At 49.9% G+C, this 144179-nt stretch overlaps 1 protein-coding gene across 1 annotated transcript; it reads left to right on the top strand.

Moving 5' to 3' along the window:
- Positions 1-41141: 41141 nt before the first annotated feature.
- Positions 41142-127473, top strand: KATNBL1 (katanin regulatory subunit B1 like 1). Its single transcript, XM_069209153.1, has 10 exons — positions 41142-41243; positions 51500-51630; positions 52493-52536; positions 52624-52906; positions 57229-57347; positions 72201-72251; positions 72330-72419; positions 87213-87302; positions 105276-105369; positions 126812-127473. The coding sequence occupies exons 2-10, from the start codon at positions 51514-51516 to the stop codon at positions 126842-126844; spliced, it is 921 nt and encodes a 306-aa protein (XP_069065254.1). The 5' UTR covers positions 41142-41243; positions 51500-51513; the 3' UTR covers positions 126845-127473.
- Positions 127474-144179: the final 16706 nt, after the last annotated feature.

Below are 144179 nucleotides of genomic sequence, written 5' to 3'. Positions count from 1 at the left end.
CACCCTGCCTTAGGGCTGTGAGGCCTGCTAGAGGGGTGACTTACCTATGCCACAGGCAGTGTGAGGTTGGCATGGCACTCTGAGGGGAGTGCCATGTCGACAGTCATTTTCTCCCCATCAGCACACACAAGCTGGCAAGCAGTGTGTCTGTGCTGAGTGAGGGGTCCCTAGAGTGGCATAAGACATGCTGCAGCCCTTAGAGACCTTTCCTGGCATCAGGGCCCTTGGTACCAGGGGTACCAGTTACAAGGGACTTACCTGGGTGCCAGGGTTGTGCCAATTGTGGAGACAATGGTACATTTTAGGTGAAGGAACACTGGTGCTGGGGCCTGGTTAGCAGGGTCCCAGCACACTTCTCAGTCAAGTCAGCATCAGTATCAGGCAAAAAGTGGGGGGTAACTGCAACAGGGAGCCATTTCCTTACACTTATACAGTCTTTCTTAAAATGGCAATAAGCTATTTAAAAAGTGGACATAGTGCAAACATCAACAGTTGCTGGGGGAGGTAAGTAAAGATTAGTTTGTGAGGTAAGTAAGACACTTACAAGTCTCAGTTCCTGGGCACAGCCCACCGTTGGGGGTTCAAGGCAACCCCAAAGTTACCACACCAGCAGCTCAATGCCGGTCAGGTGCATAGGTCAAAGAGGTGCCCAAATCACATAGACTTCAATGGAGAACATGGGTGCCCCGCTTCCAGTCTGCCAGCAGGTAAGTACCCGCGTCCTCGTGGGGGCAGACCAGGGGGTTTTTGTAGGGCACAGGGGGGAACAAAAGTAGGCACACAAAACACAGCCTCAGCGGCACAGGGGCGGCCGGGTGCAGTGTGCAAAGCAGGCGTTGGGTTTTCAATACGAATCAATGGAGACCCGGGGGTCACTCTAGCGGTGCAGACAGGGCACAGGGGGGCTTCCCGGGCCAGCCACTGATTGGGCTAGGCAGAGGGTCGCCTGAGGGTCACTCCTGCTGGTCCTGGGGGATGCTGTTGCAGTGCTTGGTTCAGGCGTCGGGTTTCTTGTTACAGGCAGTCGCGGTCAGGGGGAGCCTCTGGATTCTCTCTACATGTGTCGCTGGGAGGGTACAGGGGGGTCGTCTTGGGTTACTCACGAAGTCGCAGTCGCCTGGGAGTCCTGCCTGTAGTGTTGGTTCTCTGGAGCTCAAGCTGGGGGCGTCGGGTGCAGAGGGTGAAGTCTCATGCTTCCGGCAGGAAGAATGAGGTCTTTAAAAGTTGCAAGAAAGTTGAAAAGTTGTTGCTGTTGTTGAACAGAGCCGCTGTTCACGGGGGTTTCTAGGTCCTTTGGTTCAGGGCAGTCCTCTGAGGCTTCAGAGGTCGCCGGTCCCTGTCGGATGCGTCGCTGTTGCAGTTTTCTTCGAGTTAGGAGACAGGCCGGTAGGGCTGAGGCCAAAGCAGTTGTCGTCTCCGTCGTCTCTGCAGGGCTTTCAGGTCAGCAGTACTTCTTCTTGGTTCAGGTTGCAGGAATCTGAATTCCTGGGTTCTGGGGTGCCCCTAAATACTAAATTTAGGGGGGTGTTTAGTCAGGAGGGCAGTAGCCAATGGCTACTGTCCTGGAGGGTGGCTACACCCTCTTTGTGCCTCCTCCCTGAGCGGAGGGGGGCACATCCCCATCCCTACTGGGGGAATCCTTCAAAACCAAGATGGAGGATTTCTAAAGGCAGGGGTCACCTCAGCTCAGGGCACCTTAGGGGCTGTCCTGACTGGTGGGTGTCTCCTCCTTGTTTTTCTCATTATCTCCTCTGGACTTGCTTCCAAAAGTGGGGGCTGTGTCCAGATGGGCGGGCATCTCCACTAGCTGGGATGCCCTGGGGGGCTCTAACAAAAGGCATGAGTTGTTACAGTTCCTGCAGGGGGGGGGGTGAGAAGCACCTCCACCCAGTGCAGGCTTTGTTTCTGTCCTCAGAGAGCACAAAGGCTCTCACCCCAGGGGGCAGAAACTCGTCTCAGTGGCAGGCTGGCACTGACCAGTCAGTCCTGCACTGAAGGATTGGGTAAATTGAAGGGGGCATCTTCTAAGATGCCCTCTGTGTGAATTTTGTAATAAATCCAACATTGGCATCAGTGTTGGTTTATTATTCTGAGAAGTTTGATACCAAACTTCCCAGTATCCAGTGTAGCCATTATGGAGCTGTGGAGTTTGTTTTGACAAACTCCTAGACCATATACTTAATATACACTGTACTTATAATGTCTAAGAATAGACTTAGACACTGTAGGGGCATATTGCTCATGCAGCTATGCCCTCACCTGTGGTATAGTGCACCCTGCCTTAGGGCTGTAAGGCCTGCTAGAGGGGTGAATTACCTATGCCACAGGCAGTATTTTGTGTGCATGGCATCCCGAAGGGGGATGCCATGTCGACTTTGCCTTTTTCTCCCCACCAACACACACAATCTGTAATGGCAGTGTGCATGTGTTATGTGAGTGATCCCTTAGGGTGGCACAACATATGCTGCAGCCCTTAGGGACCTTCCCTGGTCACAGGGCCCTTGGTACCAATGGTACCTTTTACAAGGGACTTATCTGTGTGCCAGGGGTGTGCCAATTGTGGAATCAATGGCACATTTTAGGTGAAAGAACACTGGTGCTGGGGCCTGGTTAGCAGGGTCCCAGCACACTTCTCAGTCAAGTCAGCATCAGTATCAGGCAAAAAGTGGGGGGTAACTGCAACAGGGAGCCATTTCCTTACACTTATACAGTCTTTCTTAAAATGGCAATAAGCTATTTAAAAAGTGGACATAGTGCAAACATCAACAGTTGCTGGGGGAGGTAAGTAAAGATTAGTTTGTGAGGTAAGTAAGACACTTACAAGTCTCAGTTCCTGGGCACAGCCCACCGTTGGGGGTTCAAGGCAACCCCAAAGTTACCACACCAGCAGCTCAATGCCGGTCAGGTGCATAGGTCAAAGAGGTGCCCAAATCACATAGACTTCAATGGAGAACATGGGTGCCCCGCTTCCAGTCTGCCAGCAGGTAAGTACCCGCGTCCTCGTGGGGGCAGACCAGGGGGTTTTTGTAGGGCACAGGGGGGAACAAAAGTAGGCACACAAAACACAGCCTCAGCGGCACAGGGGCGGCCGGGTGCAGTGTGCAAAGCAGGCGTTGGGTTTTCAATACGAATCAATGGAGACCCGGGGGTCACTCTAGCGGTGCAGACAGGGCACAGGGGGGCTTCCCGGGCCAGCCACTGATTGGGCTAGGCAGAGGGTCGCCTGAGGGTCACTCCTGCTGGTCCTGGGGGATGCTGTTGCAGTGCTTGGTTCAGGCGTCGGGTTTCTTGTTACAGGCAGTCGCGGTCAGGGGGAGCCTCTGGATTCTCTCTACATGTGTCGCTGGGAGGGTACAGGGGGGTCGTCTTGGGTTACTCACGAAGTCGCAGTCGCCTGGGAGTCCTGCCTGTAGTGTTGGTTCTCTGGAGCTCAAGCTGGGGGCGTCGGGTGCAGAGGGTGAAGTCTCATGCTTCCGGCAGGAAGAATGAGGTCTTTAAAAGTTGCAAGAAAGTTGAAAAGTTGTTGCTGTTGTTGAACAGAGCCGCTGTTCACGGGGGTTTCTAGGTCCTTTGGTTCAGGGCAGTCCTCTGAGGCTTCAGAGGTCGCCGGTCCCTGTCGGATGCGTCGCTGTTGCAGTTTTCTTCGAGTTAGGAGACAGGCCGGTAGGGCTGAGGCCAAAGCAGTTGTCGTCTCCGTCGTCTCTGCAGGGCTTTCAGGTCAGCAGTACTTCTTCTTGGTTCAGGTTGCAGGAATCTGAATTCCTGGGTTCTGGGGTGCCCCTAAATACTAAATTTAGGGGGGTGTTTAGTCAGGAGGGCAGTAGCCAATGGCTACTGTCCTGGAGGGTGGCTACACCCTCTTTGTGCCTCCTCCCTGAGCGGAGGGGGGCACATCCCCATCCCTACTGGGGGAATCCTTCAAAACCAAGATGGAGGATTTCTAAAGGCAGGGGTCACCTCAGCTCAGGGCACCTTAGGGGCTGTCCTGACTGGTGGGTGTCTCCTCCTTGTTTTTCTCATTATCTCCTCTGGACTTGCTTCCAAAAGTGGGGGCTGTGTCCAGATGGGCGGGCATCTCCACTAGCTGGGATGCCCTGGGGGGCTCTAACAAAAGGCATGAATTGTTACAGTTCCTGCAGGGGGGGGGGGTGAGAAGCACCTCCACCCAGTGCAGGCTTTGTTTCTGTCCTCAGAGAGCACAAAGGCTCTCACCCCAGGGGGCAGAAACTCGTCTCAGTGGCAGGCTGGCACTGACCAGTCAGTCCTGCACTGAAGGATTGGGTAAATTGAAGGGGGCATCTTCTAAGATGCCCTCTGTGTGAATTTTGTAATAAATCCAACATTGGCATCAGTGTTGGTTTATTATTCTGAGAAGTTTGATACCAAACTTCCCAGTATCCAGTGTAGCCATTATGGAGCTGTGGAGTTTGTTTTGACAAACTCCTAGACCATATACTTAATATACACTGTACTTATAATGTCTAAGAATAGACTTAGACACTGTAGGGGCATATTGCTCATGCAGCTATGCCCTCACCTGTGGTATAGTGCACCCTGCCTTAGGGCTGACAGGCCTGCTAGAGGGGTGACTTACCTGTGCCACAGTCAGTATTTTGTGGGCATGGCATCCTGAGGGGCATGCAATGTTGACTTTGCCTTGTTCTTCCGACCAACACACACAATCTGTAGTGGCAGTGTGCATGTTTTAGGTGAGGGGTCCCTTAGGGTGGCACATCACATGCTGCAGCCCTTAGGGACCTTCCCTGGTAACAGGGCCCTTGGTACCACTGGTACCTTTTACAATGGACTTATCTGTGTGCCAGGGATGTGCCAATTGTGGAAACAATAGTACATCTTTAGTGAAAGAACACTGGTGCTGGGGCCTGGTTAGCAGGGTCCCAGCAAACTTCTCAGTCAAGTCAGCATCAATACCAGGCAAAAAGTGGGGGGTAACTGCAACAGGGAGCCATTTTCCTACACAAACCCCCCCCCCCCTCCCCCCCAGCCCACAGGCTAGGAGACTCAGCCAAAGCTGGGAGAGTCTTCCTAGTCTGTCAGGCGAGGAAGAGTAGGGAAAACAGGCTGGTTTGTCGCAGGGCCTACTCTGCTTACATCCTCCTGTTCAAGTCACTCCCTCTGGGGAACTGACCCACTTCCACAGTGATAGGACCTAGTATGAATTGCCTCTTGTCTGAGTTTATAATGTCTTCACCCATTCTCTTTATTTTGGGGTTAGAGGTATCCACCTCTGACAATCTTTTCTTAGAAAGGGTCACCCCTAGCTTACCCAAAGAGGTTACCCATAGCTGGAGTAACCACACCATGACTAACAGGGTCAGGGGGCCTAACTTGCGATTTGGCATGGGGTCAGACTGTAGGAGGCTGGACTGGCTTGTAGTGAGTACCTAGGGGTACTTGCACCTTGCACCAGGCCCAGTTATCCCTTATTAGTGTATAGGGTGTCTAGCAGCTTAGGCTGATAGATAATGGTAGCTTAGCAGAGCAGCTTAGGCTGAACTAGGAGACGTGTGAAGCTACTACAGTACCACATAGTGTCATATGCACAATATCATAAGAAAACACAATACACAGTTATACTAAAAATAAAGGTACTTTATTTTTATGACAATATGCCAAAGTATCTCAGAGTGTACCCTCAGTCAGAAGATAGGAAATATACACAAGATATATATACACAATACCAAAATATGCAGTAATAGTCTTAGAAAACAGTGCAAACAATGTATAGTTACCATAGGATGCAATGGGGACACATAGGGATAGGGGCAACACAAACCATATACTCCAAAAGTGGAATGCGAACCACGAAGGGACCCCAAACCTATGTGACCTTGTAGAGGGTCGCTGGGACTATTAGAAAATAGTAAGGGTTAGAAAAATAGCCCACCCCAAGACCCTGAAAAGTGAGTGCAAGGTGCACTAAAGTTCCCCTAAGGACAAAGAAGTCGTGTTAGAGGAATAATGCAGGAAAGACACAAGCCAACAATGCCACAACGCTGGATTTCCAATCTGGGGTACCCGTGGAACAAGGGGACCAAGTCCAAAAGTCACAAGCAAGTCGGAGATGGGCAGATGCCCAGGAAATGCCAGCTGCGGGTGCAAAGAAGCTTCTACTGGACAGAAGAAGCTGCGGTGTCAGCAGGAACGCAAAGGGCTAGAGACTTCCCCTTTGGAGAACGGATCCCCCTCGCCTTGCAGAGTCGTGCAGAAGTGTTTTCCCGCCGAAAGAACGCCAACAAGCCTTGCTAGCTGCAAATCATGCGGTTAGCGTTTTTGGACGCTGCTGTGGCCCAGGAGGGACCAGGAGGTCGCAAATTGGACCAGGAGGTAGAGGGGACGTCGAGCAAGACAAGGAGCCCTCTTAGCAGCAGGTAGCACCCGGAGAAGTGCCAGAAACAGGCACTACGAGGATGCGTGAAACGGTGCTCACCCGAAGTTACACAAAGGAGTCCCACGTTGCCGGAGACCAACTTAGAAAGTCGTGCAATGCAGGTTAGAGTGCCGTGGACCCAGGCTTGGCTGTGCACAAAGGATTTCCGCCGGAAGTGCACAGGGGCCGGAGTAGCTGCAAAAGTCGCGGTTCCAAGCAATGCAGTCTAGCGAGGTGAGGCAAGGACTTACCTCCACCAAACTTGGACTGAAGAGTCACTGGACTGTGGGAGTCATTTGGACAGAGTTGCTGGATTCGAGGGACCTCGCTCGTCGTGCTGAGAGGAGACCCAAGGGACCGGTAATGCAGCTTTTTGGTGCCTGCGGTTGCAGGGGGACGATTCCGTCGACCCACGGGAGATTTCTTCGGAGCTTCTAGTGCAGAGAGGAGGCAGACTACCCCCACAGCATGCACCACCAGGAAAACAGTCGAGAAGGCGGCAGGATCAGCGTTACAGAGTTGCAGTAGTCGTCTTTGCTACTATGTTGCAGTTTTGCAGGCTTCCAGCACGGTCAGCAGTCGATTCCTTGGCAGAAGGTGAAGAGAGAGATGCAGAGGATGTAGGAGGCTGGACTGGCTTGTAGTGAGTACCAAGGGGTACTTGCACCTTGCACCAGGCCCAGTTATCCCTTATTAGTGTATAGGGTGTCTAGCAGCTTAGGCTGATAGATAATGGTAGCTTAGCAGAGCAGCTTAGGCTGAACTAGGAGACGTGTGAAGCTACTACAGTACCACTTAGTGTCATATGCACAATATCATAAGAAAACACAATACACAGTTATACTAAAAATAAAGGTACTTTATTTTTATGACAATATGCCAAAGTATCTTAGAGTGTACCCTCAGTGAGAGGATAGGAAATATACACAAGATATATATACACAATAGCAAAAATATGCAGTATAGTCTTAGAAAACAGTGCAAACAATGTATAGTTACAATAGGATGCAATGGGGAAACATAGGGATAGGGGCAACACAAACCATATACTCTAGAAGTGGAATGCGAACCACGAATGGACCCCAAACCTATGTGACCTTGTAGAGGGTCGCTGGGACTATTAGAAAATAGTGAGAGTTAGAAAAATAACCCTCCCCAAGACCCTGAAAAGTGAGTGCAAAGTGCACTAAAGTTCCCCTAAGGACAAAATAGTCGTGTTAGAGGGAGAATGCAAGGAAAACACAAATCAGCAATGCAACAACGATGGATTCCTGTCTGAAGGTACCTGTGGAACAAGGGGACCAAGTCCAAAAGTCACAAGCAGCTCGGAGATGGGCAGATGCCCAAGAAATGCCAGCGGTTGGTGCAAAGAAGCTCTTACTAGGCTGAAGAACTGTGAATACTGCAGGAACGACAAGGGCTAGAGACTTCCCCTTTGGAGGATGGATCCCCCACGCCTTGGAGAGTCGTGCAGAAGTGTTTTCCCACCGGATGGACGCCAACAAGCCTTGCTACACGCAAATCGTGCGTTTGGCGTTTTTGGACGCTGCTGGGGCCCAGGAGGGACCAGAAGGTCGCAAATTGGACCTGCAGAGAGAGGGGACGTCGAGCAATACAAGGAGCCCTCACTGAAGCAGGTAGCACCCGGAGAAGTGCCAGAAACAGGCACTACGAGGATGCGTGAAACGGTGCTCGCCGAAGTTGCACAAAGGAGTCCCACGTCGCCGGAGACCAACTTAGAAAGTCGTGCAATGCAGGTTAGAGTGCCGTGGACCCAGGCTTGGCTGTGCACACAGGATTTCCGCCGGAAGTGCACAGGGGCCGGAGAAGCTTGCAAAGTCGCGGTTCCCAGCAATGCAGCCCAGCGAGGTGAGGCAAGGACTTACCTCCACCAAACTCGGGCTGAAGAGTCACTGGACTGTGGGGGTCACTTGGACGGTGTCGCTGGATTCGAGGGACCTCGCTCGTCGTGCTGAGAGGAGACCCAAGGGACCGGTAATGCAGCTTTTTGGTGCCTGCGGTTGCAGGGGGAAGATTCCGTCGACCCACGGGAGATTTCTTCGGAGCTTCTGGTGCAGAGAGGAGGCAGACTACCCCCACAGCATGCACAAGCAGGAAAACAGTCGAGAAGGCGGTAGGATCAGCGTTACAGAGTTGCAGTAGTCGTCTTTGCTACTATGTTGCAGGTTTGCAGGCTTCCAGCGCGGTCAGCGGTCGATTCCTTATCAGAAGGTGAAGAGGGAGATGCAGAGGAACTCGGCTGAGCTCATGCATTCGTTATCTAAAGTTTCCCCAGAGACAGAGACCCTAAATAGCCAGAAAAGAGGGTTTGGCTACCTAGGAGAGAGGAAAGGCTACTAACACCTGAAGGAGCCTATCACAAGGAGTCTCTGACGTCACCTGGTGGCACTGGCCACTCAGAGCAGTCCAGTGTGCCAGCAGCACCTCTGTTTCCAAGATGGCAGAGGTCTGGAGCACACTGGAGGAGCTCTGGACACCTCCCAGGGGAGGTGCAGGTCAGGGGAGTGGTCACTCCCCTTTCCTTTGTCCAGTTTCGCGCCAGAGCAGGGGCTAAGGGGTCCCTGAACCGGTGTAGACTGGCTTATGCAGAATTGGGCACCTCTGTGCCCAACAAAGCATTTCCAGAGGCTGGGGGAGGCTACTCCTCCCCTGCCTTCACACCATTTTCCAAAGGGAGAGGGTGTCACACCCTCTCTCAGAGGAAGTTCTTTGTTCTGCCATCCTGGGCCAGGCCTGGCTGGACCCCAGGAGGGCAGATGCCTGTCTGAGGGGTTGGCAGCAGCAGCAGCTGCAGAGAAACCCCAGGAAGGGCAGTCTGGCAGTACCAGGGTCTGTGCTACAGACCACTGGGATTATGGAATTGTACCAACAATGCCAGGATGGCATAGAGGGGGCAATTCCATGATCATAGACATGTTACATGGCCATATTCGGAGTTACCATGGTGAAGCTACATATAGGTAGTGACCTATATGTAGTGCACGCGTGTAATGGTGTCCCCGCACTCACAAAGTTCAGTGAATTGGCTCTGAACAATGTGGGGGCACCTTGGCTAGTGCCAGGGTGCCCTCACACTAAGTAACTTTGCACCTAACCTTTACCAGGTAAAGGTTAGACATATAGGTGACTTATAAGTTACTTAAGTGCAGTGTAAAATGGCTGTGAAATAACGTGGACGTTATTTCACTCAGGCTGCAGTGGCAGGCCTGTGTAAGAATTGTCAGAGCTCCCTATGGGTGGCAAAAGAAATGCTGCAGCCCATAGGGATCTCCTGGAACCCCAATACCCTGGGTACCTCAGTACCATATACTAGGGGATTATAAGGGTGTTCCAGTAAGCCAATGTAAATTGGTAAAAATGGTCACTAGCCTGTCAGTGACAATTTGGAAAGAAATGAGAGAGCATAACCACTGAGGTTCTGATTAGCAGAGCCTCAGTGAGACAGTTAGTCACTACACAGGTAACACATACAGGCACACTTATGAGCACTGGGGCCCTGGGTTACCAGGGTCCCAGTGACACATACAACTAAAACAACATATATACAGTGAAAAATGGGGGTAACATGCCAGGCAAGATGGTACTTTCCTACACAACCCCCCCCCCAAACGAAGGACAATAAGACTAGCCATTACCTGATGAGTCTTCATTGTCTAAGTGGAAATATCTGGAGAGTCCATCTGCATTGGAGTGGCTACTCCCAGGTCTATGTTCCACTGTATAGTCCATTCCCTGTAGGGATATGGACCACCTCAACAATTTAGGATTTTCACCTTTCATTTGTTTTAGCCAAAGTAGAGGTTTGTGGTCTGTCTGAACAATGAAGTGAGTGCCAAACAGGTATGGCCTCAACTTCTTCAGAGCCCAGACCACAGCAAAGGCCTCCCTCTCAATGGCAGACCAACGCTTTTCTCTAGGGGTCAACCTTCTACTAATAAAAGCAACAGGTTGATCCTGGCCCTCAGAATTAAGTTGTGATAGGACTGCCCCTACTCCTAATTCAGATGCATCAGTTTGGACATAGAATTTTTTAGAGTAACAAGGGCTTTTCAGGACAGGTGCAGAGCACATGGCCTGCTTCAGCTCCTCAAAAGCTTTCTGACAGTTTGCTGTCCATAATACCTTTTTAGGCATTTTTTTTTGGATGTGAGGTCATTAAGAGGGGCTGCAATGGAGCCATAGTTCTTAATGAACCTCCTGTAATACCCAGTGAGGCCTAGGAAGGCTCTCACCTGAGTCTGAGTGGTAGGGGGAATCCAATCAATAATAGTTTGGATTTTCCCCTGAAGTGGTGCAATCTGTTCCCCACCAACAAGGTGTCCCAGATAAACCACCTTACCCTGCCCTATCTGGCACTTTGAAGCCTTGATAGTGAGGCCTGCCTTTTGCAGGGCCTCCAAAACTTTCCAAAGGTGGACCAGGTGATCATCCCAGCTGGAGCTAAAGACAGCTATATCATCCAAATATGCTGCACTGAAAGCTTCCAGCCCTTGCAGGACTGTGTTCACCAACCTCTGAAAAGTGGCAGGTGCATTTTTCAAACCAAAAGGCATTACAGTAAACTGGTAATGTCCTCCAATGGTAGAAAATGCAGTCTTAGGTTTAGCATCTTCTGACATTTTGATCTGCCAATACCCTGCAGTCAAATCAAAAGTGCTTAGATGCTTGGCAGATGCCAGTGTATCTATTAGCTCATCTGCCCTGGGTATAGGGTGAGCATCTGTTTTGGTTACCAAGTTGAGACCTCTATAGTCTACACAAAACCTCATTTCCTTCTTTCCATCTTTAGAATTGGGTTTTGGTACCAGTACCACAGGAGAAGCCCATGGACTGTCAGAGTGCTCAACCACTCCTAGTTCCAACATCTTCTGAACTTCTTGCTTTATGCAGTCCCTGACATGGTCAGGCTGCCTATAGATCTTACTTTTGACAGGTAAACTGTCTCCAGTATCTATAGTGTGCTCACACCAAGAAGTGGTGCCTGGCACAATGGAGAAGAGTTCTGAAAATTGTCCTAGGAGATTTATGCAATTATCTTTCTGCTCAGCAGTAAGACAATCAGCCAAAACTACCCCTTCCACAAGAGCATCTTGTTCTGTGGAAGAGAAGAGATCAGGTAGAGGATCACTGTCTTCTTCCTGTCCCTCATCTGTTGCCATGAGCAGGGTGAGATCAGCCCTGTCATAGTCGGGTTTCAGGCGGTTGACATGGAGCACCCTAAGGGGACTCCTGGCAGTGCCTAAGTCAACCAAGTAGGTGACTTCACCCTTCTTTTCAACAATTGTGTGTGGACCACTCCATTTATCTTGGAGTGCTCTTGGGGCCACAGGCTCCAAGACCCACACTTTCTGCCCTGGTTGGTACTGAACCAAAACAGCTTTCTGATCATGCCATTGCTTCTGGAGCTCTTGGCTGGCCTGAAGGTTTTTACTGGCCTTTTTCATGTACTCAGCCATCCTTGATCTGAGGCCAAGTACATAATCCACAATATCCTGCTTAGGAGCTTTTAAAGGTTGTTCCCAACCCTCCTTTACAAGTGTGAGTGGACCCCTAACAGGGTGTCCAAAAAGAAGTTCAAAGGGGCTGAAGCCCACTCCTTTCTGGGGTACCTCCCTGTAGGCAAAAAGGAGGCATGGTAGAAGGATATCCCATCTCCTGCGGAGTTTTTCAGGGAGTCCCATAATCATGCCTTTGAGAGTTTTATTAAATCTCTCCACCAGTCCATTTGTTTGTGGATGATAGGGTGTTGTGAACTTGTAAGTTACACCACACTCCTTCCACATGGCCTTTAAGTATGCAGACATGAAATTGCTTCCTCTGTCTGATACTACTTCCTTTGGGAAGCCCACCCTGGAAAATATTCCCAGGAGGGCCTTTGCCACTGCAGGAGCTGTAGTGGTCCTTAAAGGAATAGCTTCAGGATATCTTGTGGCATGGTCCACTACCACCAAGATAAACCTATTGCCTGAAGCAGTAGGAGGGTCAAGGGGGCCAACTATGTCAACCCCTACCCTTTCAAAGGGAACCCCAACCACAGGCAGTGGGATAAGGGGTGCCTTTGGAGTGCCACCTGTCTTGCCACTGGCTTGACAGGTTTCACAGGACTTACAAAATTCTTTTGTGTCCTCAGACATCCTAGGCCAATGAAACAGTGGTACCAATCTGTCCCAAGTTTTCGTTTGACCCAGGTGCCCAGCTAAGGGAATGTCATGTGCCAGTGTTAGGAGGAACTTTCTGTACTCCTGAGGAATCACTAATCTCCTGGCAGCTCCAGGTTTAGGATCCCTTTGCTCAGTGTACAAGAGGTTGTCCTCCCAGTAAACTCTGTGTGAGTCACTGACATCCCCATTAGCCTGTTTGACAGCTTGCTGTCTGAGACCCTCTAATGTGGGACAGGTTTGCTGTGCCACACTCAGCTCCTCTCTGGCAGGCCCCCCTTCACCCAAAAGCTCAGCAGTGTCTGCTTCCAGCTCCTCTGGTGTAGGTTCTGCACAGGGAGGGAATTCTTCTTCCTCAGAAGTAGAATCCACTGTAGAGGGAGGGATAGTAGGAAGTGGTTTGCTTCTACTAGCCCTAGCTTTAGGGAGCACTTGGTCCATTGTTCCAGGATCCAAGCTTCCCTGTCCTTTTTGCTTTTTGGCCTGAGCCCTTGTCAAAGCAAAAATATGCCCTGGGATGCCCAGCATTGCTGCATGGGCCTCCAACTCCACATCTGACCAAGCTGATGTCTCCAAATCGTTCCCTAATAGACAGTCTACAGGTAAATCTGAAGCTACCACAACTTTCTTTGGACCAGATACCCCCCCCCAGTTGAGATTTACAACAGCCATGGGGTGGCTTTGTGTTATGTTGTGAGCATCGGTTACTTGGTACTGGTGTCCAAGTATGTGTTGTTCAGGGTGCACCAGTTTCTCAATCACCATTGTGACACTGGCACCTGTGTCCCTGTAGGCCTGGACCTCAACACCATTTATTAGGGTTAGTTGCTTGTACTTCTCCAAGTTATGGGGGCAAGCAACTAAAGTGGCTAAGTCAATAGCCCCTTCAGAGACTAAAGTAGCCTCTGTGGTCTCCCTAATCAGACCAACCCCAACTAAATTACCAAAAGTGAGCCCAGCTACTCCCTTGGATTGGCTATTAGTAGGTTTGCTCCCACCACCACTGCTATTAGTAGGGACACTAGGTGTAGCAGTAGGGGTTGTAGTGGTAGGAGCTGTGGTGCCTTTCTTTGGACAACTGGGATCTGTTGTCCAATGGCCTTTTATCTTACATAAATAGCACCATGGTTTCTTTTCCTTGTTCTGATTAAAGGAGGATTTGGGCCCACCACCCCCACCAGAGTGTTTTTGTGGGCCTGATGAAGACTCATTTTTAGATTTGTCCCCACCCTTGTCAGAAGACTTACCATCCTTCTTTTTGTTGCCATCTTTGTCACCCCCTGTATGAACTTTTCTGTTCACTCTTGTTCTGACCCATTTGTCTGCCTTCTTTCCCAATTCTTGGGGAGAGGTCAGATCAGAGTCCACCAAGTACTGGTGCAACAAATCAGACACACAATTATTAAGAATATGCTCTCTCAGGATTAAGTTATACAGGCTGTCATAATCAGTAACTTTACTGCCATGTAACCACCCCTCCAAGGCCTTCACTGCCTGGTCAATGAAATCAACCCAGTCTTGTGAAGACTCCTTTTTGGTATCTCTGAACTTGATCCTGTACTGTTCAGTGGTTAAGCCATAACCATCCAGGAGTGCATTCTTAAGAACTTGGAAATTGTTAGCATCATTTTCTTTTACAGTAAGGAGCCTATCCCTACCTTTTCCAGTAAATGATAGCCATAGGATAGCAGCCCACTGCTTTTGAGGGACATCCTGTACAGCACAGGCCCTCTCAAGTGCAGCAAACCACTTGTTAATGTCATCCCCCTCCTTGTAAGGGGGAACTATCTTATGCAGATTCCTGGAATCATGCTCTTTTGCAGGATGACTATGGGGAATACTGCTGCTGCCACCATGGGTATCTAAACCCATTTTCTGTCTTTCCCTCTCTATTTTTAAAGACTGTCTATCCAAATCCAGCTGTTGCTTCTTGAGCTTCAGTCTGGTTTGCTCCACTCTCAATCTATTGAGCTCCCTTTCCAACAATCTGTCATCAGGGTGGGTGGGAGGGACATTTCTAGATACAGAGGTATGATGGGAATGAACAGAAGGAGACCTGTCCCTTACAGAGGGCACCCTAACAGCTTGGCTACCAGTATAATGTGAGAGCACATCATCAGTATGATGTGATTCAACCTCTGTACCAACTATGCTAGACTGTCTAGTAATGGGCAGGCTGAGAAGTTTCTTTCCTGAACCTTTTCCTGGGGGAGTCCCTGGATCAGATTGAGAACCATTAGCTACTTTTTCTACAGATTGGGCACTTATGGCCTTATCCTGTACTCTAAGCATATTAATTAACAGTTCTAAGGAAGGATTCTTCCCTACACTCAAACCTCTCTCTATGCAGAGACTCCTTGCTCCTTTCCAGCTAAGGTGATCATATGCAAGTTTGGACAGTTCAACTTTTTGGCCTGTGCCAGACATTTTTAGAGAGAGTTAAAGTGATAGTCAAAGAGAACAAAACATTTTCAGAACTTTTTGGAAAGACAGAAAAAAAACTTTTTAAACTTTTAAGAACTTTTTGAAAGTTTAGAAGTACTTTTCAGCACTTAGAAAAGAGTGAAAAGAGGAAATGCAAAACTTTTTGGCTATGTGTATATACACTGACCTTGTTTTGTATATTTTTCTCTTATGAAAAGTACAATGACAAGAGTGGTAAGTAGTCTCAAGCACTTATCCCACCACTGCACAACCAATGTAGGAGGCTGGACTGGCTTGTAGTGAGTACCAAGGGGTACTTGCACCTTGCACCAGGCCCAGTTATCCCTTATTAGTGTATAGGGTGTCTAGCAGCTTAGGCTGATAGATAATGGTAGCTTAGCAGAGCAGCTTAGGCTGAACTAGGAGACGTGTGAAGCTACTACAGTACCACTTAGTGTCATATGCACAATATCATAAGAAAACACAATACACAGTTATACTAAAAATAAAGGTACTTTATTTTTATGACAATATGCCAAAGTATCTTAGAGTGTACCCTCAGTGAGAGGATAGGAAATATACACAAGATATATATACACAATAGCAAAAATATGCAGTATAGTCTTAGAAAACAGTGCAAACAATGTATAGTTACAATAGGATGCAATGGGGAAACATAGGGATAGGGGCAACACAAACCATATACTCTAGAAGTGGAATGCGAACCACGAATGGACCCCAAACCTATGTGACCTTGTAGAGGGTCGCTGGGACTATTAGAAAATAGTGAGAGTTAGAAAAATAACCCTCCCCAAGACCCTGAAAAGTGAGTGCAAAGTGCACTAAAGTTCCCCTAAGGACAAAATAGTCGTGTTAGAGGGAGAATGCAAGGAAAACACAAATCAGCAATGCAACAACGATGGATTCCTGTCTGAAGGTACCTGTGGAACAAGGGGACCAAGTCCAAAAGTCACAAGCAGCTCGGAGATGGGCAGATGCCCAAGAAATGCCAGCGGTTGGTGCAAAGAAGCTCTTACTAGGCTGAAGAACTGTGAATACTGCAGGAACGACAAGGGCTAGAGACTTCCCCTTTGGAGGATGGATCCCCCACGCCTTGGAGAGTCGTGCAGAAGTGTTTTCCCGCCGGATGGACGCCAACAAGCCTTGCTACACGCAAATCGTGCGTTTGGCGTTTTTGGACGCTGCTGGGGCCCAGGAGGGACCAGAAGGTCGCAAATTGGACCTGCAGAGAGAGGGGACGTCGAGCAAGACAAGGAGCCCTCACTGAAGCAGGTAGCACCCGGAGAAGTGCCAGAAACAGGCACTACGAGGATGCGTGAAACGGTGCTCGCCGAAGTTGCACAAAGGAGTCCCACGTCGCCGGAGACCAACTTAGAAAGTCGTGCAATGCAGGTTAGAGTGCCGTGGACCCAGGCTTGGCTGTGCACACAGGATTTCCGCCGGAAGTGCACAGGGGCCGGAGAAGCTTGCAAAGTCGCTGTTCCCAGCAATGCAGCCCAGCGAGGTGAGGCAAGGACTTACCTCCACCAAACTCGGGCTGAAGAGTCACTGGACTGTGGGGGTCACTTGGACGGTGTCGCTGGATTCGAGGGACCTCGCTCGTCGTGCTGAGAGGAGACCCAAGGGACCGGTAATGCAGCTTTTTGGTGCCTGCGGTTGCAGGGGGAAGATTCCGTCGACCCACGGGAGATTTCTTCGGAGCTTCTGGTGCAGAGAGGAGGCAGACTACCCCCACAGCATGCACAAGCAGGAAAACAGTCGAGAAGGCGGCAGGATCAGCGTTACAGAGTTGCAGTAGTCGTCTTTGCTACTATGTTGCAGGTTTGCAGGCTTCCAGCGCGGTCAGCGGTCGATTCCTTATCAGAAGGTGAAGAGGGAGATGCAGAGGAACTCGGCTGAGCTCATGCATTCGTTATCTAAAGTTTCCCCAGAGACAGAGACCCTAAATAGCCAGAAAAGAGGGTTTGGCTACCTAGGAGAGAGGAAAGGCTACTAACACCTGAAGGAGCCTATCACAAGGAGTCTCTGACGTCACCTGGTGGCACTGGCCACTCAGAGCAGTCCAGTGTGCCAGCAGCACCTCTGTTTCCAAGATGGCAGAGGTCTGGAGCACACTGGAGGAGCTCTGGACACCTCCCAGGGGAGGTGCAGGTCAGGGGAGTGGTCACTCCCCTTTCCTTTGTCCAGTTTCGCGCCAGAGCAGGGGCTAAGGGGTCCCTGAACCGGTGTAGACTGGCTTATGCAGAATTGGGCACCTCTGTGCCCAACAAAGCATTTCCAGAGGCTGGGGGAGGCTACTCCTCCCCTGCCTTCACACCATTTTCCAAAGGGAGAGGGTGTCACACCCTCTCTCAGAGGAAGTTCTTTGTTCTGCCATCCTGGGCCAGGCCTGGCTGGACCCCAGGAGGGCAGATGCCTGTCTGAGGGGTTGGCAGCAGCAGCAGCTGCAGAGAAACCCCAGGAAGGGCAGTCTGGCAGTACCAGGGTCTTTGCTACAGACCACTGGGATTATGGAATTGTACCAACAATGCCAGGATGGCATAGAGGGGGCAATTCCATGATCATAGACATGTTACATGGCCATATTCGGAGTTACCATGGTGAAGCTACATATAGGTAGTGACCTATATGTAGTGCACGCGTGTAATGGTGTCCCCGCACTCACAAAGTTCAGTGAATTGGCTCTGAACAATGTGGGGGCACCTTGGCTAGTGCCAGGGTGCCCTCACACTAAGTAACTTTGCACCTAACCTTTACCAGGTAAAGGTTAGACATATAGGTGACTTATAAGTTACTTAAGTGCAGTGTAAAATGGCTGTGAAATAACGTGGACGTTATTTCACTCAGGCTGCAGTGGCAGGCCTGTGTAAGAATTGTCAGAGCTCCCTATGGGTGGCAAAAGAAATGCTGCAGCCCATAGGGATCTCCTGAAACCCCAATACCCTGGGTACCTCAGTACCATATACTAGGGGATTATAAGGGTGTTCCAGTAAGCCAATGTAAATTGGTAAAAATGGTCACTAGCCTGTCAGTGACAATTTGGAAAGAAATGAGAGAGCATAACCACTGAGGTTCTGATTAGCAGAGCCTCAGTGAGACAGTTAGTCACTACACAGGTAACACATACAGGCACACTTATGAGCACTGGGGCCCTGGGTTACCAGGGTCCCAGTGACACATACAACTAAAACAACATATATACAGTGAAAAATGGGGGTAACATGCCAGGCAAGATGGTACTTTCCTACAGAGGAACTCGGATGAGCTCTTGCATTCGTTATCTAAAGTTTCCCCAGAGACAGAGACCCTAAATAGCCAGGAAAGAGGGTTTGGCTACTTAGGAGAGAGGATAGGCTAGCAACACCTGAAGGAGCCTATCAGAAGGAGTCTCTGACGTCACCTGGTGGCACTGGCCACTCAGAGCAATCCAGTGTGCCAGCAGCACCTCTGTTTCCAAGATGGCAGAGGTCTGGAGCACACTGGAGGAGCTCTGGACACCTCCCAGGGGAGGTGCAGGTCAGGGGAGTGGTCACTCCCCTTTCCTTTGTCCAGTTTCGCACCTGAGCAGGGCTAAGGGGTCCCTGAACCGGTGTAGACTGGCTTATGCAGAAATGGGCACCAAATGTGCCCATGAAAGCATTTCCAGAGGCTGGGGGAGGCTACTCCTCCCCTGCCTTCACACCATTTTCCAAAGGGAGAGGGTGTAACACCCTCTCTCAGAGGAAGTCCTTTGTTCTGCCATCCTGGGCCAGGCCTGGCTGGACCCCAGGAGGGCAGATGCCTGTCTGAGGGGTTGGCAGCAGCAGCTGCAGTGAAACCCCGGGAAAGGCAGTTTGGCAGTACCAGGGTCTGTGCTACAGACCACTGGGATCATGGGATTGTGCCAACTATGCCAGGATGGTATAGAGGGGGCAATTCCATGATCATAGACATATTACATGGCCATATTCGGAGTTACCATTGTGAAGCTACATATAGGTAGTGACCTATATGTAGTGCACGCGTGTAATGGTGTCCCCGCACTCACAAAGTCCGGGGAATTGGCCCTGAACAATGTGGGGGCACCTTGGCTAGTGCCAGGGTGCCCACACACTAAGTAACTTTGCACCTAACCTTTACCAGGTAAAGGTTAGACATATAGGTGACTTATAAGTTACTTAAGTGCAGTGTAAAATGGCTGTGAAATAACATGTGCGTTATTTCACTCAGGCTGCAGTGGCAGGCCTGTGTAAGAATTGTCAGAGCTCCCTATGGGTGGCAAAAGAAATGCTGCAGCCCATAGGGATCTCCTGGAACCCCAATACCCTGGGTACCTCAGTACCATATACTAGGGAATTATAAGGGTGTTTCAGTAAGCCAATGTAAATTGGTAAAATTGGTCACTAGCCTGTTAGTGACAATTTGAAAGTAATGAGAGAGCATAACCACTGAGGTTCTGGTTAGCAGAGCCTCAGTGAGACAGTTAGGCATCACACAGGGAACACATACCTATAGGTCACAAACTTATGAGCACTGGGGTCCTGACTAGCAGGGTCCCAGTGACACATAACAAACATACTGAAAACATAGGGTTTTCACTATGAGCACTGGGTCCTGGCAAGCAGGATACCAGTGAGACAGTGAAAACACCCTGACATACACTCACAAACAGGCCCAAAGTGGGGGTAACAAGGCTAGAAAGAGGCTACTTTCTCACACAACCCCCCCCCAAACGAAGGACAATAAGGCTAACCTTGGCCAGTTGAGACTTTATTGTCTAAGTGGTGATAGGTAGAGAGTAGCTCTGCAATAGACTGGTTACTCCCTTTATCATCCACTATATGGTTACTTCCCTGTGGGGATGTAAACCACCCTGTTTGAAGTTTTTTAGCTAAGCAACAATGTGAAGATGTATTTTAATAGTTTCTATCAGTAAGTTTTAGTTTAGAGCAGTGGTAATTGTCCACTGAACCTATTTGTAGTGATGGAAATGCCAGACAGGGATGCTGTCTCAGAAAAGCCATAGCTGGGCAAGAACTTTGTCCATATGGCTGGAAGAGAGAACAGGGATGCTGTTTCTCTTGGGTTGGCGCAGGGCAGGGATGCTGTCCTATCAGCTCCACACTAGGGCAGGGATGCTGTCCTAAGTGTTGTGAGGCAGTGCAGAGTTTCTGCACTAAAGTTTCTCTGGGAGGGTTGGAGGGATGCTCCATGTTAACTAAAATGGTGCTCTTTTTCTCACCAATGTTAGTTATCCCACAGAGAGGTACTTCTACCTCAGGGAGTACAGCTTTGCCAGCTGATGATTCCCTTGGAACAGGTGCCACCCCAGGAGAGGTTTCTCCCACCACAGGAAGGGTATCCAGAATGGCAGGGTGGTTAGGGGATACTGTGATACCCTTTTTACCTGTTGATGGAGAGGGATCCTGAGTTTTCAGGCCTTCTCTTCTTTGTTTTTTCATTTCAGTAGAAATGAGAGTGAACAATTCCTCTGGGATGCCCAGCATGGCTGCATGGGCATAAAACTCTACATCAGCCCAACCTGAGGCCTCTAGGTCATTACCTAAGAGACAGTCTACAGGTAAGCTAGGTGATACCACCACCTGCTTAGGGCCAGTAACTCCACCCCAACTAAACTGAATTATAGCTAAGGGAAGAAACTTAGTGGAGTTATGGACATCAATAATTTTATACTGTTGTCCAATGATGTGTTGTTCAGGAGCCACTAGGTTTTCAGTCACCAAAGTGATACTGGCACCTGTGTCCCTGTAGGCCAAGGCCTCAACACCATTTATTGAAACTGTCTGCCTGTACTTATCCATTGTAAGGGGACAAGCAGCCAGTGTGGCAAGGCCAATGCCACTAGGTGTGACAGAAACTGTCTTGGGACTGACTACCCCAGTTTCTATGATGGACCCATAAGTGAACCCAACTACACCCTTTGCTTGACTGTTGCCAGCAGTCCCACCACTAGTACCACTACTGCTAGGGGCACTAGAGCTTGATGTATTAGTGGTGGTAGGCTCAGGGGGTTTACCTGGACAGGACTTATCCCCTGGCCTATGGCCTCTATTTTTACACACAAAGCACCAAGGCTTTTTAAATTGTGTAGGTTGAGAAGAAGAGGAAGAATTTGTTTTATCCCCACCCCCTGAAGAGTGTTTAAGATTAGAAGTGGGATCTTTGGTTTTACCCTTATCCCCATGCTTATCTTGAGATTGTTCACCATCTTTCTTCTTGTTGTTCTCTTTGTCACCCCCTGTATGAACTTTTCTGTTCACCCTTGTTCTGACCCATTTGTCTGCCTTCTTTCCCAATTCTTGGGGAGAGGTCAGATCAGAGTCCACCAAGTACTGGTGCAACAAATCAGACACACAATTATTAAGAATATGCTCTCTCAGGATCAAGTTATACAGGCTGTCATAATCAGTAACTTTACTGCCATGTAACCACCCCTCCAAGGCGTTCACTGAATGGTCAATGAAATCAACCCAGTCTTGTGAAGACTCCTTTTTGGCCTCTCTGAACTTTATCCTGTATTGTTCAGTGGTTAAGCCATAACCATCCAGGAGTGCATTCTTAAGAACTTTGTAATCATTAGCTTCATTTTCTTTTACAGTAAGGAGCCTATCCCTACCTTTTCCACTAAATGATAGCCATAGGATAGCAGCCCACTGCCTTTGAGGGACATCCTGTACAGCACAGGCCCTTTCAAGTGCAGCAAACCACTTGTTAATGTCATCCCCCTCCTTATAAGGGGGAACTATCTTATGCAGATTCCTGGAATCATGCTCTTTTGCAGGATGACTATGGGGAATACTGCTGCTGCCACCATGGGTTTCTAAACCCAGTTTCTGTCTCTCCTTCTCTACTTCTAAAGTCTGTCTATCCAAATCCAGCTGTTGCTTCTTGAGCTTCAGTCTGGTTTGTTCCACTCTCAATCTATTGAGCTCCCTTTCTAACAATCTGTCATCAGGGTGGGTGGGAGGGACATGCCTTGAAACAGAAGTATGGTGATAATGGACAGAAGGAGACCTGTCCCTTACAGAGGGCACCCTAACAGCTTGGCTAACAGAAACATCAGTACCACTGTGGTGAGAATAAATGCTTTTCCTATGATGTGAGACAACACTATTTGTATGGTGTGGCTCTTCATCATTACCAACTATGCTAGACTGTCTAGTAATGGGCAGGCTAGGAAGTTTATTTCCTGAATCTTTTCCTGGGGGAGTCCCTGGATCAGATTGGGAACCATTAGCTACTTTTTCTACAGATGGGGCACTTCTAGCCTTATCCTGTTCTCTAAGCATGTTAAGTAACAGTTCCAAGGAAGGATTCTTCCCTACACTCAAACCTCTCTCTACACAGAGACTCCTTGCTCCTTTCCAGCTAAGGTGGTCATATGCAAGTTTGGACAGATCAACATTTTGGCCTGTGCCAGACATTTTTAGAGAGAGTTAGAGTGATAGAAAAAGAGAAAAAAGTTTGTCAGAGCTTTTAGAAAGACAGAGAAAAAAACTTTTAAAACTTTTTAGAACTTTTTAGAAAGTTAGAAGTACTTTTCAGCACTTAGAAAAGAGTGAAAAGAGGAAATGCAAAACTTTTTGGCAATGTGTATATACACTGAACTTGTTTTGTATATTTTTCTCTTATGAAAAGTACAATGACACGAGTGGTAAGTAGTCTCAAAGCACTTATCCCACCGCTGCACAACCAATGTAGGAGGCTGGACTGGCTTGTAGTTAGTACCTAGGGGTACTTGCACCTTGCACCAGGCCCAGTTATCCCTTATTAGTGTATAGGGTGTCTAGCAGCTTAGGCTGATAGATAATGGTAGCTTAGCAGAGCAGCTTAGGCTGAACTAGGAGACGTGTGAAGCTACTACAGTACCACTTAGTGTCATATGCACAATATCATAAGAAAACACAATACACAGTTATACTACAAATAAAGGTACTTTATTTTTATGACAATATGCCAAAGTATCTCAGAGTGTATCTGTAATGGGTTCTTTATCCCTGAAGCAATAAAAAGGGATATTGGAATAATATAACAGGCGCAGAAGGTGGGGGATTTATCTAATTTATTCGTGCTTTGGTTTTAAGGATGGCTTTTTTATCCCCTGTTTCTTGTTCACAAGGATAACGTACTTGCAGTCCCAAAATAATTAACAAAAGTCCCCTTTTTCCTTCTCTTTCAGGGTTTTGATGATAGTCCATAAGTGACCAGGTCCAGCTTTGGGAAGGTCTCCGATCTTCCTCTACGTCAGTGGGCCGGGCTCTCCAAAGAAATAGAAACAAGGATAACAAAACAGGTAAGTGGGATATATATATATGAGGTAAGTATATAGGGTTAGTAGGGTGGTGGGGGGAAATAGGTATAAGTGAAGGGAAGTGAGGGTTTAACTGTCTTTTAAGTTGTGGTTCCCCCTATAGGTGTTCTCAGACTTTCCCTTCTCTGTAGGAATCCTCTGGCGGTTGGTTTCCTTGTGAGGTTAGGTTCACTTTAGGGCTCTCTGTCATATGGTCTCCCCTTCCCTGCAGGACCTCCCTTTCTTTCCCTTATCCCCCCCTTTTCCTAATAACCACCCTCTCGCAAAGCCCCAGCTGTGGTACAAACGTACCTGAGGTGGCCACGCCCCTCCGGGGACGCGGCCGGCACTTTGGCAGTCTCCCGGCTTCTCTCCGACGGGGGCGGGAGTGCCCCTGGGCCTTTCTCTCTCTCTCGGGGTCTCTGCTCCTTCGACGGGGTCCTTCCTTTCCGTCCTCGGCGTCCGGGTTTCCTTTTCCTCCGGCCGCGCTCGTCGAGCGTCTACTTCCGTCTCCTCCTCTCCCTCTCCCTTTGGTCCGTCTTTTCTTTCGGTTGTCGTCCAGACGCCGAAGGCGTCTGACGTCACAGGCTTGCGTCCCTCACGAGTGTGTCGGGCCCCCTTAATGGCGTTCGGCACAATGTCACGAGAACCGGCGTCCGGAGACGTCCGGTTACACATCCCCTCCCATGAATGGGGCTGTTCGAGACCCAAAGGTCCCGGGAACCGGGACAAATAGTCAGCCTGTCCCATAAGATCACCAGGGAGATGGCAAACCTGGAAGGAGAAAGGTTGAAGCTCCATAAACCATCTCAATATGCGGCTGTTAGTATTCTTATATCTCGAGAGCCAGGTGAGGGGAGCGTGATCCGTATATAATAGAAAGGATCTTCCTAGGAGGTAATATTGGAGGCTGTCAAGTGCCCACTTGATGGCGAGACATTCTCGTTCAATAATGGGATAGTTTCTCTCCCTGGGAAAAAGTTTACGGCTAATAAAGACCATGGGGTGACTAATATCACTCTCATCTTTCTGGAAAAGTACGGCCCCCAGACCCACGTCTGAGGCATCCGTTTGGAGGTGAAAGGGGATAGTGAAGTCAGGACATTTTAAAATTGGTTGGGTAGTGAGATACCTTTGTAGGGTATGGTAACTATGGGACTGTACTGGGTTTAAATTCGTGATATTCTTTGGCTGTCCTTTCCTCAGGAGATCGGTTAGGGGGGCGGCCACGGTGGAATAATGGGGTATAAATCTTCGATAATAGCCTACCAAGCCTAAGAATGACCGGACCTCCTTTTTCGTTGTGGGTGTCTCTATCCGTAGGATGGCTTCAACTTTATTCATTTGTGGTCGAAGTATACCTTTCCCTATATGATATCCTAGATAAGAGATCTCATTGAACGCCAATCGGCTTTTGGAGGCGTTGGCTGTTAATCCAGCCCCTCGTAACGCTGTAAAGATTTTGTTTAAATGTGTCAAGTGGTCCTCCCAAGTCTCCCTGTGGATAACGATATCATCCAGATACGCGTCAGCGTACCTGGTATGAGGTCGTAGAATGGTGTCGATGAGACGCTGGAAGGTGGCGGGTGCCCCATGTAACCCGAAAGGGAGAACATTAAAATGGTATAACCCAGAGGGAGTAGCGAAGGCCGTTTTCTCTTTATCTTCTGGCATCAAGGGAATCTGCCAGTAGCCTTTGGTCAAGTCGAGGGTAGACATGTACTTAGCTTTTCCCAACTTCTCTAAGAGTTCGTCCACCCTTGGAAGGGGATATGTGTCAAACTGGGATATAGAATTGACTTGTCTAAAGTCAATACAGAAACGTATAGACCCATCTGGCTTTGGCACTAATACCACCGGTGAACACCAGGGACTCTGGGAAGGCTCTATAACGCCTAGGTCTAACATTTTTTCTATTTCGTTTTCTACCAGGATCTTTCTAGCTTCAGGGATACGATATGGCCGTAGGCGTATGACCTTGCCAGGTGGGGTTATGATTTGATGATGCACCAGCTTGGTCTTGCCAGGTATCGAGGAGAACACATGGGCATGATCATGGAGGAGCTGGGCTAATTGCTCACTCTGTTGGATCGAGATTTCGCTATTTATGGGAGGCACCTCGGTTCCCCTAGGATGCTCAGTGGGACACCACCCTATCTCCAATTCTTTAACGGTGTTAACTAGGCATCCCCTGGTTGGTTCTCCCTGTGGCTCTTCCCACTTTTTTAATAGATTGACATGAAAGATCTGTGACTGGTTGGGACTATCTGTGAGCTGGACCTTATAGGTCACGGGTGTTATTACCCCTATCACTTTATAGGGTCCCTGCCACTTTGCCAGCAATTTGTTGTCTGAACTGGGGAGAAGCACTAACACCTTATCACCTAGGGAAAAGGTCCTTAACGTGGTATTCCTGTCGTAATATCTCTTCTGCTTTTCTTGAGCCTTCTCCATATGTTCCCTTACATTTTCCCACACAGTTTGGATGTTGGTTTTTAACTCCTGGGTATACTCTAAGAGGGATTTTTCTCCATCCTCCTCCTCCCATAACTCTGCAGCCATATCTAACAAGGTCCTGGGCTGTCGTCCGAACAATAATTCAAATGGACTATGGCCCGTGGATGCTTGCTCATGGGTCCGGATAGCGTATAACACTAAGGGGAGTTTTCTATCCCAGTCCTTACCTGTCTCTGAAATAGATTTCTTTAGGAGAGTTTTCAGAGTGCGGTTATACCTTTCCACCAAACCATCCGTTTGAGGATGATAAACCGCTGTCTGTAACTGTTTGATCCCCAGAAGTTGACATATTTGTGACATCAAGTTGGACATGAACTGGGTACCTTGGTCTGTTAAGATTTCTCGGGGAAAGCCTATTCGGGAGAAGAACCCTATCATTGCATGGGCTACGCTCTTGGAGTTAATACTGCTGAGTGGGATGGCTTCTGGGTATCTGGTGGCATAGTCAACCAATACTAGTATATAACGGTATCCTCTAGAAGAACGTAGGAGAGGGCCTACAATGTCCATGCCTATTCTTGAAAAAGGGATGTCTATAATGGGCAACGGTTGCAAGGGAGCTCTTCTTTTGGGACCAGGATCAATCATTTGGCATTTAGGACATTGTTGACAGAACCTCCTAATCTGTGAAAAGACCCCTGGCCAGTAAAACTTCCTCAACAGATATTCTTCTGTTTTCTCCCTGCCGTAGTGACCCCCCCCGGCTGGCTATGGGCTAGGTATAGGACTTGTGGTCTATAAGGTTCGGGGACTAATAGCTGCTTCTTTTCTTCTCGGTTATTACAAGTGACACGGTATAACAGATTTTTGATTATGGTAAAAGAAGGGCTTTTGTCTTGGGGGTTCCGGGGTCGGGCACTTTTCCAGGCATGGATCAAACTTGGATCTTCTCTTTGACAACTACGGAATGGGGGAAGGTCAGTAAGAGTAAGGACCTTTGTAATTACCATATTTGTGCTCATGTTTCCTTGTGCATAGACTTTTCGGGTTTCTCTTTTTTCTTTTCGGGAGGGTCGGTATCTAACCACCGGTGGGGTTAAAGGCGTACTAGAAAAAGGAGCGCTTTCCCACCATGTACTCATGTCTTCAGAATCTTTTGTACTGTCAAGAAGTTCCGAAAAGTCAGGGAAGTCGGTTCCTATGATGGCTTCTTCGACTAGTCGTTCCACCACCCCCATCCTTATGGGGACTTCTTTTCCGTCCCAGGACAAGGTTGTCCAGATTAGGGGGTATTCTCTCGTATCTCCATGAATACAACATATGGATACCGTAAGTCCTGAAGCAAAAGGTTTTTTTTCCAATAAATCAGCATGAATTACAGATTGACTGCAACCTGAGTCGATGAGCGCCACTGTGGTTCTTCCATTAATAACAAGTCTCTTCTTGTATTGGGTTTCCTTTCCCCCTAGTGACTCCTATTTCCATCGGTTCTGATTTTTCCGTTTTCAGCGGGCAAACCCGGGCGATATGTCCCCACTCTCCACAGCTAAAACACTGGGGTTGTTGCATATAGGGTCTTTCTGGTCCTCGAAATTTTCCCGGATCCTCGGTTGGTTTTCGCCCTAGGGATGGGGAGAGCCTGAGGTTCTGTCGGCTGGGGTTAAGTGTTGGCCGTACGGGAGGGATTTTGAACTCGAGGGAGCGGTGAAAGGCACAGGCTAATTCAATGGAGGTGTTAGTATCTGGACTTGGGTGTTGCTTGATCCAATTACGGGTATTGGTAGGTAGGGCATCTAGATATTGTTCCAAGAGAACAACCTCAATGATATCCTCCCTATTGGTCCCAATGGGACCTAGCCATTTGAGTCCTAAGTCCTTAATTCGAAAATATAGGGCCCGGGGATTCTCGGAGGGTCCCCATTTGGCTTTCCTAAACCGGACCCGATAATGTTCTGTATCAAACCCCACCCGCTCTAGGATACTCTTCTTAATATCCTGATAGGGTGTCGTTCCGCCTGGGTTTACCGCTTGATAAGCCGCTTGGAGAGTTCCTGTTAATAGCGGGGCGATGTATTGGCCCCACCTATCCTGGGGCCAGGTGGCGGAAGTAGCAACCCGCTCGAAATTCGTGAAAAAGGCATCCGGGTCTTCGCCTTCCTGATATCGCTGCAGGACCGAACTGGGTACGTTCGGATGCACCCGGGTGGCGGCAATAGTGTCCGTGAGGTTTTTGATTGCAGTCTCATGGACCAACTGATTGTTGGCCATGATAGTGGCCTGACTTTTAAGAGCGCTTAGTAGGGCCTCCCTTTAACTTTAGCCTCCTTCTGTTGCTCTTCCCACACTACTTGCAGATGTCTCTGCCCTGCGGCTAGCTGCTGCATCATCTCTGATAGGGTGGGTGTGCCCTCCATCGTCTTTGGTTACCTGAAGTTGTTCCAATATCCCACTTCTGACACCACTGTAATGGGTTCTTTATCCCTGAAGCAATAAAAAGGGATATTGGAATAATATAACAGGCGCAGAAGGTGGGGGATTTATCTAATTTATTCGTGCTTTGGTTTTAAGGATGGCTTTTTTATCCCCTGTTTCTTGTTCACAAGGATAACGTACTTGCAGTCCCAAAATAATTAACAAAAGTCCCCTTTTTCCTTCTCTTTCAGGGTTTTGATGATAGTCCATAAGTGACCAGTTCCAGCTTTGGGAAGGTCTCCGATCTTCCTCTACGTCAGTGGGCCAGGCTCTCCAAAGAAATAGAAACAAGGATAACAAAACAGGTAAGTGGGATATATATATATGAGGTAAGTATATAGGGTTAGTAGGGTGGTGGGGGGAAATAGGTATAAGTGAAGGGAAGTGAGGGTTTAACTGTCTTTTAAGTTGTGGTTCCCCCTATAGGTGTTCTCAGACTTTCCCTTCTATGTAGGAATCCTCTGGCGGTTAGTTTCCTTGTGAGGTTAGGTTCACTTTAGGGCTCTCTGTCATATGGTCTCCCCTTCCCTGCAGGACCTCCCTTTCTTTCCCTTATCCCCCCCTTTTCCTAATAACCACCCTCTCGCAAAGCCCCACCTGTGGTACGAACGTACCTGAGGTGGCCACGCCCCTCCGGGGACGCGGCCGGCACTTTGGCAGTCTCCCGGCTTCTCTCCGACGGGGGCGGGAGTGCCCCGGGGCCTTTCTCTCTCTCTCGGGGTCTCTGCTCCTTCAACGGGGTCCTTCCTTTCCGTCCTCGGCGTCCGGGTTTCCTTTTCCTCCGGCCGCGCTCGTCGAGCGTCTACTTCCGTCTCCTCCTCTCCCTCTCCCTTTGGTCCGTCTTTTCTTTCGGTTGTCGTCTGACGTTACAGGCTTGCGTCCCTCACGAGTGTGTCGGGCCCCCTTAATGGCGTTCGGCACAATGTCACGAGAACCAGCGTCCGGAGACGTCCGGTTACAGTACCCTCAGTGAGAGGATAGGAAATATACACAAGATATATATACACAATACCAAAATATGCAGTAATAGTCTTAGAAAACAGTGCAAACAATGTATAGTTACCATAGGATGCAATGGGGACACATAGGGATAGGGGCAACACAAACCATATACTCCAAAAGTGGAATGCGAACCACGAAGGGACCCCAAACCTATGTGACCTTGTAGAGGGTCGCTGGGACTATTAGAAAATAGTAAGGGTTAGAAAAATAGCCCACCCCAAGACCCTGAAAAGTGAGTGCAAAGTGCACTAAAGTTCCCCTAAGGACAAAGAAGTCATGTTAGAGGAATAATGCAGGAAAGACACAAGCCAACAATGCCACAACGCTGGATTTCCAATCTGGGTACCTGTGGAACAAGGGGACCAAGTCCAAAAGTCACAAGCAAGTCGGAGATGGGCAGATGCCCAGGAAATGCCAGCTGCGGGTGCAAAGAAGCTTCTACTGGGCAGAAGAAGCTGCGGTTTCTGCAGGAACGCAAAGGGCTAGAGACTTCCCCTTTGACGGATCCCTCTCGCCTTGTAGAGTCGTGCAGAAGTGTTTTCCCGCCGAAAGAACGCCAACAAACCTTGCTAGCTGCAAATCGTGCGGTTAGCATTTTTGGACGCTGCTGTGGCCCAGGAGGGATCAGGAGGTCGCAAATTGGACCAGGAGGTAGAGGGGACGTCGAGCAAGACAAGGAGCCCTCTTAGCAGCAGGTAGCACCCGGAGAAGTGCCAGAAACAGGCACTACAAGGATGCGTGAAACGGTGCTCACCCGAAGTTACACAAAGGAGTCCCACGTCGCCGGAGACCAACTTAGAAAGTCGTGCAATGCAGGTTAGAGTGCCGTGGACCCAGGCTTGGCTGTGCACAAAGGATTTCCACCGGAAGTGCACAGGGGCCGGAGTAGCTGCAAAAGTCGCGGTTCCCAGCAATGCAGTCTAGCGAGGTGAGGCAAGGACTTACCTCCTCCAAACTTGGACTGAAGAGTCACTGGACTGTGGGAGTCACTTGGACAGAGTTGCTGGATTCGAGGGACCTCGCTCGTCGTGCTGAGAGGAGACCCAAGGGACCGGTAATGCAGCTTTTTGGTGCCTGCGGTTGCAGGGGGACGATTCCGTCGACCCACGGGAGATTTCTTCGGAGCTTCTAGTGCAGAGAGGAGGCAGACTACCCCCACAGCATGCACCACCAGGAAAACAGTCGAGAAGGCGGCAGGATAAATGTTAGAGAGTTGCAGTAGTCGTCTTTGCTACTATGTGCAGTTTTGCAGGCTTCCAGCGCGGTCAGCAGTCGATTCCTTGGCAGAAGGTGAAGAGAGAGATGCAGAGGAACTCGGATGAGCTCTTGCATTCGTTATCTAAAGTTTCCCCAGAGACAGAGACCCTAAATAGCCAGAAAAGAGGGTTTGGCTACTTAGGAGAGAGGATAGGCTAGCAACACCTGAAGGAGCCTATCAGAATGAGTCTCTGACGTCACCTGGTGGCACTGGCCACTCAGAGCAGTCCAGTGTGCCAGCAGCACCTCTGTTTCCAAGATGGCAGAGGTCTGGAGCACACTGGAGGAGCTCTGGACACCTCCCAGGGGAGGTGCAGGTCAGGGGAGTGGTCACTCCCCTTTCCTTTGTCCAGTTTCGCGCCAGAGCAGGGCTAAGGGGTCCATGAACCGGTGTAGACTGGCTTATGCAGAAATGGGCACCAAATGTGCCCATGAAAGCATTTCCAGAGGCTGGGGGAGGCTACTCCTCCCCTGCCTTCACACCATTTTCCAAAGGGAGAGGGTGTAACACCCTCTCTCAGAGGAAGTCCTTTGTTCTGCCATCCTGGGCCAGGCCTGGCTGGACCCCAGGAGGGCAGATGCCTGTCTGAGGGGTTGGCAGCAGCAGCTGCAGTGAAACCCCGGGAAAGGCAGTTTGGCAGTACCAGGGTCTGTGCTACAGACCACTGGGATCATGGGATTGTGCCAACTATGCCAGGATGGTATAGAGGGGGCAATTCCATGATCATAGACATATTACATGTCCATATTCGGAGTTACCATTGTGAAGCTACATATAGGTAGTGACCTATATGTAGTGCACGCGTGTAATGGTGTCCCCGCACTCACAAAGTCCGGGGAATTGGCCCTGAACAATGTGGGGGCACCTTGACTAGTGCCAGGGTGCCCACACACTAAGTAACTTTGCACCTAACCTTTACCAGGTAAAGGTTAGACATATAGGTGACTTATAAGTTACTTAAGTGCAGTGTAAAATGGCTGTGAAATAACGTGTGCGTTATTTCACTCAGGCTGCAGTGGCAGGCCTGTGTAAGAATTGTCAGAGCTCCCTATGGGTGGCAAAAGAAATGCTGCAGCCCATAGGGATCTCCTGGAACCCCAATACCCTGGGTACCTTAGTACCATATACTAGGGAATTATAAGGGTGTTCCAGTAAGCCAATGTAAATTGGTAAAATTGGTCACTAGCCTGTTAGTGACAATTTGAAAGTAATGAGAGAGCATAACCACTGAGGTTCTGGTTAGCAGAGCCTCAGTGAGACAGTTAGGCATCACACAGGGAACACATACCTATAGGTCACAAACTTATGAGCACTGGGGTCCTGACTAGCAGGGTCCCAGTGACACATAACAAACATACTGAAAACATAGGGTTTTCACTATGAGCACTGGGCCCTGGCAAGCAGGATACCAGTGAGACAGTGAAAACACCCTGACATACACTCACAAACAGGCCCAAAGTGGGGGTAACAAGGCTAGAAAGAGGCTACTTTCTCACACAACCCCCCCCCCAAAGGAAGGACAATAAGGCTAACCTTGGCCAGTTGAGACTTTATTGTCTAAGTGGTGATAAGTAGAGAGTAGCTCTGCAATAGACTGGTTACTCCCTTTATCATCCACTATATGGTTACTTCCCTGTGGGGATGTAAACCACCCTGTTTGAAGTTTTTTAGCTAAGCAACAATGTGAAGATGTATTTTCAGAGTTTCTATCAGTAAGTTTTAGTTTAGAGCAGTGGGAATTGTCCACTGAACCTATTTGTAGTGATGGAAATGCCAGACAGGGATGCTGTCTCAGAAAAGCCATAGCTGGGCAAAAACTTTGTTCATATGGCTGGAAGAGAGAACAGGGATGCTGTTTCTCTTGGGTTGGAGCAGGGCAGGGATGCTGTCCTATCAGCTCCACACTAGGGCAGGGATGCTGTCCTAAGTGTTGTGAGGTAGTGCAGGGTTTCTGCACTAAAGTTTCTCTGGGAGGGTTGGAGGGATGCTCCATGTTAACTAAAATGGTGCTCTTTTTCTCACCAATGTTAGTTATCCCACAGAGAGGTACTTCTACCTCAGGGAGTACAGCTTTGCCGGCTGATGATTCCCTTGGAACAGGTGCCACCCCAGGAGAGGTTTCTCCCACCACAGGAAGGGTATCCAGAATGGCAGGGTGGTTAGGGGATACTGTGATACCCTTTTTACCTGTTGATGGAGAGGGATCCTGAGTTTTCAGGCCTTCTCTTCTTTGTTTTTTCATTTCAGTAGAAATGAGAGTGAACAATTCCTCTGGGATGCCCAGCATGGCTGCATGGGCATAAAACTCTACATCAGCCCAACCTGAGGCCTCTAGGTCATTACCTAAGAGACAGTCTACAGGTAAGCTAGGTGATACCACCACCTGCTTAGGGCCAGTAACTCCACCCCAACTAAACTGAATTATAGCTAAGGGAAGAAACTTAGTGGAGTTATGGACATCAATAATTTTATACTGTTGTCCAATGATGTGTTGTTCAGGAGCCACTAGGTTTTCAGTCACCAAAGTGATACTGGCACCTGTGTCCCTGTAGGCCAAGGCCTCAACACCATTTATTGAAACGGTCTGCCTGTACTTATCCATTGTAAGGGGACAAGCAGCCAGTGTGGCAAGGCCAATGCCACTAGGTGTGACAGAAACTGTCTTGGGACTGACTACCCCAGTTTCTATGATGGACCCATAAGTGAACCCAACTACACCCTTTGCTTGACTGTTGCCAGCAGTCCCACCACTATTACCACTACTGCTAGGGGCACTAGAGCTTGATGTATTAGTGGTGGTAGGCTCAGGGGGTTTACCTGGACAGGACTTATCACCTGGCCTATGGCCTCTATTTTTACACACAAAGCACCAAGGCTTTTTAAATTGTGTAGGTTGAGAAGAAGAGGAAGAATTTGTTTTATCCCCACCCCCTGAAGAGTGTTTAAGATTTGAAGTGGGATCTTTGGTTTTACCCTTATCCCCATGCTTATCTTGAGATTTTTCACCATCTTTCTTCTTGTTGTTCTCTTTGTCACCCCCTGTATGAACTTTTCTGTTCACCCTTGTTCTGACCCATTTGTCTGCCTTATTTCCCAATTCTTGGGGAGAGGTCAGATCAGAGTCCACCAAGTACTGGTGCAACAAATCAGACACACAATTATTAAGAATATGCTCTCTCAGGATCAAGTTATACAGGCTGTCATAATCAGTAACTTTACTGCCATGTAACCACCCCTCCAAGGCCTTCACTGAATGGTCAATGAAATCAACCCAGTCTTGTGAAGACTCCTTTTTGGCCTCTCTGAACTTTATCCTGTATTGTTCAGTGGTTAAGCCATAACCATCCAGGAGTGCATTCTTAAGAACTTTGTAATCATTAGCTTCATTTTCTTTTACAGTAAGGAGCCTATCCCTACCTTTTCCACTAAATGATAGCCATAGGATAGCAGCCCACTGCCTTTGAGGGACATCCTGTACAGCACAGGCCCTCTCAAGTGCAGCAAACCACTTGTTAATGTCATCCCCCTCCTTATAAGGGGGAACTATCTTATGCATATTCCTGGAATCATGCTCTTTTGCAGGATGACTATGGGGAATACTGCTGCTGCCACCATGGGTTTCTAAACCCAGTTTCTGTCTCTCCTTCTCTACTTCTAAAGTCTGTCTATCCAAATCCAGCTGTTGCTTCTTGAGCTTCAGTCTGGTTTGTTCCACTCTCAATCTATTGAGCTCCCTTTCTAACAATCTGTCATCAGGGTGGGTGGGAGGGACATGCCTTGAAACAGAAGTATGGTGATAATGGACAGAAGGAGACCTGTCCCTTACAGAGGGCACCCTAACAGCTTGGCTAACAGAAACATCAGTACCACTGTGGTGAGAATAAATGCTTTTCCTATGATGTGAGACAACACTATTTGTATGGTGTGGCTCTTCATCATTACCAACTATGCTAGACTGTTTAGTAAAGGGCAGGCTAGGAAGTTTCTTTCCTGAATCTTTTCCTGGGGGAGTCCCTGGATCAGATTGGGAACCATTAGCTACTTTTTCTACAGATGGGGCACTTCTAGCCTTATCCTGTTCTCTAAGCATGTTAAGTAACAGTTCCAAGGAAGGATTATTCCCTACACTCAAACCTCTCTCTATACAGAGACTCCTTGCTCCTTTCCAGCTAAGGTGGTCATATGCAAGTTTGGACAGATCAACATTTTGGCCTGTGCCAGACATTTTTAGAGAGAGTTAAAGTGATAGAAAAAGAGAAAAAAGTTTGTCAGAGCTTTTAGAAAGACAGAGAAAAAAACTTTTTAAACTTTTTAGAACGTTTTAGAAAGTTAGAAGTACTTTTCAGCACTTAGAAAAGAGTGAAAAGAGGAAATGCAAAACTTTTTGGCAATGTGTATATACACTGAACTTGTTTTGTATATTTTTCTCTTATGAAAAGTACAATGACACGAGTGGTAAGTAGTCTCAAAGCACTTATCCCACCGCTGCACAACCAATGTAGGAGGCTGGACTGGCTTGTAGTTAGTACCTAGGGGTACTTGCACCTTGCACCAGGCCCAGTTATCCCTTATTGGTGTATAGGGTGTCTAGCAGCTTAGGCTGATAGATAATGGTAGCTTAGCAGAGCAGCTTAGGCTGAACTAGGAGACGTATGAAGCTACTACAGTACCACTTAGTGTCATATGCACAATATCATAAGAAAACACAATACACAGTTATACTAAAAATAAAGGTACTTCATTTTTATGACAATATGCCAAAGTATCTCAGAGTGTACCCTCAGTGAGAGGATAGGAAATATACACAAGATATATATACACAATACCAAAATATGCAGTAATAGTCTTAGAAAACAGTGCAAACAATGTATAGTTACCATAGGATGCAATGGGGACACATAGGGATAGGGGCAACACAAACCATATACTCCAAAAGTGGAATGCGAACCACGAAGGGACCCCAAACCTATGTGACCTTGTAGAGGGTCGCTGGGACTATTAGAAAATAGTAAGGGTTAGAAAAATAGCCCACCCCAAGACCCTGAAAAGTGAGTGCAAAGTGCACTAAAGTTTCCCTAAGGACAAAGAAGTCGTGTTAGAGGAATAATGCAGGAAAGACACAAGCCAACAATGCCACAACGCTGGATTTCCAATCTGGGGTACCTGTGGAACAAGGGGACCAAGTCCAAAAGTCACAAGCAAGTCGGAGATGGGCAGATGCCCAGGAAATGCCAGCTGCGGGTGCAAAGAAGCTTCTACTGGACAGAAGAAGCTGCGGTTTCTGCAGGAACGCAAAAGGCTAGAGACTTCCCCTTTGGAGGACGGATCCCTCTCGCCTTGTAGAGTCGTGCAGAAGTGTTTTCCCGCCGAAAGAACGCCAACAAACCTTGCTAGCTGCAAATTGTGCGGTTAGCGTTTTTGGACGCTGCTGTGGCCCAGGAGGGACCAGGAGGTCGCAAATTGGACCAGGAGGTAGAGGGGACGTCGAGCAAGACAAGGAGCCCTCTTAGCAGCAGGTAGCACCCGGAGAAGTGCCAGAAACAGGCACTACAAGGATGCGTGAAACGGTGCTCACCCGAAGTTACACAAAGGAGTCCCACGTCGCCGGAGACCAACTTAGAAAGTCGTGCAATGCAGGTTAGAGTGCCGTGGACCCAGGCTTGGCTGTGCACAAAGGATTTCCACCGGAAGTGCACAGGGGCCGGAGTAGCTGCAAAAGTCGCGGTTCCCAGCAATGCAGTCTAGCGAGGTGAGGCAAGGACTTACCTCCACCAAACTTGGACTGAAGAGTCACTGGACTGTGGGAGTCACTTGGACAGAGTTGCTGGATTCGAGGGACCTCGCTTGTCGTGCTGAGAGGAGACCCAAGGGACCGGTAATGCAGCTTTTTGGTGCCTGCGGTTGCAGGGGGACGATTCCGTCGACCCACGGGAGATTTCTTCAGAGCTTCTAGTGCAGAGAGGAGGCAGACTACCCCCACAGCATGCACCACCAGGAAAACAGTCGAGAAGGCGGCAGGATAAATGTTACAGAGTTGCAGTAGTCGTCTTTGCTACTATGTTGCAGTTTTGCAGGCTTCCAGCGCGGTCAGCAGTCGATTCCTTGGCAGAAGGTGAAGAGAGAGATGCAGAGGAACTCGGATGAGCTCTTGCATTCGTTATCTAAAGTTTCCCCAGAGACAGAGACCCTAAATAGCCAGAAAAGAGGGTTTGGCTACTTAGGAGAGAGGATAGGCTAGCAACACCTGAAGGAGCCTATCAGAAGGAGTCTCTGACGTCACCTGGTGGCACTGGCCACTCAGAGCAGTCCAGTGTGCCAGCAGCACCTCTGTTTCCAAGATGGCAGAGGTCTGGAGCACACTGGAGGAGCTCTGGACACCTCCCAGGGGAGGTGCAGGTCAGGGGAGTGGTCACTCCCCTTTCCTTTGTCCAGTTTCGCGCCAGAGCAGGGCTAAGGGGACCCTGAACCGGTGTAGACTGGCTTATGCAGAAATGGGCACCAAATGTGCCCATGAAAGCATTTCCAGAGGCTGGGGGAGGCTACTCCTCCCCTGCCTTCACACCATTTTCCAAAGGGAGAGGGTGTAACACCCTCTCTCAGAGGAAGTCCTTTGTTCTGCCATCCTGGGCCAGGCCTGGCTGGACCCCAGGAGGGCAGATGCCTGTCTGAGGGGTTGGCAGCAGCAGCTGCAGTGAAACCCCGGGAAAGGCAGTTTGGCAGTACCAGGGTCTGTGCTACAGACCACTGGGATCATGGGATTGTGCCAACTATGCCAGGATGGTATAGAGGGGGCAATTCCATGATCATAGACATATTACATGGCCATATTCGGAGTTACCATTGTGAAGCTACATATAGGTAGTGACCTATATGTAGTGCACGCGTGTAATGGTGTCCCCGCACTCACAAAGTCCGGGGAATTGGCCCTGAACAATGTGGGGGCACCTTGGCTAGTGCCAGGGTGCCCACACACTAAGTAACTTTGCACCTAACCTTTACCAGGTAAAGGTTAGACATATAGGTGACTTATAAGTTACTTAAGTGCAGTGTAAAATGGCTGTGAAATAACGTGTGCGTTATTTCACTCAGGCTGCAGTGGCAGGCCTGTGTAAGAATTGTCAGAGCTCCCTATGGGTGGCAAAAGAAATGCTGCAGCCCATAGGGATCTCCTGGAACCCCAATACCCTGGGTACCTCAGTACCATATACTAGGGAATTATAAGGGTGTTCCAGTAAGCCAATGTAAATTGGTAAAATTGGTCACTAGCCTGTTAGTGACAATTTGAAAGTAATGAGAGAGCATAACCACTGAGGTTCTGGTTAGCAGAGCCTCAGTGAGACAGTTTGGCATCACACAGGGAACACATACCTATAGGTCACAAACTTATGAGCACTGGGGTCCTGACTAGCAGGGTCCCAGTGACACATAACAAACATACTGAAAACATAGGGTTTTCACTATGAGCACTGGGCCCTGGCAAGCAGGATACCAGTGAGACAGTGAAAACACCCTGACATACACTCACAAACAGGCCCAAAGTGGGGGTAACAAGGCTAGAAAGAGGCTACTTTCTCACACAGACCACCATGCCAAGGATAGTGAAGCCATAAAGGCTAACACCCAGCAGAGGCCGCTGACAGTTGTCAGTGCCCAGAACTACACGTTTAGCTCTTCACCTACAAGGGAATTTGTGGAAACAATGGTACATTTTTACTGAAAGAACACTGGTGCTGGTGCCTGGTTAGCAGGGTCCCAGCATACTTCTCAGTCAAGTCAGCATCAATAAAAGGCAAAAAGTGGGGGGTAACTGCAACAGGGAGCCATTTTCCTACAGGTTTCATATTACTATTTGAAAAAGCTACTTTTCTTTTAGAAAGTGAGCATTTCCCTACACTTAAATCCTCTGTGCCTTCCAATCACCATCTGGCAATGTTTAGTTGACAGCTCCCTTGTACATTCACTCAGACACCCCCAAACACAGGATACTCAGCCTCACTTGCATACATCTGCATTTTGAATGGGTCTTCCTGGGCTGGGAGGGTGGAGGGCTTGATACTTGCATGTCAAAGGACAGTAGCCTGACCTCACACAAAGGACTGCCACACCCCCTACTGGGACCCTGGCAGACAGGATGGAACTGAAAGGGGACCTTGTGCACCTCTAAGCCACTCTTTGAAGTCTTGAGCCTAACTGCTAGATCACACTACCACAAATAGAGCATTTGTATTATCTATTATTACCTCTGTCAAGCCTCTTGAGGAACCCCTGGACGCTGTGCACACTATATCTCATTTTGATATAGTATATACAGAGCCAGCTTCCCACAGCCCCCCGCATGAGATGGTTGGGGCCCCCACTATTTGGCCCTTGTTGCTTGGGGGCATTGTTATGGCTCCCCCCTCGCTGGAGGGCCAGTGGAGGCCTGAGGGGGGACCCCAATGATCACGGACCCCAGGAGAGGCCCATTATACAAACCAGAGGGGGTGCAGGTTGCTCCCCTCTTCCCAAATGATCGCAAGGCCCCCATTTGGCACAGAGGAGAGCTGGGGGCACCCTTTTTGGAGCATTTGTGGCACTGGAGGTGCCCCATCATGAAAGACTTTTAAAGGACAAACATCTTTCTTATGTTCCTTGTATGTACATTATGGATTTATATGCTAACCTGTTCGTTTTATGATGTGTTTCATATATGTTTGCTAACATTCATCTTATGGGCATAACATGCTAATATGTTTTTCTGACTTGCCATATGTTTTATAATGTTCGTGATATGGGCATTTATGATATTTCTATGACAAGTGCGTTTGTGTAGTGATGTGATTCCTGACTACAGCTTATGTTGCAGAATATTAGGTAATCTGTGTGTTATATATGACTACTGCTGGTTCTGCAGAGTAACTAATGTGTAACGTTCTGACAACTGCTTGGGTAGCAGGAAATTACTGACATGTTGTGTTTGGTCTAATAATTGCGTTGTGTACAATACAGTTTATTTTCATATAACTTGGTGGTGTCTTTTCTTAGTGGTGGGGATAGTGCCTCATTTGTGTTGTGCAAATGCTTTACACATTGCCTCTAGGATAGGCCTGACTGCTCTTGCCAAGCTACCAAGGGGGGGGGGGGGGGGTAGGGGTTATCTTGGATGTGTAACTCACTTGCCCTGATTAGAGTGGGTGGGTTCTGTCTGGCTTAGGTGCATACCATAGCCAACCAGAAACCCAATTTGTAACATGGGTGGGGCCACGAAACACACAGATGCCACCACAGTGAGTTCAAGGCTTCACGTCACGTGGTGGAGCTGTTGTGATGGTGCCCAACAGGCGCATTTGCTGGCTGTGTCGTCCACTGAAGGGGTCTGCCGCAACACGAGTGGGAGAGCAACAGCGCACGCGATCCTCTTGCCAGCACAACTCTGATTCTGCCCAGATAGTGGAGGGGCCAGCGGGAACAGCGTGCTGCAGCACTAGTGGGATGCTGGGTGAAGGCACGAACTCACGCTGTGCCGGGATGTGCAGGGCGGTTCAGGATGTGTGGGCAAAGGCAGCAGTTCTGCGAAGGTGCTTTTGGGCGATCTGTCCTCGTCACCATTGTAGACACAAGCAGGCCGTGGCAACTACAGGCTGTCAGACATTATAAGGAACAACAGCACACCGTTGTAGTACACATCAGCGAGAGCCCCGGGCGGTCACTCGCACTTTTATTTAAAACTGCGGGCCGAGCTCAGCCTCCAGGCGAGTAGGTCGCAACATTGTATAAGTGGGCCTGAGCGGCTCTCTGCAGGCTGGCGGAAGCTCACTTGGTGATTGATGTAAGATGGTCCTTGATTGGTTAGAGCTTTGCAGTTGAGCGTGAGGAGCTTGAACTGGCACCTGTTCTGGAAGTTTATGATGTGTGTTCGTTTGGGAGGTCCAGGACGAGACTGGCTGCTGTGATGGCACCAGATGGGGCAGGATGCTGTTCTGCACTTAGATTCCCATACATTTCAAGCCTCATGCATGCGGTGCAGCCTGGCCAAAACCATTAGCTAAGCCAATAGGAACTAAAGGCGAGACCTATTGGCGTTGCCAATGCTTGTTTATAAACTAATAAAGAAGTAAATATAGTTAGTAGTTTGCATGGTACAGTTAGTAAGCAGACCACAGCTGTACACTTTGAATCATGAGCTCAAAGGACGAGCATGATGGTGTCTTCAGCACTCATGGTTAAAGGAGGCAGGGAAGAGCAGAAGTTGAGCAAGAAGCCATGAGGCCACTGTGCGGAACGAGGCGTGAAACGCACAGCCGCAAGCAACAACTTATAAGGCCATAGGAACCAGCATTTTCAACACGAGGCCTGAAACGCACACACCGTCCGGAGCCGCGAGGTTCGGGCGAATCTTGAAACGAGGCTTGCAACGCAGAATTCAAACACCCCTCCCCCCCTCAGCCGAAGGATTTACAAAGTTTGACTGTGAAACCGGAGCGAGGCTTGGCACGCAAAATCTCGTTTATTTAAATTTTAAGGGTTTATTCATAACTAGCCGCAGTGGCCACCTCTTTTTGTGACTCGGGCCTGCGGCACATAAGAAGCACATTACTTAAAGCACCGCTTGCGCCCTGCTACCACATTTCCAATTCAGGTCCGGATCGAGGCTTGGAACGCGCCGCCGGCGAGGCGCATCCGCTGGTTCAGCTCACGTGACCGGAAGTAGGTGTGATGGGCCGGGACCGGAAGTAGGGCGAGAGAAGCGCTTACGGGGACCATGAGCCGGTGAGTAAGTCCCCTGGGAGGTAGGGGGGGGGACTTGTCAGTGTGTTCAGGGGGACTCACTCCAGGGACCAGTGGTGAACCTGCGGAGAGCCCACCTCGTGTCAGCGCACCACTCCCCTCAGTTCACCACTCCCCTCTCCTCCCCTGCTGTCAGCTCACCACTAACCCCCCCCCCCCGGTGTCAGCTCACCACTAACCCCCCCCCCCCCCGGTGTCAGCTCACCACTAACCCCCCCCCCCCCGGTGTCAGCTCACCACTACCCCCCCCCCCCCCGTGTCAGCTCACCCCTACCCCCCCCCACTGGTGTCAGCTCACCCCTACCCCCCTCCCCCCCACTGGTGTCAGCTCACCACTACCCCCCTCCCACTGGTGTCAGCTCACCCCTACCCCCCTCCCCACTGGTGTCAGCTCACCCCTCCCCCCCTCCCACTGGTGTCAGCTCACCCCTCCCCCCCTCCCACTGGTGTCAGCTCACCCCTCCCCCCCTCCCACTGGTGTCAGCTCACCCCTAACCCCCCCCCCCCCCCCGGTGTCAGCTCATCCCTACCCCCCCTCCCCCGGTGTCAGCTCACCCCTACCCCCCCCCCCCCCCACTGGTGTCAGCTCACCACTAACCCCCCCCCCCCACTGGTGTCAGCTCACCACTACCCCCCTCCCACTGGTGTCAGCTCACCCCTACCCCCCTCCCCCCCTCCCACTGGTGTCAGCTCACCCCTACCCCCCCCCCCCCCACTGGTGTCAGCTCACCCCTACCCCCCCCCCCCCCGGTGTCAGCTCACCACTACCCCCCTCCCACTGGTGTCAGCTCACCACTACCCCCCCTCCCCCACTGGTGTCAGCTCACCACTAAACCCCCCCCACACTGGTGTCAGCTCACCCCTCCCCCCCTCCCACTGGTGTCAGCTCACCACTAACCCCCCCCCCCCCGGTGTCAGCTCACCCCTACCCCCCTCCCCCCCCCCCCCCCACTGGTGTCAGCTCACCACTACCCCCCCTCCCACTGGTGTCAGCTCACCACTACCCCCCCCTCCCCCACTGGTGTCAGCTCACCCCTACCCCCCTCCCCACTGGTGTCAGCTCACCCCTCCCCCCCTCCCACTGGTGTCAGCTCACCCCTCCCCCCCTCCCACTGGTGTCAGCTCACCCCTCCCCCCCTCCCACTGGTGTCAGCTCACCCCTAACCCCCCCCCCCCCCCCCCGGTGTCAGCTCATCCCTACCCCCCCCCCCCCCCGGTGTCAGCTCATCCCTACCCCCCCTCCCCCGGTGTCAGCTCACCCCTACCCCCCCCCCCCCACTGGTGTCAGCTCACCCCTACCCCCCTCCCACTGGTGTCAGCTCACCCCTACCCCCCCCCCACTGGTGTCAGCTCACCACTAAACCCCCCCCACACTGGTGTCAGCTCACCCCTACCCCCCCCCCCCCCTGGTGTCAGCTCACCCCTACCCCCCCCCCCCTGGTGTCAGCTCACCCCTCCCCCCCCTGGTGTCAGCTCACCCCTCCCCCCCCCACTGGTGTCAGCTCACCACTACCCCCCCTCCCACTGGTGTCGGCTCACCACTAACCCCCCCCCCCCCCCCCCCCCCCGGTGTCAGCTCACCCCTACCCCCCCCACCCCCCAATGGTGTCAGCGCACCACTCCCCTCAGTTCACCACTCCCCTCTCCTCCCCTGCTGTCAGCTCACCACTAACCCCCCCCCCCCCCCCCCGGTGTCAGCTCACCCCTCCCCCCCTCCCACTGGTGTCAGCTCACCCCTCCCCCCCTCCCACTGGTGTCAGCTCACCCCTCCCCCCCTCCCACTGGTGTCGGCTCACCACTAACCCCCCCCCCCCCCGTGTCAGCTCACCCCTACCCCCCCCCCCCCCCCCCCCCCCCCACTGGTGTCAGCGCACCACTCCCCTCAGTTCACCACTCCCCTCCCCTGCTGTCAGCTCACCACTAACCCCCCCCCCCCCCGCTGTCAGCTCACCACTAACCCCCCCCCCCCCCCCCCCCGGTGTCAGCTCACCCCTACCCCCCTCCCACTGGTGTCAGCTCACCCCTACCCCCCCCCCACTGGTGTCAGCTCACCCCTACCCCCCTCCCACTGGTGTCAGCTCACCCCTACCCCCCCTCCCACTGGTGTCAGCTCACCCCTACCCCCCCCACTGGTGTCAGCTCACCCCTACCCCCCCCACTGGTGTCAGCTCACCCCTACCCCCCCCACTGGTGTCAGCTCACCCCTACCCCCCCCACTGGTGTCAGCTCACCCCTACCCCCCCCACTGGTGTCAGCTCACCCCTACCCCCCCCACTGGTGTCAGCTCACCCCTACCCCCCCCCACTGGTGTCAGCTCACCCCTACCCCCCTCCCACTAGTGTCAGCTCACCCCTACCCCCCTCCCACTGGTGTCAGCTCACCCCTACCCCCCCACTGGTGTCAGCTCACCCCTACCCCCCTCCCACTGGTGTCAGCTCACCCCTACCCCCCTCCCACTGGTGTCAGCTCACCCCTACCCCCCCCACTGGTGTCAGCTCACCCCTACCCCCCCCACTGGTGTCAGCTCACCCCTACCCCCCCCCACTGGTGTCAGCTCACCCCTACCCCCCCCACTGGTGTCAGCTCACCACTAAACCCCCCCCCCTGGTGTCAGCTCACCCCCCTCCCACTGGTGTCAGCTCACCCCTACCCCCCCCCACTGGTGTCAGCTCACCCCTACCCCCCCCCACTGGTGTCAGCTCACCCCTACCCCCCCCCCCCACTGGTGTCAGCTCACCCCTACCCCCCCCCCACTGGTGTCGGCTCACCACTAAACCCCCCCCCACACTGGTGTCAGCTCACCACTAAACCACCCCCCCACACTGGTGTCAGCTCACCACTAACCCCCCCCCCCCAAAAACTGGTGTCAGCTCACCCCTACCCCCCCAAACTGGTGTCAGCTCACCCCTACCCCCCCAAACTGGTGTCAGCTCACCACTGCCCCACCCCCTGGTGTCAGCTCACCACTAACCCCCCCCCCACACACTGGTGTGAGCTCACCACTAACCCCCCCCCCCCCCACACACTGGTGTCAGCTCACCACTAAACCCCCCCCCCACACACTGGTGTGAGCTCACCACTAACCCCCCCCCCCCCCCACACACTGGTGTCAGCTCACCCCTACCCCCCCCCCCAAACTGGTGTCAGCTCACCCCTACCCCCCCAAACTGGTGTCAGCTCTCCACTGCCCCACCCCCTGGTGTCAGCTCTCCACTGCCCCCCATCTGTCAGCGCCCTCCCTCCAGTTCCCTACAGACTGCTGCCTGCCTACCACAGCACCCTCTCTCTGTCTCTCCACTGGTGTCAGATCACGACTATCTCCCTCTATATAAACGCCACCTCTTGCTTCCTAGTGGGTCTTCTTGCTGAGGTGCCCCCGCCCCCAACTCTCTCTTTCCCCCCCTTATCGGAGACTTATGTCGGTTGAGCCCCTCTGCCCCTGGCACCACTCCAGACCATCCCCTGCTGCTGACGGCCACAGCTTGTTGCTCTCAGACCCATCTCTCCAGCTCACCTTGAGTCCAGCGCACTTGCTGCAGCAGGGCTCCCTAGCAAGGTTTTCACATCAGGCCACTGACTTCCATAGTTTGGCAAGAAAATATTTATCTCTTAATCGTTATTATCCTCAGCCTAAATAGTTCGAGATGAGGGAAGTCACTTTTAAAACGTGGGTAGTTTTGACAGAAGAGACATATTCTGTTTTGCATAAACACACTTTGTATCGCATTTTACTGTATAAATACTTCCTGGACAGTAAGTGAAAGAAGCTTCTTCCCCTTCACATGCAAATGTAGGCAAACTCAGGACCCCCTTACTTAAACCGCGCACTACCCTCCTGCTGGCACCGCTTTAGAGGAGTGCTCTCTCCCGTGAGACAGATGAACGCTGTCTCTTCTGAGAGGGAGGAATGCCCTCCCCTGTGAGCTCAGAGCCTCGGCCCCCGTTTTACAGAAAGGCTTCAGAACTCACCTTTAAATCAATCACTCTGCTTCCAGATGCTAGACTTAGTCATAATCACTTCCTAGACCTTCCCTTTTGCTCTATTTAATTTACTTCTCTCCTCCTGTGGTTCCCACGTACCGCCTTTAATATATCCCGGATATCATTTATGATGGAAGCTTATGTGATGCACTTATAACGGAATCCACTACATTTGGGACTGTGATGATTTTTACTGATACTAAGTCAATCTGGCTGTGGTTTGCCAGATGTTTGAACTAAACCTTTCCTTTAGACCAAACATAGTTTCTCTATTTTGTTCCGGGTCATGATGGTCCACACATGAAGTTCAAGTGCCGGGAGCTCAGTTTTAAAAATTCACTTTTTGTAGAACATTTGTTTACACCTCTGAAAGCACTTAGCATCATTGATTTATTGAGAATAAAGTTGATTCCTCATCAGAGGATTACAGCAAGCAACTAAGATATACACAAAACATGCTAAAATCCTGGTTAAGTGACAGTTTATGTTATCTACTGAGATGCAATTCTCACCAGTGAGCTTTTCATTTCTGATAGGACAGAGCATGTGAACCTGGCCCTGTGTTCAGGGAATGGTGTTGGGGCACAGATGGCAGCAGATTCACGTGTGTGGGACACAGCCTGTGTCGGGTCTTCGATCGATCATGGGGGAGAAGTGACGAAGGCTTAGTCTGATGGTCTGCGCTGAGGCAGTAGTAACAGCCGTATGAGATGGTTGGAAGCCAGATGTGGAGTTTGGGAAGATTACCTGCTACGTAACTCGGGGAGAGAGAACCACCACATTCTGCTTAGTAGTTTACCATGGAGAGAAATTCAAAAAATAATTGAACTGCTTCTTCGTTTTCATAAATCTCTTCCTTATTTACTTATCACTGGTGCATTAGAATCATTCTAGGTTCCATAGATGGTTTTTGTTTTACCTCTTTTTACAACTCCGGTCTCAAACGATACAAGGAAGGGTCAACCGCTGGAGTTGTCAGATAAACATAGATTGAGATGAAGAATATAGATAATTCAGACTGGGTGGGATAATCCTTGCCCCGTGTCCTTAAGCAAATTGGAAATTCTTAACACGAAAGCTAGAATATTTTATGTTCTGTGTCTGAACTAAAGGTTCCAATAATGCTTGTTTACAGTTTCCCCAAAACAACAGAAGCAAGCTCTACAATTGGTTTATATTGAAATATTCTAAACATTCATTCATACCAATCTGTCAGCCGCATAATATCTTCCAGTCGAGATCCAAAGGAATAAGCCTTTGAAGCCATGCCCCCTCTCTCAAGTAAGATCCAAATTTAGACAAATGTATTCCATCCTCAGGCAACCCAACGTGGCTGCGAATGGTGGCTTATCTGGTTTCTGTAAGGCAATAAGTAAACTGCCACCAACATCCTGTCGTAATTCCCTGGTATGTCTCTATTATAACTTCAAACCGTGCACACCACACGATTTACAGTTGTCTTGAAATATTGGGTAAGATGCACAGCAGGAATTTGTCTTAAGACATTTCGTACAGGATACTTCATTTGAAAAAAATGCTCTACCTGTTAAGTCAAAAACCTGAATGTCTGAACCTACCTACAGAAAATCAGATATAACAAAACTAGTAATTCGTCTGGCAACGGTTTCCTGGATAAATCCTCATTACTCAGCCCAAACAATTGTAGGACTAGATTAACATCCCATCAACACCGTGTATCTGGGCCTAGGAGCATGAGCCGTTCTAATACCCCTCATCTGTTTACACACAAAAGGGTGTTTTCACCCACCAGCTTACCATGTATTACATGATGTCCAGCCAGAATTGCAGAGTGAAAATTACATACTGAGGTGTAAGTCATTCAGTTATTTGCCAGCTGTGAACAGAAATTCACCACAACAGGCAAATTTGTGTCTAGGGGCTAGACACTTCGTGTTGCCCATCCAACCATTCTCCATCAGGAAGAAGAATGTCTTTTACTGGTATTTACTGACTAAAATTGCCTGATGTATAAAATGGCAGGCATGTTCAGTGTTTTCTGAAACCCTGCAGGCCATAAGGGAGAGTTGCCGAGACCAAGAGATGCTGAAATCCCAATGGGTTTGTGAGAAGTTTGTGGAAAATGAGCAGCTTAATCGGACAATCGCAGGATAGTTCAAACAGACCTGGGAACCAAGGCTGCACTCTCCAAATTGAAATGACTAGAATCAGTTTAATCGTCTACTGCTTCACATAAGTCGGCACCCTCGCGATCATCAGAGGCCAGGGAAACGCATAATGCACATTCGCCAACAGATCCTGGTCGCCAACTTCAGCAAAGAAAGAGGCAGTCCCTTGGTTTCCCTATGACTTGGGGGACTAGGTGTGATTGGAATTGGCGAATGTTTCCATGTTGAGGTCAGCGGTGGTCATGGGAAATGTGGTTTTATTTGTTGTAATGTTTACATTTGCATCAAAGATCGAGATGCATAGTTGGAGGATCTGGTCCTGACGTAGGATTACTTTTGTCTTCATTTTCAGAGTCGAACTCTTTGCTTCCAAATCCTTTTTCTGCACGTGTAAATTTGTTTTTACCTCTTGTCTTTACATTTCTGATTATATGGTAATAGTATTTGTATAGCGCTTACTACCCCTGACAAGGAGGCGAAGCGCTTTTCGGCGAGTTGCACGATACTCCAGAACCCAAAAGGAATTAGTGGTGGATTAGTATAGGGAATTATGATTACAGTATTAGTATTATTATGAGTTAATTGGAGCCGCGGATATGTGAGTTTGTTAGTTGGATTGACTGGTGTAATGGAGGGGTGGAGTAGGGAAGAATCCAGAAGTTTTAATTGGGAGTTTATGGTAGTAGGATTTAGGCTTGGGATGAGTTTATTATTTACATTTTTCATTGCCCAACACACCCTTCTTTGGTATGCAGTAAAGGATTACCCTTCTAATTTCTGCACGGTTCCAATTTTGCCAGAATTGTTTTTTCAACAACATTTTATTGGTGTAATTTGTCAGTGATTGTGCATTGTCTCTCTGAACTGCTGGGATTGTTAAATGTCACCTGATCAAGCGTCAAGACTCCTTGTGTTCCTGGATGTGTAGTAAGTATTTGTAGACCAGGGATAGAACTTCAAGGTACCTAGGCACTGTTCAGAAGAGTGAGATGCAAAGGAAATAGATTATTGGTGAGGGCGGACTCGCTGGTGTCTGGTTACGGGCTGGTGTCTGGTTACGGGCTGGTGTCTGGTTACGGGCTGGTGTCTGGTTACGGGCTGGTGTCTGGTTATGGGCTCTGTTGCACTGACTCCTAAGCTTTATCACAAAGACACCACCAATGTACCTGTCCTGAGATCCCTCCTCAGGTGCTGCATCACCAGGTACTTCCAATCTGGTGCTCGTGTAGATGTGGAGGTGCCACACTTGTCACAAGGCTGACCGTTTTAGGCTCTAGTTGTTTGATTGTTGCAATTCCCTTTGTACATGCTCAGCTTGTGCTCTTCTACCCAGGCTTGAGGTGGATCATACATAGTGATGGTGGCACAGACAGTTTGGTGACATCACACGCTTTCCTTTATCACTTGTTTGAGCCGTACTCCTTTCTCCTGCTGCTCACAGAAGAGCATTGCCTTTACACGCCTCCACCTTATTGAAGTGCATGAACTGCTACCACTCGCTTTCATTGCTACTGTCTGCAGCCGCTCTCTCCAGATGTGATTTACTCCGTACGTGCTTTGGATCCTGTGCTTGATCACTCGTCGACAGTGTTAAAACGAAGAAACACAGCAAGCTGTATTATATGGGACCTAACAAATGCCTGCTACCCTAGATGTTGTCCACCAGAAACATACAGATTGCCAAGGCTCCGCAGTCAGTCATAAAATGACCCCGCAGTCCCAGTTCCAAGACACCACACTCGGGGTTCAAGGGGTTGGGCTCAAAGTATGCCTTGATATTGTGGTGAGGCAGTTCCTTAGATGATTGTGAAGTTTTCAGGTGAGACCTTCATGTCAAATTAAGTATCGTCCTTGTATTAGTTAATCTCTGGCGCCTTGCGTAGCAAATGCTTTTTACCGGTTCATATGCAGATATTCAAGATCGCTGGAGACGGAGAGGGACTGTCAAGGATGTTACTTGTTTGAGATGTGATTGGACTGTGAATCGCTTACCGAGACAAACTGCGCTCTAGTCCAGGTACACCTTGAAACGCTGCAGAATGATACTGTTGAAACGCACTGTCCAATGCAGGATCCTAAATAAGTCGTCGAAAGTGGCCGAGAGGTTGACCAGTACAAGGAGACCATGTTGCTGTTGTCTGTAATCAGATGTGCATTGTCGACCACTTGAAGAATTGTTCCTCTTCGACCTGCATCAAAATTCATACTCTTGGATAAGGCCGTTGCTTTTGATCTCATTATACTGTTTGACGATAAAGCAATTTTGCTGAGATTTGCGAGTTGGGTGATGGGGAAGTAGTGTGATAGCACATAAGAGTCAAAGTTCCGAATGTTTAATTGTGGTAAGATCTGCCAGAACTTACCAGCATCCGAGAAGATGCACTCCATTGAGAGCATTGTGAAAGCCTCATCACTGACAGATTTGTATCACAGGGGATGGGATGATGGCCGTCTTATAGAGTGTTGCCTATAACAAGTGGAGGAGTCTCAGAAGGTTATTCGTGAATGCCTAGTGTGTGCTAGAGGGGTGATCATGGGGTTGATGTTTAGTCTGATCTTAGCAATCTTTTTCTTGCGAAAAATTTATGGCTGTTAGTTTTTCCATTGAATGTTATGAAGGCACTCTGGGAGTGGGGTTTGTGCCTTTCGTAGGGGCCTGAAGTAGGCCTCCGCTGCTGTTCGCTACTTTACTGATGACAGAAGGTTGTCATTCTCCCTCTGCCTCTGTGATGATGTCTTTAGTGATGTGCAGAAACCTTTCAGGGCTTTAGGGATCTCTTGCCTATGATGCCATGCTTGCTGAAATCAGGCTCCTTGGTGAACCTTGAGCTTCAGGTATAAGTACTGTTGTTCCCACGGTGCAGCTGATGACCTTTTGAATCTCATTATGTTGTCGGATTTCAGGTGTGCGGCAATAGTGACAGCATTGATTGTTTGGTCTCACTGGTATGGTCTGGTGTTCAGGAGAATGAAGACTATGGCTATGTGACCGGGACACCCTGTGTTGTCAGTTATGCTCTATAAATCTTCATTCATTCAGTCCATGAGTCAGTGTGTTTCAAGGGAGGTTGGGCATGGAGTCCTAGAGGAGGACTAGAACTTTGCCGTTGGTAGGTGAGTAGTGAGTGGTCCAACGTTCGCGTTCTTCAGTTAGACAAGTCGGACCTCATTCTTGGACTTGCTCGCTTCCTCCTGTAAGACTAACATTGGAAGATGGTGTACTGGTTGTTTTGGGCCGTAGTGGATTTCATAGGGTAGACGCTTGAAGAACTGAACAGTGGCTGCTGCTGACGGATGATGCACCTCATCCTCTTCTGCTTGGTTGATGTGCCTTAGTTTGGGGGCACTAGGTCATTGATGTGTCACCACAGTTTGGTCTTTCTCGGCCACTTGTGATCCCTGCGATCTGCAGCTCTGTGCTGGTCTCTGATGCCTTTTGATGCCTGTCTGAGAAGCCAGAAGGAATCCCAGGCTACTAGCTGAGATGTGAGACTCTGTGCAGACTTAGGTAGGTTCATGGAAGCCCTACTTCTCTAGCTTCTCTTTCTACTCGAGGCGGCAGCTGGAGGCCTGCTGTGCCATGCCAATGCCCCATAGCCTATCCTACATTCTTGTGCAGCACTGCGTGAGGGGTTCTGTTGTTTGCTTTGCTTGACTATTGATTAGGGGAGAGGATGTGGCGTAAGGGCCTGAGCTGCCGACTTCATAGCTGGGGGAAACCAGGTTCAAGTCTCCAGACACTCAATAAGACCATTTTGATGATTGATCTCCCATAAGCAGTGTAATCTCGAGGAGCACCAGATGCAATAGAGAGTCATGGACAGATTTGTTTTCTGTTCTGGTGGTTTCTGCATGAGCTCCTTGTAAGTCTCTGCTCTGTATCCTTCTGTTCCTTAAGTGGACGTCAGAGGCAAGGCCTAGTCTTCTGTTGTGTTATAAATCTTAAATATAGCTGGTTCGTTGCATAAGCGACATATGCTTAATATTAACATACTACAAATGATTTTTTGTTTGATCACTGTTAAACTCTTCTGGGTCAGTTTGTGTGTTTGTTTATATTTTAACCAGAGTCTGAAGGTTTGTTTTCCCTTTTCTTTTGCATCCCGCTAGCACCTGGGGAGATTATGGCATCTAGATTCCAAGATGATCGAAAACGGGACCTTTCGCAACTGGAGGAAGAATGTATTTCTGAAGTCCCGAGGAAGCGGATCTCTCCTTCCTCCAAAGAGAACATGAGGAAGGTGAGAAATACCTCCGGCCTGGGTGTGTCTATGCGTTGTGTTGTACTGTTAGTGTCTCTGATCCCTCCTGTTATTTTTGCTGTGTACTCTGTCTTCTGCTGACAGTGCCCCAGGTCTTTGCGCATTTGCTCTGATTGTCTGTTGTCTCTTCTGTGCTGTCGTGTGTCTGTTCTTTTTTGTACTCGTGGGTGTCACTGGTCTCTGCTGTGCTGGTGCAGTGTGTCTAGTCTTTGCGTTACTGAAGAACTCTGTTCTGAATACGGTTTTGCTTTATGTGGCCATGGATTTTTTTCTGGTGAGTCTCAGTCCACCACTAATGTTGATAGAGTGGCATATGGGTGCCAAGAGTGGCTGTGGTGTTTCTGTGGTGATGTATTTCAGTGGCGACCAGGGTTGAGCTGTTAGTTGCTCTGTTACGTGTAGAATAGAGCAGTGGTACTTTATAGGTGTGGTGAGGTGTTTAGACAGATTATTAGAAACAAACATATTGTGTCAAGAATATCGAGGACAAAAATATTGTGAAGGTAAAACTGTCTCTAGGTCAGCATACATTTACTATAAATAACTCCACATATTTGTACCTTGACGGTAAATAGGTCATGGTTTGTAAATGTGGAGTTAAGAATCTTAAATCTGTACTCACGTATTTGCATTTGCCTTCTGGATATGTTGTTCCTCGATATTTTTGACACAATGTTATGTCCACATGATATTTCTGTTTCTGATATTCTGTCAGTGATCTGGTGGTGCTACAGAGAGCTGCCACAATTGTTCTTATATGCAGCGAGCAGGTCTTTGTTTTTGGAGACAATACCTTCATTTCATGTTCATTTACACATTTTAATCTTCCTTTTGTTGACAGGATAAGAAACCTGTGCAAGAGAAATCTGCATTCTTCAGGCTCAGGTAGGGCACAGCAGATCCCTAGGCAGCCCTTTTTTGCTTTCCAGACTGGTTTGTACACTTTGTGATGTGCCTTTCGTATTCCTGCAGGACAACAGCCAATTGGGCTGTGAGTAGCCCACGCAAGTCTTATAGAATCATACAGGCTAAGAGGAGAACCCCCCGGCTAAGCCTAAGCCCCCGTTCCCGAAGGAGGACACTCCCCGTCACTGGGGACCGTGACATGGCTAATAAGGAAAATGAGGTAGCATTTGGTGGGAACCTGCAAGAGAAACTTCTGAAAGAAAGCCGAACATATCTGCTCAACTCTAGTGATCCAGGCACCTCCCAGACCGACGGGCCTAGCTCCAAGTACAGCAGCTTCTTCACAGAGGTGAGTCCGTGCTGCCCGGATCCTGGGTCTTTTACTTGTCTTGTCATGTTTGATGTCTCAAAGTGCTTAGTAGTGAGGCAGAGATATCTTCCCCAGTGCCTTGAGGTGTCTGTCCTCAGTGCCATGATTGCCCTGTTTCTACGTGTTGTCTTGCATACTGACACATCAGCCACAGAGTCATACTTTAGACTCTTCTCTCCTTGTAGCTCACAGGAAGGTTGTGTCGGCAAGGGCAGAGCCTATGGTGCCAGCATGGGGAAGTGGGGCACATGGAACATGTCCGTGTTGTAGGAAAGTTCCATCTTTCTAGCGTAGTTCCCCTCACTTTTTTTTTTACCTGTCAGTGTGTTTAGACTGTAATTCCCTGGGATCCTGCTAAACAGGACCCCAGTGGCTGTGGTCTCTCCTCTAAATTTGGTTGCTCGTAAATATTTTACACCCACAGTTGGCACACTGGTGCACCCATGTAAGTCCCTAATATATGGTATTTAGGTACCCAGGGCATTGGTACACCAGGGGTCCCCCATGGGCAGCAGCATGTATTGTGCCACCCATGGGAGCCCATACAAAATGTGTCTGCAGGCCTGCCATTGCAGCCTGTGTGAAATTTTTGCATGCACCCTTTCACCACCAGTCCTGATCACTGCACTTAGTCACTATAAGCCACTCCAAGGGCAAGGCGCATGTACCTAAGTGTGAGAGTACCCTTAAGCCAACTTAAGGTATGTAATGGACAGTGGTCAACACAAGTGGTGCAACTACATAATGGCTACTCCAGTATCAAAGGTGTTGGAATCATGCAACCACACCAGTTCCTTTGCTAGGTGCATGAAAGCATGTATTTTGGGGGTCCCTCAGAGGATCCCCCAGTTCTTCCTTTACAGCCTTACGGAGTCCAGCTGCCAGCCCACGCTGCTGATGACCCCAGACACTGTTCTGCCCTCCTGCTGGTGAGCCTGGCTCAGGCCGGAGAGGCAGAACTAAGGAATTCCTGCGAGGGAGAGTTGTGACCACCTGCCCCTGTGTATTGGGTGTCTAAGGGCTGGGGTGGGGTGGCCTCTGCACACCACCAGACTGCTTTGAAGGGCCCATTTGTTGGATCTAGGCTCCCAGTCCCAACATTGACAATGGATCTAGGCCCCCTGTCCTAACCTTGATGATGGATCTAGGCTCCCTGTCCCAACCTTGATGATGGAACTAGGCTTCCTGTCCCAACCATGATTACAGATCTAGACCCCCGCCCTGGCTTTGAGGCTGGATCGAGGCCCCTTTTCCTGGCTTAGATACTGGATCTGGGCTCCCTGTCCTGACTTTGATGCTAGATGTAGTCTCACTCTTGACGATTGATTTAGACTTCCTGTCCCAACCTTGACGATGGATCTAGACTCCCTGTCCCAATCATGGCAATGGATCTAGACCCCCTGCTGTGGCTTTGATGCTGGATCTAGGCTCCATGTCCTAATGTTGATGGTTGATCTAGGCTTCCTGTCCTGGCCTTGATGATTGATCTAGGCTCCCTTTCCTAACGCTGATGATGGATCTAGGCTCCCTGTCCCACCCTTGACGATGGATATAGGCTTCCTGTCCCAACCATGATGATTGAGCTAGGCTCCCTGCCCTGGCCCTGATGCTGGATCTAGGCTCCCTGTCCTAATATTGATGACTGATCTTGGCTCTCTTTCCTAACGTTGATGCTGGATCTAGGCTCCCTGTCCTAATGTTGGTGATTGATCTTGGCTCCCTTTCCCAACGTTGATGCTGGGTCTAGGCTCCCTGTCCTAATGTTGATGATTGATCTTGGCTCTCTTTCCTAACGTTGATGCTGGATCTAGGCTCCCTGTCCCAACTTTGACGATGGATCTAGGCTCCCGGTCCCACCCTCGACAATGGATGTAGGCTCCCTGTCCTGGCCTTGACACTGGATCTAGGATCCCTTTCCTAACGTTGATGATTGATATAGGCTCCCTGACCCAACCTTGACGATGGATCCATGCTCCCTGTCCTGACCTTAATGCTAGACCTAGGCTTCCTGTCCTGACCTTGACGATGGATCCAGGCTCCCTGTCCTGACCTTGACGATGGAGCTAGACTCCCTGTCCTGGCTTTGACCATGAATCTTGGCCCCCTGTCTCAGGCTTTGATGGTAGGTCTTGTATTCCTGTCCTGACCTTCATGCAAGCTTGTGGCTCGCTGTCCCAGACTGTACTTGGTGCTCATCTTGACCCATGTTACAGTCTTTGTTTGCTGCCTAGTCTAGGCTTCGTGTTTAAACCTTTTCTTGCCATCTGGTGTAGGCTCCCTGTCCGAACTATGCTTGTACGGAGTCTAGAATTCCTGTTCTGACCTTTGTTTATTTGGTTTAGGTTCCCTGTTCCAGACTCTGCTTGGCATTGGTTCTAGGCTACCAGTCCTGGCCTTTGCTTTGCTCAGAGTCTATATTTCTTGTCTCTGCATTCTCCTTGCCCTGACCTTTGCTTGGCACTGGTTCTAGACTCCCTGTCCTGAAAGGCCTTGAAAAATCATAAAAATGTTACTAGATCTGCAGGTCGAGGTAGCTTGAACAATCTACTTGACCTAACTGTCATGTATTTGACCCGGAAACAGGTCTCAATTGTGTGATCCTAGGCAAATATTGTATTTCACAGTCGCCTTTTTCTTAATTCTCTCATTTGAGTGCTCCTTCCAATATGCGAGTTTTGCATTTCTGCCGTAAAAAAGCCCTCTTTTGTTTGATTAAATACACAAAACGTTTGCTCCATGTATAATAACTCTACCCCACATTTAAGGTACACATGATCTATGTATAACTTGTCCGTTAGTTTACTAACAGCTTTGCCATCAGGGCAGGAGCGTTCCTCAGTTTATGTTTAAACACTCACTTTTGATAAATATATTACTAAAGCATGATGTGGTAGCGCACATTTACTGACAGTAAATTTCCAAGAAATGTCCTAAAACCGTTCCACTAACTTGCAGCTTTACTGATAAAACTACATAGAGTACTAACAATAATCTGTGAAAATTTATTTTCATAAAACATTTATCATCTGCACATCACCAAGTAAAGTGTTCTGCCTTTTTTTCATCCTTTTAAAATATGTTTTTCATCACACATGTACAACAAATAGTCTTTAACAGCTACTGAAATATATTTTGAAATGTTTGTTCCAAGTTGACTTAGTTATATAAATGTTGTGTGTTAGTAAAGACCTGCTACCCACAACCTTTCATTTCACACAGGTCAGACAGTTCACCTTATAAAATCCTGGAACTGTGCAGTCACAAGGAAAAGTATTTGTATTGCAAGAAGACAAACTGACTTTTGACCTGTCTCTGAACAGAGAGCAACTGTGACAAGAATACGATTTAAAGGCATCTTAATTGCTAATTCAGTTTCTGACTGAACAGAACACCTGATCTTTGTCCACTCGCCAGATGGGGCGAGTAGGTTCTAAAAATAGCTCGACCTCATAAACAAATGACTCCCATAGCGAGTGGTTGAGTAGATTTTTCTTTTCAAGCCCAGCCTGACCTTTGATTGCCGCTGGTTCTAGGCTACCAGACCTGACCTTTCATTGGCACTAGTTCAAGTTAGCAGTCCTCACCTTTTGCTTGGCACTGGTTCTAGGCTACCAGCCCTCACCTTTTGCTTGGCACTGGTTCTAGGCTACCTGTCCTCACCTTTTCTTGGCACTGGTTCTAGGCTACCAGTCCTCACCTTTTCTTGGCACTGGTTCTAGGCTACCAGTCCTGTCCTTTGCTTGGCTCTGTGTCTGGATTTCTTGTCCCTACCTTTTTGCAGGGCAGTGGCTATAGGCTCCCGGTCTCAACTGTTGTTGCAGTGGGGTCTAGATTGTTCTAATCTTTGCTAATCTTTACTTGGCTCTTGGTCTAGACTCCCTTTTTCTGAGCTTTGCTTGCCACCAAGTCTAGGCTCTCTGCTCTGACATTTGCTGGAGAACCTGTCTAGACCTCCTATCCAACCATTGCTTGGGCTTCTGGCCCGATGTTTGCTTACACTGGGTGGTGGACCTATCTTGGTGGCCTTTTGACTTCTTGTACAGGTATTTGCAGTGTCTTGACTCCCTGTCTTCTGATGCCTAGTTTTGGGGCCCTCTCATAACCACTACAAAATGTTGGAGATGGCTCTGACAGTTTGTGGGTCTCCATAGCTGTCATTCCTGTTGCCATGCACTGATCCACTCTGACCTAGTGTACCTTCTACGGTCTGGTGCTTGTTTCCCATCATGGCTAGGTCTGTAGCATCCAATGAGATGAGTGCTCTGAAGTGATTTATTATTTTTTTGAATTTGTTTTTGCAGGTTTCCAGTCACCATGACACAATGACGCAGGTTCTTTTCAGCAGGAACCTCCGATTAAGTGTGGCATTAACCTTCTGGAGGCGACAGAATATTTGTGAGCTCACTGCTTATTTACTAAGGTAACCCCTGGCTAAAGCACTTGCTATAGCCACCTTCTCGATGTAGCTTCTTAGATTGTTGCTCGTTATTTCAGACATCGTGGGCTGTTTGCTATAACTGCTTTCCACACACCTGGCCGCCTCCAGCATCTCACATTTTCTTTTTGTAGTGTCTGTATTTTTAAATTGTACATGACAAGGTGGTTGGATACTGATGTTGGTGGACGCCTATTATTATATTGAAAGCATTAGTATGTATGTATCTCATCCCACCGTTGGTGCATTAAAAGGAAAGGTGGCCACCAGACAGCCTTTAAGAACCAAAATAGCTCTGGTATTAGAAAAGCCCTTGTACACACAATTGATAGGTTGTAGCATTCAAATCTCCATGTATTTGTTTAAGGGAATGTCTCTTTTTGTATAGTCACCCCCAAGGGTTGGACTGATGCTGCTGGTTTTTGACTCTGAGGGTATACTGAGGCCTGCTATCCAGACCTCAGTGCCCCCCCCCCCCATACTGTTATATCGACTTGGCTTTTCCCTGGATCGGCTGAGCCAACTTATCTGTGAGTTCTTGGTGAACGGTGCCCAGTGTAGGGCGCTGGCTCGTTACGTGATAGATCAGTAACTAGAGACACCAGGTAAAGGGTCCGGGCTCCCCAGTCAGTGGACAGGGCTTTCCTACACCCAGGGCATGTAAGTTGGAGAGTCTTCATTTCCCCCCCCTCCCCCCTCCTGCCCCTGCCAAAGGATTGCAGCACTGTTTGTGCCACTGTGGGTGGGACATGAGTAAAACAAGACTCCCAGCCCACCATTTGCAGGCTAGAAGAATAGTTTTAACTGCTGGCCTGACTTTGCCATCTAAAGCAATGGCAAAGCCAGACTTCTTCCTGGTACATGTGTAAGTCACCCCTATGGCAGGCTTATAGTGTCCTAAGGCCTGGTGCCACACATTTCATGGGCAGAACATATTTTTGCATGCTTTGATTGTAAAAAACTGGAACTGTCATTTTGCTGTGGAGAAGCTTGGGCGCCCATTTGGCGAGTGCAGAGTTACACGCTGACTCATCAGGTTTAACTCCGGAATAGTGCGACCAAAGTAGGTCATCAAAAGTATCAAACAATTTGTTACATTAAGCCCGATTTGATTTGCAGGTTGATGTAAGGAGGGGACAATAAATTCCACACACCGGCAGAGTTAGCCGAATTTTGACAACTCCACATTACATATGTAACGCAGAGTTTCTGCCAATCGCTGCGTGGCAGAGTTTTATTTATTATTTTTTTTCTCACATGTGGCTCACCAACAGTAAGTTGGTGAGCAAGAATTTGTTTCCCCCAAGCGTGAATTTCAGGTGCTAGGGGGTACCTGGCGTTAGAAAATCTACTCAAACGGCACTGAAAGCAACTCTAGCAGCAGCACCCTATGGTGGGCTGTTTGATGCCTTTCGTGCTGATTTTTTTTTTTTTTGCGCATTACGAGATCCTGGTGCTAACAATCAGCATGATGCAGAAGTCTGGAATCTCGTGGAGTTTTCATGTAATTCTGCGGAGTTTAACTGCATGTTCCGCTCACCCCTCCTGGTCAAAATGAATGCAACAGATTACAGTGTGGAACTTCAAGAAAGTTATCACTTTGTTGCATTCAATCCCCTGTGCCCATACTGCTTGCACACGGAGTCCTGTCGCCAAGACAGCTGTCTGCCCTCCTGGGGAGACGTGCTCGAGACTCCCAGGAAAGGATACAATATGGACCTGTGCTGGAAGGAGGTGTCCCCTCCCTCCTGCAGGAAGTCACTGGGTGTTGGCCAAAAAGACAAGCTTCAAAGGAGAAGCTGCCTTGAAAGGGCAGATGGGAGAGTGGCTGCTCCATTGCTGAGGCAGATAGGCTAGCACTTGGAACAGGTGAGGGGAAACCAGTTGCCAAATGTACTTTTCTGAGGCATGTAGCCTCCTTGTAGCAACACTTCTGGGTTGGGCTAGGGAGTGCCACAAGCCAGGAGAGACGGTTTTGCCATATTGGAAGTGGGCAGAATGGTTCATACTGGGATGCTCAAATGTCACACTTTGCAGGAAGTGCTTATTGGCTGGGAGTGACCCTAGTAGCTAATTGGCTACCTACCTCATCCGGACCTGAAGGCATTTTCCCGAGCATCAGCTGAGCATCCCTGGCACTCCAAACTCAAATTTTGACTGGACTGGAAGAGGCCCAAAGAAGAACCGCCCTGCTGCACTGTGGAACCAGCAATGAGAGGCTGCACTAGTGTGAACTGCACCTGGAGAGGGACTGTGCCTGCTGGATCCTGCTCGAGGAGAAGTCGCCTCCGGAGCCCAGTCAAATCCAAGAGTCTCAAAGTGTCAGTGAACTGCCTTCCGGTCATAGCACAGGGACACAACAGCTGAGTAGACTGCTGGAGCAAGTTGGTAACCCAAAGTCTTCAACTTGCCACTGCCGTCCAGTACCAGGGACCAGGACTCGAAACACAAAGTTGCACCAAGTTGGCTGAGCACAGGAGTGTCATTGAAGTGCTACTGGGACCCGCAGAGGATGAGTTATCGACCCAGGAAGGATTTGCCTAGGACTGCGATACTGGGCGACCAGCACCTCCTCACCGCCTTTGTGGATCGAAGAGTAGTCGCAACAAGACCCACATCCCCAGCATCCTCTGAGCATCTTCAGCAGCCTCCATCCCTTGCATCAGGACCAGTTCCACAGGAATCCATTGCAAAGGATAAAAGTACCTGGAAGTGAGTGAAGACGGCTTCACCTGCCAAAGTAGCTGTTTCTGAGGACCTTGCTGATCTCCCTGACTAGCTCCCTACTGAAGTTGGTGCCTAAAGTGACTCCAAGTGACCACATTACAACTAGCCCAAATGTTCTAGTATAAAAGTTTAAGTGTTAAATTCAAATCATTGAATTTGCCAGTGCTGCTTCGCGGTTTAGTGAAATGCTTTAATTACTATTTACTATACCTTGTTAATTCTGTATCCGGAGCCCTCCAGTGGATTTTTGTCGTTGGAGTCTAAAAGTACATAGAGTGCAGTTTTATTTTTTATAAATTGGTGTTGGATTTCTTGAGTGTCCTGTCGAATTCTTCTTCAGTTGTTTTGGTGCTGTTAAACAGTTTTACCCTTGATCCTTGTGTAAGCTTTGCTGCTGAGAGCTACAGCTACCCAGGGCTGAGCTGAAGGTTTGACAAACAAAACTTACGGATCCCAAAGGGGTTGGTAAGTGCACTGCACGGAGAGTGTGCACAACCACCCTTATAAAATAGACCTAATTTCCTCACACTTTGTTTCCGAGAGTAAACGAATGGAGAGTACTCTTGGCAAGAATTGACATATGCTGTGTTGTCTGGAGCACTCTCCGTTCTTAGAGATACATTTCCCTATACGTACATTTCTGTGAATCTAATCTAGATTTGATTCTCAGAATACATTTGGTGGATTTATAATTCGGACCCTGAAGAAGTGGAACCATAACTCCAGTATGATGAAACACGTGTTGGCTAAGGAATAAAGACTATAATTAAAGGGTGAAGGATTAGACAATTTTGTTGTGGACTGTTAGTTTTGTGTGCCAAAAGGCTTGCGCATAACAGAGCTGTCTGTATTTTTTGGCTATGCACACACAACTCCTTTGTAAAGGTTTGTACGTATACGCACCCTCGCCTGCACAGACATCTCCACCTGTGTGTGTGAGGAAGACAGTGGCGATGCCCTTCTGAGCAGCCCACCGAAACCACCCTTTGATCTGTGAAAGGGGTTCTACACTCAGCGTTTTGTCTTGTCATCACGCCAGCTCTCAAGGAACTACAAAAAGTGATTGGCAGTATTGGGCTTAACATACCTCACACCTGCACGCTCATCTGAGGTATACTTATGATCTGATCGATCAGCACAAACCAGTGAAGACCTCGGGCCGAACGGTGTGCAAGGACAAATACCCCCAAGAGGTTCACAACAGTTGTAAGTTAATGTACTGATTGAAGAACCACAAAAAAAATTAAGAAGTAATTGGGCCCCAATGTTACAAGCAAGGATGCCTCAAAGGCCTAAGGAATTTGAAACATCCCCTGGCTATTTATGGTCCCCTTGTGGTCTTATTCACCGTCAGGGCAGCCAACACATCTTGTCAGGAGACTTTGCCAAGCCTTAGATGGGAAGTGATGTCCCTTCCCCAAAGGATACTTGTTTGTTGTTACTTGAGTGAGACAGAATGTAGTAACAGTGAGAGCTAAAGGTTATGTTGTGAGCCATTCATAGGCTCTGCCCAAGGCCTGGTGTGGAGCGTGATATGTAGGTTAGCAGGCTAGCTCCGTTGTGATAACCTCACGCCATCTGAGCGTCATAACACCACCTCCCCTTGTCACTCTACCAGGTGAGTCTGAGCGTCCTAACACCGCCTCCCCTTGTCACTCCACCAGGTGAGTCTGAGCGTCCTAACACCACCTCCCCTTGTCACTCCACCAGGTGAGTCCTTACATCCGTTTCTGTGCTCGCCTACATATCTACACTCCATACAGTACTCCAGGAAGGACCTAGACGACCCCGTCTGAGAGTTATAACTCAAGAAGTTACATACATTTTCAGTGCTCGCCTACATATCTACTCTCCAAACAACACCCCAGGAAGGACCTAGGCGGCGCCTTTCATTATTTCAAGTTCTACTCTGTTGGAATTACTCAGTGGATTGGTTTTACTTTGAGAATGTTGTGCATCACAACCTTCAAGACTCATTGTTACTAAAGGAGCTGCTTTGGCGCATTCTCTAGTCACAGCAGCAGCATCTGTGAGGCTGCCAGACGTGGCACCCCCTGCCGGACAGCCACACCCCGGGGGACCCCTCAACCAGGAGCCCAAGAGAGGAAGATGCGAGGAAGGGAGGGGCCATAGGCAGGTCTTCTCTGTCCGTGCACCGCGAATCAGGAGGCACATTAGACGTGCTTGTCCCTCCTCCAGCTCAGAGAGCATTGCTTGACCTCACAGTAGGAGCCTCCTGTGTGTACTTCTGTCTTTAATCTGTGTGTAAAGCTCAAACCTAGGAACCACAGAACAGTGCTGAGAGTCCAGCGCTGGAGGCAGCAGTTGTTTACAAAGAGGGAGGTAGTCACCGGTGTATAACCTGCTTCTTGTGAACACACCTGAGTATATCCTAGGGCTGACATCAAGCGTAGTGACCCATTGCTCCCCAGCTACACTGGTGCTTTATAATTACAGCTGTGTGTGTAAATACTGCTTGCAGCATTCTGTCTGGGGGTACCTTACTACACGTACACCCCCCGCATCAACTTCCTGTACACTCATCCCCGTCTGCACTAGCTTCCTGGGCCACAGTACTGTGCACTCTCACACCCATCGACACTGGCTTCCTGTCATCAGACTGTGAACAACCTGAGATGCACACATTTGCACAGTCGTCCTGTGCTACCAGACTGTGCACAGTCTGACACAGATAGACACACAAACCCACCCTTCCCCCTTCCCCATCACCCATTGCTTAGGTTTCCTGTGCTACCAGACTGTGCACGGTCTCACACAGACACACACACCAGCCCCCCTTGCTTAGGCTTCCTGTGCTACCAGATTGTGCACAGCCTCACACAGACAGACACACATACACCCTCCCCCACCTTCTCCATCACCCCTTGCTTAGGCTTTTTGTGCTACCAGACTGCACAGTCTGGGATACACACCGATCTGACTGTGCTCAATCTGAAACACACACAGGCACACTGGCTTCCTATGGTATCTGTATGCTAGCACAGGAAGGCAGTGCAGATGTGCGGCTGTGTGTGAGCTGCCAGAATGTGCAGACTCTGAGCTACACCCATCTGCCCTGGCTTCCTGTACTACTACACTGTGGACAGCCTGACACCCACACACACCTGCAGGAAGCTGGCCCAGTGTGTGGTGGACACCTATGGTGTTACACCATATACTTGGTCCATGCAAACCCCTGTTAGTGAGTGTTACAGTCTCTAGACAGCCAGGGCTGTCTGTGGTAGCTGTGGTGAGCAGCCAAGACTTATCTAGAAGGCACGTGAAGCACTTGGAATACCACTGTAGTGTCACAGTAACTTATCACACATGGAAGGCACCACACAGTGTTGCAAAAATAAAGGTATTTTATTATAGGCGCAAGAAACTTGGCTACCATAGGTGTACTTCCCTCTGTAAGTATGAACACACAAAATATACACAGGTAAGTAATTAGGAATAGCATAAATTAGCAAGGGCTCTGTATGGGGGGGAACCTTATATTAAAACATAGAATGCACACAGGTGTCCCTCACCAGAGTGTATGGTGTAGTTAGACAATTGTTGGGAGAGAGTGGAACCCCAAAAGTTAAGTACCTAGAAGATCCCCAGCGGCCGGGTGCAGAGAGGTAAGTTACCAGGTTTTCCGATTGGCATAGGGACGTCGCAGTTGGAAAATACAGAAGCAGGATGGGACCAGTGGAACCCAAGGGCATATTCTGGGCGAGGAGACCCTGCAAAAGAAGGGGACAGAGTCCAGTCCGTGCAGGAGTGTCCCAGTGGGGCAGGAGTTAATGCCCACCCTTCTGTAGCTGAAGATCCGGGTCTGCAGTGATGGATGAAGTCCAGCTGCGGAGTCCAGGAGCTGCAGAGGAGTCCCTGAAGTCGCCCACGAGCTGCCCCGCGTCGCTGGATTGCAGTCGGGTTAGTGGTCAGGATGGCCCCCAACAAGCACAAGCAATTTCAAGAGGAGCCTGTGGAAGTTTTGCAGAGCTGTGGAGGACCAGCAAGGTCTTGGGGACCAGACCCTTGGAGAGGAGTCTGGGCTGACCCTCAGCAGACGCAGACAGAGCCCCCCTCAAGCAACCCACTGGCAGCAGGCACAGTAAGTCGCAGTGAGGCCCAGGCAGCACACAGTGAGGAGTCCCACATTGCTGGCGCAGCAGAGGGGACACTGTCCTTGCAGAGGTAGAGGGCTGGGGGCAGGAGCTACTTGGAGCCTGAAGATCCCTCGGAGCAGGAATCAACAAGCCTTGGTTGGTGCAACAGTTGCGGTGCACTGGGTTTCTGTCCTGATGGAAGAGGCAAGGGTTCACCGTCTTCCCCGTTGGACAGAAGGCAGAGGGGAGCCTTCAGAACCACCACCTGTGTTGGAGAATCTTTGCAAGTGCAGAGAACAGCAGACTCCAGCAGCCAGGCGTTGTTGTCTGAGGTGCCTGCGGATGCAGGTAAGTGACTCCTTCACTCTAAGGTGATTCCTTCTTGTTACTTTGGTGCAGCTGAAATCTTGCCGACCCCAGAGGATGCATAGCTGTGGAAATGTTGCAAGTTGCTGACAGGAGACACTGAAACAATGTTTCAAAGAAAAGTCTTCTCCGCTGTTGCAGACTTGTTCGATTCCTGTGAAGTCCAGCAGCAGTTCTGGTGGCCAGGAGCAGAAGAAGTCTTTGCAGAGGAGTCCTGGAATCTTGCATGATGAATCCCAGGACCCACCCTCAAGGGAGTCCCTAATTAGCCCTAAAAGGGGGTTTGGTCACTTTCTGGAGTGACCACTTAACAGGTGGGGTCTCTGAAGTCAGGTACCTGACCTACCCAGTCAGATACTCCCAGAAGCATCTGCATATCGTTTCCAAAATGGCAAAACCAGGTGGCCACCTGGAGGAGCTCTGGGCACAGGGTGGTGCTGTCCACAGGAGTGGACTCTCCCCTTTTCTTTGTGTGTTTCACATCAGAGCAGGGACCAGTGGTCCCTGGACTGTTGCAAACCGGATTATGCAAGGAGGGCACCAAATGTGCCCTTCAAAGCAATCTGGTGGCGTTGGAAGGCTACCCCGTCCCAGACCTGTAACGCCTATTTCCAAAGGAGAGGACATTGCACCCACTCATATAGGAAATCCTTTGTTCTGCTGCCCCCTGCTTGAGCTGTCAACCAGCAGGAGGGCAGAATCCCGTTTGAGGGGCCGCAGTAGCGCAGGGTGCATGCAGACCCTGGCAGACTGTCAGGACCATAACTGGGGGATTCTCTAAGGAACCCCCAGATTGCATGGAATCAGGCCACTAATACTGGAATCAGTATTGGGGTATGGTTCCTGTAGAAAAGTGCCCCTTTGGGCATGGCTACCATTCCCCCCCACCCCAGACACTTTTTGACTGATATTAATGCAAACTTGACTGAGTTTGCGCTGGGATCCTGCTAAACAGGGCTTATTGTACAATGCACACAGAGAGCACCTTAGAGATGCCTCCTGTATTTTAACCACCCTTCAGTGTGAGGCTGGCCACTCTGTGCCAGCCTGCCACTAAAAGACGGGTTTCTGACCTCATGAGGTAAGAGCCTTTGTTCTCTCAGAGGCCAGAAACAAAGCCTGTTCTGGGTGGAGGTGCTTCACACCTCCCCCCTGCAGGGACTGTAACACCTGGTGGTGAGCCTCAAAGGCCCAGACTTCGTGTTACAATGCCGCAGGGCACTCCAGCTAGTGGAGATGCCCATCCCCCAGACAAAGCCCCACTTTTGGCAGCAAGTCGAGTAGGAAAGTTAGGTAAAACAGGGCTGAGTGACCACTCCAACTAGGTCCACCCTTACGGTGTCCAGAGCTGAAGTGACCCCCCCCCCCCCCTGCAGAATTCTGCATCTTGGTTTGGAGGAGAGGGACCAATAGGGTAAGGAATCTTCCCCCCCTCCAAAGGGAGTGAGCACAGGAAGGGTGTAGCCACCCTCCGGGACATTAGCTATTGGCTACTGCCTTCTGACCCCTGTAACACCCCTAAATCTAGTATTTAAGGGCTCCCTTCAACCCAGCTCATCAGATTCCTAGTGACCTCACAAGAAGAAAGGAGGACTGCTAAGCCGACCCTCCAGCAATGAAGACTCCAGATGACAGCTGACTTGGTACCAGCCTGTCTTCAGCTTCAGAAGCCCTGCTCCAAAAAGGCGGATGCATCCTGCGGGACCAGTGACCTTTTCAAACCCCTAGAGGACTGCCTGCCAAGTAGAGGACCATTAACTCTCAAAGACGGCGGCTTTGTCCGGATGAAACTTCAGCAAAAGACTCCAGAGCCTCCTCGGGTTTGCGAGTCCTGCCCACTCTGCACCCAACGCCCACAGCCCTTGTCCAGGTGCCCACTGGTTCAGAGTAGGTCCCCAGGCAATTCCGACCTTGTGTCCACCCTGGGTTTGACCCCTCCTGGCAACACAATGACACCTGCAGCCAGGATCTAGAGGAGCCCCCGACTGCAACCAGATCCTACAAAGATCCCCAACACCTAAAGGTACCCCTGCACCCGCAGCCCACAGGCCTTGAGGAATCTGACCGATGGTCCAGCGATGACCAGCAGGTGGGTCTCTTCCTTGTCCAGCCCTGGGTTTCCCAGAACTGACCCCCTGGAACCAGTCTGCAGCATCTTTTGTGACCCCCGGTGTCCCCTTATTGAAAAGCACTGGAAGCCCATCCTTGTGTTTGCACCTTGCAACACCCCTCATCCCCCCTCTCCACCCAGTGCTCACCCAAATCCCCCAGGTCTGCTCTCCGAAGAAGCAGGTTCTTGCCTGCAAGCAGATCTTTTCTGAGCAACCCCAGTCCTCATAGGATTCCATTGAACACCCAACGCGAACCTTGACCTCTGCACCCAGCTGGCCCGTGTTGCTGGTGGTGCCCTTTTGGGGAGAACCTAAACTTGGATCTGTGGACATCCTAACCCTTGAAGACTGGATTCCTAAGTTGTGTACTTACCTGTAGACTGTACTAAGCCCCCTCCCCGACTCTATGGACTGCTGTGGAAATGTGCAATAAGAGTCCTCGTTTGAAATAGAAAACTGCTACTTACTTGTAAACTGCTTTATCTGCTAAAACCAAACAAGGTGCATTTGATACTTATGCTTGATGCTTACTTGCTGATGTACTTACCTGCAACACGATCCTTATGGTTCTAGAAATAAAGGAACACAATATATTTTTACTATATAAAAATAATTGTTCTGGACTTAGTCATTGAGTGTGTGCTTCATTTACTGCCTGTGTGTGTACAACAAATGCTTAATACTACCCTCTGATAAGCCTACTGCTCGGCCACACTACCACAAAATAGAGCCTTAGAATTATCTAATATTGCCTCTGTCGAGCCTCTCGGGGAACCCCTGGACTCTGTGCACACTATCTCTCATTTTGATATAGTATATACAGAGCCAGCTTCCTACAATTCTGACATGATTGATACCAAACATGCACAGGTTCGGCGTTACCATTACATAGCTGGACCACGGGCAGTGATCAGTACATAGCTAAAATGGCTTCCCCGCACTTATGAAGTCCAGGGAATTGGAGCTGGAGTTTGTGGGGCCACCTCTGCTAGTGCAGCAGTGCCCTCACACACAGGGACATGCATCCGGCCCTCTGGGCTGAAAGGGCCAACCATAGGGGTGACTTACAGTGACCTGGTGCAGTGACCTGTAGTGAAAGGGTGCATGCTTCTGTTCACGCAGGCTGCAATGGCAGGCCTGCAGAGACAGTTTGCATGGGCTCCCATGGTATGGCACAATACATGCTGCAGCCCATGGGAGCCCCTGGTGTACCAGTGCCCCAGGTATCTAAGTACCACATACCAGGGGCTTTCAGGGGTACACCAGTAAGCCAATTGCGGGGTGTAAGAAGTATCAAGGCAACTAAAGTTGGAGGAGAGAGCACATCACTGTTCGGCATGGTTAGTAGGATCCCAGTGAAAGCAATCTAAGCACACTGGTAAACATGCTAATATTGGGGGTTAACCATGCTAGAAAGAGGGGACTTTCCTACAACATCTATTTCTACTGGTTTCTGTGCTACTTGCCTGTGCAAACCTGCACCCACTTGCATTGCCTTATTGTGTTACTATGCCTCACGGAGATACACGGGCATCTAGCAAGTGCTACAAACTCGTATGCACATACTCCATCTCCACTGTGTACTACTCACAGCAACTGACAACAAGCACAGTCTTTTCCTGGCTCTCTGTTCTACTAAGGTCTGAAGGTAAAGGTGAAATTCTTGTGCTACAAACCTAGGAAAGCAAAACTGTCACAGTCCGCAAAAGACGAGAGGTACCAAATGGCAAATTTGAACAGCGTGACAAGATTTTCAGGTAATTTTTGGTTCTTTGCATCTTAATTCCACCTCCTTGGGGTCTTGATTAACTTGGTAATATTTCCTTCAGTGAAGGAGAGGTTTGTACAGCATGTCCCATTAGTGGGCGAGCAGTCTGGCGGGAAGCTTGTATTCAGTGCTGCAGTGGCAGGAAGTGGTTTTTAGGCAGGACATCGGGTGGGTAGTTGGGCAGCACACGGCAGCACCACTGGTTGGAATCGTGCTGTGGCAGTCAAGGGCTCTTTGGGAGGGTTAGTCCGGCTGACTGTTTACCAGGTGAGGTCCAGAGTTGCGTAGGTGAATTTTGAGGGTGGCTGCAAGTCCAGACTGAGCGAGTTCCAAAGGGATATCGTTTTGTAGCAGGATTCAAAATGCGATATGTCACTGGACATTTTGGTGCTGATGGAGGAGTGCTCAGTAAGGGAGTGTTTCGGAAGAGAGGGGCTTGTGATGGATGATGGCTTATCCAACTGCTGATGGACGGATTCAAGGAATATTTGTGCAGCTCTGTATTAAGACACACAGATGGCATCACACGACTGATGCAGAAATCTGGCTACTGTGCTGTGTACCCAGGGCCTGATGCACTCTTTGCATCTGCAGCCCAAGGACGTGCATATAGCAGGTTAGAGAACTGGGAAGCAGCTTGCTGTGTGACCTATGCCGTTCTTCATGAGGCAAAGTAGCCATTCAGCGGGGTTGCAAAGCCATCCTCCTGATTAGGCAGGCCGCAGTTTGCAACCCTGGGATTGGCTCCAAGTACAGGGATTGCGACCTCCAGCCCTGCACTTGCTTTCCCAGTGGAAAATGTTTATGTATTTATTTTTTACAGCAGCTTTGATTTTAGGGGCAGTTAACGCTTTAAAATCAATCCCATTTGAAATCTTTGGAGCAGCAGGCGGTACTCCCTGGACGGAGACTGCCCTCAGGATCTTCAGAAGAATCTGTCAACCCGGGGTGCCTTTAACTTTGCAAAACAGTTTCCCCAGATCTCTGGGTTTGTGACCTCAGACGCAAACTATTGGTACACACCTTGTGAATCCTGAGTAGGAGCTCGCGCCTTATTCACTTGCCTCCTATGTGCAGTTCATAATGGACAAAAAAGAAAAAGATGGTTTATGGTCTCAACTGCTTTGTTTTTGCAAATTACAGGCTTAGCCGCTGCAAAACCGTTTTGTACATGAGAATCCTTATTGTAAGAGGTGATCGATTGATCGACAATTCTAATTCCACTGGTGGCTCGTCCTAGCAAGGATGCCTTCCTCCCTCACTGCTCACCTTCTGGGAGTGTTTCACCTTCAGCACTTTCATTTACTTCCAGGAGCTCTCCACTCTGCTCACATTGCAGATAGATTCTGCAGGTTTTGACATTTCTAATTTTTGCTCAAACAGTGTCTTGTCTGCGGTCCTGTTTTGTGTTTCCTTCTCTTGATGTATGAACTACAGTGATGTTTTCCTCTCTGGTGTTCTGGAGTTCACATGGGTTTTTCTACACTATCTGGGCAATTCTCAGGTTTGTGGTTGTTCAGTAATGTATTGTTTCAGACGCGTATCAAACTGGAGTCCGCATAACTTTCAAAGCTCAATGCAGGTCATTGCAGGGTTCTGCAGAGAGAGACAAGGAATCCCGGACTCGTAGAGAGAGATGACCGCTTGTGCGGATGGAGGGACAGGAGCTGTGTACTGGTGCCTGCGCAGGAGTGGCTGTGCACTAGTGATGGGGCAGGGGTGGCGGTGCTTGCGTGGGGCAGGGGTGGCGGTGCTTGCATGGGGTAGGGGTGGCGGTGCTTGAGTGGGGCAGGAGTGGCTGTGCACTAGTGATGGGGCAGGGGTGGCGGTGCTTGCGTGGGGCAGGGGTGGCGGTGCTTGCATGGGGTAGGGGTGGCGGTGCTTGCATGGGGCAGGAGTGTCAGTGCAGCGGTGCTTGCATGGGGCGGCGGTGCTTGCATGGGGCAGGAGTTTCAGTGCAGCGGTGCTTGCAAGGGGCAAGAGTGTCAGTGCAGCGGTGCTTGCAAGGGGCAGGAGTGTCAGTGCAGCGGTGCTTGCATGGGGCAGGAGTGTCAGTGCAGCGGTGCTTGCATGGGGCAGGAGTGTCAGTGCAGCGGTGCTTGCATGGGGCAGGAGTGTCAGTGCAGCGGTGCTTGCATGGGGCAGGAGTGGCGGTGCTTGCATGGGGCAGGGGTGGCGGTGCTTGCATGGGGCAGGGGTGGCGGTGCTTGCATGGGGCAGGGGTGGCGGTGCTTGCATGGGGCAGGGGTGGCGGTGCTTGCATGGGGCAGGGGTGGCGGTGCTTGCATGGGGCAGGGGTGGCGGTGCTTGCATGGGGGAGGGGTGGCGGTGCTTGCATGGGGGGAGGGGTGGCAGTGCTTGCATGGGGCAGGGGTGGCGGTGCTTGCATGGGAGAGGGGTGGCGGTGCTTGCATGGGGCAGGGGTGGCGGTGCTTGCGTGGGGCAGAGGTAGCGGTGCTTGCGTGGGGCAGGGGTGGCGGTGCTTGCGTGGGGCAGGGGTGGCGGTGCTTGCGTGGGGCAGGGGTGGCGGTGCTTGCGTGGGGCAGGGGTAGCGGTGCAGCGGTGCTTGCGTGGGGCAGGTGCAGCGGTGCTTGCGTGGGGCAGGGGTAGCGGTGCTTGCGTGGGGCAGGGGTTGCGGTGCTTGCGTGGGGCAGGCGTGGCGGTGCTTGCGTGGGGCAGGCGTGGCGGTGCTTACGTGGGGCAGGCGTGGCGGTGCTTGCGTGGGGTCGGGGGGTGGCGGTGCTTGCGCGGGGTCAGGGGGGGTGGCGGTGCTTGCGTGGGGTCAGGGGGGGTGGCGGTGCTTGCGTGGGGTGGCGGTGCTTGCGTGGGGTGGCGGTGCTTGCGTGGGGCAGGGGTGGCACTGCTGGCATGGGGCAGGAGTGTCAGTGCAGCGGTGCTTGCATGGGGCGAGGGGTGGCGGTACTTGCATGGGGCAGGGGTGGCGGTGCTTGCATGGGGCAGGAGTGTCAGTGCAGCGGTGCTTGCAGGAGTGTCAGTGCAGCGGTGCTTGCATGGGGCAGGGGAGGCGGTGCTTGCATGGGGCAGGGGTGTCAGTGCAGCGGTGCTTGCATGGGGCAGGAGTGTCAGTGCAGCGGGGCTTGCATGAGGCAGGAGTGTCAGTGCAGCGGTGCTTGCATGGGGCAGGGGAGGCGGTGCTGGCATAGGGCAGGGGTGGCAGTGCAGCGGTGCTTGCATGGGGCAGGGGTGGCAGTGCAGCGGTGCTTGCATGGGGCAGGGGTGGCAGTGCAGCGGTGCTTGCATGGGGCAGGAGTGTCAGTGCAGCGGTGCTTGCATGGGGCAGGAGTGTCAGTGCAGCGGTGCTTGCATGGGGCAGGAGTGTCAGTGCAGCGGTGCTTGCGTGGGGCAGGGGTGGCGGTGCTTGCGTGGGGCAGGGGTGGCGGTGCTTGCGTGGGGCAGGGGTGGCGGTGCTGGCGTGGGGCAGGGGAGGCGGTGCTTGCAGGGGGCAGGGCTGTCAGTGCAGCGGTGCTTGCCTGTTGTGTTCTACAAGCTTGTTCCGTCGGGGAGTACAGGATATGGGAGCAGTGCCCGGTGTTGACTGTTCGACAAGCATCTCACCCTGCCAAGTGTTGTGGTGCGTGTTCAGTGTTCTGCATGAGATACTTGAAGCAGGGCCTGTTGTTGGAAGTGTGTGCTAGAATGGTGGATGGAGAGAGTGTAGGATGAACGCAGGAATGCTGCATGTCAGCAGAGCAATACATGAAGCAATGTGAACACTCCTCAGTAACCCATGCTTCTCTCCCTTCTGCAGGATCGAAGACCTTAGTGTCTTAGCAGACTGCTTGCCAATGCTCACAAACAGGTATGTCTGGGCTAGCGCATCTCCTGTTCTTTGTGTGAGCCTTTGAGTGCACTGGTGTAACTCCCTCTGTACTTTCAGCATACAGGAAGAGAAGGCATACGTCTCGCCCGGGTGCTGTGTCGATCTCATGCCCATGGTAACAAAATTAATCACGCGACCCTATGAAGAGTAAGTATATTTATTTTACTCACTAGTTCTTCGCTGCTTTTCTTGTCCTCACTGAGTTGAAGTCTTTACTCCTGGAGCTGCTTGTTTCTTTGCAGCTGGAATGGCTTAGACAACTGGGTAACTTTAAAGAAGAGTTCACCATAATCCAGTGCGTTACACTGACTTGATGAAGTAGTGAAGCAGCCCTCAAATGCCCCCATCACCCCCACCCTCAGGGAGAGCCCTGTCTTCAGGATGGAGACACGCTCTCCACAAGATATAGGGATCAGGATGCCATCTAGTTACACTGACCTAGACAGGTGAACCAGCAGTGCAGTAGTGCCCCCTCGAATGCCCCCCCTGGAGAGCCGTGTCCTGAGGATGGCCAATGCTGCCAGCAGTAGGGATCGAGCAGTGGCACTCGGAGGGCCACTGTGTGAAACCGCAGAATTTTACTGCAGGTCTCAGCTGGTCAGGAGCATCAGCAGCAGGTCACCAGCCTTCTGACATCATCAATCTGACCTCTAACAAAACCTGAGCTCGTGTGGCATGCCTGCACGACTGGGAGCATAGAGCATACTTTATCCATCATAGATAAGGTCTGCTCGGGTTTTCTAGTGTGTACTGCATCAGCTCATTGCTGCTTGTTGTAAACATGGAGGCCCAGCAGTTTTTTCATTCCGCTGCACAGTTGAACTCAAATCTTTAATTCATTCAGTTTCTTTGTGCGCCAGTGACCCTTAGCTCGGCTGCGAGCTACGGCAGTTGTCATCGCTACTGGTAAAACATCTATCAGGCAAGACCCTAAATCTCAGAAGTGGCACGGTTTTGTGGCCATGTTTGGAGGAGCCTTGCACACAAGCAGTCTTCTCTTTGTGTTTTATGTTCCACCTTGGAGTCTTTCTTCTAGTTGGGTGCTATTAACCATTCTCTTGGCCTGAAAAACTAAATTCCAAGTCTGCCAAATGCTATCTAATTTTAAGAAACTTCAGAGAGTCAGTAAACTAGTAATTACGCCAGTACTGTATTGTGGTGTGTCCTTCAGTCTTTTTGTTTGTCAGTGGGGCCCGTTAGTTGTCCCTGCTCTTTCTCTCTCTCTCACTCTCTCACTCTTTCTCTCTTTCTCTTTCTGTCTCACCCAGTTTTCTGGAAGCGCCTTGTGGACATTGTGTCTCCTGTTTCTTATGTTTTTGCTTCTGTTTTTTACTAAAGTTTTAGCCCTCCTAGATATGTTTCCCCCCCTCCCCCTCCCTGTTTGTTGTTTCTACTTTCTCCCTTCCTCTTTTTCTGGTCTCCAATGCTGACCTTGGAATTGGTTCTCCTGTCCCGGGACATTTATGATTTTGTTCTACTTAGCCCCTTTAGAAAATCTGGTTTGGTTGAAACCTTTTTAGAGTAACTTCTGTCTTTCTTGCTCCGTCATTCAGACAGAGTCCTTGTATGAACCTCCTTCAGTTAATCAGTCATTTGTAAAGAGCATGAAATCACATGTGAGGGTCCCAAGATGCTGCAGTTGCTTGCTACTGTGTGGTGATAAGTACATTCAAACCAGGTCTTGAGGCCCTTCTTAAATTGCCGGAGCGATGAGGTGCAGGGGGAGGTTCTTCCAGGCTTTGGCCACCAGATGAGAGAGAGAGCGTTCTCCGCTGGTGGATCTGGTGGGCGTCTGCAAGGAAAAGGGAGGCGGAACGTAGGTGTCTGGTTGGCTGATGGTCGGTCATGCATTTGTTGGTGTATGCTGGTCCTTCGTTGTGCAGACCTTTGTGTGCGTGGGCAGCATCTTGAACTGGCATTTCTTCTGGATTGGGAGCCAGTGGAGCTTCTTAAGTTGGGCGGTGATGTGGGTCCCTCTCGATGAGGAGTCTTCCCGCTGTATTTTGTATTGTCTGTAGTCTCTTCAGGAGGCTTGTGGTGATCCCTACGTAGAGGGCGTTGCCAAAGTCCAACCTGCTGGTGACACTGGCCTGAGTGTCAGTCTTTCTGGTGTCAACTGGGAGCCACCCAGATCTTGCAGACCATGTCGGAAAGTGCCCCTTTTGGCATGTTTACCCCCCTTTGGCTGATATCTGATGTTAACTTGACAGTGTCTGGGATCCTGCTAACCAGGCCCCAGCACCAGTGTTCTTTCCCTAAACTGTACCATTGCTTACACAATTGGCACAGCCCTGGCACCCAGATAAATACCTTGTAAAAGGTACCTGTGGTACCAAGGGCTCTGTGGTGAGGGAGGGTCCCTAAGGGCTGCAGCATGTGTTGTACCACCCTAAGGGACCCCTCACTAAGCACATGCACACTGCCATCGGGGCTTGTGTGCTGAGGGGGGGAGGTAAAGTCGACTGGCATCCCTCTCTGGGTGCCATGCCCATAAACCACTGCCTGTGGCATAGGTAAGTCACCCCTCTAGCAGGCCTTACAGCCCTAAGGCAGGGTGCACTGTACCACAGGTGAGGGCATAGCTGCATGAGCACTATGCCCCTACAGTGTCTAAGCAAAACCTTAGACGTAAGTGCAGTGTGGCCATATTGAGTACATGGGATGGGAGGTTGTCATTACGAACTCTACAGCGTCATGATGGCTTCACTGAAGACTTGGAAGTTCGATATCAAACTCAGCTCAAACACACACTGATGCCAGTGTTGGATTTAATAAAAAGATGCACACCGAGGGCATGTTAGAGATGCCCCCTGTATTTTACCCAACCCTTTAGTACAGGACTGACCCATCTGTGCCAGCCTGCCCCTAACAGACAAGTCAGGAACAAAGGCTGCTCTGGGTAGAGGTGCTTCATACCTCCCCACTACAGGAACTGTAACACCTGGCGGTGAGCCTCAAAGGCCATGTACAGTGCCCCAGGGCACTCCAGCTACTAGAGATGCCCTCTCCCTGGACCAGACCCGACATTTGGCAGCAGGTCCGGCTGGAAAATTAGGAAACACCTGGAGGAACCCCTTATCGCAACTGGATCAGGCGAAGATTCTTGAGGTCCAAAGGTACCCCTGCATCTGCAGCCCTGTCGCATTGAGGAATCTGACCAATTATCCAGCGGGTTCCTCTCCTACTTGTCAAGTCTTTGGTTTTCCACAACCTTCTCCCTGGACCCAGCCAGCAGCATCTTTGTGACCTCCGGGGTTCCCCCCTTGAAAAGCATTGGTCGCCCAATGCTGTTTCCCCCTGCACCGGGCCATCCTTGTGCCGCTGAGGGTGTTTGGTGCTGACCGGTTTCCCCCTCCCCCGAGTGGTCATCTTAACTCCCAGGTCTGTGCACCTGCAGCCTAGTTCATTCTGAGTGCCCACATTCTCCATAGGATTTCATTCAAAATCTGGGGCCAACTTTGACTTTTGCAACCGGCCGGCCCTGTGCTGCTGGACATCGTAACCCCTGAAGTCTGGGATTGGAAGTAGAGTACTTAAACTAATAACACTTTTCCTTCCCAGGACTGCATTGCTTCATATAAGAAATTGCACTGTTTACTTTTGAAATTGAAAAGTGTTACTTACTTGTAAACTGTTTTATCTGCAAAACCTAAACAAATGTTCATTTGATATATAACATTGATAGAAACTTACAACTGTACTCACCTGCAACAAAGATCCTTTTGCTTCTAGAAATAAAGTAGCCAAGTGTATTGTTGCTATATAAAAACTTTGGCCCGGAGTTAGTCATTGAGTGTGTGCCTCATTTCTTGACTGTGTGTACAACAAATTCTGTGCACTACCCTCTGATAAGTCTAACTGCTCGACCACACTACCACAAAAGAGAGCGTTAGTTTTTATCTACTATTGCCTCTGTTAAGCCTCTTGGGGAACCCCTGGACTCTGTGCATGCTATATCTAATTTTGGCACAGTGTATACAGAACCAGCTTCCGACAGAGTATACGTAGGCTATGGAAGCAGGAAGATGAGACTTAAAACATTTTTTTTTACTGTTGCTTTGCTTCTGCTTCATAGACGGCTTGCTGTCCAAGATAATGTCGAGTTTTCAGGCATGGTCGGTGAGGGTGGAGAAAGGACGAGTTCTGCAGGCCACCATTGTAGGAAGCTGGCCTGGTGTGTGGTGAGCACCTATGGTGTTATCACCCTATATCAGGTATTCCCTATAAGTGCGGTGTAGTCAGTGTCTAGGAAGCCAGGCTTTCTAGCGGTAGCTGTGGATGAGCAGCCAAGACTTATCCAGGAGCCATGCAAAGCTCATGCAATACCACTGTAGTCACAGAGTACTCTCACACATGAAAGACAACATTCAGTGCTACAAAAATAAATGTACTTTAATATAGTAACACAAATAGTACAGTATTGCCTATACAGTATTTTACTATCAGGTACTTTTATACACATATTAGTTGTCTGGAATTGGCATAGAAAGTAATAGGAAACCGTGAAATAACAGAAAACAAAAACAATGGAGACCCGAGGGGGAGACCAAACCATTAACCAAATAAGTGTAATGCGAAAGTCAGCCCCCCACCCAAGTAAGTGCAATCTGTAGAGGGGAGCTGGAGGAACTAGGAATCCCAAAAGGTAAGTACCAGGGGGCTCCCCAGCGACCAGGATAAATGCGGTACGTGCCTGATTTTCCCCCTAACCCACAGATAAACTTTCTGAAAGGACTGTGCAAGATCCAAGCAAGACTGCAAGAAACATAATATGGATCCAGACAGAAGAGGACCTGCAAGTGAAGGGGACCAAGTCCATTTTCAGTTGGAGTGTCCGGTTGGGGCACTACCCGCCCTTCTGGAGATGCAGGACCAGGTCGACGGTGAAGACCAGGAGTCGGCTATGTAGCACAGGAGCATGAGAAGAGTTCCAGGAGTGATGCAGTCGATGTCCCCTGTCGGAAGAAGAGTTGCAGTCAGTGGTGTGGAAGAACCAGAGCAAGTCTTGGTAAAGGCAATAGTCGCAGATGAAGAGCTGCAGAGCTGCTGGGAACCAGGAAGGTCCACTGGGGACTCAACCCAAGGAGGGGAGTCCCCGGCGACCCTCAGCAGTGTGGAGAGCCAGAAGTCAAGGATGCAGCCCTCACAGGCAGCAGGCACAGGAGTCGCAGTGAGGCCCACTCAGCACACCTGGAGAGGAGTCCCACGTCGCTGGAGCAGCAGGCACAGGAGTCACAGTGAGGCCCACTCAGCACACCTGGAGAGGAGTCCCACGTCGCTGGAGCAGCAGGCAGAGGAGTCAGAGTGAGGCCCACTCAGCACACCTGGAGAGGAGTCCCACGTCGCTGGAGCAGCAGGCAGAGGAGTCACAGTGAGGCCCACTCAGCACACCTGGAGAGGAGTCCCACGTCGCTGGAGCAGCAGGCAGAGGAGTCACAGTGAGGCCCACTCTGCACACCTGGAGAGGAGTCCCACGTCGCTGGTGCAGCAGGCACAGGAGTCGCAGTGAGGGCCACTCAGCACACCTGGAGAGGAGCCCCACGTCGCTGGAGCAGCAGGCACAGGAGTCACAGTGAGGCCCACTCAGCACACCTGGAGAGGAGTCCCACGTCGCTGGAGCAGCAGGCAGAGGAGTCACAGTGAGGCCCACTCAGCACACCTGGAGAGGAGTCCCACGTCGCTGGAGCAGCAGGCACAGGAGTCGCAGTGAGGCCCACTCAGCACACCTGGAGAGGAGTCCCACGTCGATGGAGCATCAGGCATAGGAGTCCCAGTGAGGCCCACTCATCACACCTGGAGAGGAGTCCCACGTCGCTGGAGCAGCAGGCACAGAAGTCGCAGTGAGGCCCACTCAGCACACCTGGAGAGGAGTCCCACGTCGCTGGAGCAGCAGGCAGAGGAGTCAGAGTGAGGCCCACTCAGCACACCCGGAGAGGAGTCCCACGTCGCTGGAGCAGCAGGCACAGGAGTCGCAGTGAGGCCCACGCAGCACACCTGGAGCGGAGTCCCATGTCGCTGGAGCAGCAGGCAGAGGAGTCGCAGTGAGGCCCACTCAGCACACCTGGAGAGGAGTCCCAGGTCACTGGAGCATCAGGCAGAGGAGTCACAGTGAGGCCCACGCAGCACACCTGGAGAGGAGTCCCACGTCGCTGGAGCAGCAGGCAGAGGAGTCACAGTGAGGCCCACTCAGCGCACCTGGAGAGGAGTCCCACGTCGCTGGAGCAGCAGGCAGAGGAGTCACAGTGAGGCCCATGCAGCACACCTGGAGAGGAGCCCGCCATCGCTGGAGCAGCAGGCAGAGGAGTCGCAGTGAGGCACACGCATCACACCTGGAGAGGAGTCCCACGTCGCTGGTGCAGCAGGCACAGGAGTCGCAGTGAGGGCCACTCAGCACACCTGGAGAGGAGCCCCACGTCGCTGGAGCAGCAGGCAGAGGAGTCACAGTGAGGCCCACTCAGCACACCTGGAGAGGAGTCCCACGTCGCTGGAGCATCAGGCATAGGAGTCCCAGTGAGGCCCACTCATCACACCTGGAGAGGAGTCCCACGTCGCTGGAGCAGCAGGCACAGAAGTCGCAGTGAGGCCCACTCAGCACACCTGGGGAGGAGTCCCACGTCGCTGGAGCAGCAGGCAGAGGAGTCAGAGTGAGGCCCACTCAGCACACCCGGAGAGGAGTCCCACGTCGCTGGAGCAGCAGGCACAGGAGTCGCAGTGAGGCCCACGCATCACACCTGGAGAGGAGTCCTACGTCGCTGGAGCAGCAGGCAGAGGAGTCACAGTGAGGCCCACGCAGCACACCTGGCAAGGAGTCCCACGTCGCTGGAGCAGCAGGCAGGAGGCTGTGCTTTGCAGGGAAGAGTGCTGGAGGCCGGGGCTACACGGAGCCTGAAGATCCCTTGGAAGAAGAGCCAACAAGCCTTCGTAGCTGCAAGAGTCGTGGTACACAGGGGTACTGTCCTGCAAGGAGATGCAAGTGCTCACAGTCTCCCAAGTTGGGCAGCTGGTAGAGAGGACCTAGCGGACAATTCCAGACCACCACCCGTGATGCAGAATGTTGCAGTTGCTGGAAGGAGCCAGAGAAACAATGTTGCAAAGCGGAGTCATCGCTGGAGTTGTAGATTGTCAGTTCCTGGAGGGTCCAGTTGCGGTTCCAGTGGCCAGAAGATGAAGTAAACGATGCAGAGGAGTCCTGCTGGAATCTTGCACCTCGAATCTGAGGACCCACCCAAGAGGGAGACCCTAAATAGCCCAGGAAGGGGGATTGGTCACCTAGCAAGGTGACAACCTATCAGAGGGGAGCTGTGGCGTCACCTGCCTGACCCTGCCTCTCCGATTATCCCAGGGGCCTCTGCCCACCTTGGATTCAAGATGACAGAATCAAGTGGCCACCTGGCGCCACGTGGTGATGGACAGGGGAGTGGTCACTCCCGTTTCCATTGTCCAGTTTCAGGGGTCCCTGGTCTGGTGCAAACCCGTTTATGCAAGGAGGGCAGTAAATGTACCCTTCCCAAGCCATGTAACACCTATTTCCAAAGGAAGAGGATATTGCCTCCCTCTCTCAAAGGAAATCCTTTGTTCTGCCTTCCTGGGCTTGAGATGGTCAAGCAGCATTTCGGAAATGGTTCTTGGATACTTAGAACGCCGTGAGATTATCTGACCACGGTTGGTTTTTTCCATATTAGATATAGGCACATCAGAATAAAGATAGCGTCAAAGAAATTCTTCATTAGTTGTTTTGGTCTGAGAAGTAAAACATTTTTTTCACCTAACGAGATTGTACAAGTTTTGGAAAAGAGTATTGCTTACATAATACGTACCTGATTCAAGCACTGATGAAGTCCGTGAGCGGGATCTCTCATAGGACGAAACACGTGTTGGCTGTGGTGGCTAGATGTATATGAAATTCAAGGATGATTTTCAATTAGTATGATGAACTATGAGCTTCAAGAAATAAATTTATTCTGAACTATTGATGGTGTGATTGCCTTTCCACACTGAAGATCCGATACATCACTAACTTCGAATTCTATATTCATGAGTGCCCTGACAGTTGTCTGTTGTACTGTTAGTTTCCCTGGAAACATTGGAGGATTAAGGAAGATCCTCTTGCCAGGAGCACCATGCCATGATTGAAAAGTGGATACTACTATATGGACTTACTGTGAGCGCCCAATTCCTATGACTCTCTTCCTAGGTGCTTTCGTTTGACGCCGTCTGCACCTGGCATCGCTGCAGCAGAATCTGCAATACCACTGCTATCAGTGGAACCAATGACACCACCGCCACCTTCTTGAGTGTCCTCCGTCTGCCCCATCACAGGCCACGTGGGACCAGACTTTAGCATCATCATCAGAGGCAGCGCTGCCATGCTGGTCACTGGCAGCTGCTCTCAAGTGCCCACATTATACTGTTCAGCATAACGCGTGCTCCTTACACAAGGGCAGAAGGACTCTGCGCATAAGGAAAACGTGCATCAGTAGGAGACGAGCTGTGGTTAATGCTGTTGTACTGCTCACAACAGAGAGAATTCAGCAGGTGGGAGATGCGGAGGCCATGGAGGAGACACGCTGTGAACAATGCAGGGTGAGTACTGCTCACAACAGTCTGGAGTCAGCAGGTGGGAGACACTGAGGCCAGGACACAAGCTGTGGACAATGCAGAGGGTGTACATTGCTTCTCACCAGTGAAAACTCGGCGGGTGGGAGACGCTGAGGTCATGGAGGATTCACACTGTGGGCAGTGCAGGGTGAGTACTGCTCACAGCAGCGAAGGAGACGCGCTGTGGACCATGCAGGGTGAGTACTGCTCACGGCAGCGAAGGAGACGCGGCGTGAACCATGCAGGGTGAGTACTGCTCACGGCAACGAAGGAGACGTGCCGTGGGCCATCCAGGGTGAGTACTGCTCACGGCAGCGAAGGAGACGTGCCGTGGACCATGCAGGGTGAGTACTGCTCACGGCAACGAAGGAGACGCGGCGTGGACCATGCAGGGTGAGTACTGCTCACGGCAACGAAGGAGACGTACTGTGGACCATGCAGGGTGAGTACTGCTCACGGCAGCGAAGGAGACGTGGCGTGGACCATGCAGGATGAGTACTGCTCACGGCAACGAAGGAGACGTGCTGTGGACCATGCAGAGTGAGTACTGCTCACGGCAGCGAAGGAGACGCGCCGTGGGCCATGCAGGGTGAGTACTCCTCACGGCAGCGAAGGAGACACGCCGTGGGACATGAAGGAGACGCGCCGTGGACCATGCAGGGTGAGTACTGCTCACAGCAGTGAAGGAGACGCGCCGTGGACCATGCAGGGTGAGTACTGCTCACAGCAGTGAAGGAGACGCGCCGTGGACCATGCAGGGTGAGTACTGCTCACGGCAGCGAAGGAGACGCGCCGTGGGCCATGCAGGGTGAGTACTCCTCACGGCAGTGTAGGAGACACGCCGTGGGACATGAAGGAGACGCGCCGTGGACCATGCAGGGTGAGTACTGCTCACAGCAGTGAAGGAGACGCGCAGTGGACCATGCAGGGTGAGTACTGCTCACGGCAGTGAAGGAGACGCGCAGTGGACCATGCAGGGTGAGTACTGCACACAGCAGTGAAGGAGACGGGCAGTGGACCATGCAGGGTGAGTACTGCTCACGGCAGTGAAGGAGACGCGCAGTGGACCATGCAGGGTGAGTACTGCTCACGGCAGCGAAGGAGACGCGCAGTGGACCATGCAGGGTGAGTACTGCTCACGGCAGCAAAGGAGACGCGCTGTGGACCATGCAGGGTGAGTACTGCTCACGGCAGCGAAGGAGACGCGCCGTGGGCCATGCAGGGTGAGTACTCCTCACGGCAGCGTAGGAGACACGCCGTGGGACATGAAGGAGACGCGCCGTGGACCATGCAGGGTGAGTACTGCTCACAGCAGTGAAGGAGACGCGCAGTGGACCATGCAGGGTGAGTACTGCTCACAGCAGTGAAGGAGACGCGCAGTGGACCATGCAGGGTGAGTACTGCTCACAGCAGCGAAGGAGACGTGCTGTGGACCATGCAGGGTGAGTACTGCTCACTGCAGCGAAGGAGACGCGCCGTGGGCCATGCAGGGTGAGTACTCCTCACAGCAACGAAGGAGACGTGCTGTGGACCATGCAGGGTGGGTACTGCTCACGGTAGCGGAGACGCGCCGTGGGCCATGCAGGGTGAGTACTGCTCACGGCAGCGAAGGAGACGTGGCGTGGACCATGCAGGATGACTACTGCTCACGGCAACGAAGGAGACGTGCTGTGGACCATGCAGGGTGAGTACTGCTCACAGCAGTGAAGGAGACGCGCAGTGGACCATGCAGGGTGAGTACTGCTCACGGCAGCGAAGGAGACGTGCTGTGGACCATGCAGGGTGAGTACTGCTCACGGCAGCGAAGGAGACGTGGCGTGGACCATGCAGGGTGAGTACTGCTCACGGCAGCGAAGGAGACGTGGCGTGGACCATGCAGGGTGAGTACTGCTCACAGCAGCGAAGGAGACACGCCGTGGGACATGAAGGAGACGCGCCGTGGACCATGCAGGGTGAGTACTGCTCACAGCAGTGAAGGAGACGCGCCGTGGACCATGCAGGGTGAGTACTGCTCACAGCAGTGAAGGAGATGCGCAGTGGACCATGCAGGGTGACTACTGCTCACGGCAATGAAGGAGACGCGCAGTGGACCATGCAGGGTGAGTACTGCTCACGGCAGTGAAGGAGACGCGCAGTGGACCATGCAGGGTGAATACTGCTCACGGCAGCGAAGGAGACGTGCTGTGGACCATGCAGGGTGAGTACTGCTCACGGCAGCGAAGAAGACACGCCGTGGGACATGAAGGAGACGCGCCGTGGGCCATGCAGGGTGAGTACTCCTCACGGCAGCGAAGGAGACGCACCATGGACCGTCCAGGGTAGGCACTGCCTCTCACCAGTGAAGGGACCAAGGCCTTGGAAGAGACTGAACATCATCACCAAGACCCATCAGGGATGGCTGGTGGTGCAGTCACAGCTTCCATGAAAGCCCAGGTGTCCTGTTGGAGCATAGGATAAAGTGCTGTGTTTGCTGGACCTTTAATAGCCCTTGGTAGAGACCCTGCTCTCCATCCCAGGCCTGTCCGCAGCGGGAGCGCATGCAGCAAGGGCCCGGCATATCAGGGATGAGACTTCAGTGCAGCAGTGAGGTGTTAGTTCAGCACCTTGGTTTTTATGAGCGTTATTAATAACGCTTACACCTCCCGCTCGTTGGTAGTCGAAAGGCTTCTAATTCAGAATTCACATCAGTATCTGTTTCTCACATGCATGGAAATTACTTAATTTGATTATTGGCTACAAGCCTGTTACCATCATTGGTAAAACATTGCCAACGAGCAACTCCATGATTAACAATGTTAACATTCAATTTATCATGCACCCCTCATCAGCACCAAAATGTCCCGTGACTTATTGCATTTTGCATCCTTCAGCTGCGAAACGATATCCCTGTGGATCTTGCTCACTCTGGACCCGCAGCCACACTCACAATTCACCTGTGCAACTCTGGACCTACCCGGTAGCAGTCAGCGGGACTCGCCCTCCCAAAGAGCCCTTAACTGCCACAGCACGGTTCCTGCAAGGCTCTACATGCAGATATGGGGGATCCCCTAGGGAGCCTCCAGAGTACATTGTATCGTGCGACTAGCACTGGAATTGGTGTCGTTGCCCAATTCCAACATGTTTGAGACCAAACATGCCAAGATTCGGAGAAGCTATAAAGTAGTTGGACCACTTGTGTTGACCAGTGTCCACTAATACCTTCAGATAGCTTCCCTGCACTTAGAGTCTAGGAATTACCCTGGGGTCTGTGCGGGTACCCTGCTCCTTTAGGGGTACCCTCACACTTGGAGACATACACCCTGCCCTTAGGGTAAAGGGCCTACCAGAGGGGTGACTTATAGTGTCTGAGTGCAGTAGACTGGTTTAGTGGTGAAAGGGTGCACACACCGTTTCACCCAGGCTGCATTGGCAGGCCTGCAGTCACAGGTTGCATGGGTTTTCTTGGGTGGGATTATACATGCTGCAGCCCATGGGGGACCCCTGGTGTACCAATGCTCTGGGTACCTAAATACCATGTAATGGGTGCACCAGTATGCCAATTGTGGGTGGAAGAAGTCACCAGCAACTAAATTTAGGGGAGAAAGCATGGACACTGGGGTCCTGATTAGCAGGATCCCAGTGAACTACAGTCCAAACACATGGACATCAGACAAAATGGGGGAACTGTGCCAGAGAGATGGCACTTTCCTACACCAACGTGTGTTTCTCCTCCTTAGAAATTCTAAAGTTTAAATACATATAGTGTTAAAGACGTGCTAAGGGGACACACATGGTTTCATTTTAAGCGTGGGAAACTTTGTGATGGTACATCCACTTTATTCATTGTAAGGTGCCAATTCGGAGACATTGAGTGTTGCACCGACCACTGCAGCATCTCAACACCAGTGCTCTCTTTACTCAGTGGAAACTGCTGCCTTATCAGGAAGTGATCTTTTGCCCAGGCTGAAAGGTGCTCACCTGGCAGCTCAATTAAGGGTTTTTAGTAATTGGCTCTAGAAAACGCTAGATTTTGCTACCAGCAGAAAACTGCCATGAAGGAAAGTTCTCTGTTTGCAACACAGAAGTTACTCTTTAGTGACAACTACAAGTTTCGAGTGTCTTCAGGGTTGGAGTTATGGAGTACTCCAACTGCAGACCAGATAATTTGGGGCCAGGAAGCACCCAGCTCAGTCGGGCGGCAGACAGATGTTCTGCCTGACCCCTACCCGCCTGTTACTTCAGCAGGGAGTAGGAGCTAAAGGATTTGTCCTCCCGCTGCCCCTAACAGACCACCTCTAATGGCCCAGGGGAAAAAAAGACCCCTCAACATTTACCACCTGCGCCTGCTCCTGTTATTCCCCCAAAAGGGAGGCAACACAAGCAGAAATGGATCGCAGACAACCCTCCAGCCAGAGGGGATAACGCTCCTTCAGTGTTTGCCACCTTCTTCAAGCCAGTGGTAAATGCAGATTTGGCCCCTTATATCTCCCAGAGGGGATAGAATGTGGAATTGGGCCCAGTATTACTGGGTCTGCATGTTCTTCCCAATGGTGGTGGGAAACTTATAATCTCTGTTTGCATTGTGGATTCTTTCTGGGTTCAAATTCTTCTCCACAGCCCATGTTCACATTGCACTGCATGGTGAGTCTGCTCAGACGTGCGGACTTTAAATCAGTAGGACTACAAACGGATCAGCACTGACTAGTATTGAAACCCACAAAAAACTCCAAGTTATTGAATGTGGGTAAAGAAGAACCAAGCATGGATGTTTTCACTGTAGTCAAGATCCTAACTTTCATATTGTAGGATGCCCCGTAATGAATCCCAACCTTTCTGTCACTCAGCAGACTGCGCCCAGGGGAGAGGCAGGTTTCTGTGGGATGTCGGTCCATCTGTGATTTATGTGACTGCATCCGGGGTAAATGGAGCTTTCTGATGGATTTCGGTCCAGCTGTGACCTAGCTGACTGCATCTGGGGTAAACCGAGGTTTCTAATAAATGTCGGTCCATTTGTGACCCAGGTGACTGCCTCTGGGATAAAGGGAGGTTTCTAACGACTGTCGATCCAGCCGTGACCCAGCAGACCACCTCTGGTGTAGAGGCAGGTTTATGATGGTGCTTATCCAGCTGTGGCCAAGGTGACTGCATCTGGGGTTAAGGGAGGTTTCTAACGACTGTTGATCCAGCTGTGACTAAGGTGACTGCCTTTGGGGTAGAAATAGGTTTCTGATGGATGTCGGTCCACCTGTGACCCAGGTGACTACATCTGAGGTAAATATAGGTTTCTGATGGATGTCTGACCGTTTGTGACCCAGGTGACTGCCTCTGGGGGTAAAGGAAGATGTCTGAATGTCAATCCAGCTGACCACCTGTGGGGTAGAGGCAGGTTTCTGATGGTGCTGATCCAGCTGGGACCCAGGTGACTGCATCTAGGGTAAATGGATGTTTCTGATGGATGTTCGTCCACCTGTGACCTAGGTGACTGCATCTGAGGCAAAAATAGGTTTCTGATGGATGTCGATCCATTTGTGACCCAGGTGACTGCCTCTGGGGGGTAAAGGAAGGTGTCTGAATGTCGATCCAGCTGACTGCAGCCGGGGTAAAGGTAGGGTTCTGATGGATGTTGGTCCATCTGTGACCCAGCTGACTGCACTGGGGTAAAGGGAGGTTCTGATGGATGTTGGTCCAGCTGTGACCCAGTTGACTACATCTGGTGCCTGCCGATGCGGCTGACACCCAATACACTGTGTCTGGGGTAAAGGGGAGGTTTCTGATGGTTTCTTCAGTTGAGTCTGCGCAAACTTGTCATCCTCAACTGACGTTTGCTTGTAAAGTGTATGAAAGTGGTTCATGCGTTGCTGGTTAAGGGTGTTTTTTTGTGCTGTGTATAACATGTTTTGGTCCCAAAAGTGTCCTGGAATCCTTTCCTGCACACTGTGGTGCAATGATTATCAAGTTTCTTCTAACATCTCATGAAAATACAGCCAAGCGACATCGCTGAACGAAGGATGAAGGTGTATTTCTTTAGTCATCAGATGTGCTTATATAGTGTTGGCATTGGTATCAGTTGCTGATTGATGTCGGTTTTGTCGTCCACCCATACCTCTGTGCTACTAGCTTCTGTTTTTCTTGTATGCCCTGTTTTCTGGCCTGCTCGCGCGCGCCCTGTTTTCTGGCATGCTCGCGCGCGCCCTCGTTTTCTTGTGCTCTGTTTCTGGTTCTGTCATGCACAGTGCTCCTGGTTATCTTGTTTTCTGATGTACTGTATTTCTAATTTTATCACTGTTTCTCTCACGCATTTTGTTTTTTTGGTGCACTGTTTCTCAATTTCTCATGCACATGTTTCAAATGTTTTTTCTATAGTTACAAGCTGGTCGGCTTGAACTGGCTTCAGGCAGTGCTCAGAAGATGGTGGCTGGAGTTGTCAGGTGACTCACAGACCCAGGAGGATGGGTGAGTGTAAAGTAGTGGGCTTTAAACTTTTTAATGCTATGCCACCCCTTCTGCTACCCTCCCCCCCCAACACCCCCAGTGGGGGAAAAAATAACATTGCCCCCCCTCTGGATTTCCCACAATTGTTCAATTTCATTGATAATATGTAAAAATATTACTACACTTATTTTTAAACATTGCAGTCAAGTTATATTACTGTTTAAAAAAATGCAAACAAATACATAATGCCACACATACTCTTCTGGTCTGGCAGGTCTTACTAACATGTAAAGGTATCTGCAGTGTGATTACTAGAAGTGAGGTGGGATGGGGGTTTTCAGGAGCAGTTGAAGTCTCTTTCCTTTTGACACACAACTCCCAACGTGGATGTAAATGAGAAAACAGGTAAGTGATGGCCCATTACAGAGCGGTTTACTGCTGCTCTATTTTTCACCTTAAAGCAAAGCCCTTTTATTAGCATAATGGTGCTTTTGGCCAGAGCCTGGTGCCCCCCTCTCGTGGGGCCCTCACCCCAGTTTGAAGAACACTGGTGTAAAGTGTGGGTTGAAGTGAGACAGCGTCGCCTCCTTCCTGAGCTCTCCTCTACCACAGTCCTTCCACGCCTTCCCCTTTCCTCTACACAGACAGCAGCGCAGGTCCTGCCTCGCCTTCTTTTGTTGCGCTTTTCTGCCCTTTTTTTGGTCGACCGCACAAGCGTTGCTTTTCCCCCGTGCTGGTATCTATGTGCACTCTTAACCACTCCCACTGCACGCCCATCACTATCGCTTATTCATGGGCTTGCCTTTCAAAAATCCTTTATCATTGGTAATGCTTTACGTTTGTGCCTCCGTTGGGCAGTTTTGTTCCCGCCTTGGCCATTGATCTTGTAACACGGATAATTGCACCATTGTCGATGCGTCTAACTGCGAGCGAACTTCATTTTCCTTTTGTGTCTCTCCTTCGCACTCGTGCTTATGGCGACCGTGGCGCTTTGAATCAGCTCGCTTTTGTCAACTAATGTTTTATTTTTTATTTTTCATTTCTGTGGGAGAAAAGTCGTGTTAGGAATTTACAACGCCAGTAGCTCTAACTCGAGCAAATGCGAGACCCATTGCATTGCCAATGCTTTTTGATATTTAATGGTAATGTGATTAGTGATACTGAACCTCTGCCAAGCTCCACCTGGTCCCCTGAGTGCACTGAGGCTCTGCAGACAGCAGCCTGCGTGCGGCCTCCCAGAGACTTTACTGCCACATCGCAGGTTCCTGCTTAGATGCCATCAGGCGCGCTTGTTTCCACCCTCTGGGCTTCACACTTGTCAGTATTTCTCAAATCTTAAGTATGTATTTTAAAGTTGAAACCAGTTCATTCTTGGTGATCGTAGCGTTGTGAGTGTGCAGAATCCATTCAAACTCTGTTTTTAACAGAGCACTCAGCGTATTCATTCACACTCTGCTTCATCAGGAGAACTCTGCCCTCTATGCCTACAGGAAGAGAGCAAGCCAATCATGAGAATGCTTCTCTAAAAGGATTTATCTATCACAGAAATAGTTCAGACATTGCAGAATATTTAGCCAGTCCCAGTCTATTGGTTTATATTTTGTTTGTCCTCATAACAAAAGCTTGTCCTATTTCGACCTCCTTTGACAGCGCAGAGGATGTTTCATGCCAACAGTATTTATGAATCGACCATTAACTAAAGAACTGGGTTGACTACAAATTGGCTTTAAATTAATAAGCCTTTTTCACCCAAATCTGCAACATGCCGGCCTACCTGCTCCTGAGTAACTGCATCACTGTGATAAACGTCACTCCGCACCCGGGGAATGAGGCCATATGGAGACTGATGATGAATCTCCGGCTTCATAAATGATGTGATTGGCGCTCTTATTTCTGTACTGGCTGTTAGATCCCTGGTCCAGAGAGATATTGTGAGCCTGTCGCTGTCTGTGCTTCTCCTGGTTTAAATGCCCCAATGAAGAGCTTAGTTATTTATCGACAGGAGGAGGACAACCAAGGCGCCTCCTTCAGTCTCTTCCATTTGTTCTTGGAAAATAACTAGTCCCCCTCTTCCTTCTTATAAGCCAGCACGTGCACCTCCGAGATGTGCATGTCTTACTTGTAAAGGCTTCTGTGGGTCTACTGTAGTGCCTCGAGTGTAAAGCAGCTTACCCCTCGCAGATATAACAGGACCTTTTGTCTCCAAAAACCAATGAAAATACCAGATTAAAACAATTCACAACCTGTATTTACAGTATAAAATGTCTGTGCGGTTTGTTATGCTGTTAAAACAAGTCATTAGGCCAAACAAAGGGCAGGGTGCAGGTCCCTGTGTGTGTAGTCACCGCTGCATGAGCAGAGGTGCCCCTACAAACTCCAGTTCCAATTCCCTGGACTTCGTAAGTGCAAGGAAGCAATTTTAGCTGTCTACTGCCCACTACCTGTGTCCAGCTACATAATGGTAACTCCGAACCTGGGCATGTTTGGTATGGCACGTCAGAATCATGCCCCAATACTGATGTCTGTATTAGAGGCATAATTCCATGCATTCTGGGGGCTCCTTAGAGGACCCCAAGTACTGCTCCTACCAGTCTTTCAGGGTCTACGAGCAGACCACGGTGCTGCAGCTTCTCGGACAGGATTCTGTCATCCTGATGTATGACCAGCTCGAGCAGGGGAATGCAGAAAAAGAGGGGTGCAACCTCCATTCCTTTGGAAATGTTTGTTACAAGGCTGGGTGGGGTAGCCTCCCCACGCCACTGGTTTGCTTTGAAGGGCGCATTTGGTGCCCTCCTTGCATAATCCGGTTTGCACAAACCTAGGAACCCCTAGTCTCTGCTCTGGCACAAAACCACACAAAGGAAAGGGGAGTGACCACTTCCCTGCCCATCACCCAGAGCTCCTACAGGTGGCCACTTGATTGTGCCATCTTGGAAACAAGATGTGCAGAGGCCCCTAGGAGCATCTGACTGGTCATGTTGGGTAGCTGACATCAGTGACCTCCCCCCCCTCCGACAGGTGGTCCCCTCAGAGAGTGACCGAGCCCCTTTTTGGGATATTTAGGGACTCCCTTGTGGGTGGGTCCCCAGATTAATTGTGCAAGACTCCACCAAGACCTCTCTGCAAAGACATCTTCTGCTCCTGGCCACCGGAACCGCTGCTGAACTTCACAGGAATCGAACAAGACCACAACCCAGAGAGTATCTCTCCTTTTGCAGCTCCTGTCAGCAACTTGCAGTGCATCCTCTAGGGTTGGCAAGACTTCAGCTGCACCAAAGATGCAGGAAGGAATTTCCCTTGGAGTGAAGGAGTCATCTGCAGGCATCTAACGTAACGACGTCCGGCTGGTGGGATCTTCTGTCCTCCGGATCTGAGAAGATTCTCCAACGCAGGTGGTGCTTCTGAGGGATCCCCTGGGCCCTCTCTGCCTTCTGTCCAACTTGGGAGCTGGTGAGCCCTTGCCTCTTCCTCCAGGATGGAATCCCTGTGCACCCCAACTGTTGCAGCAACCAAGGCTTATTGACTCCTGCTCCAAGGGATCTTCAGGCTCCGAGTAGCCCCGGCCCCCAGCACTCCACTTCTGCAAGGACAGTCTCCTCTCTGCTGCTCCAGCGACCTGGGACTCCTTTCCAGGTGTGCTGTCTGGGCCTCAGTGCGACTAACTGTGCCTGCTGCCAGTGGGTTGCTTGTGGGGGCTCTGAATGCTTCTGCCAGCTCTCCTGTCTTCTGAGGGTCAGCCCGGACTCCCCTTCGAGGGTCGAGTTCCCAGGATTTTGCTGGTCCTCTTCAGCTCTGCAAATCTCCCACAGCTACAGTTGCATTTGCTTGTGGTTGTTGTTGGTCCTCCTGACCCATCTGCAATCTGGCGACTGCTGAGGGACAGTTCCTAAGTGTCTTCAGGGACTCCTCTGCAGCTCCTGGGCTCCGCTGCTGGACTTCACCCATCACCATCGACTTGGATCGTTACCCACAGAAGGGTGGCCATTGCCTCCTGCCCCACCTAGACACTGCTGCGTGAACTGGACTCTGTCCGGTTCTTTTGCAGGTCTTCTTCATCCGAAATCCTCTGTTGGGCATCACCGGCCTGGTCCTGCTTTTGCATTATTCCATTTTACCTCTTGGGGTTCCACGCTCTCCCAGTCCTTGGATAACTACTCCATATCCCCTGGTGGGGGACCCATTCTTGCAGTCCACTTTTTTAGTATATGGTTTGGCCTCCCTGCAGGGCCCTTGCTATTATATGCTATTTTGACAGTACTGTAGTGTATGTTGTGTGAACTTCCAGAAAGGGGGGTTGCCTACAGTAATCTAGTTCACTGTTATTCTAATTAAGTACCTTTATTTTTGCAACACTGTGTGGTTCCTTTCATGTGTGGTACGGTGCAGTGACTACTGTGGTACTGCAAGTGCTTCACTCTCCTCCTAGATAAGCCTTGGCTGCTCACCACAGCTGCCACTAGAGAGCCCTGGCATCTAGACACTGTTCACTAACTAATAGGAGTTTGCCTGGACCCAGTATAACACACTGGGCCAGCTTCCTACAGTTATCTAGTTTAACAGCTTTTCTTCATGTTTATGGCAATTCAGGCAGAAGAGGTTTTGCACTCAATAAAAGCTAAAACATTGCACACCAGTAGAGGCCGAGTAAATAGCGACCTCTTTCCCCTGTGGCGGGCCTGCGGTTTTCAGTGGTAATAGCAGCTCTGTAGCTTTGTCTTGTGCAAGGCTCTTGAAGGAGTCAACTGAGAGATCCCTGCACACTCGTCGGAAGAAGTGTAGTCATCTGCATGAGATGGGAGAAGCTGAGGGAGGAGCTGTGTTGGGAGAAGCTGAGGGAGGAGCTGTGTTGGGAGAAGCTGAGGGAGGAGCTGTGTTGGGAGAAGCTGAGGGAGGAGCTGTGTTGGGAGAAGCTGAGGGAGGAGCTGCGATGGGAGAAGCTGAGGGAGGAGCTGCGATGGGAGAAGCTGAGGGAGGAGCTGCGATGGGAGAAGCTGAGGGAGGAGCTGCGATGGGAGAAGCTGAGGGAGGAGCTGCGATGGGAGAAGCTGAGGGAGGAGCTGCGATGGGAGAAGCTGAGGGAGGAGCTGAGGGAGGAGCTGCGATGGGAGAAGCTGAGGGAGGAGCTGCGATGGGAGGAGCTGCGATGGGAGAAGCTGAGGGAGGAGCTGCGATGGGAGAAGCTGAGGGAGGAGCTGCGATGGGAGAAGCTGAGGGAGGAGCTGCGATGGGAGAAGCTGAGGGAGGAGCTGCGATGGGAGAAGCTGAGGGAGGAGCTGCGACGGGAGAAGCTGAAGGAGGACCTGCGACGGGAGAAGGAGGACCTGCGACGGGAGAAGGAGGACCTGAGAAGGTGGACCTGCGACGGGAGAAGGTGGACCTGCGACGGGAGAAGGTGGACCTGCGACGGGAGAAGGTGGGAGAAGCTGAAGGAGTAGTGGAGATGGGAGAAGGTAGGAGAAGCGGAAGGAGGAGCGGTGATGGGAGAAGGTGGGAGAAGCGGAAGGAGGGGCGGTGATGGGAGAAGGTGGGAGAAGCGGGAGGAGGAGCGGTGGTGGGAGAAGCGGAAGGAGGAGCGGTGATGGGAGAAGGTGGGAGAAGCGGAAGGAGGAGCGGTGATGGGAGAAGGTGGGAGAAGCGGAAGGAGGAGCGGTGATGGGAGAAGGTGGGAGAAGCGGAAGGAGGAGCGGTGATGGGAGAAGGTGGGAGAAGCTGAAGGAGGAGCGGTGATGGGAGAAGGTGGGAGAAGCTGAAGGAGGAGCGGTGATGCGAGAAGGTGGGAGAAGCTGAAGGAGGAGCGGGGATGGGAGAAGGTGGGAGAAGCTGAAGGAGGAGCGGTGATGGGAGAAGGTGGGAGAAGCTGAAGGAGGAGCGGTGATGGGAGAAGGTGGGAGAAGCTGAAGGAGGAGCGGTGATGGGAGAAGGTGGGAGAAGCTGAAGGAGGAGCGGTGATGGGAGAAGGTGGCAGAAGCTGAAGGAGGAGCGGTGATGGGAGAAGCTGAAGGTGGAGCTGCGATGGGAGAAGCTGAAGGTGGAGCTGCGATGGGAGAAGCTGAAGGTGGAGCTGCGATGGGAGAAGCTGAAGGTGGAGCTGCGATGGGAGAAGCTGAAGGTGGAGCTGCGATGGGAGAAGCTGAAGGTGGAGCTGCGATGGGAGAAGCTGAAGGTGGAGCTGCGATGGGAGAAGCTGAAGGTGGAGCTGCGATGGGAGAAGCTGAAGGTGGAGCTGCGATGGGAGAAGCTGAAGGTGGAGCTGCGATGGAAGAAGCTGAAGGTGGAGCTGCGATGGGAGAAGCTAGAGGAGGAGCTGCGATGAGAGGAGCGGTGATGGGAGAAGGTGGGAGAAGCTGAAGGAAGAGCGGTGATGGGAGAAGGTGGGAGAAGCTGAAGGAAGAGCGGTGATGGGAGAAGGTGGGAGAAGCTGAAGGAGGAGCGGTTATGGGAGAAGGTGGGGGAAGGTGGGAGAAGCTGGAGGAGCAGTGATGGGAGAAGGGAGAAGCAGAGATGGGAGAAGCTGAAGGAGGAGCGGAGATGGGAGAAGCTGAAGGAGGAGCGGAGATGGGAGAAGCTGAAGGAGGAGCGGAGATGGGAGAAGCTGAAGGAGGAGCGGAGATGGGAGAAGCTGAAGGAGGAGCGGAGATGGGAGAAGCTGAAGGAGGAGCGGAGATGGGAGAAGCTGAAGGAGGAGCGGAGATGGGAGAAGCTGAAGGAGGAGCGGAGATGGGAGAAGCTGAAGGAGGAGCGGAGATGGGAGAAGCTGAAGGAGGAGCGGAGATGGGAGAAGCTGAAGGAGGAGCGGAGATGGGAGAAGCTGAAGGAGGAGCGGAGATGGGAGAAGCTGAAGGAGGAGCGGAGATGGGAGAAGCTGAAGGAGGAGCGGAGATGGGAGAAGCTGAAGGAGGAGCGGAGATGGGAGAAGCTGAAGGAGGAGCGGAGATGGGAGAAGCTGAAGGAGGAGCGGAGATGGGAGAAGCTGAAGGAGGAGCGGAGATGGGAGAAGCTGAAGGTGGGGCTGCGATGGGAGAAGCTGAAGGTGGGGCTGCGATGGGAGAAGCTGAAGGTGGGGCTGCGATGGGAGAAGCTGAAGGTGGGGCTGCGATGGGAGAAGCTGAAGGTGGGGCTGCGATGGGAGAAGCTGAAGGTGGGGCTGCGATGGGAGAAGCTGAAGGTGGGGCTGCGATGGGAGAAGCTGAAGGTGGGGCTGCGATGGGAGAAGCTGAAGGTGGGGCTGCGATGGGAGAAGCTGAAGGTGGGGCTGCGATGGGAGAAGCTGAAGGTGGGGCTGCGATGGGAGAAGCTGAAGGTGGGGCTGCGATGGGAGAAGTTGAAGGTGGGGCTGCGATGGGAGAAGCTAGAGGAGGAGCTGTGATGGGAGAAGATGGGAGAAGCTGAAGGAAGAGCGGTGATGGGAGAAGGTGGGAGAAGCTGGAGGAGCGGTGATGGGAGAAGGTGGGAGAAGCTGGAGGAGCGGTGATGGGAGAAGGGAGAAGCTGAAGGAGGAGCGGTGATGGGAGAAGGGAGAAGCTGAAGGAGGAGCGGTGATGGGAGAAGGGAGAAGCTGAAGGAGGAGTGGTGATGGGAGAAGGGAGAAGCTGAAGGAGGAGTGGTGATGGGAGAAGGTGGGAGAAGCTGGAGGAGCGGTGATGGGAGAAGGTGGGAGAAGCTGGAGGAGCGGTGATGGGAGAAGGGAGAAGCTGAAGGAGGAGCGGTGATGGGAGAAGGGAGAAGCTGAAGGAGGAGTGGTGATGGGAGAAGGGAGAAGCTGAAGGAGGAGTGGTGATGGGAGAAGGGAGAAGCTGAAGGAGGAGTGGTGATGGGAGAAGGGAGAAGCTGAAGGAGGAGCGGAGATGGGAGAAGCTGAAGGTGGGGCTGCGATGGGAGAAGCTGAAGGTGGGGCTGCGATGGGAGAAGCTGAAGGTGGGGCTGCGATGGGAGAAGCTGAAGGTGGGGCTGCGATGGGAGAAGCTGAAGGTGGGGCTGCGATGGGAGAAGCTGAAGGTGGGGCTGCGATGGGAGAAGCTGAAGGTGGGGCTGCGATGGGAGAAGCTGAAGGTGGGGCTGCGATGGGAGAAGCTGAAGGTGGGGCTGCGATGGGAGAAGCTAGAGGAGGAGCTGCGATGGGAGAAGCTAGAGGAGGAGCTGTGATGGGAGAAGCTGAAGGAAGAGCGGTGATGGGAGAAGGTGGGAGAAGCTGAAGGAGGAGCGGTGATGGGAGAAGGTGGGAGAAGCTGGAGGAGCGGTGATGGGAGAAGGGAGAAGCTGAAGGAGGAGCGGTGATGGGAGAAGGGAGAAGCTGAAGGAGGAGCGGTGATGGGAGAAGGGAGAAGCTGAAGGAGGAGCGGTGATGGGAGAAGCTGAAGGAGGAGTGGTGATGGGAGAAGCTGAAGGAGGAGTGGTGATGGGAGAAGCTGAAGGAGGAGTGGTGATGGGAGAAGCTGAAGGAGGAGTGGTGATGGGAGAAGCTGAAGGAGGAGTGGTGATGGGAGAAGCTGAAGGTGGAGCTGCGATGGGAGAAGCTGAAGGTGGAGCTGCGATGGGAGAAGCTAGAGGAGGAGCTGCGATGGGAGAAGCTGAAGGAGGAGCGGTGATGGGAGAAGCTGAAGGAGGAGCGGTGATGGGAGAAGCTGAAGGAGGAGCGGGGATGGGAGAAGCTGAAGGAGGAGCGGGGATGGGAGAAGCTGAAGGAGGAGCGGAGATGGGAGAAGCTGGAGGAGGAGCGGTAATGGGAGAAAGTGGGAGAAGCTGAAGCAGGAGCGGTGATGGGAGGAGCTGAGGGAGGAGCGGAGATGGTTGAAGCTGGAGGAGGAGCGGCGATGGGAGGAGCGGAGATGGTTGAAGCTGGAGGAGGAGCTGTGATGGGTGGAGCTGAAGGAGGAGCGGCGATGGGAGAAGCTGGAGGAGGAGCTGTGATGGGAGGCGCGGTAATGGAAAGGGAAGTGGTGAATGTGTGAAAGCTGGAGGGCTCAGGACACAGTAGTGGGCAGCGAAGCAGCAGTTGGAGGTTAAGAGCCGCCATGTTTGAATAGAGCTGGAAAGGCCCTGTGAGAAAAGAACGCTAAGTTAAATGTTGTGGTAATCAGTGTGAAATGCAGCAGCTAACCCCTTAGCAGTTCACCAAAAACCCAAGGTACCCGGAACCACTAAAGGAGCTGCACCTTGCAGTTGGTTTTCATTCTATACCCGGTATACGGCAATTCATTTGGTAAAGTGAAAAATGTATCAAGGAAACCTTTGTATTTCCATAACGGGCACAAGATGAGGTGTGGAGAAGCAGTGGTTATTTGCACATCTCTTAGTCGGGGTGCCCATACTAGCATGTGATTTACAGGGCATTTCTCAAATAGGCGTCTTTTTTACACACTGTCTTACATTTGGAAGGAAAAAATGTAGAGAAAGACAAGGGGCAATAACACTTGTTCTTCTGTTCTGTGGTCCCCCAAGTCTCCCGATAAAACTGGTACCTCACTTGGGTGGGTAGGCCTAGTGCCCGCAACAGGAAACGCCCCAAAACACAACATGGGTACATCACATTTTTCCATTGAAAACTGGCATGTTTTTTGGAAACAACTGAGCTGTAGATTTTGGGCTGTAGCTCAGCCGGCACCTTCCAGACCTGTATATTTTTGAAAACTAGACCCCTGGGGGAATCCAGGGTTTGAGAAGAGCCACAAACTTCCTTCCATCCAGCATTACCCCAAGTCTCCCGATAAAAATGGTACCTCACTTGTGTGGGTAGGCCTAGTGCCCGCAATAGGAAATGCCCCAAAACACAATGTGGACACATCACATTTTCACAAAGAAAACTGAGTTGTTTTTTGCAAAGTGCCTAGCTGTGGAATATGCAGGGATCCACAAACTGCTTACCACCCAGCGTACCCCAACTTGTCCCGATAAAAATGCTACCCCACTGGTGTGCCTGGCCTTACTGCCCGTGACAGGAATGGATCACACAACGGTCCATGGTAGACCTTCATGAGGGCTACTGCTGACCCTGAGGCGATCCACTCCTGACATAGGCACACAAGTGAGGTAGCATTTTTAACAATTCAAGTGGGGAAACGCCGGGTGGTAGGAATTTTGTGAATCCCTGCATATTCCTATAGTTTGCGTGACAGAAATGCAAGGGAAATAGTTTTTGTTCAATGTTTCACCTTTGCAGGGTATTCTGGGTAAGAAATCTTTGGAGAATCCACACAAGCTACACCTCTGTGGACTTCCCCGGGTGTCCAGTTCTCAGAAATGTCTGGGTTTGGTAGGTTTCCCTATATGGCCGCTGAGCCCAGTACCCAAAACGCAGGTTCCCGCCTTACAAAACCAGGTTGTTTGTGATAGATAATTTTGGTGTCTCCACAATACGATTTCGGTCTTCCCTGTGCGACGATAGGGGTTACCCAAACCGCGAACATCCTCCAGGAGGTCCTCAAAGTGGGTTTCTGCACTAACCCCATTTTGAGCATAAGGCCCAACATCATCGAAGTGAGAGTCCACTGGCTTGCCCTAGAACGGGGCCCTAGAGCGCCTCCATGCTCCTTTAGAAATCGTTCTGCACGCAGGTTTGTTGGCTGCACAATTTGCTGAAGAAAGTCAACATCCTAAAAGAGATGGACGTAGTCGATTGGCAAAAAGTTGGCTGTATTTTCTTTACATTCAGCGTTGCCAGTAAAAGATGATATTTGGGGCTGAACTAAATTGGGAGCTGCCAAAAGAGCGCATGCACCTGCTCTCTGGGTTGGGCTAACCCGCTGTTGTCCCGCTGCACAGACTGTGCTTGCGAAGGGACAGCACGACTGTCCTCATCGTCTGCCTCCGAATAATGAATGGGACTCTGAGGACTGAAAAATTACTCTGATTCTGCGCCATTGTCCTCTCCCTCAGATGCTGTCTCAGTATCTGCTGTCTCAGTCTCTGATCCTGCCTCAGAGCTGTCCTCCATAACCCGAGCTAGGGCTTGATCAGCAGTCATCCAACGAGGTGCCATCTCTGCTACTGACTGAACTGTCCCTCTAAAGCACTAGCCTACCTAGGTCAATCAGCAGGTTCTCTAAAGACACTGAAAAAAAAGAAACATTATTATTTCACTTTGCCACATACCCATCTTCACAGCCTTAAGTGCTGGGTGCGCCCAGTGCTAAAAGCTTTTTTGCTGTTCCACTCCCAGCACCACCTCCTTGGATTCCCTCGCTGCCACCCAGCAAAATTGCCCTTCATCTCTCCATCAACCCCCTCGCACATATATTAATTTGTTTTTTAAAGCGCAGTTAATGTCTGGCTTTACTAATCCACTCAGCAATTCACATAAATAAAATACAGATCTGTTCTTTGCAGCAGGCATGTAAACCTTCCGCGCTACTTTATGGCGTCAAAACTGCCACTAAACAAAAGTCTGATCTCTTTTTCTAGCAGGAACATAATCACAGGAGTTTTTTTATTGCTTCCTAAAAGCTATGTTCGATGGCATGTGTAGCTGCAGATACACATGCTTTGCATACGTCCGCCATCTAGTGTAGGGCTTGGAGGTTTACAAGTTGTTTTACTTCAAAGAAGCTTCTTCGAGTCACAAGATCGAGTGACTCCTCCTCTCGGTGATAGTGCACATGGGCATCGAGTCCTTTGTTAGATTGTTTTCTTTCTGCCGCTGCGTTCGGACATGTTCCATCTCGCTCCGGTAGATCTTGTTTCGGTACTATAGGAAATTCTCTATCTTTCCTCTAAACGTCTGTATCGTTTTCAAATGTGTTTTTCTAACTACACTCAATCCGATTGTATCGTCAGGATAGATTAAACACCTGCACCCTTCTCGGACCTACTGCGTCACAAGCTCATGGATCGGACTCCGTTTTGATTCTGTCCTCAGTGCCACGCCAAGTTCCCTTACACTGACCAACACTCAATTTGCAAACTTCTGCCTATCTCCCGATCACAAGAAAGAAACCTGTGAGATATGTCGATCCTTCTACTCCAAGAAGACTCTGCAGGATCGAGGGGTGTGTTAGCTAGAGATGGGATCCCAGTCAACCGAACAAAAGCCCAACATTTTCGGTGAGGAACAGGCAGATTCTGATTCTGACTGTGACTCTGATGGGGACAGGCAAGTGATTCTAGCAGTCCAGCTTGTGAGTACGCCAGCACCCTCCCAACAAGAACCATTAAAAAAAATCAGCACAACTGGTCTTGGGTCCACCACTGCTTGCCAGCCATGGTTGGACCCGAAAGTTATATTTCGATGACCGGCCCTCGGGTTCCGCGTCAAAGACCAAACTGCATTCAACATCGACCAGACTGACTGCCACGCCTGTTTTGGGATCAACCCGAAAAGTGAAGGCTTCCACTTCGATATCAAAGAATTTGTCTTCCTCCTCAGAGCCGAAACACCCAACCTCCTCAAAGCCGAGAAAACTTCCATTTGCTTCGGAGTCGACATTCTCAGCCCGATTAAAACAGTTGGTCTCCAAGCTTTCGGAGCACAAAACTGTGGGGAAAAAATATGCTCCATCTGTAGAAGATTAGGCCCATATTTGAAGTGATGAACCATAAACAGTGAAAAATCCAAATTCATAAGGTTACTGGAAAGCTTATTGCCTCTCCACCTTCTATAACCAAAAGGAAACTATCTTTCCAAGAGACTTTGGAAGCTGGGCCTTCACCTGCCAAGATCTTCAAACACAAGGAGAAACCAAAGGCAGCAGATCAGCGTTCACCACCACATTCTCCTTTGCGTCCCACTTCACCACCTGATACTCCACCACCTTCACAGTTTTTTACGCAATCCCCTGTCTCCTCACAAGGGGAATACCTGGGTGACAATGCTTATAGTGTAGATCCATGGGATTTGTATGACCAGGCCCTATCCCATCTAATGATCCTGATGTATACCCCTCTAGGCCATCTCCACCTGAAGAGACCACGGCCTATAATCAGGTGATTGCTGGGCAGCCACATACCACAATGTGCAGCTGCACTCAGATCCCATAGAGGATGATTTTTTATTTAACACGCTATCCTCTACACACACAGCGTACCAGTGCTTCCAGGCATGCTCAAACATGCAGATGACATTTTTAAAGAAGCAGCAAAGGCTCTAGGGTACTCGCACTGAGTGGACAAAAAATATAAAGCTGCACCATCATATCCACTCAACAATTGCCACCTGATTCCATTGTTGTGAATGCATTTAGAAAGAGGGCAAATGGTCAGTCCACCGGGGATGCACCTCCCCCAATAAGGAAAGCCGCAAATTTGATGCAGCAGGCAAGAGAGTGGCAACTCAAGCTGCAAATTGTTGGAGAATAGCAAACTCCCTGGCTCTTTTAGCCAGGTACAATAGGGCCCATTGGGACGAAATGCAGGAGTTCCTGCAATACCGCCCACCGGAACACCAAAAAAGGGCACAGAGGGTAGTTGCAGAAGGACAAGTCTCCAACAACCAGATTAGATCCGCCCTAGATGCAGCAGACATCTCAGCTTGGAGTATAAACACTAGCGTAATTATCAGGAGGCATGCTTGGTTGCAGTCTTCAGGGTTCAGACCTGAGATACAGTAAGCTGTCCTTAATATTCTGTTTAATAAACATCAGTTATTTGGATCAGAGGTGAAAACCACCATAGAAAAAAAAAAAAGACTCTGACACAGCTAAGGCCACGGGTGCCCTTTACGCAACACCGGTCGGGGTACTCTTCGTAGACCCCACTTCAGAGGGGGTTTTAACCCCTCAACATCAGAAACCTCTACAGCCCACCAAAAGCAGGGACAGCAATCCTATAGAGGAAACCACTTTAGAGATGGGGGAAATCCACTGCCACAAGGGGGGCCTCCACCTCATCAAAGCAGTGACTTTGTCAGCATCTCCACGCAGCACGCATCTCCTGTGGGAGGAAGACTGGAACATTTCTACCATCAGCGGCACAAAATTACATCAGATCAATGGGTACTGTAAATTATCCACAATGGTTATTGCCTAGAACTCATCTCCACTCCACCAAATATTCCCCCCTAGCTCACACAGGCTCTCTCCACAACACCTCGTTTTGCTAAAACAAGAGGTACAATCACTTCTACTCAAAGGTGCAATAGAGATTGTACCTATAACTCAACAAGGGAAGAAGTATATTCTCTATACCTCCTCATACCAAAGAAAGATGGCACTCTTAGACCAATCCTCGATCTCAGACCCTTCAATCAATACACTCTCTCAGAGATTTACACACAGTCCCTCTTCAGGATGTCATTCCTTTACTACAAAAACAGGAGTACATGACAGCATTAGGTCTAACAAATGGTTACTTCCACATTCCTATACATCCAGCACACTGCAAATACTTAAGGTTTGTGATAGCAGGCAAGCACTACCAGTTCAAAGTGCTACCTTTTGGAGAAACAACAGCACCATACCATTGCAGCATACCTCAGAAGAGAACAAATAGATGTCTTTCCCTATCTGGACGACTGGCTCATAAAAGCCAGCACCATTCAAACCTCTCAACCGCACACACAGTACACAGTGGATACTCTATACAGTCGAGGGTTCACAATCGATTACCAGAAATCTGCAACCAGCGCAAATGCAACTGTAATCTGGAAGCAATTCTGAACACTCGGTCAACATTAGCTTACCAAACCCCCAGAGAATTCAAGCTTTCCACAATCTCATATCAGAGCTACAGTACAAGCAAACTTACGCAGTAAGGTTTATTATGAAACTCTTTGGAATGATGGCATCGTGCATAGCAATAGTGCCCATTGCACGTCTACACATGAGACCCATACAACAGTGTCTTTGACAGCAGTGGTTTCAGTCACAGGGTCAACTTCACGATCTAGTGTTGTTGGACCGCCAGACTTACAACTCTCTGCAATGGTGGAATAACACCAACTTATCAAAAGGGCGGCCATTTCTGGACCCTGTGCCACAGACCATAAGCACCACAGGTGCATCAATGACAGGTTGGGGAGCCCATCTCGACAATCTCACTATACAGGGAGAATGGGACTCAATCCAGGAGACTTATCACAATAACCACTTGGAATTGCTGGCAGTGTTCTTGGCACTCAAAGCATTCCAGCCACAGATCACACACAAGACAGACAACATGACAACAATGTATTATCTGCAAAAACAGGGGGACTCACTCATCCCAATTGTCCCTTTTAGCACAGACAGTTTGGAAATGGGCAACTCACAATTGTATTCAACTACTAGCAGAGTATATCCCAGGGATATACAACCAACTAGCGGCCCTCTTAAGCAGGACGCAGCAACAAATACACGAATGGGAGATTCATCCACAAGTAATTCAACACTACCTTCACATGTGGGGAACACCAAACACAGACCTTCTCACAACAAGCGAAAACACAAAATGCCCAAATTGGCATCCAGGTACCCACACCCTCGATCCAAGGGCAGTGCTCTATGGATCAACTGGTCAGGGATATTTGCTTACGCTCCCCCCTCCAGCTAATTCCATTTCTGGTCAACAAGGTCTGTCACACCTCCCTCACTATGATACTCATAGCCCCCACGTGGGCACGTCAACACTGTTGCACAATCCTGTTGGATCTATCTGTAGTACCACATCACAAGCTCCCAAACAGACCGGACCTATTGACTCAAAAACAGGGTCAGATCAGGCATCCCAATCCCAGTATGCTCAGCCTGGCCATTTGGCTCCTGACGTCATAGAGTCTGGATATCTACAGCTTCCGTCAGGGTGTATGGACATTCTAAAAGAAGCACCTAAGCCTACAACTAGACAGTGCTATGCAGCAAAAATGAAACATTTTGTATATTACTGTAAACCCCAAAACATTGATCCACTTAAAGCATTGGTACAGGATATTGTCTGTTATTTGCTTCACTTACAAAAATAAATCTTGCATATTCATCTATTAAAATTCATTTAACAGCAATATCAGCCTACCTCCAGAACAGACAACCTACCTCTCTTTTTAGAATTCTTGTCATAAAAGCTTTTATGGAAGGCCTTAAGAGTTATTCCAGCCAGAGCCTCACCAGCTCCTGCATGGACTCCTAACACTGTGCTCACAAGGCCTCATGGGGCCACCATTTGAACCCGTGAATTCTTGCCCTCTTCAGTTTCTCTCATGGAAAGTTGCTTTTCTAGTTGCAATTACTTCCTTAAGTAGAGGTCGTGAAATTCAAGCGTTCACTTTAGAAGAACCTTTCTTCCAAACAAACACAAAACTCCTACCCAAAGTGGTTTCACCATTTCACATCAATCAGATAGTAGGATTGCCAGTCTACTTTCCACAACCAGATTCAGTTGCTGAAAGAGCTCTTAAGTATTGTGTAGACAGAACAAAAGATTTCCGAAAATCTAAACAACGTTTTGTGGCTTTTCAGCAACCTCATAAGGGTAATCCTATTTCAAACCAAGGATTAGCTAGATGGATCGTAAAGCTAAAAGACAGTTACTAATAACTCCTAAAGCACGTTCTACCAGAAAGAAAGGAGCTTCTATGGCGTTCTTAGGAAATACACCAATGGCAGACACATACAAAGCAGCCACAAGGTCCACACCACATACCTTTACTAGGCACTACTGTGTGGATGTGCTATCTCGCCAACAAGCAAATGTTGGCCAAGCAGTGCTTAAAACACTATTTCAAACTACTCCAACTCCTACGGGCTAGCCACCGCTTATTTTAGGAGGGAACTGCTTTACGTCTATGCAAAGCATGTGTATCTGCAGCTACACATGCCAACGAACAGAAAATGTCACTTACCCAGTGTACATCTCTTCATGGCATGTAGTGCTGCAGATTCACATGCGCCCTCCCTCCTCCCCGGGAGCCTGCAGTCGTTGTGGTACTTTCTTATGTAAATATGTATATACAGTGCATGGGCATCTTCTTTACTTACTATACATATGTACATATACATTTCTTCACTCCTTACTTCACCCTCCTGTGGGAAACAACAGACTGTATTGCATGCTGTGGGTGCCTTAATGTCATTGGGACAGTACTGCATGCTGTGGGTGCCTTAATGTCATTAGGACAGTACTGCATGTTGTGGGTGCCTTACAGTCATTGGGGCGGAACTGCCCGCTGTGGGTGCCATACAGTCCTTGGGACGGTACTGCCCGCTGTGGAGTGCCATACAGTCCTTGGGACCGTACTGCACGCTGTGGGTGCCATACAGTCCTTGGGACGGTACTGCCCGCTGTGGGTGCCTTACAGTCCTTGGGACAGTACTGCATACTGTGAGTGCCTTACAGTCCTTGGGACAGTACTGCACGTTGTGGGTGCCTTAGTCCTTGGGACGGTACTGCCCGCTGTGGGTGCCTTACAGTCCTTGGGACGGTACTGCATGTTGTAGGTGCCTTAGTCATTGGGACGGTACTGCACGCTGTGGGTGCTTTACTGTCAATGGGACAGTACTGCACGCTGTGGATGACTTAATGTCATTGGGACAGTACTGCATGCTGTGGGTGCGTTAATGTCATTAGGACAGTACTGCACGCTGTGGGTGCCTTACAGTCATTGGGGCGGTACTGCACGCTGTGGGTGCCATACAGTCCTTGGGACTGTACTGCCCGCTGTGGGTGCCTTACAGTCCTTGGGACTGTACTGCACGCTGTGGGTGCCTTAATCATTGGGACAGTACTGCACGCTGTGGGTGCCTTCATGTCATTAGGACAGTACTGCACGCTGTGGGTGCCATACAGTCCTTGGGACAGTACTGCCCGCTGTGGGTGCCTTACAGTCCTTGGGACTGTACTGCCCGCTGTGGGTGCCTTACAGTCCTTGGGACAGTACTGCACTCTGTGGGTGCCTTCATGTCATTAGGACAGTACTGCACGCTGTGGGTGCTTTACAGTCATTAGGACAGTACTTCACAAGACATGTTCATAAGCATAGTTGAAGCTTTCGCCTGATTGGTGACTCTGGATACCAGGGAATGGTGCACTAACAGAAGTCTTAGCATTCGCTTATGCAGATCAATAATCTATTCTTATCGATGTTTTCTTTTGCAGAATTATTGATCATTTGCGAAAACAGCTGAAAGGTGCTTGGGAGCATGGACGTCATCTTTGTTTGCTACCAGGATATACAGGAAACCTTGCCAAGGTATTGTACACTGTGTTGTTAGGCTTCAGGTGAAACTAAGTGAGAGCTCGACTGTGAAGCTCATTCATATTCAGTGCGTCCTGTGTATCTGTGAAGACGCTTCACAACCTACAAGAAGATCAGACAGCATTACTCTGATTAATAGAGATGAAATGATCTGCCAACCGAGGCAATGTTGTGCAGTATGTTGAAAATGAAGGTGAGATTAACCTATGACGCTGGGGGTAGGAGCAGAGGGCCCAGCTAGGGCATGCTGTATGTCCTCTGCTGCAGAGTGATGCAGCTGGACCGCTGTGCTAAGAACGAGGAAGAGGAGGCTGTGTAAGAGGCCCAGGTACTGCTGTACAGATCGAGGGAGAGGAGGCTGTGTAAAAGACCCAGGTACTGCTGTACAGAGTGCGGAATAGGAAGTTGTGTAAGAGGCCCAGGTACTGATGTACAGAGTGAGGAAGAGGAGGTTGTGTAAGAGGCCCAGGTACTGCTGTACAGAACGAGGGAGAGGAGGCTGTGTAAGAGGCCCAGGTACTGCTGTACAGAACGAGGAAGAGGAGGTTGTGTAAGAGGCCCAGGTACTCCTGTACAGAACGAGGAAGAGGAGGTTGTGTAAGAGGCCCAGGTACTCCTGTACAGAACGAGGAAGAGGAGGTTGTGTAAGAGGCCCGGGTACTGCTGTACAGAACGAGGAAGAGGAGGTTGTGTAAGAGGCCCAGGTTCTGCTGTTCAGAACGAGGAAGAGGAGGCTGTGTAAGAGACCCAGGTACTGCTGTACATAGGGAGGAAGAGGAGGCTGTGTAAGAGGCCCAGGTACTGCTGTACAGAGCGAGGAAGAGGAGGTTGTGTAAGAGGCCCAGGTACTGCTGTACAGAGCGAGGAAAAGGAGGTTGTGTAAGAGGCCCAGGTACTGCTGTACAGAACGAGGAAGAGGAGGTTGTGTAAGAGGCCCAGGTTCTGCTGTTCAGAACGAGGAAGAGGAGGTTGTGTAAGAGGCCCGGGTACTGCTGTACAGAACGAGGAAGAGGAGGCTGTGTAAGAGACCCGGGTACTGCTGTACAGAACGAGGAAGAGGAGGCTGTGTAAGAGACCCGGGTACTGCTGTACAGAACGAGGAAGAGGAGGCTGTGTAAGAGACCCAGGTACTGCTGTACAGAACGAGGAAGAGGAGGCTGTGTAAGAGACCCGGGTACTGCTGTACAGAACGAGGAAGAGGAGGTTGTGTAAGAGGCCCAGGTACTGCTGTACAGAACGAGGAAGAGGAGGCTGTGTAAGAGACCCAGGTACTGCTGTACAGAGTGAGGAAGAGGAGGTTGTGTAAGAGGCCCAGGTACAGCTGTACAGAACGAGGAAGAGGAGGCTGTGTAAGAGACTCGGGTACAGCTGTACAGAACGAGGAAGAGGAGGCTGTGTAAGAGACCCAGGTACTGCTGTACAGAACGAGGAAGAGGAGGCTGTGTAAGAGACCCGGGTACTGCTGTACAGAACGAGGAAGAGGAGGTTGTGTAAGAGGCCCAGGTACTGCTGTACAGAACGAGGAACAGGAGGCTCTGTAAGAGACCCAGGTACTGCTGTACAGAACGAGGAAGAGGAGGCTGTGTAAGAGACCCAGGTACTGCTGTACAGAGTGAGGAAGAGGAGGTTGTGTAAGAGGCCCAGGTACTGCTGTACAGAGGAGGAAGAGGAGGTTGTGTAAGAGGCCCAGGTACTGCTGTGTAAGAGACCCAGGTACTGCTGTACAGAACGAGGAAGAGGAGGCTGTGTAAGAGACCCAGATTCTGCTGTACAGAGTGAGGAAGAGGAGGTTGTGTAAGAGGCCCAGGTACTGCTGTACAGAGGAGGAAGATGAGGTTGTGTAAGAGGCCCAGGTACTGCTGTGTAAGAGGCCCAGGTACAGCTGTACAGAGTGAGGAAGAGGAGGCTGTGTAAGAGGTTTAGGTACTGCTGCAGAGAGTGCGGAATAGGAGGTTGTGTAAGAGGCCCAGGTACTGCTGTACAGAGTGAGGAAGAGGAGGCTGTGTAAGAGGCCCAGGTACTGCTGTACAGAACGAGGAAGAGGAGGCTGTGTAAGAGGCCCAGGTACTGCTGTACAGAACGAGGAAGAGGAGGTTGTGTAAGAGGGCCAGGTACTGCTGTACAGAACGAGGAAGAGGAGGTTGTGTAAGAGGCCCAGGTACTGCTGTACAGAGGGAGCAAGAGGAGGTTGTGTAAGAGGCCCAGGTACTGCTGTACAGAACGAGGAAGAGGAGGTTGTGTAAGAGGCCCAGGTACTGCTGTACAGAACGAGGAAGAGGAGGTTGTGTAAGAGGCCCTGGTACTGCTGTACAGAGTGAGGAAGAGGAGGTTGTATAAGAGGCTCAGGTACAGTATCATAGCGAAAGATTAACCCAACGTCTGTCAGAGTGAGACAGCCTTACTGGCTCGAATGATGTTGTAGTTGTCGGACACTAGGTTGAAAGGAACATAATACATGCGTGCGGGGAGAAATATATTTATTTATATTTTAAGACATGTAGTTGATGATTTCAGAGCAATGTGTGACTGCCAAGTATTCAGTAAAAGAGCTGCAGGTTGATTTGGCCCTGGATGGCGTAAACACGAGCAACATTTTGGGAGAGTAATAATAACATTTAAAGATGGCTTCTGTTCCGGCAGCACGTGGGTGCAGGTGGACGCGGATGGGCTTGCTTTTTGTTCACCTTCTGCACTTGTGGCAGACCCTGATTAAAGAGTGTGAGGGCCCTCTTAGCATGCTTGGTGTGGGTAACAAGAGTTGAACTGCCGGAGAGCAGAGGTACTACCCTCAGGATGGCAGCCAGCGAAAGAGTGTGTAGTTGTCACTCATTGTGGTCCAGGCCAGTAGGAGTGCAGGGGCGGGGCATTGCAGGGTCACCAAATTATATATTACAGGAGCAGACAAGGGGGCTCAGTCGATACAGACGTTTATTGCTCCCCTGTAATACTGGCTGTACGTCTCCCAGTTGTGACAGCTGCATTCTAAGTACAGAAGTATCCCTCATTTAGATAGCTAGTATTCTGCTGTAGCCCACTATCAGCCTTCAGTGCCCCATCCAAAGAATGCCCCTACGCCTACTTTCTTGAGTAGTATTCAGACCCTATCTTCATCGAGGGTGCTGTCGGAGATAGTCCCCGATGTTTCACTTCTCCTTGCTCCATAGTGCGTGGGCCGTGGACACCCACTGTCCTGTCCCCCCCGGATGCCCACCATCGCAGCCCCCGTTGGTTGGAGCAGGAGACTCTTTCCAGAGATCATTGGATGTGTTGGTGATTTGCCATCATTTCTGTTCCCGTCCAGTGCGATTGGACTCTCTCCTTTTGAGATTTGTCCAAGAGGCTGCCTGCTTGTTCCAGCAGTAAGAAAGGAGAATAAACAGTCATTCGAAAACAACAGAAGTGAAAAAAGGGCCCCTGGGGCTTGGACTTATCGAGCTCAGTGTGTGATAGCTCTTTAATCGGTAAGCCCCCAACCTCACCCCTTTTCTGAGCAGTTTTCAAGAAAAAGGAGCTAAGTGATTTCCAGTTCACCCCTGACCTGCTTAACCTCCCCTCCTAGCAGGTTAGCATGGGGGCCTCTCGCTCTTCAGTCTTCTGGAAGCCACACAGTGGATCTGTAGTCTAATTCACGTCACCCCTTGCTTTTGCAATATCAGCACTTCACGGTGGCTCTCCAGTGCACCTCATTCCAGAGAGGCTACCTTCATTCCTATTAAAGGAATAAAGTACTGTGACACTGGGCAGAGCCAGTATTGGGGAGGGGAGGGGGGGCAGAGCCAGCGGTGAGCAGGTCTGACACAGGTGGCAGTGGGCAGAGCAGTGGTTGGGGTTGGCATAGCCAGCGATGGCAGTTGGCAGGGCCAGCAGTGGGCAGAGGCAGTGGTGGACATCGAACACCGATCAATCAGTCAAGAGCACCTTGAGACCCTATGGGTGATTAGCCGCGCTCTACAAATCCTTGGTTGATTGATTCTGACGAGGACACAAGGTTAGCAAAACTCCCAAAAATGCTCCCAGGCAAGGGTGACAGCATCCCAGCCAGATCAGCTTGTCCTAGCATCAAGGCTCCTAAAGACTTTGAGGTTGCATACCTTAATTTCTGAAAGAGGTGTTTAAAATCTTTAAGGCGGTGAAAAGATGGTAAACACACAAATGATATGCTTCTGAGTGGCTTCGATCCCACAGCTGGAACCAGCAACCGGGATCCAGGGACAATATAACCTGTAAGAACATCACCCTACATCACCTAGTGGCAACACATCGCTGAACGCCCACTCATCAGCAATACCAGCTTATACCAGGGGTCAGGATAACAAAACAATATGTTCGATGGCATCTGTCGCTGTAGATACACATGGTCTGCATAGCTCGCCATCTGGTGTTGGGTCGGAGTGTTACAAGTTGTTTTTCTTCGAAGAAGTGTTTTCGAGTCACTGGACCGAGTGACTCCTCCTTCTGTGCTCATTGCGCATGGGCGTCGACTCCATCTTCGATTGTTTTCTTTCCGCCATCGGGTTCGGACGTGTTCCTGTCGCTCCGAGTTTCGGAACGGAAAGATAGCTGAAAACGGAAGATTTTCGACGGTATCGTTGCGATCCGGTTCGAGATAAACACATACGACGACGCATTGAACATCGAAGCGCTTCGGTGCCCTTCGGGGTAGATTTCGGCACACCGTCGGGGCCTAGTCGGCCCGACCGCGTGGAGAACAACGCCGATGGAACGGACCCCGTTTCGATTCTGCCCTGAATGCCACAACAAATATCCCTATACGGACCAACACTCGGTCTGTAACCTGTGCCTGTCACCCGAGCACAGCGAAGAATCCTGTGAGGCCTGTCGGGCGTTCCGGTCCCGAAAAACTCTGCGCGACCGTCGAGCGAGAAGACTGCAGATGGCGTCCACGCCAAAAGAGCATCGGCAGTTCGAGACAGAAGAGGAACAGGAGGAATCCTTTTCCATCCAGGATTCAGACTCCGACGAACTCGACAATACAAAAACTGTGAGTAAGACGTCGAGATCAGAAATTAAAAAAGGCAAAAAGGCCCAGGGGACGCCACTGCCAACCGGCCATGGCTCAACCCAAATTCACGGTGACCAACAATCGGCACCGAAAAAGGCCCATTCAGTGTCGAGATCGTCCGACTCCGGTCGAGACACCGGCACGCAGCCTCCTCGGGACCGAGAGAGTGCTAAAGAGAAGCATCGACACCGAGAGTTCGGTGTCGACACGGATCGACGCCGCGACAGTGGCGCCGAAGACCATAGAGGCCAAGATTTTTCGGCACAGAAGAAGAGGAAGGTTACCTCTGAGCCGAAAAAACAAACAACAGGGTTTTCGGAGCCGAAAAAAGCACCAACAGACCCAGTTTCAGGCTCCTATACTGAAGAACATTCTATGTCTTCACAAATGAAAAGACACAGATTCGAACAAGAACTGCAATCCACTGAAGTGGATCACACGCAAAAGCGTATCTTTATTCAGCAGGGGACAGGGAAGATCAGTACCCTTCCACCTGTAAAAAGAAAGAGAACACTTCAGTTTGGAGCACGAGAGGCTCCTCAGCAACAAACAGCAAAGACGGTAACACCTCCTCCCTCGCCTCCACCTGTAACTCCAGCTTTGCCAACTTACACCCGTCACATTCGCCAGCTCACACCGCCATGAGCCACGACGACCAAGATCAAGACGCGTGGGACTTGTACGATGCACCAGTGTCTGATAACAGCCCAGACACATACCCAACTAGGCCATCACCACCTGAGGACAGCACAGCCTATTCACAAGTGGTGGCTAGAGTAGCTCAGTTCCATAATGTGGAACTACACTCTGAACAAGTAGAGGATGACTTTTTATTTAACACCCTCTCCTCCACCCACAGCTCCTACCAAAGCCTGCCTATGCTCCCAGGCATGCTACGCCATGCAAAGGAGATCTTCAAGGAGCCAGTTAAAAGTAGGGCAGTAACGCCTAGAGAGGACAAAAAGTATAAGGCGCCTCCTACGGACCCTGTATTCATCACCTCTCAGCTGCCACCAGATTCTGTGGTGGTAGGGGCTGCCAGAAAACGGGCAAATTCACACACTTCTGGGGATGCACCTCCCCCAGATAAAGAAAGCAGAAAGTTCGATGCAGCCGGGAAGAGGGTCGCTGTCCAGGCAGCAAACCAGTGGCGCATCGCAAACTCACAAGCGCTGCTAGCGCGATACGACAGAGCCCACTGGGATGAGATGCAGCATCTCATTGAACATCTCCCAAAAGATCTACAAAAAAAGAGCAAAACAGGTTGTTGAGGAGGGTCAAAACATCTCCAACAATCAAATACGCTCCTCTATGGATGCAGCAGACACGGCCGCAAGGACCATTAATACGTCGGTTACCATCCGTAGGCACGCTTGGCTCAGAACGTCTGGATTCAAGCCAGAAATTCAGCAGGCAGTACTTAACATGCCAGTAAACGAAAAACTTCTGTTCGGTCCGGAGGTCGACACAGCCATAGAAAAGCTCAAAAAGGACACTGACACTGCCAAGGCCATGGGTGCACTCTACTCCCCGCAGAGCAGAGGATCTTATACCACCTTCCGCAAAACACCTTTTAGAGGAGGGTTTCGGGGTCAGGCCACACAAGCCAGTACCTCACAGTCCGCACCGTCCACCTACCAGGGACAGTACAGGGGAGGCTTTCGGGGCCAGTATAGAGGAGGGCAATTCCCTAGGAATAGAGGAAGATTTCAAAGCCCCAAAACCACTACCAACAAGCAGTGACTCACACGTCACTCACCCCCCCCACACAACACCAGTGGGGGGAAGGATAGGTCAATATTACGAAGCATGGGAGGAAATAACTACAGACACATGGGTCCTAGCAATTATCCAACATGGTTATTGCATAGAATTCCTGCAATTCCCTCCAGACATACCACCAAAATCACAAAAGTTATCAAAACACCATTCACAGCTTCTAGAGATAGAAGTTCAAGCACTACTGCAAAAAAATGCAATAGAATTAGTACCAAGCACACAAATAAACACAGGAGTTTATTCACTGTACTTCTTGATACCAAAAAAGGACAAAACACTGAGACCAATTCTAGACCTCAGAGTAGTAAACACATTCATCAAATCAGACCACTTTCACATGGTCACGCTACAAGAGGTGTTACCATTGCTCAAAAAACACAACTACATGACAACCCTAGACCTCAAAGACGCATATTTCCATATACCGATACATCAATCACACAGAAAATATCTAAGGTTTGTATTCAAAAGAATACATTACCAATTCAAAGTATTGCCTTTCGGTTTAACAACCGCTCCAAGGGTATTCACAAAATGCCTAGCAGTAGTCGCTGCACACATCAGAAGGCAGCAAATACATGTATTCCCGTATCTAGACGACTGGCTAATCAAAACCAGTTCGCTCATACAATGCTCAAACCACACAAATCAAGTCATACAAACCCTCTACAAACTAGGGTTCACCGTCAACTTTGCAAAATCCAACATTCAGCCAAGCAAAGTACAGCAATATCTAGGAGCCATAATAGACACGACAAAAGGAGTAGCAACGCCAACTCCACAAAGAATTCACAATTTCAACAGAGTCATTCAACACATGTCTCCAAATCAAACAATACAAGCAAGAACAATACTACAGCTCCTAGGCATGATGTCCTCCTGCATAGCCATTGTCCCAAACGCAAGACTGCACATGAGGCCCTTACAACAGTGCCTAGCCTCACAGTGGTCTCAAGCACAGGGTCACCTTCTAGATCTGGTGTTAATAGACCGCCAAACTTACCTCTCGCTTCTATGGTGGAACAGTATAAATTTAAACAAGGGGCGGCCTTTCCAAGACCCAGTGCCACAGTACATAATAACAACAGATGCTTCCATGACAGGGTGGGGAGCACATCTCAATCAACACAACATAAGAGGACAATGGAACATACATCAAACAAAACTGCATATAAATCATCTAGAATTATTAGCAGTTTTTCAAGCACTAAAAGCTTTCCAACCAATCATAACCCACAAATACATCCTTGTCAAAACAGACAACATGACAACGATGTATTATCTAAACAAACAAGGAGGAACACATTCAACGCAGTTAAGCTTATTAGCTCAAAACATATGGAAGTGGGCAATCCACCATCAAATTCGCCTAGTAGCACAGTTTATTCCAGGGATCCAGAATCAACTGGCAGACAATCTCTCTCGAGATCACCAGCAAGTCCACGAATGGGAAATCCACCCACAAATTCTGAACACCTACTTCACACTCTGGGGAACACCTCAAATAGACTTATTTGCAACAAAAGAGAACGCAAAATGCCAAAACTTCGCGTCCAGATACCCACACAAGCAATCCCAAGGCAATGCCCTATGGATGAACTGGTCAGGAATATTTGCTTACGCTTTTCCTCCTCTCCCTCTCCTCCCTTATCTAGTAAACAAATTGAGTCAAAACAAACTCAAACTCATTTTAATAGCACCAACGTGGGCAAGACAACCCTGGTACACAACACTGCTAGATCTATCTGTAGTACCCCACATCAAACTGCCCAACAAACCAGATCTGTTAACGCAACACAACCAACAGATCAGACACCCAGATCCAGCATCGCTGAATCTAGCAATCTGGCTCCTGAAATCATAGAATTCGGACACTTACAACTTAACCAAGAGTGTATGGAAGTCTTAAAGCAGGCCAGAAGGCCATCCACTAGACACTGCTACGCAAGTAAGTGGAAAAGATTTGTTTGTTACTGCCATCATAATCAGATACAACCACTAGACGCAACTCCAAAACATATAGTAAATTACTTGCTCCATTTACAAAAAGCAAAGCTAGCCTTCTCTTCTATTAAAATACACCTTGCAGCAATATCTGCATACCTGCAGACTACCTATTCAACTTCCTTGTATAGGATACCAGTCATCAAAGCATTCATAGAAGGTCTTAAAAGAATTATACCACCAAGAACACCACCTGTTCCTTCATGGAACCTAAACGTGGTCCTAACAAGACTCATGGGCCCACCTTTCGAACCCATGCACTCTTGCGGAATACAATTCCTAACCTGGAAAGTTGCCTTTCTCATCGCCATTACATCTCTGAGAAGAGTAAGTGAAATTCAAGCGTTCACAACACAGGAACCTTTTATACAAATACATAAAAATAAGGTCGTCCTACGACCTAATCCAAAATTTTTACCAAAAGTTATTTCACCGTTCCATCTAAATCAAACGGTAGAACTACCAGTTTTTTTCCCACAGCCAGATTCTGTGGCTGAAAGAGCACTACATACATTAGATGTCAAAAGAGCATTAATGTACTACATTGACAGAACGAAGAACATCAGAAAGACTAAACAGCTATTTATTGCATTCCAAAAACCTCATGCAGGTAACCCAATATCAAAACAAGGTATAGCCAGATGGATTGTTAAATGCATCCAAATCTGCTACCTTAAAGCAAAAAGACAACTGCCCATTACTCCCAGGGCACATTCAACAAGGAAAAAAGGTGCTTCAATGGCCTTTTTAGGAAACATCCCAATGCATGAAATATGTAAGGCAGCCACATGGTCTACGCCTCACACATTCACCAAACACTACTGTATAGATGTGCTATCCGCACAACAAGCTGCAGTAGGTCAAGCTGTATTAAGAACTCTATTTCAGACAACTTCTACTCCTACAGGCTAAACCACCGCTTATGGGGAAATAACTGCTTACTAGTCTATGCAGACCATGTGTATCTACAGCGACAGATGCCATCAAACTGAAAATGTCACTTACCCAGTGTACATCTGTTCGTGGCATCAGTCGCTGAGATTCACATGGGCCCACCCACCTCCCCGGAAGCCTGTAGCAGTTCAGAAGTTACCTTCAATTTTGTACATTTGTATATATATTATTTAAACCTTTAATAGGTACATACTTACACATTTCATTGCGCGGGCACTATTACTATAGTACAACTCCTACCTCACCCTCTGCGGGGAAAACAATCGAAGATGGAGTCGACGCCCATGCGCAATGAGCACAGAAGGAGGAGTCACTCGGTCCAGTGACTCGAAAACACTTCTTCGAAGAAAAACAACTTGTAATACTCCGACCCAACACCAGATGGCGAGCTATGCAGACCATGTGAATCTCAGCGACTGATGCCACGAACAGATGTACACTGGGTAAGTGACATTTTCATTAGGCTACCAGTCACTGAAATATTCATTGATGCAGCAAAGGCCACCCACCAAGAACTCTTCCACCACCAGTGCGCATCACGGATCATCCTTGAACCTTTGCACCAGGCCAGTGTGAAGCACTTCACCTAACAGTGGCATTTTTAGTTGCAACCACTTCACTTCCTATGGCAAGTCAACTAATTGCACTTAGAATGCAAAAACCATATCTTCCCCATCGTAAATATGAAGTGGTGATGAGAGCTGACCGTGGATACATCACACCAGTCGTATACACGTCATGTTAATTGTAAGGAAATGCCTCCTTGGAATGGTTACCCCCTAACTTTTTGCCTTTGCTGATGCTAAGTTTTGATTGGAAGTGTGCTGGGACCCTGCTAACCAGGCCCCAGCACCAGTGTTCTTTGCTTCCACAATTGGCACAGCCCCTGGCACTCAGAAAAGGCCCTTGTAACGGGTACCCCTGATACCAAGGGCCCTGATGCCAGGGAAGGTCTCTAAGGGCTGCAGCATGTCTTATGACACCCTGGGGACCCCTCACTCAGCACATGCACACTGCCTCACAGCTTGTGTGCGATGGTGGGGAGAAAATGAGTAAGTCGGCATGGCACTCCCTTCAGAGTGCCATGCCAACCTCACACTGCCTGTGGCATAGGTAAGTCACCCTTCTAGCAGGCCTTACAGCCCTAAGACAGAGTGCACTATACCACAGGTGAGGGCATATGTGCATGGGCACTATGCCCCTACATTGTCTAAGCAAAACCTTAGACATTGTATGTGCAGGGTAGCCATAGAGTATATGGTCTGGGAGTTTGTCAAACACGAACGCCACAGTTCCATAATGGCTGAACTAGAAACTGGGAAGTTTGGTATCAAACTTCTCAGCACAGTAAATGCACACTGATGCATACACCCAGAGGGCATCTTAGAGATGCCCCCTGAATGCCAATCTGACTTCTAGTGTAGGCTAACCAGTTTCTGCCAGCCTGCCACACACCAGACATGTTGCTGGCCACATGGGGAGAGTGCCTTTGTCACTGTGTGGCCAGGAACAAAGCCTGTACTGGGTGGAGGTGCTTCTCACCTCCCCCTGCAGGAACTGTAACACCTGGCGGTGAGCCTCAAAGGCTCACCCCTTTTGTTATAGCGCCCCAGGGCATCCCAGCTAGTGGAGATGCCCGCCCCTCCGGCCACTGCCCCCACTTTTGGTGGCAAGGCTGGAGGAGATAATGAGAAAAACAAGGAGGAGTCACCCACCAGTTAGGACAGCCCCTAAGGTGTCCTGAGCAGAGGTGACCTCTCCCTTTAGAAATCCTCCATCTTGAGTTTGGAGGATTCCCCCAATAGGATTAGGGATGTGCCCCCCTCCCCACAGGGAGGAGGCACAAAGAGGGTGTAGTCACCCTCCAGGACAGTAGCCATTGGCTACTGCCCTCCCAGACCTAAACACACCCCTAAATTCTGTACTTAGGGGCACCCCAGATCCCAGGAAATCAGATTCCTGCAACCTGAAAAAACAAGAATGACTGCTGACCTACAAGCCTGCAGAGAAGACTGACAACGACAACTGCTTTGGCCCCAGCCCTACCGGCCTGTCTCCAACTTCGAAAACCTGCAACCAGCGATGCATCTGACAGGGACCAGCGACCTCTGAAGCCTCAGAGGACTGCCCTGGACTAAAGGACCAAGAAACTCCTGTGAGCAGCGGCTCTACTCAAAACCAGCAACCTCTTTGCAACAAAGAAGCAACTTTCAAACACTGCACGTTTCCTGCCGGAAGCGTGAGACTTCACACTCTGCACCTGACGCCCCCGGCTCGAGATCCAGAGTACAAACACCACAAGGAGGACTCCCTGGCGACTGCGAGCCCGTGAGTAGCCAGAGACGACCCCCCTGAACCCTCACAGCGATGCCTGAAGAGAGAATCCAGAGGCTCCCCCTGACCGCGACTGCCTGTAACAAGGGACCCGACGCCTGGAACCAGCACTGCACCCGCAGCCCCCAGGACCTGAAGGAACCGAACCTCAGTGCAGAAGTGACCCCCAGGCGACCCTCTGCTTAGTCCAGGTGGTGGCTGTCATGAGAAGCCCCCCCTGTGCCTGCCTGCACCGCTAGAGTGACCTCGGTGTCCCTCCATTGTTTCCTACTGGAAACCGACGCCTGATTTGCACACTGCACCCGGCCGCCCCTGTGCCGCTGAGGGTGTGTTTTGTGTGCCTACTTGTGTCTCCCCCCGTGCTCTACAAACCCCCCCCTGGTTTGCCCCAGGTACTTACCTGCTGGCAGACTGGAACTGGAGCACCTCTGTTCTCCATAGGCACCTATGTGTTTTGGGCACCTCTTTGACCTCTGCACCTGACCGGCCCTGAGCTGCTGTTGTGGTAACTTTGGGGTTGCCTTGAAACCCCAACGGGGGGCTGACTATGCCCCAGGACTGAGACTTGTAAGTGTTTTACTTACCTCACAATCCAACCTTTACTTACCTCCCCCAGGAACTGTTGATTTTTGCAAAGTGTCCACTTTGAAAATAGCTTATTGCCATTTTTACAAAGACTGCATATGATATTGCTTTTATTCAAAGTTCCTAAGTTACCTAAGTGAAGTACCTTGCATTTAATGTTTACTGCAAATCTTGAACCTGTGGTTCTTAAAATAAACTAAGAAAACATGTTTCTATATAAAAACCTAGAGTAAGTCTTTGAGTGTGTGTTCCTCATTTATTGCCTGTGTGTGTACAACAAATGCTTAACACTGCCTTTTGATAAGCCTACTGCTCGACCACACTACCACAAAATACACCATTAGAATTATCTAATTTTGCCACTCTCTTACCTCTAGGGGGAGCCCTTGGACTCTGTGCACACTATTTCTTACTTTGAAATAGTATATACAGAGCCAACTTCCTACATTGGTGGATTAGCGGTGGGGTCTAAGACTTTGCATTTCCTGGACTACTCAGCCAATACCCGATCACACAACTAAATTCCAAAAATTGTCATTAGAAACTGATTTTTGCAATTTGAGCAATTTTTCTAAATTTTTAAAAGTCCTGCTAGGGCCTTGTGTAAATCCCTGTTAGCATTTCTTTGAGAGTTTAAAAGTTTGGATTTAAGTTCTAGAAATAGTTTTAGATTCTTACAAAGTATCCCAAGTTTTAGAAAAGTAATGTCTAGCACAGAAGAGATGGTAGTGGAACTCAAGCTCACCCCTTACCTGCATCTAGTGATGTCAGAGTTAAGGACTCTCTGTAAACTAAAAAATATAAAGACTGAGTCAAACCCTACCAAAGTTAAGCTCCCGGAGCTTTTGGCAGACTTTGCAAAAGACCACCCCTCTGAGAATAAACCTACAGAGGGGGAAGCTAGTGACCAGGAGGATGATCCCCTCCCTCCTGTCCTAGTTAAGGAGGCCAGGGTCCCTCAAACCCCAACTCCACAAGTGATAGTCAGAGATGCTGGTTCTTCCACAGGGGAGACCAGTAACTCTGGAAGCATTGAGGGCAGCCTCAATGAAGATGACCTCCTGTTAGCCAGGATTGCCAAAAGATTGGCTTTGGAGAGAGAGCTCCTAGCCTTAGAGGGAAAGACAAGAGATGGGTTTATCTCCCATCAGTGGTGGCAGCAACATAAATGGGATCAGAGAAATTACTGACATGATCCCCAAAGGGATTGTAACAAAATATGAAGATGGTGATGACATCACCAAATGGTTCACAACTTTTGAGAGGGCTTGTGCAACCAGAAAAGTAAACCGATCTCACTGGGGTGCTCTCCTTTGGGAAATGTTCACTGGAAAGTGTAGGGATAGACTCCTCACACTCTCTGGTAAATATGCAGAATCCTATGACCTCATAAAGGCTACCCTGTTTGAGGGCTTTTGATTCTCAACTGAGGAGTACAGGATTAGGTTCAGGGGGGGCTAAAAAAATCCTCGAGCCAGACCTGGGCTGATTTTGTTGACTTCTCAGTCAAAACACTAGATGGTTGGATTAATGGCAGTGGCGTAAATTATTATGATGGGCTGTATAGCTTGTTTATGAAAGAACATCTTTCAAGTAATTGTTTCAATGATAAACTGCATCAGCATCTGGTAGGCCTAGGTCCAATTTCTCCCCAAGAAGTGGGACAGAAGGCAGACCACTGGGTCAAGATAAGGGTGACCAAGACTTCCACAGGGGGTGACTAAAAGAAAGGGGTCACAAAGCCTCCCCAGGGGAAGAGTGTTGAGACATCCAAGGGTAAAAGTAAAGAGTCTTCTACAGGGCCCCAAAAACCTGCACAGGAGGATGGGTCCAAAGCCTCTTCACAGTCCTCATTTGGGTACAAGGGTAAAAACTTTGATCCCAAAAGGGCCTGGTGTTGCAGCTGTAGTCAGCATGGACACCAAACTGGAAACAAGGCCGGTCCCAAGAAAGGTTCCACTTCAACTACTACTCCAGTTAGCACTGGAATAGCCAGTCTCCAGGTGGGATCAACAGTGTGCCCAGAGCAAATTAGGGTTCACGCTGAAGCTACATTAGTCTCAGAGGGTGGGGTGGACCTAGTCACACTTGCTGCCTAACATGCGCAAAAATACAGGCAGCAGCTCTTTATTGATGAGACTAGAGTAGAGGCCCTGAGGGATACAGGTGCCAGTGTCACTATGGTGACAAACTGGTTTCCCCAGGACAATACCTGGCTGGACAAACTTATCCAGTCACCATTGCTGACAATCAGACTAAAGTACATCCCATGGCTATGGTAACTTTCGAATGGTGAGGGGTCACTGGCCTGAAACAGGTGGTAGTCTCTTCTGCTATACCAGTTGAATGTCTGCTTCGAAATGATCTGGAGTCCTCAGCTTGGGCTGAGGTAGAACTCAAAATCCATGCAGCCATGCTGGGTATCCTTGAACTGGTGTGTGTCAAGACAAGGGCACAGTGCAAGGCTCAGGGTGAAAAAGAAGTGTTGGAGTCTGGAATAATGGCCCAGCTTTTCAAGAGAAAAGGAAAGAAGACTGGGGAACCAGCTTCAGCACAGAAAAAGAAGCAGAACCTCTCTTCCCAGGAAGATGTTCTATCCCCTGAGGGAACTGAGCCTATGGAGTTAGAACCTTACCAGGTTGAGCTCTTGGGCCCAGGGGGACCCTCAAGGGAGCAGCTGTACAAGGGGCAAGAAACTTGTCCTTCTCTTGAAGGCCTAAGACAGCAAGCTGCTGAACAAGAAAAAGGAAATGTCAGTGGAACACACAGGGTCTATTGGGAAGATGGACTCCTTTACACTGAGGCAAGAGATCCCAAACCTGGTGCCACTAGGAGAGTGGTAATGCCTCAGGAGTTTAGGGAGTTCATTCTGACCTTAGCCCATGATCTTCCCCTTGCTGGGCATTTGGGACAAACCAAGACATGGGAGAGGTTAGTCAACCATTTCTATTGGCCCAATATTTCCCAGAAGGTAAAGACGTTTTGTACCTCCTGTGTCACCTGTCAAGCCAGTGGTAAGACAGGTGGCCATCCAAAGGCCCCCCTCATTCCACTTCCAGTGGTGGGGGTCTCCTTTGAAAGAGTGGGAGTGGATATAGTGGGTCCACTTGAATGTCCCACAGCATCAGGGACTCAGTTTATCCTAGTAGTAGTGGATCGTGATACTAGGTACCCGGAAGCAATCCCCCTTAGGTCCACTACTGCCCCTGCAGTAGCTAAAGCACTCATTGGTATTTTTACCAGAGTGGGACTTCCTAAGGACGTGGCTTCTGACAGAGGTACCAACATCATGTCAGCTTACCTAAAACATATGTGGAATGAGTGTGGGATGACTTACAAATTCACCACACCATACCATCCACAAACCAATGGTCTTGTTGATAGATTTAACAAGACATTAAAGGGCATGATCATGGGGCTCCCTGAAAAACTCAAAAGAAGATGGGAAGTCCTCTTGCCATGCCTGCTTTTCGCCTACAGAGAGGTGCCTCAGAAGGGAGTAGGGTTTTCCCCCTTTGAACGTCTGTATGGCCATCCTGTTAGGGGACCACTAGCTCTTGTAAAAGAAGGCTGGGAGAGACCTCTCCATGAGCCTAAACAAGATGTGGTGGACTATGTACTAGGCCTACGTTCAAGGATGGCAGAGCACATGGAAAAGGCAAGCAAAAACCTTGAGGCCAGCCAACACTTCAGAAGATGTGGTATGGCCAAAACGCTGCTATGGTTGAGTTTCAGCCAGGGTATAAAGTCTGGGTTCTGGAGCCTGTGGCTCCCAGGGCATTTCAGGACAAATGGAGTGGCCCTTACCCAGTGCTAGAAAGAAAGAGTCAGGTCACCTATCTGGTAGACCTAGGCACTAGCAGGACCCCCAAGAGGGTGATCCATGTTAACCGCCTCAAACTCTTCCATGATAGGGCAGATGTGAACATGTTAATGGTTACAGATGAGGACCAGGAAGCAGAGAGTGAACCTCTCCCTGATCTCCTCTCCACTGACCCTAAAGATGGCACAGTAGATGGAGTGATCTATTCAGACACCCTCTCTGGCCAACAGCAGGCTGACTGCAGGCACGTCCTCCAGCAGTTTGCTGAGCTCTTTCCCTAAACCCGGGTCAGACACAACTGTGTACCCATGATGTGAACACAGGAGACAGCATGCCTGTCAAAAACAAAATATTCAGACAGTCTGACCAAGTTAAGGAAAGCATCAAAGTGGAAGTCCACAAGATGCTGGAGTTGGGAGTGATTGAGCACTCTGACAGTCCCTGGGCTAGCCCAGTGGTCTTGGTCCCCAAACCTCACACAAAAGATGGCAAGAGAGAGATGAGGTTCTGTGTGGACTACAGAGGGCTTAATTCTGTCACCAAGACAGATGCTCACCCCATCCCAAGGGCAGATGAGCTGATTGATAAATTGGGTGCTGCCAAATACTTAAGTGCCTTTGACTTCACAGCAGGGTACTGGCAAATAAGAATGGCACCCGGAGCAAAAGAGAAAACAGCATTCTCTACACCTGATGGGCACTACCAGTTTACTGTGATGCCCTTTGGCTTAAAGAATGCCTCTGCCACCTTCCAAAGGTTGGTGAAACAAGTCCTTGCTGGCTTGGAGTCCTTTAGTGCAGCTTATCTTGATGATATTGCTGTCTTTAGCTCCAACTGGCAGGATCACCTGGTCCACCTGAAGAAGGTTTTGCAGGCCCTGCAAGCAGCAGGCCTCTCTATCAAGGCATCTATATGTCAGATAGGGCAGGGTTTTGTGGTTTACTTGGGACACTGTGTAGGTGGAGGCCACGTTCAGCCACTCCAGCCCAAGATCCAGACTATTCTGGACTGGGCAGCTCCAAAAACCCAGACTCAAGTCAGGGAATTCCTTGGCTTGACTGGGTACTACAGGAGGTTTGTGAAGGGATATGGATCCATAGTGACACCCCTCACAGAACTTACCTCCAGGAAAATGCCCAAGAAAGTTAACTGGACCCGTGGACTGTCAAAAGGCCTTTGACACCCTGAAGCAAGCAATGTGCACAGCACCAGTTTTGAAAGCTCCAGATTACTCTAAGCAGTTTATTGTGCAGACAGATGCCTCTGAACATGGGATAGGAGTAGTCTTGTCCCAAACAAACGATGGCGGCCTTGACCAGCCTGTTGCTTTTATTAGCAGGAGGTTACTCCCCAGGGAGCAGCGTTGGAGTGCAATTGAGAGGGAGGCCTTTGCTGTGGCCTGGTCCCTGAAGAAGTTGAGACCATACCTTTTTGGTGCTCACGTCATAGTTCAAACTGACCACAGACCTCTCAGATGGCTAATGCAAATGAAAGGAGAAAACCCTAAACTGTTGAGGTGGTCCATATCCCTACAGGGAATCGACTTTGTAGTGGAACACAGACCCGGGACTGCCCATGCCAATGCTGATGGCCTTTCCAGGTTCTTCCACTTGGAAAATTAAGACTCTTTTGGGAAAGGTTAGTCTCATCCTCTTTCGTTTGGGGGAGGGGTTGTGTGTAAGGAAATGCCTCCTTGGCATGGTTACCCCCTAATTTATTGCCTTTGCTGATGCTAAGTTTTGATTGAAAGTGTGCTGGGACCCTGCTAACCAGGCCCCAGCACCAGTGTTCTTTCCCTAAACTGTACCTTTGCTTCCACAATTGGCACAGCCCTGGCACTCAGATAAGTCCCTTGTAACTGGTACCAAGGGCCCTGATGCCAGGGAAGGTCTCTAAGGGCTGCAGCATGTCTTATGACACCCTGGGGACCCCTCCCACAGCACATGCACACTGCCTCACAGCTTGTGTGTGCTGGTGGGGAGAAAATGACTAAGTCGGCATAGCACTCCCTTCAGAGTGCCATGCCAACCTCACACTGCCTGTGGCATACGTAAGTCACCCCTCCAGCAGGCCTTACAGCCCTAAGGCAGAGTGCACTATACCACAGGTAAGGGCATATGTGCATGAGCACAACGCCCCTACCGTGTCTAAGCAAAACCTTAGACATCATAAGTGCAGGGTAGCCATAGAGTATATGGTTTGGGAGTTTGTCAAACACCAACTCCACAGTTCCATAATGGCTACACTGAAAACTGGAAAGTTTGGTATCAAACTTCTCAGCATAATAAATGCACACTGATGCCAGTGTACAATTTATTGTAACATACACCCAGAGGGCATCTTAGAGATGCCCCCTGAATACCAATCTGACTTCCAGTGTAGGTTGACCAGTTTCTGCCAGCCTGCCACACACCAGACATGTTGCTGGCCACATGGGGGAGCGTGCCTGTGTCACTCTGTGGCCTGGAACAAAGCCTGTACTGGATGGAGGTGCTTCTCACCTCCCCCTGCAGGAACTGTAACACCTGGCTGGGAGCCTCAAAGGCTCACCCCTTTTGTTATAGCACCTCAGGGCATCCCACCTAGTTTAGATGCCCGCCGGGCGGCAAGGCTGGAGGAGATAATGAGAAAAACAAGGAGGAGGAGTCACCCACCAGTCAGGACAGCCCCTAAGGTGTCCTGAGCTGAGGTGACCCCTGCCTTTAGAAATCCTCCATCTTGTGTTTGGAGGATTCCCTCAATAGGAATAGGGATGTGCCCCCTCCCCACAGGGAGGAGGCACAAAGGGGGTGTAGCCACCCTCCAGGGCAGTAGCCATTGGTTACTTCCCCCCTGACCTAAACACACCCCTACATTTAGTATTTAGGGGCGACCCTGAACCCAGGAAATCAGATTCCTGCAACCTACAACAACAAGAAGGACTGCTGACCTGAAAGCCACGCAGAGACGACGGAGACAGCAACTGACTTGGGCCCAGCCCTACCGGCCTGTCTCCAGACTCAAAGAACCTCCACAGCGACGCATCCGACAGGGACCAGCGACCTCTGAGGACTGCCCTGAACCCGAAGGACCAAGAAACTCCAGAGAACAGTGGCACTATTAAAAAAAACTGCAACAACTTTGCAACTTTAAAGCAACTTTCTCTTCCTGCCGGAAGCGTGAGACTTCACACAATGCACCCAACGCACCCGGCTCAGGTTCAGGAGAACCAACACCGCAGAGAGGACTCCCAGACGACTACAAAGACGTGGGCACCCTGAGTTGACATCCCTGCCCCCCCCCCCGCACCCCTAGAGCGATGCCTGCAGAGAGGATCCAGAGGCTCCCCCTGACCGTGACTGCCTGGTAACAAGGAACCCGACGCCTGGACCAAGCACTGCACCCGCAGCCCCCAGGACCGAGAGGAACCACCTACCAGTGCAGGAGTGACCAGCAGGCGGCCCTCATCCTAGCCCAGTCAGTGGTTGGCCGGAGAAGCCCCCCTGTGCCCTGCCTGCATCGCCTAAGTGACCCCCGGGTCCCTCCCATTGCTTTCAATAGCAAACCTGATGCCTACTTTGCCTACAGAAACCATCCGCCCCTGCGCCGCTGAGGGTGTGTTTTGTGGGCTTGTGCGTCCCCCTCACCCCTGTGCTCTACAACACCCTCTTGGTCTGCTCCCCGAGGACGCAGGTACTTACCTGTAAGCAGACTAGGACTGAAGCACCCCTGTTCTTCATAGGCACCTCTGTGCTTTGGGCCCTCCTTTGACCTCTGCACCTGTCCAGCCCTGTGTTGCTGGTGCGGTGGCCTTTGGGTTGCCTTGAACCCCCAATGGTGGGCTGCCTATGCCCAGGAGACTGACTGTTTAAGTGTTTTACCTACCTGAGAAGCTTAACCAAACTTACCTCCCCAGGAACTGTTGATTTTTGCACTGTGTCCACTTTTAAAATAGCTTATTGCCATTTTAACTAAAACTGTGTGTACTACTGTTTTAAATCAAAGTTCTATACTTACCTGTGTGAAGTACCTTACATTTTATGTGCTTGCCTCAAATCTTGACTCTTGTGGTTCTAAAATAAATTAAGATATTTTTCGATATAAAAACTGTTGGCCTGGAGTTAAGTCTTTGAGTGTGTGTTCCTCATTTATTGCCTGTGTGTGTGTACAACAAATGCTTAACCCTACCCTCTGATAAGCCTACTGCTCGACCACACTACCACAAAATAGAGCATTAGTATTATTTAATTTTGCCACTATCATCCTCTAAGGGGAACCCTTGAACTCTGTGCACACTATCTCTCACTTCCTACATAAGGTGTAGGTAGGAATCTTTAGGCTTTAAGGATCACTCAAAGATGGTGGGGTTGTTTATCTACTTCACACTGATTGTAATGATGATCAGTGTATTATGTTTCATCTGCCTAATTATCGCAACCCATGCTTTTTACACTGGGATGCAGTTGCTTCAATAAATGCATTGAAGTCCAGTTTGCATCTTGTGTCCTGCCTCAGCATGTGTGAGTCACTGAGTGAAAGGGGTATGATCTGCTGTCCTCGACTTCCTTGAGGAGTCAGTGTCAAGTTGTCACAAATCGCCTCTCCGTTTCAAGGGTGGGTAAAGCACCTCAGGGTTGCCAGGAGTTAGGCTCACAGCCTCCAGATGGTGTGGGACTGGCTGAGTCACCCACACTTGGTGTTGCTGCCATCTAGAACATGCAGTCTTATTACCATAATAGGAAATGCACGACACTGTAAGGTGTCTGGGCTGCCATGTTGCCCTCATCTACCTCTGCATCTTCTCTTTCAAGCAAAGAGTGTGCCTTAAAGAGCTTCATGTTGAGACATGGTTCGCAGAAGTCTGTGAACAAGGGTTGTGTGTGCATTGTAAGCTACTTATGTGATAAGCTAAAAATGAGCAGCTCTCTAATAAAATGTTTTTCATGTCCCTCCAGGATGTCGAAGAATATATATTGCAGCTACACTGAGAGATGCTTACGGCAAAGATGCCCCTCAGACTTCAGATGTGGGGAGAGTTTGCACTGGAACCAGAAGTTGTTTCTTTGAACACTGCTAGCAGCAGAGTAATGGCCCTTTCACTTGGGTGTGCTGTTACACCACTAAAGACACAATAGTGCACTACTGAGATGTCCTGCTGACTGGAGGCGCCGAGATGTCTTTGCTGAAGGTCCTGCCTGTGGTGGGGCTGTGATGTTGCTGCAGAAGGTCCTGCTTGCAGCTGATGCACAGATTACTCAACAGAAACACTGGTAGCATTCTGTCCTTGTGCAAAGACCCTGCCTCTTGTAGATGAAATACTCATTACGAACCCTAGTGGAGCCTTCTGCACTCCGGGCTGCGGTGGACGTGTACTGGGATGGGGGCACTGCTGCCACCCCAAGCATAGTCGTCCACATCTGAGACGATTGTGTGCAGACTGAATTTCAAGCTCCTCCGTCGTGTGCGCTGCGAATCCCCCACTCACACGTCAGGAGAGAGCGCTAGAGAAAGAAGTGCAGCTGTTGATCATGGTGGACAGAGACAACAGAAGTTTATTTTATTATTTTTTTTGTTAGACCTTAATCATAATATTAAAAACACTATGGTTTGCACTGTTTTTACATCAGTTTGAGGTGGCTCTTTCTGCATGTTGGTGGCACTCGAGGGGTATAGCTGGATGGAGTGGGGCGTGTGCCCCGCTCCGCAATCGGGTGCTGTTGCCATGGTATGAGTTCTTTAAAGGGGGCTTCTCTCTTAACCCTCCAGCGCTACGAGCTGCTCGGCGCTACACCAGACACTAATTATTTCATGTATAGGAAGTACTGTACAGCCTAACAGAAGTGTTGTAGAAGAGAAAGTCTGGATGCCTTTGTGTATGCATGTTGCAGATATTTACACTCTGCTGCACCTTGTAGCGCCATTAGAAACTATGCGTGTGCCCTGTGTCCCTCGGAGCCTGGATAACTGATGTCACAAGCTACAGTGTGTTTTGTTGGGTATCAATTTCTTTGCATGAAAAATGGGTGTTAAATCATCACACCTAGGTAGGAAGAACCATGTATGTTCTTCAAAAAAACTGGGAGAGCGGGCGCATATACTGACCATTACTGAGCACCCCCAAAGCACATCCCCTAAATAAGCAGGGCGCAACAATTATCATCACTTGGAATATTCAAAGCCAAATCTCCAAATAATATGCAGAAGTTTTGTTTTTCATATAAGGTCGTCAGACGCACACAAATATATCAAATGACATAACTTGGTGACGTGCAGTGGGAAAACATAAGTTTGACATTACATAATCCAAAGACTGATTTTAACATGACATGAAGAAATGATTAGGAAGATGTCTGTTTTTCCTCCTAGCAACAGTTCAAGAAAAACCCTCCATCATTATTAGCACTTCTGTAGGATGGTTGACAAAGAACATGAAACTATAGGACTGCTGTCGCCGTTTCGGCCCAATCTGTGAATATTAGTGGTTAGACATCACTGAGGGTCTTCCTCGGGAGTAGAAGGATGTGGGGAGATAGTTCCTGACATGAGAATCGTGTGTGTTGTATAAAAAGGGGATTATTACAATCAAGAGGACGCCAAGGGCGACTCACCTAAATGATGTGTGACTCTAGGAAACGCAAACTCCTCCAGACCTGGATGGAGTCCACAACATGGATCCAAACTTTACTGGGGTTCACTGGGAGATGGAAACAGGAATATACAAAGAGTGGGAGGCCTATATCTCGCATAAATGCTAACAAAGTGCTCAGGCAGGGCACAGATTGCTCACCTTTACAGATTTGTAACCCTCCTGGTCCCAACTGATTCTAAAAATCAAGTAATTAAAGGGATGTTTCATTATCTAAACCTTAAAAACATTAAAAAATATATTGAGGCCGTGATCATAAACTCACCAAGAACAGCTTCCATCAAAAACAAAGTTTCCCCACGGCATGTAAATGCCAAATGCAACCGGACAGAATCACTTTCTCACATCTTATACAGGTGTAATAAACATTCATATTTCATACAAAGAACGCACTGTAATTTATAGAACGCTGTAGTGCAGTAGAGACCGTGTCTAGTTTGTAAAAGTATAAGTGCCAGGCCAGAGGTTTTCCTCAGACGCCCACAGCTGCTTCTACGGATATCAGGGGGCCAGATATCAAGTAATCGTGATTCTACCTCTTCCCCGTTAATCGCCACCAGACTCTCACTGCCCCTTCATCTCACCCCTGAAGGGTTTTTTTTTACCCCTGCTTTCTTTCGTTCTCTGTCGGGTTTTTTCCTCCTCGTTCTCTCCCCCTTTTATTTTTTTTCTCTCCTTGCCCTGGATGAAATTTTGGAAAAAATAAGTGCTGATCCCCAAAAACGAATGCCTGTAGCCCACCTGCAACCACCGGCTCAAACTAGGAACTCAGCAGAGGACCAGCTAAGGATCAGTAAAAATGGGTGGGGGTAGAGTGATCAGTGTAATCCTGAGGGAGCAGCAATGGGTGGGGGTAGTGTAATCCTGAGGGAGCAGCAATGGGTGGAGGTAGTGTAATCCTGAGGGAGCAGCAAGGGGTGGGGGTAGTGTAATCAGTGTAATCCTGAGGGAGCAGCAATGGGTGGGGTGATCAGTGTAATCCTGAGGGAGCAGCAATGGGTGGGGTGATCAGTGTAATCCTGAGGGAGCAGCAATGGGTGGGGGTGGTGTGATCAGTGTAATCCTGAGGGAGCAGCAATGGGTGGGGGTAGGGTAATCAGTGTGATCCTGAGGGAGCAGCAATTGGTGGGGGTGGTGTAATCCTGAGGGAGCAGCAAGGGGTGGGGGTAGTGTGATCCTGAGGGAGCAGCAATGGGTGGGGGTAGTGTAATTAGTGTGATCCTGAGGGAGCAGCAATGGTGGGGGTGGTGTGATCAGTGTAATCCTGAGGAAGCAGCAATGGGTGGGGGTGGTGTAATCCTGAGGGAGCAGCAATGGGTGGGAGTGGTGTGATCAGTGTAATCCTGAGGAAGCAGCAATGGGTGGGGGTAGTGTGATCAGTGTAATCCTGAGGAAGCAGCAATGGGTGGGGGTAGTGTGATCAGTGTAATCCTGAGGGAGCAGCAATGGGTGGGGTGATCAGTGTAATCCTGAGGGAGCAGCAAGGGGTGGGGGTAGTGTAATCCTGAGGGAGCAGCAATTGGTGGGGGTAGTGTGATCAGTGTAATCCTGAGGGAGCAGCAATGGGTGGGGGTGGTGTGATCAGTGTGAACCTGAGGGAGCAGCAAGGGGTGGGGGTAGTGTAATCCTGAGGGAGCAGCAATGGGTGGGGGTGGTCTGATCAGTGTAATCCTGAGGGAGCAGCGATGGGTGGGGTGATCAGTGTAATCCTGAGGGAGCAGCAATGGGTGGGGTGATCAGTGTAATCCTGAGGGAGCAGCAATGGGTGGGGGTGGTGTGATCAGTGTGATCCTGAGGGAGCAGCGATGGGTTGGGGTGGTGTGATCAGTGGAATCCTGAGGGAGCAGCAAGGGGTGGGGGTAGTGTGATCAGTGTAATCCTGAAAGAGCAGCAATGGGTGGGGGTAGTATGATCAGTGTAATCCTGAGGGAGCGGCAATGGGTGGGGGTGGTGTGATCAGTGTAATCCTGAGGAAGCAGCAATGGGTGGGGGTAGTGTTATCCGTGTGATCCTGAGGGAGCAGCAATGGGTGGGGGTGGTGTAATCACTGTGATCCTGAGGGAGCAGCAATGGGTGGGGGTAGTGTGATCAGTGTAATCCTGAGGGAGCAGCAATGGTTGGGGGTAGTGTAATTAGTGTGATCCTGAGGGAGCAGCAATGGGTGGGGGTAGTGTGATCCTGAGGGAGCAGCAATGGGTGGGGGTAGTGTAATTAGTGTGATCCTGAGGGAGCAGCAATGGGTAGGGGTAGTGTAATTAGTGTGATCCTGAGGGAGCAGCAATGGGTGGGGGTGGTGTGATCAGTGTAATCCTGAGGGAGCAGCAATGGGTGGGGGTAGTGTGATCAGTGTAATCCTGAGGGAGCAGCAATGGTTGGGGGTAGTGTAATTAGTGTGATCCTGAGGGAGCAGCAATGGGTGGGGGTAGTGTGATCCTGAGGGAGCAGCAATGGGTGGGGGTAGTGTAATTAGTGTGATCCTGAGGGAGCAGCAATGGGTGGGGGTGGTGTGATCAGTGTAATCATGAGGAAGCAGCAATGGGTGGGGGTGGTGTAATCCTGAGGGAGCAGCAATGGGTGGGAGTGGTGTGATCAGTGTAATCCTGAGGGAGCAGCAATGGGTGGGGGTAGTGTGATCAGTGTAATCCTGAGGGAGCAGCAATGGGTGGGGGTAGTGTGATCAGTGTAATCCTGAGGAAGCAGCAATGGGTGGGGGTAGTGTGATCAGTGTAATCCTGAGGGAGCAGCAATGGGTGGGGTGATCAGTGTAATCCTGAGGGAGCAGCAAGGGGCGGGGGTAGTGTGATCAGTGTAATCCTGAGGGAGCAGCAATTGGTGGGGGTAGTGTGATCAGTGTAATCCTGAGGGAGCAGCAATGGGTGGGGGTGGTGTGATCAGTGTGAACCTGAGGGAGCAGCAAGGGGTGGGGGTAGTGTAATCCTGAGGGAGCAGCAATGGGTGGGGGTGGTCTGATCAGTTAATCCTGAGGGAGCAGCGATGGGTGGGGGTAGTGTGATCAGTGTAATCCTGAGGGAGCAGCAGTGGGTGCGGGTAGTGTAATCAGTGTGATCCTGAGGAAGCAGCAATGGGTGGGAGTGGAGTGATCAGTGTAATCCTGGGGGAGCAGCAATGGGTGGGGGTAGTGTGATCAGTGTAATCCTGAGGGAGCAGCAATGGGTGGGGCTAGTGTGATCAGTGTAATCCTGAGGGAGCAGCAATGGGTGGGGGTAGTGTAATCCCGAGGGAGCAGCGATGGGTGGGGGTAGTGTAATTAGTGTGATGCTGAGGGAGCAGCAATGGGTGGGAGTGGTGTGATCAGTGTAATCCTGAGGAAGCAGCAATGGGTGGGGGTGGTGTAATCCTGAGGGAGCAGCAATGGGTGGGGGTGGTGTGATCAGTGTAATCCTGAGGGAGCAGCAATGGGTGGGGGTAGTGTGATCAGTGTAATCCTGAGGGAGCAGCAATGGGTGGGGGTGGTGTGATCAGTGTAATCCTGAGGGAGCAGCAATGGGTGGGGGTAGTGTAATCCTGAGGAAGCAGCAATGGGTGGGGGTGGTGTGATCAGTGTAATCCTGAGGGAGCAGCAATGGGTGGGGGTAGTGTGATCAGTGTAATCCTGAGGGAGCAGCAATGGGTGGGGGTAGTGTAATCCTGAGGAAGCAGCAATGGGTGGGGGTAGTGTAATCCTGAGGGAGCAGCAATGGGTGGGGGTAGTGTGATCAGTGTAATCCTGATGGAGCAGCAATGGGTGGGGGTAGTGTGATCAGTGTAATCCTGATGGAGCAGCAATGGGTGGGGGTAGTGTGATCACTGTAATCCTGAGGGAGCAGCAATGGGTGGGGGTAGTGTGATCACTGTAATCCTGAGGGAGCAGCAATGGGTGGGGGTGGTGTGATCAGTGGAATCCTGAGGGAGCAGCAGTGGGTGGGGGTAGTGTGATCAGTGTAATCCTGAGGGAGCAGCAGTGGGTGGGGGTAGTGTGATCAGTGTAATCCTGAGGGAGCAGCAGTGGGTGGGGGTGGTGTAATCAGTGTGATGCTGAGGGAGCAGCAATGGGTAGGAGTGGTGTGATCAGTGTAATCCTGAGGAAGCAGCAATGGGTGGGGGTGGTGTAATCCTGAGGGAGCAGCAGTGGGTGGGGGTGGTGTAATCAGTGTGATGCTGAGGGTGCAGCAATGGGTGGGAGTGGTGTGATCAGTGTAATCCTGAGGGAGCAGCAATGTGTGGGGGTGGTGTGATCAGTGTAATCCTGAGGGGGCAGCAATGGGTGGGGGTAGTGTAATCAGTGGAATCCTGAGGAAGCAGCAATGGGTGAGGGTAGTGTGATCAGTGGAATCCTGAGGGAGCAGCAATGGGTGGGGGTGGTGTGATCAGTGTAATCCTGAGGGAGCAGCAATGGGTGGGGGTGGTGTGATCAGTGTAATCCTGAGGGAGCAGCAAGGGGTGGTGGTAGTGTGATCCTGAGGGAACAGCAATGGGTGGGGGTAGTGTAATTAGTGTGATGCTGAGGGAGCAGCAATGGGTGTGAGTGGTGTGATCAGTGGAATCCTGAGGGAGCAGCAATTGCCTTTAATGAAGTGAACGATTACTGAGAAGTTTGATCGATACTCCGGACGGCAGACTGGATTTGGGGATCTTTCTCAGCACTGCCCCTCCACGCCAGCAGGTGGCATTGTGGGTGTCCACCCCAACTCAATCTCACCCCGGAAGTGAAGCCGGAGCCCCATATAAGCGCCACACCAGCATGCTGATGTCCATTCTATTCTTTCTGTGCCTTCAGATCCGGAGCTCACTGTGTTTCCTAGTCTGACCAGACTTATTGTCAAATCCTTCTTTAGTCCCAACCCATAACCACAGGGTGTAAACCTTGTAGAGACTGTCGCAAGCAAATGTCTGTGGTAGAGCTCCATAAGTTCTGCCTCTGGGATCGTCGCACGTCTCCCAGGTTTGCAAGGACTACACCCTCATGAATCCCAATGTGATCTGGGACAATGATGCCAGATGTGTGTCACTGAACACTGGCGATCCACATGTAAGCCCCCCTCCCAGTCGAGGGCGTGGACCCGCATGTGCACTCAAAGCTGTTCTTGCAACCAGTCCTCCTTTCATTCAAAGTCTTCTAGTAAGTCCAAGTACAAGAAAAGTAATAAGTCAAGGTGATATTCCTCCGTGTCCTGAAAAGACACCGCAGTGTCAAGGTGCCTCTCAGTCCATGTTCCCTACTGAGGAACCAATTCCCCCAATTTATCCCGATGCACCCGTGATTCCCTGGTCCATTGGTGAGGTTGCAGCAGATAACAGCTCTCAGAGAAGCCGTGCAGTGCATGTTTGACACCTTTCCGTCAATCTGGTGCCCCTTTGGGCCCCACAGATCTGAGGAGGCCTCCAGTCGGACTACTGTATGAAGCTGGCTTGGTGTGTGGTGGTCACCTATGGTGTTTGCACCTTTTAGCAGGTCCAGCCAACCCTATTAGTTAGTGAAACAGTGTCTAGGAAGCCATGGCTCTCTAGTGGTAGCTGTGGTGAGCAGCCAAGACTTATCCAGGAGTGTAAATCACTTGCAATACCACAGTAGTCACACAGTAACTTACACACATGAAGGAACCACACGGTGTTGCAAAAATAAAGGTACTTTATTACAGTAACACTGAACTATATTACTTTTATCTAACTGGAGGTAAGTACATACTATATATATATGTTCGGTGGCATGTGTAGCTGCAGATACACATGCTGTGCACTGTTCCTGCCATCTAGTGTTGGGCTCGGAGTGTTACAAGTTGTTTTTCTTCGAAGAAGTCTTTTCGAGTCACGGGACTGAGTGACTCCTCCCTTTCGGCTCCATTGCGCCTGGGCATCGACTCCAGCTTAGATTGTTTTCTTTCCCCCATCGGGTTCGGACGTGTTCCTCTTCGCTCCGGGTATTCGATTCGGAACAAATACATTAATCACCGAAAAGCGTCGGTATCGTTTCGAGCGCGAACCATCTTGCACCGACACCTCGGCACCGGCAAAACAAACCTTTGGTTGCCCTTCAGGGCACCCGCGCCCATCCTGGGCCTTGTCGGCCCGACCGCAAGAAGCGTCGAAGCCTCATGGACCGGACCCCGTTCCTATTCTGCCCTCGGTGCCACGCCAAGTATCCCTACACAGATCAACATCGGGTCTGTAATCTGTGTTTGTCACCGGACCACCGAGAGGATACTTGTGAGGCCTGCAGGTCCTTCCGTTCCAAGAAGACCTTGAGGGATCGAAGGGCGAGGTGACTACAAATGGCGTTGAAGAGTACCGAGCACCTCGACGTTGAAGAAGAGGAGATGGCCATCTCCATTCAACGATCCGAATCGGACAATTCCGACGCAGACCGACAGCAGGCCACCACGTGAGTACGCCTGCCCCGACCCAAACCCAGAGCCAGTCCAAGACCAAACAAAAGGCCTCTGGGACGCCACTGCCGGAAGGCCATGGCTCTACCCGCAAGAGATCAAGCGGTGACCAAGCAACACCCTCGGCACCGAAAAAGGCCACATCCGCATCGAAGTCTTCAGACTCGAGTCGAGACACACTCTCCGAAAAAGTTCGACATCGACTCGTCGAATCGAAACCCCGAAAGAGTCTTTCGGAACCAAGGCCTATTGTCATCATGGGCATTTCCGTGCCGAAAAAAACGGCTTCGGAGCCGAAAAATGGCTCATATACTGAGGAACATGGAATTTCTAAACAGATGAAAGAAAGCCACAGATTCGAGGAAGAACTTCACCAAATGAAAGAATTTGATGAGAGACAAGCAAGGATACAGATCCACAAGAATACTGGAAAAATCCTTATAGCACCTCCTCTCACATTTAAAAGGAAACTGGCTTTCCAAGGACGTTCAGACACTGAGCAGCCAAAGGCTAAAGTGCCAAGAGAGCAATCTCTGCCACGCCAGTTTTCCCCAGCACATTCTCCTCTGCATTCTCCTCAAAGAACTTTCTCCTCTTGCTACACCCACTGCACAGTCACCCACACACAGTGCAGTCGCATCAAGATACAGACCCGTGGGACCTTTATGATGACTGTAAGGAAATGCCTCCTTGGCATGGTTACCCCCTGACTTTTTGCCTTTGCTGATGCTAAGTTATGATTTGAAAGTGTGCTGGGACCCTGCTAACCAGGCCCCAGCACCAGTGTTCTTTCCCTAAACTGTACCTTTGTCTCCACAATTAGCACAACCCTGGCATCCAGGTAAGTCCCTTGTAACTGGTACCAAGGGCCCTAATGCCAGGGAAGGTCTCTAAGGGCTATAGCATGTCTTATGCCACCCTAGGGACCCCTCCCTCAGCACATGTACACTGCTTCACAGCTTATGTGTGCTGGTGGGGAGAAAATGACTAAGTTGACATGGCACTCCCCTCAGAGTGCCATGCCAACCTCACACTGCCTGTGGCATAGGTAAGTCACCCCTCTAGCAGGCCTTACAGCCCTAAGGCAGTGTGCACTATACCACAGGTGAGGGCATAGGTGCATGAGCACTATGCCCTACAGTGTCTAAGCAAAACCTTATTCATTGTAAGTGCAGGGTAGCCATAAGAGTATATGGTCTGGGAGTCTGTCAAACACAAACTCCACAGCACCATAATGGCTGCACTGAAAACTGGGAAGTTTGGTATCAAACTTCTCAGCACAATAAATGCACACTGATGCCAGTGTGCAATTTATTGTAACATACGATGCCCCCTGAAAACATACCCGACTTCCAGTGTAGGCTGACTAGTTTCTGCCAGCCTGACACACACCAGACATGTTGCTGGCCACATGGGGAGAGTGCCTTTGTCACTCTGTGGCCAAGAACAAAGCCTGTACTGGGTGGAGGTGCATCTCACCTCCCACTGCAGGAACTGTAACATCTGGCGGTGAGCCTCAAAGCCTCACCCCCTTTGTTACAGCACCACAGGGCATCCCAGCTAGTGGAGATGCCCGCCCCTCCGACCACTGCCCCACTTTTGGCAGCAAGGCTGGAGGAGATAATTAGGAAAACAAGGAGTCACCCACCAGTCAGGACAGCCCCTATGGTGTCCTGAGCTGAGGTGACACTTACTTTTAGAAATCCTACATCTTGTGGATGGAGGATTCCACCAATAGGATTAGGGATGTGCCCGCTTCCCCACAGGGAGGAGACACAAAGAGGGTGTAGCCACCCTCAAGGACAGTAGCCATTGGCTACTACCCACCCAGACCTAAACAAACCACGAAATTCAGTATTTAGGGGCTCCCCAGAACCTAGGAAGCTAGATTCCTGCAACCTTAACCAGAAGAAGGACTGCTGACCTGAAGCCCTGCAGTGAAGACGGAGACGACAACTGCTTTGGCCACAGCCCTACCGGCCTGTCTTCCAACTTCAAAGAAAACTGCAACAGCGACGCATCCAACAGGGACCAGCGACCTCTGAAGCCTCAGATGACTGCCCTGCAATCAGGGACCAAGAAACTCCTGTGAACAGCAGCCCTGTTCAACAATCTGCAACTTTCTTGCAACAAAGAAACGACTTTGAAGACTTCACGTTTCCCGCCGGAAGCGTGAGACTTTCCACTCTGCACCCGACGCCCCGGCTCGACCTGCAGAAAACCAACACTACAGGGAGGACTCCCCAGCGACTGCGAGCCCGTGAGTAACCAGTAACGATCCCTCTGAGCCCCCACAGGGACGCCTGTAGAGGAAATCCAGAGGCTCCCCCTGACCGTGACTGCCTGTAACAAGGGACCCGAGGCCTGGAACCAACACTGCACCCATAGCCCCCAGGACCTGAAGAGAACCGAACTCCAGTGCAGGAGTGACCCCCAGGCGACCCTCTGCCTAGCCCAGGTGGTGGTTACCCAGAGGAGCCCCTCCTGTGCCTGCCCCTGTGCCTGCCTGCATCGTTGAAGAGACCCCCGGGTCTCCCCATTACTTCCTATACAAAACCCGACGCCTGTTTGCACTCTGCCCCTGTGCCGCTGAGGGTGTACTTTCTGTGCCTGCTTGTGTCCCCCCCGGTGCCCTACAAACCCCCCCTGGTCTGCCCCACGAGGACGCGGGTACTTACCTGCTGGCATACTGGAACCGGGGCACCCCTGTTCTCCATTGAAGCCTATGTGTTTTGGGTACCTATTTGACCTCTGCACCTGACCAGCCCTGAGCTGCTGGTGTGGTAACTTTGGGGTTGTCTTAAACCCCAACGGTGGGCTACCTTGGACCCAACTTTGAACCCTGTAAGTGTTTTACTTACCTGTGAACTTAATCTCTACTTACCTCCCCCAGGAACTGTTGATTTTTGCAGTGTCCACTTTTAAAATAGCTTATTGCCATTTTTGCCAAAATTGTACATGCTATTGTGATTATTCAAAGTTCCTAAAGTACCTAAGTGAAATACCTTTCATTTAAAGTATTATTTGTAAACCTTGAACCTGTGGTTCTTAAAATAAACTAAGAAAATATATTTTTCTATATAAAACCCTATTGGCGTTGAGTAAGTCTTTGAGTGTGTGTTCCTCATTTATTGCCTGTGTGTGTACAACAAATGTATGACACTACCCTCTGATAAGCCTACTGCTCGACCACACTACCACAAAATAGAGCATTAGAATGATCTCTTTTTGCCACTATCTTACCTCTAAGGGGAACCCTTGGACTCTGTGCACACTATTTCTTACTTTGAAATAGTATATACAGAGCCAACTTCCTACAATGACCCTGTTTCAGACAATAGCCCGGAGTGCTATCCGTCTAAACCCTCTCCACCTGAAGATAGCACCTCCTACACACAGGTTTTGGCTAGGGCTGCTGCTTTCCACAATGTGAGCATGCACACCGAACCACTAGAGGATGACTTCCTTTTTAATACCTCGTCCTCAACGCATACATCCTACCAAAGTCTGCCCATGCTCCCAGGCATGCTTAAACATGCCCAACAGATTTTTCAGGAGCCGGTCAAGGGAAGGCCCATAACACCAAGGGTGGAGAAGAAATACAAACCACCACCGTCAGACCCAGTATTTATCCCCCAGCAGCTGCCCCCAGACTCGGCAGTGGTCAGCGCTGCGAGGAAGAGGGACAACTCGCAGTCATCTGGAGATGCAGCCCCTCCAGATAAGGAGAGGAAAAAGTTTGACGCGGCAGGAAAGAGGGTAGCGTCACAAGCAGCCAACCAGTGGCGCATAGCAAACTCTAAGGCCCTCCTCGCAAGATATGACAGAGCTCATTGGGACGAGATGAGCGATATCATCCAGCATCTCCCCAAGGAATACCAGAAGAGAGCTCAGCAAGTGGTAGAGGAGGGACAGGCGATAACCAATAATCAAATAAGGTCTGCATTAGATTCAGCCGATACTGCCGCAAGAACAGTAAACAGTGCAGTGACAATTAGACGTCCTGCATGGCTTAGATCATCGAGTTTTAAACCGGAGATTCAACAGGCAGTCCTCAACATGCCATTCAACCAGCAACAGCTATTTGGCACACAAGTGGACACGGCCATAGAGAAGATGAAAAAGGACACTGATACAGCCAAAACGATGGGAGTGCTTTACTCATCCCAATACAGAGGGACATTTAGGAAGCCGCAGTATGGGGGGGGTTTCAGGCCACAGCCATCAGAACCATCTACCTCACAGACAAAGCCCTCATACCAATCTCAGTATCAAAGAGGGGGGGTTTCGAGGGTCCTTCAGAGGGCAATTTCCCAAATCCAGGGGAAAATTCCAACCTACAAAGCAAGCCACTAACAAGCAGTGACTTTGCCGTCACCTTCCCCCAACACACATCCCCTGTGGGAGGAAGACTGGAAATGTTCCACAATCAATGGTCAAACATCACAACAGACTCATGGGTACTATCAATTATCCAACATGGTTACTGCATAGAATTCACACATTTTCCTCCAGATATTCCCCCAAAAGCACACAAACTATTGTCGCAACATCTAACAATGTTACAAACAGAGGTGCAGGCACTATTAGCAAAACAAGCCATAGAACTAGTACCTCATCAACAAAAAGGAACAGCGGTCTATTCCCTGTACTTCCTTATTCCCAAAAAGGACAAAACACTAAGGCCAATATTAGATCTCAGGACTCTCAACCTATACATCAAATCAGAACACTTTCACATGGTGACACTACAAGATGTAGTCCCATTACTGAAACAGGGAGAATACATGTCAACACTGGATTTAAAAGATGCTTATTTTCACATACCCATCCATCCATCTCACAGAAAATACCTCATGTTTGTTATACAAGAAAGAGATTACCAATTCAAGATATTACCCTTTGGGATAACAACTGCCCGAGTATTTACAAAATGCCTTGCCGTAGTAGCAGCATATATAAGGAGACAACACGTGCATGTATTCCCATATCTCGACGATTGGCTAATAAAGGCCAACACTCAGAAGCAGAGTCTAGATCACACACGTTACGTAATAGATACCCTACACACACTAGGGTTCTCAATAAATTACCAAAAATCACACTTGCAACCATCCCAAATTCAGCAATACTTGGGAGCTACACTCAACACTCACAGAGCGATTGCAAGTCCAAGCCCACAAAGGGTACAATCATTCCACACCATGGTACCAAAAATACAACCAAATCAGCATTACACAGTCCGATTTGTGATGAAACTACTAGGCATGATGGCATCATGCATCGCAACTGTCCCAAACGCAAGATTAAACATGCGGCCCTTACAACAGTGCCTTGCAAAACAGTGGTCGCAGGCACAGGGTCATCTCCAAGATCTAGTGTTGATAGACCGCCGAACACACACATCGCTTCAGTGGTGGAATCCCACAAATTTAAACAAAGGGCGGCCTTTTCAAGACCCTGTGCCTCACGCCATTCTCACAACAGATGCATCAATGATTGGGTGGGGAGCACACCTCAACAATCACAGCATACAAGGACAGTGGGACAACGAGCAAAAGCAGCTACACATAAATCACTTAGAGCTGCTAGAAGTCTCTCTAGCACTAAGAGCCTTTCAACCTCTTCTGGCTCATAAACACATTCTTGTCAAAACAGACAATATGACAACAATGTACTACTTAAACAACCGGGGGGGGGACACACTCATCACAACTTTGCCTCCTAGCACAAAACATTTGGCATTGGGGATTCACAACATTCGCCCAATAGCTCAATACATTCCAGGGATTCACAGTCAGTTAGCGGACAACCTCAGTCGGGATCACCACAAACTCACGAGTGGGAAATACATCCCCAGGAACTACACAAACACTTTCACCAGTGGGGGACACCGGACATAGATCTGTTTGCCACAAACCAAAACGCAAAATGCCAAAACTTCGCGTCCAGGTACCCACACCCTCAGTCCAAGGTCAATGCTCTATGGATGAATTGGTCAGGGATATTTGCTTACGCTTTTCCCCCTCTCCCACTCATTCCTTTTATAGTAAACAAACTGCGTCAAAACAAACTCAAACTAATACTTATAGCACCAACGTGGGCACGCCAACCATGGTACACCACACTGTTGGACCTCTCAGTAATACCTCACGTCAAGCTTCCAAACAGACCAGATCTGTTAACGCAACACAAACAACAGATCAGACCCCCCAATCCAGCAATGCTCAGTCTAGCAAACTGGCTCCTGAAGTCTTAGAGTTTGGATACCTAAATCTTCCAAACAAGTGTATGGAAGTCATTAAACAGGCAAGAAAACCTACCACCAGGCATTGCTATGCTAACAAATGGAAAAGATTTGTCTTCTACTGCCAAGCAAAACACATCACACCGTTGGATGCGTCCATACAAGACATCGTAGGTTATTTACTACACCTACAAAAAGCAAATCTAGCTTTTTCATCCATCAAAATACACCTCACTGCAATTTCGGCTTATTTGCAAATTAAACACACAAAATCCCTATTTAGAATACCAGTCATTAAAGCCTTCATGGAAGGACTAAAACGGATCATACCTCCAAGAACTCCAACAGTACCTTCGTGGCATCTTAATATTGTACTTACACGACTCATGGGTCCACCTTTTGAACCTATGCATTCTTGTCAGATCCAATTCTTAGCTTGGAAAGTGGCATTTCTAGTAGCAATCACTTCATTACGAAGAGTTAGTGAAATACAAGCGTTCACTATTGAAGAACCCTTTATACAAGTACACAAACATAAAGTTGTTCTTTGCATAAATCCAAAATTTCTACCAAAGGTCATTTCACCGTTTCATTGAAACCAAACAGTGGAGCTCCCAGTCTTCTTCCCACAGCCAGACTCAGTGGCAGAAAGAGCACTGCATACATTAGACATAAAAAGAGCTCTAATGTACAATAAAGACAGAACAAAAGCATTTCGTAAAACTAAACAGTTGTTCGTCGCATTCCAGAAACCACATGCTGGTAACCCTATATCCAAACAGGGCATAGCTAGATGGATAGTCAAATGTATACAAACCTGTTACCTCAAAGCTAAAAGAGAACTACTCATTACACCAAAGACTCACTCCACTAGAAAGAAAGGAGCAACAATGGCCTTTTTAGGTAACATACCAATGACAGAGATTTGTAAGGCAGCCACTTGGTCCACACCTCATACGTTTACCAAACACTACTATGTGAGTGTGTTAGCAACACAACGAGCCACAGTAGGACAGGCTGTACTAAGAACATTATTTCCAACAACTTAAACTCCTACAGGCTGACCACCGCTTTTGGGAGGATTACTGCTTTGTAGTCTATGCATAGCATGTGTATCTGCAGCTACACTTGCCATCGAACGGAAAATGTCACTTACCCAGTGTACATCTGTTCGTGGCATGTAGTGCTGCAGATTCACATGCACCCTCCCACCTCCCCGGGAGCCTGTAGCTGTTTAAGTTGCAATTAGAAATTGTACATATGTAAATAAACATTCCTTTACCTCAACTTTGTACATACATCTCTATTCCTTTGCATGGAGATCTTTACTATTCTCATTCTACCACTCCTACCTCACCCTATGCGGGAAAACAATCTAAGATGGAGTCTGTGCCCATGCGCAATGGAGCCGAAAGGGAGGAGTCACTCGGTCCCGTGACTCGAAAAGGCTTCTTTGAAGAAAAACAACTTGTAACACTCCGAGCCCAACACTATATGGCAGGAACAGTGCACAGCATGTGAATCTGCAGCGCAACATGCCACGAACAGATGTACACTGGGTAAGTGACATTTTCCATATATATATAGATATATATATGTATTAGGAATTTAGCATAGAAAAACAACAAGCATTGGCAAGAAATAGCAGAATATAGCTAGGGCCCTATATGGAGGGTTAACATATGAGGCAGTCACTGAAATGTTGATTACAAGCAATAATTACTATGAAAATACAGTAAGCTCAATCCTCTTTTAACTTCCCAGGGAAAATTGTAGTTACAATCACTTCACATAATGTAAAACATTTCTGAGAGTCCAAAAAAAGAATAAAACACGTATATAGTTCTCCATGTAGTTCTTCAGTCTTTGTGATTTATTCCAATAGGGCTATACAGCTCATATTCCGTAGAGTAGCAATGTTCGTCCAGTTCAATGTTTAGGGTTCTTCCGATAAAGCAAAAAACAGTCTGCAGCTCAATGTTATACATGTTTTATTCTTTTTTGGACTCTCAGAAATGTTTTACATTATGTGAACTGATTGTAACTACAATTTTCCCTGTGAAGTTACAAGAGGATTGAGCTTACTGTATTTTCATAGTAATTATTGCTTGTAATCAACATTTCAGTGAGTGCCTCATATGTTAATGTTTATTTTCTGTTTTACTTGGTAAATCAGTTAGGGGTTTGGGTGTTCCCCTGTGAGTGCACGGCTGTTGGATATTTTGGCCTTACATATATGCCATACTAAGTCCTTGCGCGCCTATTTTCCCCTGGTTTTTCACACCCTTCTTTGTATATAAACCCTATATGGAGGTCCAAACCATATACTAAAACCGTGGAATGCGAAGTTAGGTCCCCCACAGGATGTGGGATTGTTAGGAAGGAGCTGGAAGAACTTAGGATGCCTGAAGGTGAGTGCCTAGATGGCCCCCAGCAACCAGGAGAGCAGAGGCAAGTTGCCTGGTCTTCCCAAAGACTAACAAGGGGACTTGAAAAAGGAAGATTGCAACACCAGGACCAGTCCAGTGGAACCCAACAGTGGATTAAATCAGTCAATCAATGAATCAAATACTTTATTCGGCTGTAACAAGTCATAAAAATTAAAAACAGAAGAAGTATCAAACAATAAAATTTGACAGGTTAAAATAAAAGTACATAAAATTATGAATAAATCGAACACATTTTTAAATAACTTAAAATGAAAGTCAGTACTGCCTCAATCACATCTGCGTTGCCCAGGCCCTGCAAATGATTGAATGCGGCAATGTGGAATCTAAGACCGGCTTCATGCAAATGAGGACACATAAAACATTCCCTTTCATATGAGTAAAATGTGCAAAACAAAGTTGTATGCAGGGCAGGTTGGGCTGCTGGAGCGTCACAATGACAAGGCGGCAAATTTAAAAACCCCGTCCCCCTGGGAGGGAAAACCAATACAAAATGTACTGTATTGAGTCAAAATCTCGTTAAAAGAAACTTATGCCATTTGCTGTCAACTACTTGAAGGTAAAGTGCTGGTCGTGTTGGCCCAACCCTAGTTGGACCTC

Source organism: Pleurodeles waltl, chromosome 9, assembly GCF_031143425.1.
Source record: "Pleurodeles waltl isolate 20211129_DDA chromosome 9, aPleWal1.hap1.20221129, whole genome shotgun sequence".
Taxonomy (NCBI): Eukaryota; Metazoa; Chordata; class Amphibia; order Caudata; family Salamandridae; genus Pleurodeles; species Pleurodeles waltl.
This window is presented reverse-complemented; position numbering and strand designations above follow the sequence as displayed.

What these genes read in the sequence shown, in the direction of transcription:
- KATNBL1 (XM_069209153.1), top strand. Translation starts at nt 51,514, where the DNA reads ATGGCATCTAGATTCCAAGATGATCGAAAACGGGACCTTTCGCAACTG. An exon ending in CTCACTGCTTATTTACTAAG is followed by an intron (nt 57,348 to 72,200) that starts GTAACCCCTGGC and finishes TCCCTTCTGCAG; the next exon opens with GATCGAAGACCTTAGTGTCT. An exon ending in ATCACGCGACCCTATGAAGA is followed by an intron (nt 72,420 to 87,212) that starts GTAAGTATATTT and finishes TTTTTTCTATAG; the next exon opens with TTACAAGCTGGTCGGCTTGA.